Source organism: Tachypleus tridentatus, chromosome 12, assembly GCF_004210375.1.
Source record: "Tachypleus tridentatus isolate NWPU-2018 chromosome 12, ASM421037v1, whole genome shotgun sequence".
Lineage (NCBI taxonomy): Eukaryota > Metazoa > Arthropoda > Merostomata > Xiphosura > Limulidae > Tachypleus > Tachypleus tridentatus.
In genome coordinates this window covers 7,794,194-7,938,372 of record NC_134836.1, presented here as the reverse complement: position 1 = coordinate 7,938,372, position 144,179 = coordinate 7,794,194, and the positions used below count along the sequence as shown (strand labels likewise).

The following is a 144,179-nucleotide window of genomic DNA, read 5'->3' as shown; positions in this document are numbered from 1 at the left end:
AAGCATAGATGCAAAATTAGGCTAGTTTCAAATAGCTTCACAATACAGACCAAGAAATACCTATGCATCACATGATAGTTTCTAAACAGGGAGGATAGTAATCATACCACCATAAAACAAATTACTTATTATGTTATTTAACAGCAACAAATGTACATCTATAACTGTGGTGTAGTAGAATCAAATAATTCAACATGTCCTGAAGAATTCATGATGATAATACTCTTTGTGAATTAAAAGATAAAGACATAAAACATACCTTTGCACAAGGAACACTTAAATCAGTTCTGCACTGACTTTGACCTTTTTTGAATCTCCACACTTCTTTTGGAAAGCCCATTCAGCAGAACAATTCCAGGAGTGCTTCTGCTACTCTCCTTGTCTCTATCTTTGTCATTGCTATGGTTTTTGAATAACATGTCGTATAGTTTACTACTGTCAACATATACCATATCCTTGTCAGAAACAACTGCTAGTAGTAGAATCAAGCCCACAGTCCGTGCAGTGGTGTTTATTGGGATGGCTCCATTTGATCGTGCTGTCTGATCATTCAGACTTTTGTAATTGCCATGCAAGCAAGTTGGAAGTTGTTCCTTGCATTTGGAACAATGGCTCTTGTTGGTGCAATTCTTGGATAAGTGCTTATGAGTGAGGCAGCTAAAGCCAATTCTTCCGCAGGTAATTGCTTCACTCGGAAGAAGGTTTATTAATGAAGATCCAACATTCATGTAGGGTGTGATTGTTCCTCTGACAGAAGATGCATCCCGTCTTCGCAACCTTTGTCGTATTTGTAACGAGTTCATTAGCACTCTTGCTCCACTTTGGTTTAGTTGGAATGTCCTCTTTGGCCCCAGAATTGTGATGCAAAACAAGAGATGTGATTGGGTTGCAAGCAATATCAGCTTCCTCTTTGAGGAAAGACACAGAGTTTGAAGAATAGATAATCTTTGTGTTCAGCAACGACTCTACCCCAACGCTGCACTCACCATTCTGGAATGTCTTCTTCTGTGATTGTTGAAGGTCTTTCACATTATATCATCCAGTTTGGTTCTTGAGTCGTTTCGTTTGGTCTTGGGTTATTCCTCGATCGGTTGTTGACTGTAATTGCCCACTGTCTTGTGTGATATACTTTAGTAGCATGATAAACAACTTGATTTGGTTAGCAAGAACAACATATCTTCCTACAGCTCGTATATAAAACACATAAAGGCCACATGAAATATATCAAAGTGCAGTAGACATAAATCCAGAATTGAATTGAAAACATGTTAATATATGAAGAATTCAGAATAGCATCGAGCCATACTTTCTCAGATTACAGTTCATTGAACACAAAAGTATCGTTTACGAACAAAATTGCAAATTCTATTATTAGATCCAAACCCACGTGGTGAATCGGGGAAATTCCCACAAAAATCTGTATTTTTGTTTAAGATCAACAAAACTTAAACAGTTGCTTTCCGCCTTCGGGGTGAATACAGTCATAATTTGAATAAATAAATAAAAAAACAGGGACAGCCCAAATCTTGAAACTTTTTCATCTCTGCTTCGTGATAACGACTATATTTCTTGTTATTGTCTCAATCTCCTGTAGTTCTGATCCAGCGTACGGACGCTCACCTCCTTTATACAATACTGTATCAGTACGTACAACATTTGAATTGGTTTGCAATCATAGTCTAACACTCATACATGAAAATACATTCAAAGGATTATATCATTGATTAAACAGTAAGCCATAGAACATTGTTATATGTTCGGATAAAACTGCATATGATAGAATCTGAAAGAAATCCGAGGTTACAACTAGTACTATTTTTAAATGCACAAGATTATCATTCCACAAAGCTGATTTGGCTAGGGCTTCTTCTAAGTAATACAAATTATCAGTGATGATGCAAATTATCGTTTAGCGCTGAAGACGTTTAAATTGTTTTTGCTTTGAATTTCGCGCAAAGCTACTCAAGGGCTATCTGTGCTCGCCGTCCCTGATTTAGCAGTGTTAGACTAGAGGGAAGGTAGCTAATCATCACCACCCACCGTCAACTCTTGGGCTACTCTTTTACCAACGAATAGTGGAATTGACCATCATATTATAACGTCCCCATGGCTGAAAGGGCGAGCATGTTTGGTGTGACCGGGAGTCGAACCCGCGACCCTCGAATTACGAGTTGAACGCCTTAATACGCTTGACCATGCCGGACCGAAGACGCTTGAAATATTGCGTGATACTAAATAGATAAATAATGTTGAGCAAAACTTTCATCAAAACTTCATATATATATGCCTACTTCCACTTCCTTTCATGTTATCTGTTTCCACAGTTAACCACTTTACCTTGTGGGTTGCCACAGCTACATAGAGCAGTGGCGGCGCCAAGGGTGGCTTGGGGTCTGAGGCCCCTCCAAATGAGCCAAGCCCCCTCACCCCCCAATATTGTTACCTACATATATTCATAAAATATGAAAAACACAATCGTCATTGTTGCTTAACAATTAACACCAAAGAGACATAGATCTGTAGAACTCAACATCTTCATTAAGACAGAAGTATGTGTCCCATAACAACATACTGAATGTACTGAAACTCATGCGCTGTATTGCCGCTCCCTGTGTAATGCCATTCTATCTTGAGCTTTGACGAAGATTAGACAACCACGTTGATTTCAAGTTACAACAGATCATTAGGGATTTTACTTGATAAACCAAAGGTTTCACAGGTATTTACCCATTAATTTCATTTATCTTTTATTGAAAAGTAAAACATAGCATGCATGTATAAGTGTATTGTGTATAGGTCAAAACTATGAAGCATTTAGCCGGTGTTGTGTCTTCTTTGAGATCATTTTGCATTGTGTATCAGCCATCCAAAATTGTACTGATGATTGTGGCATACACTTAAGATTGTGACCTACAATCCAATTAATGTTATACTTATGTTTAATACTTATGATTAGATAATAACCTTACATGTTAACTGACCAAATAATATTTCTAAACAATTCTAGAATGAATTTTGAAATTATCATTGGGCTATTTAGAAGTGCCTAATTTAATGTAATGTAGTAGTTACATTATTGTAACAGGTGCTTGTCACACTTATGATAATAAGAACAATATCACAATCACAGTTTGGCCTATATGAATAATATAAACTTATAAAGAAACCAGCCTTTCTGTGAAAGTCAACCGCAATTTAGACATTTTGTTTTGGTGCTTCTATGGCCATTCAATATCCAGGCCGTGGGTTTGCTTTGTTTGAGCGCTCGATTCCTGCCTCGAACGCCTTAAGCGTATGATCACCGAGCTGCTAACCACGGTGTACGCTCTGCGTACGGCTAACGATCGGCTTAGCCGAATCGAGATCCAGATACCAGCCGCACGCCACACACACCCCCGCTCACTCCCATTAGTTGCCCACAGTTTTACAACATGCTCTATAAAAGCTGTGTTTGTCTTCCCTTATTAGCTCTGTAATTTTACATTATCACTGCCCTCTAATTAATTACTTGTGCTATATAGTTAAAGATAAACACTTTCTCTAACAGTATTTCACGGATATGTTCTGGATGCCAGGAGACACACCTTCTATGCCATCATAGACAGGATGCTCAACGAGCTGAACAGAAGATTCTCCTCTGATACTTGCAGTGTTCTAATGGGTGCAACTGCATTGAACCCCAAACACTCCACATTTCTGGACAAGCAAGCACTCTTAGGAATGGCAGCAAATTATGGTGTGGCAGAGGATGACCTCGCAGTGAAGGTCCACCAGTTGAACCAGCTAATTATCAGGAAGAAAGACAGACAAGAGGCAGGAGGTATCCACACCATTGGAGCTTGCAACCATGCTGGAGCCATACAAGGATGCCTTCATGGATCTCCACAAACTTGTATGCATCGCTGTGATCCTGCCTGTCACTTCAACTGCCTATGAGAGAAGTTTCTCATGTCTGAAGCTTCTCAAGACAAACTTGAGCAACAGCAGTGGTAACAACTGCACCAACAACCTTGCTGTCATATCAGTAAACTCCATGAGGGCAAAACAACTCGAATATTGATACTGTTATAGACACATTTGCTGCCAATCACTAAAACAGACGCATTGTTTTGAAGCAATATTGACTATAAACACAACATGATGAAAGATAGTAAGCCTGATTGTGACCTTACTTTTCCTCAGAGTGTATTAACTTCACATGGGATAATTAGTTTGTACTATGTAAACTATGTCTTTATGTTATATTTATTTTGATTTGTAGCTTTACTTTTAATGGTATATTAAATGTTTAATCTAAGCTAATCTTGATTTTCTTTATTATTATGTATTACCTTGAGTGGAATTTAGGTGAGCTCCCACTTTTACATATATGCATATTTTCATAAACAGATTATTTCTAATTTGTTATAATGAATTATTAATCAGAGTATGAGTTTCCAATGAAAACTGCATTGTAAACGCAGTTCAAAATAGCACACCTTTCTGAAATGTACCTTGGTGTTTACATTATTATAATTTACCATCAATACTTCATATTGATGGCATTTTGGGAAGCTCCTCCACAGTTTACCTAAGCCCCCCCCCCAACGAAAATATCCTGTCGCCGCCACGACATAGAGGGCGTTATTTTTTATTTTATTTTTTACTTTCAAGATCTACACAGACTGGTTCAGGTATTTTAGAAACTTTTTTCTCTCATTCAGTTTATTACAATTCAATCTGCCATTACAACACCTTTGAAGTCGCCACTATAAACTGTTTATGGTTAAACTTACAAGCAAAGTCTATATCTAAGTCACTCACTGACTTTGTCTTACATTCACTTTCACTAGCTTAACTTTTCTTGAACTAACTTGGTCACCTATATTTATATATTGTCCATCTGCAGCCTAGAACTCAATATCAATTTACAATTGAACTATACAAAAACATATTTGTAAAAAGCTGTATAAGCAAACTTGACATAACTATTACTTCTAAAATAACCTACTTTAACGAAGACACAATATGACTAAATAATGCTCTAGTATTAAACTTAAAATGAACAATTGTGTATATTTAACAATGACTGAGCAATTCTCGTTATAAGATAGAACAAGTTCCAAAGTAGGTATTTGGAAGGAACGTACATCATGCTGAAAAAATAAATGATGAGCACTACCGAGTTTGGATGAACATATATTGCATGTTCAAGGTTTTCCACCATTATTAAATAAGAAAGTACATCAGAGAGAGAATGGACAACTCGATAACTCTAGAGGAAACTTTCTACCGAGAAATCCAAAATTCCTGTAGAGACAACCTCTAGGAAACCAAGAAGGATAGAGTTATCAGTGGCTTCACTTCACCTCCTATCCAGGCAGATAGTGACAACAAAAGACTAGAAGTCGTCCTTACTGTATAACATAAACCTCGGAAACTAAAAACACCATAAATAATTTGGTAAAGGTACAGTTTAGTGTCTTATTTTAATAAGAATTATCCAGGGATTTCATCATCCAGGGAAGGGACAGTGATCGAGCGTTTTGGGATGTATCTAGAAACAAAGATACATTAGAAACACAATAATCAGTGAAGTATTTAGTTTTCATCTGGTATAGTCCTTAATATTCAGTGAAATGTCTAGTTTCAGTGAAGTGCTTGATCAGTGTCAGTTATATCACGTATATTCTGTTACTTGATCGATTAGGCGTAAAACTGTGCAAGTCTAAATGTGTTTCAACATGAATATAGTCTGCTGTAGTAATATTATAGGCTCGGCATGGCCAAGCGTGTTAAGGCATTCGACTCGTAATCCGAGGGTCGCAGGTTCGTATCCCGGTTGCACCACACATGCTCGCCCTTTTAACCGTGGGGGTGTTATAATGTGACGATCACTCCCACTCATCGTTGGTAAAAGAGTAGCTCAAGAGTTAGCGGTGGGTGGTGATGACTAGCTGCCTACCCTTTAGTCTTACACTGCTATATTATAGACGGCTAGTGCAGATAGCCCTGGAGTAACTTTGCACGAAATTCAAAAAACAAAAAACCAAGTAATATTATAAAACTAATTTGTTTTCTTTACGTGAACTAGATTTGGTCTTATTTTTCACCTAGTAACAATAATAACGAACCATAACAACAGAACAAATTACAGTTACATCGATCATTTATTACTTAATAAAGTATGTGAAGAAACAAGCGTAATGAAATACGTGACTTTTATTTCATTACCTTGCACTATCGTCCTCTTCGTAACGATCCAATTAGTTTAAGGTTGGCCAGTAATTCTACAAGCCAAGAATTTTTACACTTGAGTGGCCGACAAAGATGATAACCATAAAGGACGAATAGGTCAGCGACGGGAAATAGAATTCGCGACCCCAGATTATCATGTTGTTGTTGTTTGTTATTAAGCACAAAGCTACACAAAGGGCTAGCTGTGCTCTGCCCACCACGGGTATCGAAACTTGGTTTCTAGCACTATAAGTCTGCAGACATACCACTCTACCACTGGTAGATTATCAGTCAAGCAATACAAAGTTCAGTATTATTAAGCACAGTATTTCTCAAACGGGTTTAGCATGGCCAAGTGGATAAGGCACTCGACTCATAATCAGAGGGTCATGGGTTCGAATCCCCGTCACACCAAACATGCTCGCCCTTTCAGCCGTTAGGGCGTTATAATGTGACGGTCAATCCCGCTATTCATTGGTAAAAGAGTAGCCTAAGAGTTGGCGGTGGGTGGTAATGACTAGCTGCCTTCCTTCTTTTCTTACACTACAAAATTAAAGACGGCTAGCGCAGATAGCCCTCAAGTAGCTTTGCGCGAAGTTCAAAACAAACAAACATTTCTCAAATGGTAGGTTGTGACCCTTTTCGAAGAGCTGCGTGCTCTGAGTCAATATTTTATTTAAATAAATAGAGTTGTCGCATTTTTTCATCAATGTAATAATAATAAAATTGGGCAGCAGGGGTGAGTCACAACGACCTAAGCCAGACCTGCGGGTTATTTTGCAAATCTGGTTAAGAAGCATTGATTTACAATATAAGTGATGAAATGATTCTGTTTTATTTTTCAAAGTTACTCAATCTCATTTTTTTTTGTATGTGTTTGTGTTTTTTTCTCATAGCAAAGCCACATCGAACCCCTCATTTAAGCATTGTACCAGCGGGGTACATTATTTTGTAATATATGTAAATAAATTTTAATTGTAGAAATATATATTTCAACTTAAAATTCAACTGATATTGAAATACATTTTCACTATTAATTGACTTTATATTTACTAACACGACAATATTTATACGTCATAGTAAATTTGAAAATTTTCTGTATTGTTGCACATAAGTTAACTTACGCGGGAAATTTGTCATAATCTAACATGTTTGTAATCGATATAGTGGGGCGTTGTGTTTGCTTAGAAGATAAATATTGAAATATATGGTCAACTGTGAATTTTAAGTAAAATAAAAAGCATAAATAAATAAAGATTTAAAATAGCTTATGTAGTTAAACATGGAATCACCTAATGATGTGGAGCTACGAGGATATGCTGACAGCAAGTTAATGTTTCTAGAAATTGTTGGTGGGTAGACAACACTTAAAACACCAGTTAGCTTACTAGTAGTACTAATTGTAAGCCAATAGACAGTAACTCACTTGTGTGTTAAATCTAAATTTAATACTAGGAACTTATCGTTTTAGTTTTTTAGTTCAAGTGTTATGGTTACAGCTGCTTCAAACTTTTAATATATAAGTTTTGTGTGCATATGTATTTTAGGCTGGTCCTGAAAGTAAAGTCAAATTTTCAATAGGCATTCGCACTGGAGTGTACAGAATATTACTATACGACTTTTAATGCTATGCTACCTCTTATTCCATGAACGCTGGCATAAAATATAACGTAGAGTGTGTATTTAGAAAAGTATCTTGAAAAATAACTTCTTTTGAAGATAAAATTTCTGCCCAATTAGACGTACCAGAATTTGGGCAGAAGTATATTTAGAATCATAAGTTTATTCACAAAACCTTTGATATAATATAGGGGTTATGAAATATGTTACAGAACATCTTTTATCCCTCTATCATTCCCAGTTAGAATGAAAACCTCATCTGTAATTGAAGCTACTATAATTATCATATGAAGTGTTAATTTATCCTTGCAATACCCTTCACACTGAGGACTTGTATACTCTTAATATGAAACTTAAGAGAATTAAAGGACCATTTGATCCTTCAAAGTTGCCCTAGCTGTGGCAAAAAGTAAAAAATATAATCTTGTATTTACTTTTATAGATATCTTCTAATTCCCTATTAAACTTCGTGTAAATTTCGGACCTCCATTATTGTAAAAGTAGGCCCAACATGGAAAGGTGGTTAGGGCACTTGACTCATAATTTGAAAGCTCAAGTTCAGATCTGCTTCACACCAAACATGATTGCCTTTTCAGTTGTGGAACACTATAATCTGATGGTCAATCCCACTTATTGGTAAAAGAGTAGCCCATGAATTGGCAGTGGCTGGTTATGACAAGCTGCCTTCCCTCTAGTCTTATGCTGCTAAATTAGGAACAGTTATTGCAGATAGCCCTTGTGTAGCTTTGTCCAAAATTAATGAAAAAGAAATAAATACTGTGAAAAGTAACTCATTCTATAAGTCAATTAGCCTACTATAAAAATAAGTGTCTTAACTGGAGCTTAGCTTATCTCATCTAAATTTTAAACTTGTCTTCTAGTCCTGCTGTTTTTAGAATAGAGCACAAGTAAATTTATAAAATTTTATAGGTTAAAAAAAAAAAAAAAAGAGCTTGTAATCCAATCAAGGATGTGACTTCCAGCTCCCAACAATTAACCACCTCTTGCTACTCCTGTATTCATCCAGTGTTTTCTTGAACTCTGTTAAATTTTTGTTCCCCTACCCTTGAAAGCAGCTCAGTCTAAAAGCCTACTACCTTGTTTGAAAGGTAATACTGTCTAAATTGCAGATGAATCTTACACTGTTAAAATTTGAACTTATGACCTTTTTCCCTATTGCTTTCACTGCTAAATATGAAAATGTTTGGATCTATATTATCACTGCTATTAATAATCTTAAACACCTCAATTGAATCTCCTCTGACTTTTCTCCAAAGAAAAGAACTTCAGAGATTTTAGTCTCTCCTCATAGGATGATCAAACCAATCTAGGTATTCTTGTGGCTTTTCTCTGACCCTTCTCCATAAGTTCAATATCCTTCTTGAAGAGGGGAGCCAAAACCTGCATATAGTACTCCAAATAAGGCTCTTTAAACTTCAAAATTCTATGTGTTATTCCAGAGTCAATATCATTAATGTAAATCAGAAATAGCAGATGATCCAGCACAGAGCCCCGAGGCACACCGTTTGTAACTGACATAAAGCAGGTAGAATTCCATTTGTTACTAATCTGCTTTATTCTCTCCAGCCAATTTTCTTTCCAATTTAATAACATTTCCCCCACACTCGCAGATTTAATTTTTGTAACAAGTCTTTTGTGGAAGGCGCCTCATCAAATGCTTTCTCAAAATCAAGGTAAGTGAAATCTGCAGTATTTCTTTTATACACTCTTGCAATAATATATTCAAAGAGTATCAGAAGATTTGTTAAACAATATTTTCCCTTCGTGAAGCTAAGCTGGCTTTTTGACATTATATCAACCTGGTTTAAGTGATTCTGTAATGCATCTTTAATCACACTCTGAAAAACCTTTCTAACTACTGATTTAAAACTGACTGGCCTATAATTGCTTCAACAATGCTTATCACCTCATTTAAATATTGGACTAACATTAGCAAATCTCCAGTCTTTTAATACTCTTCCACTACTCATATAGCTAGCAGTTGACAAATAAAATCTTTAAAATTCAAAGATAAAAGTTGTCTTGTTTAGAGGATTTATCAATTTTCAGGTTTCCCAACTTTTCTCTCAGAATTTGTAAACTTAAAATGATATATTTTTACATTAATATTTTCTTGTACATTACATGCTGAGGTTGAAGCATAGTACTTGTATCTTCCTTTGCAAAAACTGAAGAGAATATGTAATAAGTTTACTATCTCATTATATGCCTAACAAATTTCTTATTGTTTGATGTAACCTTCTTTCATGTGCAGTTTTTACCCTTTTTAACTTCTATTTTTAACCAGTTCTTTTGATTTCCATTATTCTTCCATGTTCTTGTTAGTTACAGTAAGTTTAAATTTCTTGAATTTATTATGTTTATTTGTAATATGTCTTAAATTTTTACTAAACCATACTGACTTTTTCCACTCTGTTGTCATATTTATTCTGGTGGGAATGTGGTTTGAACAAAAACCAGAAGTGATTTTGACATTCATCTAGAGGCAAGTGTAGTTAAAAGTGGGAAAGTGGGGGGGGGGGGAGCTTCAGTTGGTTTGATCATTTAGAACTTCATGATTGTTTTTAAATTATTGATTTCTAAAATTTCCAGACTTTTTTTTTTTTTTTACAGATATGTAAAAGTTTCCAGTTTTTTCTGGATCAGATTCATTTCATTAAAATGGAATGCAAAAGTTGAATCTATTTTCCAGAACATTCTTTAATTTTTATTCTATGGAACCTCCTGGTTGACTTATGCATACACTATTGTAGTCTGATGGAATATCTAGTTGCATTTGATACACCTGATTATCATTTGGGGATGCCAAAATGTCATGAGGGTATTTACCACACAATAAGTTGAGTAGTCCAGGGCTACTGAGAATGTCACAGGTATGTAGAATCAATGGCACATATTGTGAGGAGTATGGAAGCAGCACCTATTTAACTCAAGTAAAACTACTAGTTTGCTCAGAATGATGAAGGAAGTTATTTTGTAACTGTATAATACTTTAGGAATGGTTTACTTCAGAAAAAAAATCTGAAGCAATAATTTTGAAGTTATCATAAAATTGATAAACTAGTGTAGTAGCTGATTGCATTTGTACTTTAGTATAGTTTGGCAAGTAATTAAAACAAATTGTGTAAATAAAATATAAAATAATACTAATTTATTTTTAAAATGTATTATTACTGTTTTGAAGTAATATGTTTGTGTATGTATACATGCCTAGGTAGATCTAGACATTTGTTATTTCTTTTTCAGAAAATCTTACAAAGGCATCATCCACCATTAAAGATCTTCATAAACAATTGTTGACGCACAATTCGTCTCTTGAACTATTTATTAAGAAAAGTTTACAGGTATTACGTTTTGTGTAAAGTAATTTTGTTTATGTACCTAAACTTCCTGAAAATATATCACTACATAATTCCTAAGACTGTTATAATCATTTACAAGCAGGTGAAATGTTACATTTTGTCCCGTAAGGTAAGCTGCTATTGTGAAAAGAGTTAATATTACTTATTGAGTGTAATAACTTTAAGAAAATTAAGGAATGAAACTGCTATACTCAATGCCAACTCTTGTGGTACAAATGGTTATATTATGTAGCTTTTATCATGTGTGGCATTCCTAGCTACTTCGTACTTTCAACACTACCATAAATGATGTGTCTTTGTATGTACGTTGGGTGAACCTGGAAGGGCAATTTGTGTGTGTGTGTATATATATATAATTTAAGACAGGTATTGCTCCACCTGTTGATCCAATGGATGTGTTTGGACCATTGCTGTATTTGTAGAAGCTGTTTTACTCCTTGCTATGAGTGAAATATATCTCATTGGACATATGACGTACAGACCAATAGTGTTAGGCAATTAACTCGGTTAGCTAATATTACTGATTATATTATTACCTATGAGCATTGATTACTTCAACTAGAGCAACATAAAATGATTATGATTAATGTCACAAACAAAATCAACTAGTGTTTATGATTATTACTAGTCATGGATATTCCAACTGTCCAGTAACTATAATTAAAATTAAATTATAATAAAGTAAATATTGAACTAATCGAAATCAAAGTGTCTGATTGTTTTTTAGGTATTTTGTGTGAATTCCAACTAACTTCTAATCAAAATACTGCCATTTTAATTTGTCATTATGTTCTGAGTGATGCCATACACAACAGTTTGGTGCCTCATGCATCTGCCTATGAGAATTGTATCCTACCTAAAAAGCATGAGGTTAACATGAATTACTTTAACGAATGATGACATCATCATGTAATGATTGCCATCCACCTATAGGAGACTGACACATCTTGTGTGGTATCTACCCTAGCCACTTTAATTTTATCATTATTTGATTGAGTAAAACAGTCTTTACAATCTTGGAATAACTGTTTTATTAGTATTATGTGCAAAATTTATAAAGGTTTATAAAAGAGATACACAGGGAAGTAAACAAACAAGTATTAGGATAAAAATTTGTCACTAAATAAAAATATTTATATAAGGCTGGCTACTGAAATTGAAGAAAGGAACCAAAGAGGACAGGGATGGACGTGGACAAATCACTTGATCTGGCTAATGGTCAACATAGCTAAGCCATCTGGATTTTACCTGAAGAATAAAATTCCTACATTACTAGCTTACTCACAGAAAAAACAAATGTAACCAGAATTTCAAGTCATAAAAATATTACTCTGTTATTAAATAGTCATAAAAAAAGTAGTATTCTAAAGTCAAGTAAAGGAAAAGTGCTGGTTTCAAATTGCACATTTAATCTAACAGGTGCCTAGTATTCTTATATTTATCCTACCATGATGACTTTGTTGTGGTGCCTGTAATCGATATCTTGTCTGAGTGTCTTCACAAGAGTCCTGAGGAGTTTTCTATGAATGTTCTCTCTTTCTTCACTTTCATCTGGGCCAGCCTGTCATCTGAAGCTTTGGCCTGCAAACATGGATTTTTTTTTGTTGTTGTTGATGGGATATTTTTGGTCATGATGCCATATCAGTACAGACCCATTTCCTGGTTTCTTAACTGAGACATTTGTATGGACCCATTTTTGAGATATTACATGTTTCACACAATTCCAGAGTTGAGGATCACTTTAACAGTAATGCACCATTTCTCATCTAGTGGCCTGCTTTTCCCAGTTGAAGCCTAACAATACATCAGTTCCTGTCTGCTGGCCCTCTCCTTCCCAGCCCTTGTGTTCCTTCTTTCCACAATGCCATGATTCATCACTTTTTCATGACAATGTTTGGTATACCAACAATGATTCCGGTGATTACCTGGTGGGTTCCAGTCCAGTGGAAGTTTGTTTGATGGTGTTTGTTCATCAATGAAGCCCTTTCATATCCAATGTTTGGATTCACATCATCCAATTTCTTACTTCTTCTCTATCCAACATACCCATTTCCTTTCTTCTTCCTCAATATTCCTTGTCATGTGGGTGTTTTTTTGAGGTGGAACAGTCTCCTCACATGATGGCCTGTCCAACCTACCTCATGTGGTCCTGGAGGTGGTTTACTCCCACCTGTTTATGATTCCCAAAACAACTGGGATCTGGAACTGTCCCATCTCAATCAATACATTCATATCCTATGATTCACTAAGAAATCCTACCTTACTCTTTGGTGGGCTTTTTCACTGGGAGTTTGGATAACCAAGATGAAGGTCTTCAATGCTTAGCTGTATATTTCTATATTTGAGCATTCTTGTTCTTATCTTCAGTTTGTCTGTTCTGGGGTGATGTACTAATTTCCCACCATACTTTTCAAGCTGGCTTTGGCTCCATGTGTCGTTTGTTGGGTGATGCCCTGGGAGTCTGCTTTCACTTTTAAATGGCCAACTGGTTTCTTCTCACTCATTCATAACACAAGCCAGCCTGGCTACTCATCAACTCCTTTTTGAAGCTGGTTGGGTTGGCTGGTTGATCAAACTGGAGAAATCCATACTTCATTCTACCAAGTACCTCATTTGTTTGTGTATTTTCTTCAAACACCATCTTTGTCAGGCCCAAACTTCTCCTGTCTGGCTTTGTTCTATGGAACTGACAATTTGTCACAACTTTTCTTCACTTTCTGCGATGATGTTCTATCACTTTTGGGGATGTAGTCTTTTATGACTCCTCTCATACCCCTAATCAAGCTCATATGAGATTCTTTCAGTGGGTCCTCCACAACTAATGGAACTTTTTTCAGGATGTTTTGATTTCTAACACAACCCTTCCTTCCTACATCATCAATGATTTTCGATGGTGGTTGGACAAGGCTTATACAGTTACAACAGAAAGTGTTTGTACCCCTGTGTCGTGAGTGGTTTTTTCCTCATAACTTAAGAAGTATTATAATTAGGATAATGAAAGTATGGTATATTATAAATATTATACTGACACACATCTACATAAATTTATGTAAATTGAACAACAAATAAACTGTTTATAAACAAATAACCAAACATAGGAGGGGCAGAAAGTGTTCATGCATCTACTTTAATGGTCAGTTGTGTAGCCTTTCAGGTGAATTACTTGGTGCAATCTCTCCTCATAGCCCTCCATGATCATTTGACAGTACTTGACTGGTATTTTCTTCCATTCTTCTTTACAGAAGGCCTCCAACTCTTGCAAGTTTTTTGGATGATGCTGATGAACCCTGGTCTTCAACTCATGCCAAACATTTTCAATTGGATTGAGATCAGGTGACTGCGATGGCCACTCCAGAACACTTGTATGGTACCTCTGCAACCAGGATTGGACAAGTTTTGATGTGTGCTTAGGGGCATTGTCGTGCTGGAAGATCCAACGACGCCCAAGCCACAAGATCTGAGCATCATTCTTGATATAAGTGCCTAATATGTCAACGTACTCTTCTTTTTTCATGATTCCGTTGATGTGGTAAAGGCTGCCTACACCAGAAGAGCTGAAGGAACCCCATAGCATGATCGAGCCACCTTTATATTTAACTGTAGGGATGGTGTTCTTTGGAATATTTCGTTCCCCTTCTTACGGAAAATATTGCAAACATCGTTGTGGCCGAAAAGCTTGATTTTTAGTCTCGTCTGACCAAAGAATACTCTTCCAATAGGTAAAGGTTTATCTACATGATTCCTTGCATACATCAATCATGCTTCTGAATGAACAGGCTTTAAATATGGAGTTCTACAAGGACTGCATGCTTTGAACCCAGAAGAGCGTAACATGTTCATAAGTGTAAAGGTGCTTACTTCAACCCCAGTTTCCGTATGTCATTACATGTTAAACGAGGGTTCCTACTAACTTCTCTGAGAACCTTCCTCTTGGTTCTCTCTGGAATTTTTGTGGGGCTTCTGGAAAGAGGGAGGTTAGCAGTTGATCCTGTGAGCTTAAACTTGGCAATTATGTTTTGAACAGTAGATTTTGGCACATTAAGCTGTGTAGCAATACTGGAAAGAAACACAAGACTTTATATTTTACAATAATTTGGTTTTTTTTAAATCACTGGACAGTATTTTCTCCTGTTCGCCATGATGACCAAGCAGATAATGACAGATGGCACTAAATTGCCAGAAGTTCCTTTTTTGCTGGCTAAATTCCAATAATTATGAACCCAGTGTCTTGTTCTGGAATGATATAATGTAGTTTATTTGCCAAACTAAACAAAATTTTTACGGAAATATCGGTTTTTCACACGTTATGAAATGTGCAAACACTTTCTGCTCTTCCTATTTTTGGTTATTTGTTTGTAAACAGTTTATTTGTCGTTTAATTTACATACAAATTTATGTAGATGTGTGCTTGTATAATATTTGATATATTATACTTCTATTAGCCTACTTTTGATACTTTTTATGTTATGAGCAAAAACAAATCGGGACGCAGGGGTACGAACACTTTCTGTCGTAACTGTACTTTGGCAGGCATCCAACTTCCTTCTGTGTGGCTAGATTTACATATGTTTGTGGATGTATCCCTTCAGGGCTGCAGTGCATGGATCAGTCACCAAGAGGCTTCAGCTTTGTTGGTCTGTAGAGGAACATTCTCTTCATATCGATATTTTCAAACTCCTTGCTGTTTGTTGAGCTTTAGATCATTTTCTTCAGAACTCCAGAGGTTGATTGGTCACAATCCACTATGAAAATTCAACAGTAATAGCTCATATCAATCACCTAGTGGACACCTGGTTAAGATTCCTATGTTTACTTGCCTTAAATTTTCTCTTTTGGGCCCACAATCACCCACACTACTCTATGCAATGTCCTTTTGATTTCTCCTTACTGGCTTGCTTCAAACCAGAAAAAAAACTAGATGTGAAGTGCTGGATACAGAATTGGTGACTGTGGTTAACAACAAAGTTTTGGAAATAATGGGAAAGAAAAACTATACCTGGAGTAAGCAAGGATATCTGTTTTCTACATTGGGTACGTTTAATTGAGTTTATTCCATTTGTCCTCCAATGATGACTGTATCAATGGAAATGGAATGTATTTTGTTTGGGGAGTTCCATCTTCTCATCTAATGGTTGATTGTGTCTCTGAGTTTGTTTTTTTTTGTGGGTTTCTTCAGAAGTAATCTTTGGTCTTCTCAATATCTGGGTATTGGGCAGCCCTATCCCATATTTTCTATTTTACTTGTTATTGCAGGGTCTTTCTTTCTTTTGACTTTGCCCTTTTGATCCATTATTTTTGGATGTGTTGGCCATGTAGGCATCCAGTACTTCTAAATTGGGACATTAATGTTGTATTCCTTTCCCTAACTTTACCTCTTTTTGAGCTTATTGCATCATGTTCTTTGTTTCTCCTTTCCTTTAAGGCATATTTCCTTCTCTTCTTGGTCTGACAGTGACATCAGGCTGATATATTTGCTGTTGATATCACTTGCACACTGTAATACCCAACATATCATTTCCTTTATCTGGATTTTTCCTTTTTTCCCCAAGACCTTGTCAGTTTGTGAGGGAAACTCCTCCTTTTTGCTCATTTTCTCTTCCTTCTCTTTCTCATCCCTGTCCTCATCCTGATTCAGGTGGACTTCTATGCCTAGTGCATCCCCTTGGCTATATTTCCTGCACGGTTTTCTTTAGGGTTTCCCATCTGTTTATTTCCTGTCATTTCTCTTCTTCTTGAGATCTTTGACCCTATACCCTTACCAGTCAAGATTGTCATTTGATCAAGTTGGCTTATTCCTCATTATACCCATGCGAACATATAATGTTCTGTTACCTATTATCAAATTCACCACATCTTTTCCCTTGCTTCTTTTCTTGGTCAACTTTTGGAGAATATTCTGCAGTCAAGCATTTGAACCATCTCTCAGACATTCAACTCCCATTATCTCCATGTTGCAATTTCTATATCCTCAAGGTATTGCCTACCACTTGTGGATATACTTCAGACTATGATGTTGGTATGAAACTAGGTAAGTCTTTTTTTGGTGCTTTATTTTCTTTTAGAGGCTCTTGCTTCAAATTTCATCTATTGAATCCCACTCAATGGTATGTGATGCCTAACCAGGTATTCTTTCTACACAAATCTGCACTGTATATCATGTTGATTCGGATGTTTTTCCATGACTCCACATGCTCACCTTGGAAAATGGTGTTTCATTGGATTATTGATTGTGAATAACCTTGTGATATGTTTCATAAATAGGCTCTTTTCAGATTGTATTACTTATGTATGGTATGAGTAAAGCAGAAGGGAATAGTTGCCCATCCCTGCCAAACGTTGATTAAATAAATCTGTCTGGTTTGGTTTCTGAGATAGGATTTCGTGATCACCCATTGCATTGTCTTCAATGTAGCAGTTCCTCTGAACTCTCCATCTCTCCTTTCCTCCCTTTTTTGAGAATGGAGTTTGGGAATCCTTACCAATTCCAAACTACTGGGGTAGTTGACCATGAAGGCATTCTGCTGAATGTGTTCCACATAGATGGCTAAAACCTTTCAGTTCAAAGTAGGGTGTTAATGTTCCACCACTATAGAAGGCATACCATCCTTTCTATATAATGAAACATACAACAGAGTGAGATGTTTCGATCAAAGTAAACCTTTTGATTGGATGCCCTTGTCCTACTCTGATTACTAATCAGTTGGTTCCAGTCATAATGGTTAGAAACAAAATATCAGTATCTTTTATCACAGCAGTCACCTTCTCCACTGAAATTTCCTCATGGACTGTCAGATATCTACTGTAAGTATTTTATTTTTCACCACAGTAGAATTGAGATCATCAATTATTATACTTTTATCCTTGTCTACTTCTAATTCCTAGTGCAACCAGCAGTTAAGATTCTCATGAGTGACATAGGAGCTTTTGCTAATAATTGTACTCGGTGGACTTGTGCACATCGTATAACCACTGCAGTTCATAACTCAACATTTAAAACTGTTCACAAAAGAGATAGGAGCTTATACATTCAAGTATCATACTTTATCTCTTTGATTTGAATGTTCATTCCATCTGTTTAGCTATAAAATATCATTTGATCTATAGCCACTTTACCATTTATGTACATCATCCTCTGTATGAGACAGCAATTCCTTGTTATACTCTGGGCACTGTTTATGAGCATTTGATATTATTAAACAATTTAGTTCATTGACTTAGCATCTACCAAACAGTCTGTATTGCCCAATCATCCAAACACTCTGAATTAAAAAATTGATACATCTCTGCAAATGCCAAATTGCTGAAGTTGGCTTCTTGAGCCATATGGATTTCTTCTTGGGGTTTTGATTTGTGTGGTCTATTGTTTACCAAACACATCAGTGACACACTGTACTGCTCTCAGTATCACAGTGGTATATCTCCAAGCTTGCAGTGCTAGAAACTGTATTTTGATACCCCTAGTAGGTAGAGCACAGATAGCCCATTGTATAGTTTGTGCTTATCTGTAACCAAACAAACAAGCTGATACCCCTGGTGGCTGGAGCACCCGTAGCCTGTTTTATAGTTTGCACTTATCTATTAACAGAAACAGGCCATTCCAGTGGATAAACTTTGGCCTACTTGATGAAACAATCGGTAAAGAAAAACATATACCAGTTATCTTCCTCAGTTATTTTGCTTTATCCATGTGGTATTCTGTAAAGAAGCTGCCAGAGCTTTTCTTTGTGGTTAGGTATATTCTCTGGTCAATATGTTAGTTGTATTGCCATAAACACCACTTTTTATAAATAAGGTTAGAAAATTGTGTGTGTAAGTTTGTGATACTCTCTGTTGTCCTCCAGTTCTTGCATTGTGCAAGATCTGAAGTATCTCTTAACCTATAGTTCTTTAGATCACTAGTTTAATTACATGTATGTTATAGGTTAGCTATTATATCTTTATGGTTCATGATAATGGTATAAAACACCAGTGTACTCTAGTAAGTGACTATATTAATGTCAAATGTTAGATGCTTTGAGTATTATGCACCCAAGCTATGAATGGGTTTTGCAGTTGTTTCTCTTGAAGTTCCTAACTACTTATTTGTGATATGCATCTAGAAGTAGAAGTAACACCTTTTATTGTAAACACTATCCTTCTACAGTGTTCAGAGTTAGAAAATTCAGTAAATCTTTGGTAAGGTAATCTGTTGACATTTCCATACTTCTACTCGGAGGATGTTGTTTTTTGAACTAAGCCCATTGCGTAGCTTTGTGTTATCTGTGCTATGCCCACCACAGGTATCAAAACCAGGTTTTAAGCATTGTAAGTCTGCAGACATGCTGCTGAGCCACTGGGGGTCTCAGAGGATGTTTTACAGTAAATTTTGATTCTGGTAGCATCATTAGAAAATGCACAGTTATATAATTTGAATTTTCTAAGTTTATCACCTATATCAGTCATGTACAGTCCACTTGAAGTGAATTTCTCACTGTATCAATAAATGCTGTAATGCTTATTTAAAGTGATAACTGCAAGCAGTTCTTTATTTGTTGAACACTATCAAAATTCAGGAGTTATTAGCATATTGTTATGAAGTTGAATACTTTCACTATTTCATCTGTGGTAATATTTCTCTTCTAATAACTATATCCTTCCATTTTGACCACCTGTGTATACATTTTATTCTGTGAGTGATGACAATTTTTCCTATCTTCTCCTATCAAGTTTGTCACCTTGTGGCTTCTCTTACCTCTAGTCAAAATTTTTCAGACAGGGATTTGAATATCCCTCAACACTTTTGTATACCATTACATAATCACATTGATATTTTATCTGCCATTTGGGTCTTGATTTCCTCCATTTGCTTTTCTTCAATTTTTCCAGATGTTAGTGTAGTAAGATGTATTGTTGATTATTTTGCTATTTTTTTACAACTCCCTTATTGCAATTATTATACATTGATATCAATATAGTTGGGACGATGGAACCTACCTTGTGGCTAATAATATCTTGCATGGATTTTTTTTCTTTTCCCCAAAATCTCAATTCATTGGGGAATAACAAAGTATTAAAGTATACATCTCATCTACCACTGCTAAATGCCTGTTGTTAAGATGACTGTGAGGTCTTGTAAACAAAGATGTATTGTTAGGAATTACCAAAAAAGATCATGGAAATATAGTGCAAAAGCGTAAAGTGTGTGCCTGTTGTCTTTTTTTATGGTAATCCATTGCATAGCCTATATAGATGACAGAAAACTCCCATTCAGTTCATGCACCTCTGCTGTTTTCCTATATACATTATTGTATGCAAAAACGGCTCGTTTGGGTTGAGAAAATATTTTATGTAGAAGAGCGAACAATTCTATGGTTGGAATGTACCTAGGTGCTATTGCGAAGTTGAGTCCTTTATTAAGTAGATTTATCTCGTCTGTATTTAATTGTCAGTTGGATCTGTTAATTATGAGGTTAGTCAACGGTTTGTTGTGTTGCAAAAACGAGCCGTTTTTGCATCTATATTTCTCTTCAAGTGGGTTTTCTCGACATCACTGATTATATACATTATCACCCCCTCATGTCCTTCTAATGCAATCAAGGCAGAACTTTCTTCCCTAGTCACTGGAAAGGCCAATATAGAGTTCTTTAGATTGATATGCATAGATCTGGGGACATTGTAGAGAAAATTTTAGGCATTTTGTCAAAATATAAATGTATTTACCAATTACATTTATGCAGATCTATCACAACTGCATTTTGAATTCCCAATTTATGTGTGCAGGTAAAATAATTTTGTGTGAATACATTTCTGCTTGCATAATCCTGGCATGTGGCTTGTAACCTACCATTTCAAATCATAATACTGTAACCTGCTTGTTCTTACTTCATTTAAAATAATAATTGCCAGGAAAATGTCGTATGTGATAATGATGCTGTAACAGTTTCTGAAGATTAAGCACTCAATTTTAGGCTCTTAGTACAAGCAACTTCTATTAATTTTGTTCTGTATATAACTCACAAAGGACATTAGATACGTGTTAACATTTTCTTACTCTAAAAGTTTGATTTCTTTTATTACTGTAGGTTCAAGAAAACCTCAAGAAGTTTGCTGCCTCAAAACCTTGATGGTTCTGGATGTAGCAGATGTAGTGTTGTTGACTGTTTGTTTTTATACATGGCTTTCTCTACAAGATAATGAATAAACAGTGCTAAAACAAAATGTTGTGTTATTAATCATTTGTAAAAAATATTTGTAAATGAATTAAGAGTGATAATAACTACAATTTATTTGCTCAATCTGGTTCATACCCTAACATTTGTTTGTGAAAACTGATGATGCTTAGACGAATACTATGCCTGTTGTAATCCAACCAGCCTGTTGAAAGTGGGTTTGAAGCTTCTCATAATTTTAAGAAGTACTTTAAACTCTGCAGCATGATTCATTTTCAATCAGATTTTTACAAGCTTACTTCAAGCTTTTATCCTAAAGGTTCCATGTTATAAGATGTTCTCGTGTAGTGTGTGATTTTAATTTACGTCTTGTAAAATTAGTTGCTTATCTGTAACTAGTATGAAACTATTGTTGGATAATCTAGAATGTGACCAAAACGAATTTGTCTGTACTTCCAAAATGCACGTATTCCTCACTTATTTCATCAGTCTCCAAGTAATTCTCTAATCATCACATATTTAGTAAAACTGCAGAAAAAGAAAATGCCTCGTGAACTAAAGTACTGTGCAGTGTAAAAGAGAATTAAATAGCACTCTTCAGCCTTTTCAATGTATTCTAGGTCAGGTAATAGAAAACGTATAGTGTGGACATTCTGATAAATTTTCCATTCTTTTGACCGTACAAGGGATAAGATATTTGGTAGTAACAGACGTTTATTTTTGTTTTTGAAAAGCAACTCAATCCGATGTTTTCTTAATTATAGCTGCAATTGGACATTTTTAATGACTGAAAAGGAGGTTAGCATTGGGGAAGGGAAAAGTGATAAGGTGAATGAAATCTGTTAAGAAATCGTAAGCCAAACACAAGATGCATGACATGTAAAGTATGACAGATTTATTAATATATATTTATTTTAATATCGAGGTTTGTTTCAGTTAAATATATTTAGAAATGCATGTAATTTATACTGTTAAATGTGTATTGCGAAATTCCAACCTATTCCATAAATTTATGGAAGATTCTCTTGTGCAAGAATCAACAATAAATGTTTTATGAAAGCACTAGCGTTAATTTGGGCCAATTGAATTTTTTAAAACCTCGCTCTAACTTTTATAAACCGACGAGTCGAGTGACAGTCTATATTATTGGTTAACTACAGTTAGTATACTATAAACCTCGGAAGCTATAACTGCAATTAACACTTATTAATCGGGAAGCTACAGATATTTGACCAGGAACGTTTATAAATTTCGAACATTACTAACTGTTTAAGCGAATTAACTTTTAACGTTAGTATTTTAACAAAGATATTGTATAATTTCAGCTTCGGAAAACACGTGTGAAGAACTAGCAAAAACGTTAGCTGGCACCTTGTTAAGTGAATTGCGCCTATATCTACTCAAAATTAATTATCTTATCGTGAGCTTTCGATAAGGTATCAAGGAAGTTCATAATCGGATGGAAGACTCACTATTGTTTGCAGTTTTGCAAAACTTTTCTGTACAAAACATTATTTGTGATAACCGTTATTATAAATTGTATTGTTTGTATATTAAGATGTATTTAAAAAGAATATTATGCCGATCTTGATGGCAAACACCATAAAATTGATACATTTTTAAATTTATATAACAATTTAACTCAATTTCAGGTTATTTGTAATTATTTACTTGTCAATTTTTATTTATTATGTTACTAATAAATTAGATAATCCTTCGAGGTAACGTACAATACGTAATAAGAGTTATTCAGGACCACGCAAGCTGAGAAAAAAATTGCCTCTAGTTGCTTTCAAAGTGTTCTTGTCCTTATTACCATGATGCTTCGATTTTCCCTACCGAATAGCAAGTGAAATCGTTAGTATCTCCGTTCAAAGCTAAAGTGGAAATGGTGATAGCAGAAGCATAAAAGGTTGGCATTTGCTTAATTACTGATGCTGAGAATGTGGCTTTATTGATATATACTAATTTCACGCCCAGTAGATAGATCTTAGTACTAGATAATATGGAGACTTGAGAATGCCCTATTTCACTTGAACATTTATCAGTTAACAAACGAAAACTTGTCTCAAAAAGATATATCCAAAACAACCCTCTTTGAAAGCTTTGGAATTGAACTTTTAATGTTCAACAAATTGTAGTGTAAAGACACCCCTTAGCTTCCAGGTATTTTGTGATATACCAGGAACAGTAGTTATTTTCTTTATTTTTTAGCACTGTCCTAATGTGTATTTAATGTCAATTTCACATTAAAAGAATTTTCATAGAACACATTTCACCCAGTGATTTAATATCACTAACTTGATATACCATTGTGTCCAAATGTATGCAATACCATAAAACAAAAAAGTAACTAATGGACTGATTCATCATTTGGATATTGCAAATGATAGTGATTGGGTACTCCTGCTGCTAGGGGTGTTTACGTCTATAATATACCAATCTCGTATAGGTTAAGAACAAGTTCAGATGATGATTTTATTGTTGTCGCAAAGATAAGTTTTTGAAAGTAAAAATTTTATTACACTTAGATGTATGTGGACAGACAGTTGAAGTCTGTATTTTTATCAGGGCGATATTTCACTAACACGCAAAGAAAAAAGTGATTACTTTAATTCTCAAAGTTCTAAGTTACATAAACATCGATGTAAAATACTACTTCAAGGAGTCAGAGTGGCGCCAGAGCTCTCTCGCCGGATAGTATGGTCCGACAAAGAAACGCGAACACTCCAGGATGTGAAAATAGTATAAAAATATATATGTAAAAACGGCTCGTTTGGGTTGAGAAAATATTTTACATATATTTTTCTCTAGAAGTGGGTTTTTTACATCACTAAAAGTAGTATACTTGGGCCGTAAGAACATCAATGTTCTCTGTGAAGGACTCCTAAGCAAGTGTCGGATAAGCGCCGCGACCTCAGTAAAGTACAACCACCTATCTAGGTTGATTCAAATAACACCAGGAGTCGTGAAGATCCTGTTGATATCGTACAATTTGAAGAACTAAATTGGGAAAGGATACTTCTTCCTGAACAAAGTTTTAAATTTTGTTCGTACCTCAATCAACTGAGAGATCAGAAGGGACTCGATGAAGCAACATGATAGGAGGTTAATTGTGCCAAAACGATGGGTTGACGAGCTTTCCCACTCATAAGCGTCTTGGAATAACGAAAGAACTTCGAAGCAGATTATTAAAAACCCAAAATCTGCTCGAAAACCATACAGGAGACGTCTCCACCGAGTGGAATGTTTTAAAAGGTTCCAGAAAATGTTCGATTTCGAACGTAAACGCCTAGCTGAGGAAATATTGAATGGCCGCGAGATGCTATCCTCAGTAAAGATCAGGTGAAAGGTCACTACAATCAAGTCTACGGCATTGCTTGTGATAACGTCAATTTTAACCAATATTCTCGAACCGATAATATCAGAGGAAGTGAGGGCAGCATTTCAGGGTAAGAAGAAAGGAGCTGCAGGTCCCGACAACACCACTCTTCTGTTCCTACTCAAACATCTCAAGTATGGTATTGATGTTTCCTTGACAAATATGGTCAATCTCTGGCAATTCACAGGTTGCATTCTCCAATGTATGAAAGTCAATAAGTCAGTTCTCCTTCCGAAAGGGAAGAGTAATCTGTATGATGTCAAAAACTGGAGGCCTATCACAATTTCGTCCATTGTGCTTTGGCTATCTTCCAGGATTAAGGCACACCAACTCGAGCAGGCAGTGCAGATAAATCCCAAACAGTGCAGATTTATTCCTCAGGTTGGATGTAGAGATAACATCTTTCTGCTCCAGTCAGTTATGAGGAGGGCCAAATGACATGGGACTCTGTCTATGGATTTCTTAGACCTCTTCAAAGTTTTCGACACAGTTGGCCACAAACACCTATTAGCCAGCCTTGCCACATTTAAGGTTCATCCACACTTCATACAGATTATGGAGAACATGTATAATGGAAGTACGACAACCTTTCGAATAGGTATTCAAAATACCAACCCAATCAACGTACTCAAAGGTGTCAAACAAGGGACCTAATGTCTCCTATGCTTGAACTCTCTTCTGCGAAAGCTAAAAGAGCAAGGCAGATGAATAATGCTGGGTAAGCAACTGAAACTAGTCTCAACCCTAGTATATGCCGATGATTGGCAGTACTGGATAAAGACCATGCCAGCCTCCAGACAATGTTAAATATAGTGGATGAATATTGTTTTGGTAACCTCAGCCTGAATATCTCTAAGAGTGTCGGAATACTGATTAGAGTGTCAAATAATACCTTCACTGTTAATGAGTTCCTTCCATGGTCAGTCAACAGTGAAAAACTCCCAAGGAGCGTACCCAAAGAGTCGCATCAATATCTTAAAGCAAATGTTTGTCCATGGACAGGGGTTTGCAGTGAACCTGTAAAACTGTTAAACCAATAGAAACACCATTGTGAATATTATAAAGTCTATATCATCACATTACGTGAATGATATATTAGTAAAATAACACTGTTAAACCGATAAAAGCACGGTAGTAAACAATATAAAGTTTGTAAAATCAAGTTACATAGCTGATAAATTAGTAAAATAAAACTATTGAAGCAGTGGTTCTTAACCTGGGTCCAATCAAACCCCAGGGGTTCAGGAGTCAGTCTCAGGAGTTTGGCAGAGGGCAAGACACACTGTGTGTGTGTCTGTTCCGTTCACCCCACTCGTATGATTCGTGACGTCATGCTCCACTTGGCCATCATTGGCTGCAGCTTATCACTTGGCCTTAATATCTGTGCTGCAGAAAACTTCGTGTGCTTAGCAGTCGACTTGTGACTGTAGTAATCGTGCATCATTTGTAATTTTTTTCATAATCTTTCAATCCCTTCATACTAGGCCCGGCATGGCCAAGCGGTTAAGGTGTGCGACTCGTAATCTGAGGGTCGCTGGTTCGCATCCCCGTCGCGCCAAACATGCTCGCCCTTTTAACCGTGGGGGCGTTATAATGTAACGGTCAATCCTACTATTCTTTGGTAAAAGAGTAGCCCAAGAGTTGGCGGTGTGTGGTGATAACTAGTTGGCTTCCCTCTAGTCTTACACTGCTAAATTAGGGACGGCTAGCACAGATAGCCCTCGAGTAGCTTTGTGCGAAATTAAAAATAAACCAAACCAAACCCTTCATACTAACTATGTCGAGCAAAACAGAATGTGGTCGGACAAATATGTACCATATGGATTCATGTGTATAACGGAACTTGATGGGAGTCAGCGTCCTCTGCATGATTTGCAATGCCAAGTTGAGCAATTCTAGTCTCGCACCGGCAAAACTAAGAGAACACTCCCTAAAGCTGCATGGAGATGGGAAATACAAGAACACAACGCTTGCTGAATTCAAGGTAAAGAGAGCCAGGTTCGATGGAAAGGCTACTTTGCCTGTTCTCGGCTTTGTACCCATCAACAAACCGATCCTCACAGCATCGTACGAAGTTGCGTACTTGATCGCAAAGCAGGGCAAACCACACACCACTGGTGAAGCACTCGTAAAACCAGCTGCGTTGAAGATGGCGAATATCATGCTGGGAAAAACTGCTGAAAACAAGTTATCCCAAATTCCTCTTTCAAATGACACCATCAGCAGCAGAATAGATGACATGAGCGATGGTGAGACAGCCGTTCACGTTTAGTGTTGCGACTGCAGATGTCAATGATGAATACCTCGAAGAAATCATTGAACTTCAACAGAGCCAGGTTCAACAGCAACTTTTCAGAACAACAACGCTCTCAACGTTTTGGTGTCACCAAATCGTAGCGTACTCAATTATTGCTAAGAAAACCATTGAGATACTCATACCGTTTGTTACAACGTATCTTTGCAAGCAATCATTTTCGAGGATGGTAGAAATAAAAACGAAAAAAGAACAGACTTTGTTGCGAAAATGATATGAGAGTGGCACTTTCCAAGGTGAAGCTGCGCATTTCTGAACTTGTCTCTGAAAGGCAACAGCAAAATTACATTGATTTGCATTAAATATTCATTATGTTTTTGTTTTTAATTCATGTTTTGTTGGTTTTGTTCTTTGAACACAGTGATATTGTGTGCAACTGATGCATGGTTCATTTTGTACACCAATAAAATATCTACTTATGTTTTGAATTTGAAAAAATCATATTTTATTTTTCCAATTACGAAGGGTTCAGTGAATGCAAGTACGAAACTTCCTGGGTTCAGTACTTCCAACAAGGTTAAGAACCACTGTATTAGAGCAATTGAAACACGGCAGTAAACAATATAAAGTGCATATCATCACGATACATGTCTTATATATGAGAAAAATAAAACTATTAAACAATAGAAACACGATAGTAAACAATATAAAGTCCGTAACATCACGTTACATCGCTGATATATTAATAAAACTGTTAAAACAATAGAAACATAGTAGTAAATGATATAAAGTCTATAACATCACATTACAAGACTGATATATTAATTTAAACTTATTTTTCATAGTGGCCACAGTTGTGGCTAATGAAAACAACGGTGGCCACACTATTCACACAAAAAGAGAAAGATGTTAGTTCAATCAAAATAATTTCATTTGAAATAACCTCCAATGTGAAAATTGATGGGGGGTTTTCATCAAAGAAGTTTCGTGAAACTTGGCTTAATATCTATGCTCAATGAGCAATTTAGCTCTGCCACTAAATTTATTCAGTAAGCTGAGATCTGTATCTAGAGTTGAAAAAATCTAGCGTAGAAAATGTTGACTCACACACCCATGTGGATCCAAATGTGGAAAATAATTTTAAAATTGCTATCTTTAAATTTGGAAGTCCCTCATTCATCAGAATAGTGAGCCACATCTTTTTGACAGAAGATTTTTGTTCACCTTTATGTGTGTGTTCTACACTTTGCAGGGAAAGCATCTTGTCTTCAAAATCACATTTATCCAAAGACAAAAAAGACATAATTTCCTAACTGAAATTTCCTATGTCAAATTGAAATGGGTCATGCAAAAATTCAAATATCAATTTCAAATTCTTAAATTCGGAGAAACGTGATCCAAATTTTTAAGATAAATTTTTGATCCACTTTACATAGAGATGATTTTTGGCATCAGAAAAGTCATAGTCCTTATTATTTTCTAGAAAACTATTCAACTTTGCAAAATGTATCAAATTATTCTTTTGTAATTGTTCAGCAAGAAGGTTCAGCTTTAATTGAAATTTACGAATAGACTGTGATTGCGCGGTTGTTATTTTATCTCATCTCTGAAGCTTCGTATTCAAATTATTCAAGTGAGCCATCTTGTCGCACAGAAAGTGCACATCACATTGTCATGACAACGTTTCAATTTCAGGGAAATTTTGAATCTTACCATTTTCAACAAGATATTCGTTTATTTGAAGAAATAAGGAAGTATAGATCGTTCCAAGACTTTTCCTTTAATTAACCATCTTACATTTGTAAAATCATCAAAAGTACAATCACTGCTTTTCTTCAAAGACTCGACAAACCGTCGATGGATGAGAGAGCTTCCACTTCTAATATAATTCACAATTTTTACAACAATTCCATCAAATTTTTCAAATCATCACTCTTAGACATCTGAGTACACAAACTTTCCTGATGCAAAATACAATGGAAAGATGGCAGCGTGGATTTCATATTATTTTCAATTAAATGCTTCAAAAGAGAAACAAATCCTAATTTCGCCCCAGTCATGACAGCTATGACAGAAACTAGTTTTTTTGTTTTGTTTTTTAAATTCAGATCGAATTTTTTCAAAGATGTTTTTATCACATGTTCGGTCTCGTAATATACATAGGCCAAACATTTCTTTCCTCACTTGAAGATCTGAAGTTACATATCGAACTCGAAATATCAACTATACAGTGTTACTAACATCTGTTGACTCATCTAGTGCTAAAAAAATAGTCTTTTAGTTGTTCAAGCAACTGATTTTCTATGTCTTTCCCAAACTCAAGCATCCACAATTGTTTTTCGACTTAATTGCAAATTATTTACCTTTTGAAGAATATCATCTTTTATTTTTTAATAATCATTCTCCAACAGAGTTTCAATGACCACAACAAATATTTCCTTTACTAGTTTAGCATAAGAAAACGGTTTCTTTTTATAAAGCTAGAATTCAAGCTACTTTATAACTAGTCAACGTAACTAGTTCTATCTATGGTAAAACTCTTTTTAGGCCTCCATTTTCATCATGAAGTTATGCTTTCAAACAGCTAATTTCATTCATATGATTTTTGCTATCAACGGTAATTTTGCATCAAATTCGTTGTGAAAATTGTTAAAGTGTTGCTTAAGGTTGTATGCTTTATTATTCCTAAAAACTATGTTTCACAAAAGACACACTGGCTTACTATTTGTTTCAATCACTGCAAATTTCAACTCATAACTTGCATTCTCGTTCACGTTTGTCAACTCACGCGCCATTTTCTTTTCGGCAGTAATGCCAGGATAAATTAAATTGTCTTTATTTTCTGAGTGTTCACCATTATCTGAATTCTTTCGTTTTCGAATTATCAACTTATCCATATTATGGGATTAATAACAAAATATATTTAAACACTTGAAAACTGCCCAATTAAAATAAGTTTACAAGCGTTTGCAAAACAATGCACACTTGATAACAAACAGGCCTGGCATGGCCAAGCGCATAAGGTGTGCGACGCGTAATCCGAGGGTCGCGGGTTCGCGCCCGCGTTGCGCTAAACATGCTCGCCCTCCCAGCCGTGGGGGTGTATAATGTGACGGTCAATCCCACTATTCGTTGGCGGTGGGTGGTGATGACTAGCTGCCTTCCCTCTAGTCTTACACTACTAAATTAGGGACGGCTAGCACAGATAGCCCTCGAGTAGCTTTGTGCGAAATTTCAAAACAAACAAACAAACAATGATAACAAACATCTGAACCAGACTGACGTTACCAACTGGGCGTAGTCTGTGACATGATAGCGATGACCTGGAGCAGTGCAGTTCCTGATTATCAAATTTGCGATTAAAAATAAATGATGGAAAAAGTTGATTCCTAAACTCGAGCTGGCCACAACTGTGCTATCCCTGAGGTAGAGTATGCTTAACAAAAATAATGCATCATTTACAAAAAAAAAAAAAATACTTCGGAAGAAGGTTTGTTTGTTTTTGAATTTCGCACAAAGTTACTCGAGGGCTATCTATGCTAGCCGTCCCTAATTTAGCAGTGTAAGACTAGAGGGAAGGCAGCTAGTCATCACCACCCACCACCAACTCTTGGGCTACTCTTTTATCAACGAATAGTGGGATTGACCGTCACATTATAACGCCCCCAGGGCTGAAAGGGCGAGCATGTTTGGCGCGACGGGGATGCGAACCCGCGACCCTCGGATTACGAATCGCACGCCTTAACGCGCTTGGTCATGCCGGGCCCGGAAGAAGGAATAAGTTAAATTTCCGTAAAGAAAATTAATATGTAGTTAACAAAGCATTACAGACTTTCTACTGCATTTTCTATAAAGTTTGTAAAACAAAATCTACGTCATTCTAAATTGTGTATTAATAATTGTTATGATAATCAAATTTGGTACAAAACAATTGTTATTTTACGGTAAGAAGTCCTAGAAATGGAAATGTGTTGAAAAAAAAAAAGAGTTGAATTTAACTAAATAAATAACTTTGTATTTGTGACAAAGCCACTAAAACTATCTCGTGTATACACGGGTAAATTATCATTGGTTTATTGCCATAGTTATCGAGGGTATATTTTAACAGTTTCAGCTGGTGATATGGTTATTAAGAAGTTGATGTTGACGGGGAGAAAATCAGTACGAAAATGTCAGTTTCGTCGTCGAAGGTGATTTTTATTTCAGCATTGCTAATTTAAAGTTATTAGTAGCTTATATTAATCGCCATTAAAATTGGATTAAGTTGCATGTTGATTTTACAACTTCTAATTAATTATTACTAATTTTAAGTAATAATTAGTATTGGAAACTAACGTTCGCGACACATTAAATTATTTCACGTATTAACGTAATTGAAACTTGAAGAATGCGAAGTTGAGAACTTGCCTTATAATTTATATAACTGCATTAGCAACGTATATACTTGTAAATAGTGTTAATATTAACTGTTTTCAATGGCTCTTTGAATTGAGAATAGCCTCAGTTTTAATAGGATCAGCGTTATCGGCTTATGCCAGTTGTCATCGTCAGTTCGATTATTTACTGAAAAATGATTGGCTTGAATGTTTACCTTTCTGAAGAATAGGTGTGCAAGAATCATCTTGAAGAACGAGATATATGTGTGTGTATGTATATGTATAGATTACAAGTTTAAACTTGTAATTATAACTATACAAATAACTAGTTAGTTTTAACATGGAATATTGTATAGAAATTTGGTCTCTTTATCTTAATTTTTTTTTTAACTTTCTTGAGAACTTCTAGGGTTACCTCATAGTTGTTTGGGATAGGTTAAGGTTGTTTAACTTTTCTTTTTGTCACTTTCCCTGACAAAAACAAGGCTTTAAGACATTATCTTGTAGAAGTATACAACATTTATCTAGGGTTGAGTTATGGAGTGGGGTGGAATTAATAGGACAAAAGCCTATGATTTCTTTGTGCTGTTTTCTGAAGATAATAAGATAAGCAAACAAGTTCAAAGATTTGGAAAATGTTAGCAGTTTTGATCTCATATTTCTAACATGGAGATTGGTTTCTGGAATTAACTGTTGTCAGCAAAATAGAGTTGCAGTTCTCAAGCTAAAATGGGAAATTTTCAAGTTCTTGAAAAATAAAGGGTGGGTGTATGTTTGTTTTTTTCAATCAAGGGTAGTTATGCAAGGACAAGTTTGAAGGATCTAATAGTCCCTTTTTTCAATGTTGTGTTTATAATGTTAAAATATTGGTTTCTCTAGCAAACAGGCTGCATATTCTTTCACAAGTAATTACATTTGTAACTTCATGATGTTTTAGTGTAGTACTTGCACTTCTCTATTCCTAAATTTACTCCACTGTGACCTTTCCTTCAGACAGTAATGTTTCATCATTGTGAGCTCTTAAATTTGTGATGGTATTTATTGTTTTTATTTTCCATACTATAGTTGTTTAATATTTGTTACAAATTAGCCTATTGCCTTGCATTTAAGATCTTTTTTTGAGGCCAAAGATTTTCTTGCATCAGGCTATATTTTGGGGATTGTTATTTTATAAAAAAAAAAAATCTCGTACCATTGCTGTTTTCTACTATTGCCATCAGTTATAGGGTCAAATGATCACCATCATTTCTATTGTTGAGTCTCGTATATAAATACTATAGTATACATATCATGTTTGGCACTTTTCTCTTCTATTTTACTTTGGTTTCAAGCTCCAGTCTAATGTCTGTTTTAATTCTAAGTTCCATCTGATAGTTTTAATAACAATATTAGGTTTTAGTTGTATAGGATAATATAGAATAGGATAATAGGCAATAATATGGTTTTCAATCATTTTTTTTATCATGGGTAATCTGTACAATAACTTATTAATAATGTTATTTAGTAGTGCCAATTACATTAAGTCTTTCCCTTGTATACATCCCTGATAATAGTGATCCAACTAGTTTTAACAATTATATTTGCATAAACGGTCTCGAAGATCTTATCCTAGACAGTTACTAACATTTTTCATTTTTTATTAGCCTATCCTGTACTCATACTTCAGGAGCTCTTGCTCGTGGAGAGTCAGAATTGGTAAGTTTTTGTTTTTTTTCATACTTTTCTGTTTAAATATGATGTTGGTAAATCTGTTCATAGTTTATGATGGTGTGAAAATTATAATTTATCTTTTGTTAGAATGAAAATTACTTTTTGAGAAATTTACATAAATCTTATTAAATACATAAGATTGTTATCAAAACTTTTGTACCATATGTGCACAGCTTGTACTTTTCTAATTGTAAAAGATCCAGCTAAATTTCAGCTTCCTTTTGCTGCACTGTAGAAAGGAAAAGCATTTAAATTTAGAATTTGTTGTGCAGTAAGTATTCCACACTGTTAAACTGCTTTACCTTTCAGCAGGCATGTGCTCAGCAGGTCAAATGTCAAAGGCAGACTTAATCTTGGATTAAGTACACCTCTAGCATTTCTTCTACAGCCAGTTTCAAAGTTACATGGGAAAAGATTTTAAAGGTTAGTGGATAGCGTACTTCTGCCACACTTTTGATCTTGCTCTCTGATGGCCACAAAGTTGCTGATGCACAGAGCATCACTGATACACTCAGCAAAAGCTTTTCTCATGCATATAGCACATCTGCTTCATCCCTCATCTTCTTAGCCATAAAGATTTTGGCAGAGCATTTGCCTCTTTCCTTTTAGGCTTATTTTCTCCCTGACACCCCTTTACACTGGAACTCAAGCTTGCTCTTTATTGATCTTGAAGTACATCAGTCAGACCTGATGATATTTACTATGAGATGCTACACCATCTCTCTTATGCTTCTCTTCCAGTTGTTTTTGACCAGATCTGGCAGGATAATGCTTTTCCTATGCTTGATGATGGGCTATTGTCTTTCCTTTTCCAATCCTGGGAAGGATACCAAGATTCCTTCAAACTACCATCCAGTTGTTTTGACAAGCTGTCACCGTAAGATTTTGGAGAGGATGGTTAATGCTCGTCTTGTTTGGTTCCTTATGTCAAATAACCTCTCGTCCACCTAGTGTGGGCTTCAAAAACAGCACTCCACCATGGACCACCTGATTTGACTTAACATCAGTTAGAGAAAGCTTATGATACTTACATGGAGCTATAACATTTTGTGAGACCTCTACCTGCTTTGGGTTGGGTGGTGATATCCCCATTTTTATCAAAAATGTTTTAATGGATTGGCAATTCAAAGTTCGAGTGTGTTTTATGCTTTCCTGTTCTTTTTTACAGAACTTGGAGTCTTTCAGGGCTGTGTCTTGAGAGCCAAACTTTTAATTATTAAGATTAATGCCATGACTGAACAACTCCCCCCTGACATTTGCAAATGGACACTGTTAATGACTTCTGCATCTCATGTAAGTCATTGAGCATAAGGTTTATTGAGCAGCAGCTACAGACTGCCTTCATTCATTTATTGAAGTGGATCATATCAAATGGTGTTATCTTTTCTCACTCTAAAACTGCCTGCATGCACTTTTGCCACCAACAGGGTATTTGCCTGAATTTTGAGCTCTTTCTTGGTGAACTTATTCTTCCTGCAGTTCCTGACACAAAGTTCTTGGGGCTCATATCTGACCTTCAGCTGGCTTTCATTCCACACATGAAGCAGCTTGCTTTAAGTGTACAAATGCACTGAACATCCTCTGTGTGTTCTCTTCCACCTTTTTGGGAGGGAATTGATGTTCTATGTTAAATATCTATTGTACCCCAATTCAGTTGAAACTGGACTATGTGTTTCTGATCTATGGCTCTGTCAGAACCTGGATCTTAAAGATTTTGGACCCTATTCACCATGTGGGACTTTGGCTCTGCATGGGGGTTTTTTGCATTTCTCCAGTATATCATTAGTACACTAAGTCTTGTGAACCTCCTCTGCCATTTGCAGCTACCTTTACTGTATACCTCAAAACTTGTGTTTTCCTTCCTCAGTGGTACATGCTTTTTCAGAATATACTGTCTGCTATTGTTCCTTTTGGCCTTCTTTTCATATCTAGACCCATTTGGATGAAATGGGTCTATCCTTGAATGACATTGCTGTTTTCACAGGTTAGCCCATCCCGCCATGTCTTATTACCATCGACATGTGTGATCTTTCTTTGAATCATCTGAAGAATGCATATACTCCAGATTGAAAGTACCATCTTTTCTTTGCTGAACATTTTTCAAACCATCCTTCAGTTTCCATTTATACAGATGGTTCGAAATGAGGTGACTCTGTGTGCTCTGCCATGGTGTGTTGTGGTTCAGTGGTTGCACACAGGATGCTCTCTGTAGTTTGTGTTCACTGTCAAATTGTACACAATTTCTCTTATCTTAGATCATGTGAGAGCTATTTAGTACATGAACTGTACTGTTTATACCAACTCTCTTAGCTCTATGCTGGTCCTGCAATTGCTTAAAGTTAGTTCTTTCCATGTTCCTGTCAGTATTCAAAACCTACTAGTCCATTTCTTTTTATCATCTACTGCTATACAGCTTTTTGGATACCAGGCCATGTCTGTATTTGCAGAAATGAACTCTCTAATATAGCATCCAAGTGCATTTGCTGTGGTGCTTATTCCATACATGGACTATGGCTCTGCATTCAAGGCTCAACTATGCACCAATCGACAGTTTATTTGGAGTCAGCAATGTGATAACAAGCTTTTTCAGAAAAGTCTCTGTTGGATTTTGACCATCTTGTTTCTATAAGTAATAGAAGCAGGTAGTTGTCATAACTAGGCTATACATTGGTTACGGTTTTTATCTCATTTACTTTTATTTGGGTCTGATACACCATTTTACCCATGTTTTTACTGTGGGTTTACCCCTAACATTGGACAATGTCATTGGTGATGGTGATACTTGCCTCATGAATGTTTTTAATTATATAAGAACCATTGGCCTTTTTAATTCTATTAGTTTATAGCTGGCATTGGGACACTGTTTTGGTTTTAACTGAATTTCCATTTACACTATAATACTTTTCTATTATCTTTTTTTACTGGCTGTTAAATGCAGATAGCATAGTTGCTTTGTGCCATAAAATGCTAAACAACAACAGCACAACTTTTACAGAGTTACATTCATATTTAGTTAATCTACTTTATTATCAATGTGTGTAAAAATAACTTTATGTCAAAACATTTTAATAAACCATATTATAATATTACATTAAGTTTTTAATTTTATAAGGTAATAATTTCAAAATCCTTGATCTCCCTTAGTATGAGAACTGTGACAGTTGTTCTATATGTCTTCTTAATTCTGTAATTTACCATTCCTCTTTTGAATTATTTAACTTAAATTACTCATCACAATAGATATTACTAAGGCAAAGCCTCATTTTTATAACTTTCAGTCTTTTTTTACGTTGTAATAAACTAGAAATCAAACCCCCTTGCTTCACCTGTCTGTCATATTGTCTTTCAAAAATTGCCAGTAATTGGATGTTCTGTTCTATAATATTTGATCCAATAGAAAAGCGTAGTATTAATATATCAAATGATGTATAATGTTAAACTTGTTCTTGGTTCAGACTATTCTCAATTTCATCATTTGTAATGAATGGTATACATTTTCAGAAAAATAGGGGCTGATTTGTTCACAAGAGATATTAACTTAGCTGTAAGGGAAGTCTTAAACTAGGACTAGAGAGTGGTGAGATCCAGGATAAGTTAAGTACAAAAAAAAAAAGTTTAGGTGAGGAAGTGAGGATAGAACTAAGTTCAATAGTAGGCTTAATTGTTTCTGTTGTAATGCTATAAGTATAAGAAATAATATGGATGTCTTTAGAGCACTGGTGTGAAAGAAGGATTTTAATATAATGGGAGTAACTGAAACATGGTTAAATGTAGAGAATTTTGATTGCGGAATTTTTTTAATATACGGGATAATAGTTATTTAATAGGGTTAAAGTGCTAAAAAAAAAAAGGATGGAAGTAGCTTTATATGTAAAATGTTATAGAAATCCAAACAGATTCAGTTTCCTTTACAATTTTTTTTATACTCTCAACTTCAACAGGACGTACTTCACAGCTCTGAGTTTGTAAAGAAAAAAATTGAACAGGTAATATTTCCATCATGTTATTGAAAGAGATTAAGGATTGGATATGTGAATCAGCTTGTTTGTTGTTGTTTTGCTATGCCTTTGTACTGCTTTATGCATGGAAAGTCTGTGTAGAGTTCAACTGTGTATGTATAGCTATGTGTATGCAGCTCATTTAGTTTCATCAACACTTGTATTGTTTGATATTTTTATGCATGTATATGGGTAAAGAGAAACTCGCAAAAAAATTAATTCCAATAACAAGAATATTTAATGAAGTTAATTTCTTCTATAATTTCTTACAGCAATATGACTAATATGGCTGTCACAGCTTCTCAATAAACCTTGAGTTAGCACTAAAATGATCAAATTTACAAAATCAAAATTGGAATTTTCATTGTTAGGCATTATACTTGAAACACTTACCACCCCTTTGATTGCACATATTTAGGTGTAAGACCAATGTTAGACTGACATGACCAATATAGTTGGCAAATTAAATAGAGGTGGCTAGATCAAAGAAAGCAAAAGTTTATTATCAATGGAACTTGGCCTTACTGGATTCTCTTGAGGTGGATTCCTGAATGTGGCAAGGGGACCTCCCAGAGAAGGTTCTGCATTTTCAGTTTACCTCTTCTGGGATCTGAACATCCACCCACGTGTTTGCCATGCATGGTAACCTGTGAAGGGGAGGAGATGGTCCTGGTGGTTGAATGATTCAATTCCAACAAACCACTTTGCCCTTAAATTTCTGTAAATGGGCAGCCTTGGGCTAGGGTAAATTGAGTACCAGTATTGGATATTCTTAATGGGTGTTGTGAACATTGTCTGATACTGGTGTTTTGGTATGGTGCTCACAAAATCCTGGCATTGCTGCAGTGTCCTTCTTTGGCATTCTAGTGTATTCCCTTGTAGTGTACCATAGTGGCTGGGATCAGTGAGCATTGAAATGTAGCATCTTTATTATGGATACTGCCATTTGTGAAAAAAAATGTGAAAAAACGATATAGGAAAATGACCATTTGTGGACAACTCTATTGTACAGTCAACATCAGTCAGATTGTTTAACTCAATTTTTAATTATTCATTCCTTATCCAAAATATCTTTAAGGCAGATGTCCCCCTTCTTCATTCAGAAGGGATTGGAGGGGCTTGCTGGCTCCCTTAAGTCAGTAAAGAAGTTGTGCTTTGAAGATATTTTAGTGGAAACATTTTTTGCCACAACAAACCAAATTCCTTTTAAAATTGAAGGCCATTTGGGATATGCCCATCGAGGTTACTCCCCATGCAACTTTGAAATCTTCGAGAAGAGTTGTAGTTGAGAGGGGTTTAAAAATTGTTCCTGAATAGGAAATCCTCACTGGTTTCTTCAGCCAAGGGATTATTGAGGTGGGCCAAATTTCCACTTGGAAAGACAGAATTACGATGTGTACTAATGTTCTAATATTGATATTTACCTCACCTTGTCCTTCTGCCACACTCAAAGCCAGTTATCTGAACTGTAAGGTATGGCCATACTTGGAAATTATTCTCCTCAACTCCATCTTGGACATATGCTGCTGCACTCCATTCCATTGCCATGGTGGAAGTGCAGACAGGTCTTTGCATGCCTCCAGCAGAATTGTTTGCAAAACATCTTAAACTTTTGCCATCCATGATCAAAAGAGTTGATGAATCTACATCTACTTCCATCTGTGTTTCTGCCACTCCTTCCAGTGACCACCCAGTTCTACTTCCTTTGGCTTCAGGTTTGGGTGTTTTCTCAGGTCCATCCTCTTCTACAGTCCCAAGAAGTAAAACAACCATTCGTTCATACTCTCAATCACTGGAATTTTTTTCTACAGACAAACCTGACTACTAGCTCCAGGACAGTATCTGTAGGGATAGATAGACCTTCATCTAATAAAGAGAGAAGTAAAAATGGTTAAACAGAAGGGCTCCCTGCCCCATTCTCCTCCACATGAATAAAAATGGCCACTTAGATCTATCAGGACTTTCATTCAAATACAGATGACATTTAAGGATTTGATTGATTCTCACCATCCTGTGTGTCTCTCCTTACAAGAAATGTTTCTGAAACTTGCTGATACAGGTACCCTTTGGCAATTTTCTTTGTACAGAAATTACAGGTTTTGTGATGAACAAATGCACAAAGGGTGGCACTGCTAGTTGATCAGCATGTGCCCATCTTGTCTTTGTCACTTGATGCACCCTTTGAGGCTAAAGCCATCTGTGCTTTTTTGGGCTGTAACATCACTATTTTTTCTCTCTATGTGGCTCCTGAAGAGACTTCAGTCAGACCTTGATGATGTTCTGGAGGAGTTTTTAATGGACATAATCCCATCTGTGATGATGCTGATATTGATTGGAGGGATCATTCCATGGAGCATATACTTTTGGATCACAACTTCTCTCTCTTCAATATTGATTTCTTATGCTAATTTTCATACACCTTGTCAGTCTTTTACTGCTATTGATTTTGCCATCTGCTCCCCTTAAATTTTATTGGAGGATTAACAGTAAGCAATAGGGCAGTGATCATTTTCTTATCTTTGAGAGAGACTAGCTGTGGTTGATGCCACCTGACCCAAATGTGTTGATGACCAACTGGTCCTCTTTCACTTTTTTGTCAGGAACTTGATCCTGCCATCATCTGTAAACCATCAATAGAGAACTGAATGGTAGCAGTGACTGACTGAATTGTCCAAACAGCTTGTCAGTGTATTCCTAAAATCTTGGCATGTTTCCCACAATATCTTCATCCTTGATGAAATTATGTCTGCCACATGATAAGGAAAGCTCCCCAGTGAGCTTGGGATGCCTTTTCATAAGTATCCCACACTTTTAAACCACATTGCATTTCAGTGAACCTGTGCATGTGCTCAGCAAGTTGGATGTCAAAGCCAGGACCCTTGGATTAAATACACCTCTAGCATCTATTCTATCCCAAGTTCCAAAGTCATATAGGACAAGATTCAAAAGAAAAGTGGACAGTATACTTCTGCCCCACTTTTGATCTTTCTCTCTGATAGCCAGGAAATTGCTGGTGTCCACAGCATTGCCAATAATCTCTGCGAAAGCTTTTCTCGTGTATCTAGCACTTTTTTAGCCATCAAGGTACAGGAGAGCAATTACTTCTCTCATTTTGAGCTTGTCATAGCTATGACTATAATTGCTCCTTTACACTGGTGGAACTCAAGCTTACTCTTCATTGGTCTGGTAGTGCATCAGTTGTACCTGATTATATTCATTATGAAATGCTGCATCTGATTTGATTTAACTTCAATCAGGGAAGCCTTTCTCTTGTGACAACATCTTGAGAGAGCTTATGATAACAACATGGAGGTATGGCATTTTGCAAGACCTCCACTTGTAGAGGTTGCATGACCATTTACCCAATTTTATTATATTTTTAATGGAGTTCAAAGTCTGTAAGTTTAACACTTTTTCTTTTTTTCCCACAGGAACTTGGAGTCTCTCGGGGCTGTGTCTTGAGTGCTGTACTTTTTATTATAAAGATTAATGCCATTACTGGACAAAGTCCCTCTGCATTTGCAAATGGATTCTATGTTGATGACTTCCATATTTCGTGTCAGTTGTCAAGCATGAGGTTTATTGAATGGCATCTACAGACTGCTCTCTATCACTTACTGAAGTGGACCATTGCAAATTGTTTTACCTTTTCTTGCTCCAAAATTGTTTGAATGCACATCTGCTGCTAATAGGGTATTCACCTAGATGTCAGACTCCATATTGGAAGTTGTGCTTCCTGTGGTCCCTTCTATTTGCCGAACATCCTTTGAACCATCCTTCCTTTTCAATTTATATGGATGGTACAAAATTATGTGGATCTTTCATGGTTTGTTGTGATTCACTTGTTGCACACAGAATTCCTCTCCATTTTCTGCATTCACTGCCAGATTCTGTTACCTTGGATCACGTAAAGCTATGCAGTACACGGACTGTACTATTTATACTGACTCGCTTAGCTCTCTATTGACCTTTGTGGTTGCTTCATGTCAGTTCTCACCCTGTTCTCATTGATTTTCAAAATTGACTAACCCAACTCTTTCTATTGTCTACTTCTATCTTGTTTTTTCTGGATATCAGGACTTGTCTGTATTTGTAGGCATGAGCTTGCTGACATCACAGCTAAGTCAGTCTGTTCTGGTACAATCACCACTGTGACTGCCCCATACATGGATTATAGTCCTGTATTCAAGGCTTGGCTACAACAATTGATAGTCAACTTGAGTGAATGATGTTGTATCAAGCTTTTCTAGATCCAACCTTCTGTTCTGCTTTGGCCTTCTTGCTTCCATGAGGCTCAGAATGAGGAAGTTGTCCTAGCTAGGTTTTGAATTGGTCACAATTTTTAACTTGTGACTTTCTTTTATCTGGTATTGTTGACACCCATGTGCCAATAGCCCACGTTTTACTCTCATGCCATCATTATAATCAAGAATGATGGCACCATTTTAAACATTTTTACCATGGGCTCACTTTTCACATTGGACAGTATCATTGGTATTGTTGACACTTTCCACCTCAGCTGTATTTTTTAAATTTTTAATGGCCATTGGTCTTTTTAACTGTATTCAAATTAAATTTTAAAAAGCTGGATTAATTCATTTAGTATGATTCCATTTTACTTGTTTGGCACAGTTAGCGCAGTTGTTTTGCACCAATAAACTTTAAACAACCAACCAACCCTGGTGGATTAATGTCACGAGTTGGGTACCTCAAGATGCAGTCTTAGGACCCTTGCTCTTTCTGAGTTACATTAATAACATAGACTTATAAAATGGTTAATAAATTATTTAAATATACTTCTGATGTCAAGGAGGATGCTACTTTATAGAAGGATTGAGATTTTATTGTTAGTTTGGATAATAAATGTCAGATAGATTTTAATTATAATAAATGTTAGGTAATGCATGTATTTTGGTTGGTTGGTTAGTTGCTTGGAGTATTTTGTGTGTGTGTGTGTGTGCAAAACGGCTGGTAAAAACGCAAAAAAAAAGTAAAATACAATAAAAGTAACAAAAACAAACAAACTAAACAATACCCATAAAGCAACTAAGAAAATTAAATAGCATGGAAAATGACCAGTGGCCTCGAAAAAATCTGAATACATAATTAAGTTGGACATTGTTAAATGTCATGGGTAAACTGTTAATAAAGATGTATCTAAAATGGTTTCACTTCTTACATTCATAATAAAAACAAATGTAAAATGTGTTCAGTTGAAACCTGTATTATACAAAGGCCACACATTGATGGATTGGTCCCATATGAATGAAAATAACTAAAAGAAACTGACCAAGGCATAGCCTACACAAGACAACTTTCTCCCTCTGACTGTTATCTAAATTAAATGGCTAAAGAACAATAAAAGATTTGATTTTGAAAGCTTGTTATGAATTAGCATTTTCTAAACTTGCTGACTGGTTCAAAGCCATGCCTTTATCAGAGAATGGCTGTGACACCACCAGAGCAGATAGTTTGGTACAGGGTCAACAAGCTTGTTCTCATGAGTACTGACATTGCCAGATATTCAGAACACTGGCTACAAACTGGTAACGGAGAACACTGGGCCAATAATTTCTGAATATTTAAGAGAATAGAGTGGGAACTCAAATGAAATGATTCCAGGGCCAGTAGAAAACTAAAAGTCAGTGTAAAATAGCACACTTAGTGTACTACTTAGCTTCAGTGTGATTTAAGGCTAGAGAAGTGCACGTGTGCTATAATAAAATGAATTTTTCCATTAATTTGGATGGAAATAACTTTTAATAGTATTATGAAAGAAAGGGATCTTGGTGTAGTGGTTGATCACTCTCTCTGTGTGCTGTTGCTAGTGGTAAGGCAAATACAACTTTACGTTGTATGTACAGAAATGTTGAGTATAAACCTAAATTTATAATTTCATTGTATAGGTCACTGGTTAGGCTGCATTAGGAGTATTGTTTGGTTTTGGGCTCCTTACCTTAGGAAGAAGCTGGGATGGAGCAGTTGTCATACAAGGAAGGTTGTTGTTTTTCTTCCATGTGTCAAAGGGATGTTTCTGAAAATGGAGACCAAATATTTATATACATGAAAACTCAGTTTAATAAAGGAGATGCTATTTACATAAGAATTAATTATTTTCATTACATGTATACATGCAATTTTGGTTATTAAATATTGACTGTAATTTTATAAACTTTTCAGAACCTAAGAGAACCATTTTATGTATTTATTTCCTTTTTTGTTCTTTCTGCAATTTCAATAAATGTCTTCATTTAATATAACATAAAGCCATTATGAATTCTCTGAATTTTCTATTTCACTTTTGATTTTCTTCAGCTTGCATTTTAAATGCCAGTTATGATTTATAGTCTCAATAGGATTTTTGTCTATTCTAAAATGCATAGCCTTTTCCTGCATACACATAAATTAAGCAGTACCAACATCCCTTGTCACATGCCAACAGAAGTCATTCTTATTTAAAACTTTGAAATATTTTGGCTTTCCATTTTAGAACTTTTCAAATGAACTTTTGTTTTCCAAATGTTTTTACACATAATCAACTTTCTTTAGACATTCTAAACAAATCGGAAATATTATTATGGATAGTCGTATATATTTAATTTAGTTGATGTTTGAAATGTAATTGTTTAGTTAATGAGTAAAGATAACTTAAAATGATATTGCTTTGTGGTACATTACTTGCATCATTAACAGCTGTCTTCAGTGAGAAGCATTCCAATTAAAAATACAGCAATGTGTGTGACAAGAAAAAATACTTAAGTCACCCACCAACGTGATTCAATTTGATATTCTGATAGACCATGCTTTGGCATAGCACTGTTCAGCATTTTCTTACCTAGACTTGCAGTGTCTCTGCTCACTGGCCTGTTTTGAGGGTTTGGACCCAAATACTGTGGTTACTTTCTCCCAGCCTTTGCTTTCCTGTTTTCAGTCATGGTACACCTCTCTTTCTCCACCATTTATTTGCTAACATGGCTCCTCTGTTGTTGGGAACTTTCTGGGGTGAAGCTGCATTTTTATCACAACTATATTTGCCTCCATCTTCATTTTGTACTTTGTGCATGGCTGCAGGAGATTTTGGGGGCATTTCCAACTCTTTGGTACGCTGAGTTGAGTCAGTGTGGTTGCATACCATCCTTTCCTCATTGGCTTTCCATTTTTCCCAACCATTTCCTGAAACTGTTACTGTGTCTCACTCTTCTCCTTGTTCTTTCATTTTGAGTTCCAGCATCACATATTTCTGTGATTCACTGTGGGTACTTGTGGTACCCTTCTGAAGAACCAATAGTCTTGGAGACTATGTAGTAGGTTGAGGTCCTGTGGGAACCAAGTCCCTCTGCTTTGCCCATATCTAATGATTCTTTACCATTCACCTAGGGTTTTGTGATTTACCTTTTAGAAATTATAGAATTTCACTCCTGGTCTATGGGAAATGTATGATAGATGGTTTGGTAGCTTACATTTACTTTCTCATCTGCCCTGCATCATAACTTTATTTTGTTCATTGCAGTTGTGTTTTTCTGTTCCAAGCTCTTCTGTTTAGTTTCTCCTCAGCTCCATATGTTTTTGTCAGTTGGTCTGTGCATTTGCCTATCTTTGCCCCTCCCAGGTCTTTTCATTTCCACTGTTACAAGGACAATTTACTATTCTAATTCCCTTGCAGGCCATCTTTGCTCTTCCTACTTAGTTTTTGCTATGCTCAGGTTGGTTGGTGGAGGTGGAGAAGTTTTCCTCCCCCCACATATAATACTTCTTTCACTATTGGGTGCTGTTTAATTTTTCATCAGTTGTGTTCAAACTTCTGCATTTCATTTATAGATAATTGAACTACTGGTTCTCAACCTGTCTTCTTCCTCACTGCTCTAGAGGTTTGTATCTCTTAAGGATGTGGGCTTCTCTGGAGACCTTCATCCATCTTGATTATGCCCACGTGCATTTCTTTTAGGGGGCTTTGATCTAGTAAAGACTTGTTTGAGATTCCTTGGATTTTCTCTTCTCCTTCCTTAAAAGACCATCTTTATCGTTTTCTTGGAATGAAACAATACCATTATTGTTTGTCTTCTGTAATCTCGCACTTGCATGGATGCTTCTCATTCTGTTAGGGTGATTCTCTGAATGCTTTGGGGTTGTGGTGCAATGGGCTCTCTTAAGAGTCCTTTCTACTTATCAGTCTCTTGGTTTATTTCCTTCTGCACCTTCAGAATTGGTGTGTAATGGTGCATTCCAACAATTCAACAGGCAAGAGACTACTGATTTTGGACTTTACACCTTCTGTATTGAGCCCACAGCTATCAGACCTTTTGTTGGCTTGTTATATTCAAGGTGCTCTGGATCTTGTCATAAATCATTTATTGTGTCCTAATAGGATTATCCATATGGGAGTGGTCATTGAACCTCATTGTGCTTTGTGTCAATTGAGGTGTTCCAGAATTGGAAACCTTTGCCACTTATATTAATATATCAATTTCCAAGGTTTTGGTCTTCTGTTTCACATCTATTAGATGGAGCAGTAGGTGCTCTTTGTTAGAATTGGTCTGGGCTATACCTGTATGCCCATGTTTCCAGTACTCTGATTCCCTGAGACCTTTCCACCATCCACACCATGCCATATCTGATACTGCTGGTGGCTGTATATTGGCATTTTGAGTATGGTTTCCCTTTCTTCACCAACTGCTGGTGACTTTTCCCCACCCTTCATCATCAGCCACAGTTCAGTGTGAGTCATCTGCTCCCACACTTAGAATTCAAATGTGATTTTTTTTTTAACCTAGTCTCTGACCTGGTGGGCCAGACTTTTGCACCATGTGGCACTGTTGATTTTTCATTCCATTATATCCCTCTCAACATAATTTCTAACCTGGCTCTTTGACAGGGGTCTTTCAGCCTTCTCTGTTAGGGGTGGTTTTTATTTTACGTTATGCCTGTGTTTTCAGTTTACTTGTGTCCCTTTTGTTCCATTTCCTCTTTATCATCTGTTCTTCTTGCCCTTTCTCTCTCCAAAATTAGAACCTTGATGCTGTCTGGCTATATAAGACTGTTCAGCTTCATAATTAGTATTTAGTTAATTTAGTGATTTTTAATATTTAATGACTTTGGTTTTTGTAACAAAAGTGTGAAAAGTTCTATCTCTTAAAGAGATAGATGGGTAGGACAAGTTTTGTTACATAACTGAGTGTACTGTATGCACTGTACTGTATGTGTTTTAAATGTTGTACTAGTCTTTTGTGATATTGTGTGAATCATCTTACTTGAAGTGTCTAAGTTTTACTCAATATGTATAATATTCCTGTTACTAGAGTTAGGTATTTCCATTTTTTTCATTCACAGTATGAATATGTGCAGATGAGAAAAGGAAGCTAAGTAAGTTGGAGAAAGTAAAAGTGAAGTTATGCTGTGTGATTTTCAGCTTAGCAATAATGGATGATATCTGTAATGACTGTCATAGTTTGAATTATTATAACAGAGATACCATAGTTCATCTTATTAAAGGGTGTTCTAATTTAACTGAACCATCCTATGTGGACTTTTGATGTAAAGTAGAATAAATTAGTTTTATATACAATTGTGATACCCAACAGTGTAATGAATTTTTGTGCATACATTCTACTTGTTTATTTTAAAACAAGTGGATTGTGTGCTGTCCACTTATGGGTGAAATCTTTCGAAGTCATAGACACCTACTATAAAAAATCTCAGCCCCCATAAAAACGTAATATTGTCCTTCATGCCTTTTGAACAGGTCATGTTCTTTATATTATTTCTCCTTGAAGGCCCTCTTCCTCTTCATTTTTGGCATGTAGACATCTTCCTTTGGATGTGCTATTGATGTCTACCATCCCTCATTTCACAGTTCTAAAGCAGATCTTTTCCCTAATTATTTCTTTTCTGCCCAAACTTTGGCCACTTGGCAGGGTAATTTTGCCTTCACATACATCTACTCTCCTTCCATATTGCATCTTTATGACCATTCCAGCCCTGATCACCTTCTGTCTACTCATGGCTGTCTGCTGTTGTGTGGTATGATCCAATTCTTTCCATGATTTCCACTCATTATTTCTTCCTTGGAATCTCATTTTCCTTATGGGTTGGATTTGCCATTTTCTCCTGTAGCCTTTTCCATGTATTTTCTCATTTTAACATGTATCTGGCTGGTTATATCCAACATCCATCAGAGGACATCATTAGCACTAGTATGTAGACAACTCCCCATACCTTTCCTACTCTTTATCTTTGTAACCTAGCCATTCCTTCTACAATGTTTTGTCTTCCTCCAATCACATTTTTGGGCTCCACAATGTGTCTTTCAGTGGGTAAGTGATACTTTTTCTTCATTTTCTTTACAGGGGCCTTTGTCACATAGCTGGATCTGGCTTAGTGGTGAATGTTGCATGAACAGATATACTTATTATGAAACTTTGCAGACTGGACTGCAATTGCCTGTTGTGGAGATATAAATGTGGATGACACATTTCAAAAGTCCCTCCACCTTTTGCCTTCAGGTCAGTGTGGATGTTGTCGGTCTTTTATAGTGTCCCAGTGGATTGTGGAGAGCATGTTATGATTGTTTGGATTATCACTCTTTCTGATTGGAGGAGAGATTTCCTGTAGATTCAACCAATGGCATCCACAAGTTACTCACTTCTTAATCCAGAATCTCTGTTTACTGAAGGTTTAATAGTGTTAATATAAGATGATTCTTTGACTTTTCATGTCTTTTCAGAATTTGTCTGTGTTGATGTTTCTAGTTTCCTCCCAGTTTATTCTGTGTCCAGTTGAAGTGGTGTGCTCTGCAATGGCTGAATTTTGTGTTTTCATGAGTTTTGTACTATCTTTATGTTCTTTTATTCTTGTTGTGAGTTTTCTTCCTGTTTATCCTATATATGTATCGTTGCAGGAATACGGAATTTGATAGATGACTTTTTTGAGATTCTCTTTGGTAGGTCGCTGTTTGTTTTTTACTAGAATGGACCTTAATGTATTTATAGTTTCCACTGGACTTCTATGTTGAATGTTTTGGCTATGCATTTGAGTTTTTCACTGAAATGTTGTAGGTAAATGGTGATAATGGTGGTGACTTTCTGATCTTTTTTCTGTTGTGGTCTTCAAGGAGTTTTTGACAAAGGAGGTATAACTATTCTGTTTAAAACTCTATGGCCTCTTGTCATTCTGCTTTGATGGATGTCTTATTGCAAATGTTCTCTGCTCTCTTGTTTAAACATTGGATTATACCACATTTTATCAAGGTTGCATGATAAGACTGGAAGTGTAGGTATCTGTCCTGTGGGTGGATTTTCTGTATACAGTGGTGGTTATTTGTCTTGCTTGTTTGCTGGTGGGTATGTTAAGAAATGGTAGACTGTCTCATTTTTTTATTTCTATAGTGAGGTGGTTTTTTTTGTCTACAGGATTGAGATGTTTAAAGAAGGCTGGTAAATTTTCATGACTGTGGGGCCAAATAACAAAGGTGTCATCAACATAATGTCTGTAGAAACTTGGTTTTATAGGTGTGGATGAAAGGGCTCTTTCTTCAAACTCTTCCATGAAAATGTATGCTAGGATTGGAGAGTGGTGATCCCATGGCTAGACCAACTGTTTATTTTGTAGAATTCCTCCAATCAAAAAGTGATAATCCAACCAATCATAACACACTCTCCACAATCCACCAGGACACTATAAAAGACCGACAAAATGTGGAAGACTTTTAAAATGTCGTCCTCTATACTTGTCTCCACAACAGCCAATTGCCGTCCATTCTAAAAAGTTTCGTGATTACTCCGCCTAAACTATCTGTCAAAGGTATACATATTCTTAAATCCACACTGTATGACCTGGGTGTCATGTATATACCTACCAATGAGATGGTATGATCTGCAAGACTGCTTGTAGGTATGCCTTGTAGTCATTTGTTTCATAAGTTTGTCCCAGCCCAGACCATACACTCATGGACTAACCCAATTAAAGAATGCAGGAATTACTACTGATCCTGGTGATCTGTGTCTTGCAGGTCACAGGATTGGTCTGTTTCTTAAAATAATATACCAGTCATTCGTTGCACTTCCTCTGCCACAGCATTCCTCTAGACTCTCCAATGTATTGTTTCTTTATCATCTACACATGGTTTTTCAAACTGTGATTTGCAGAGCCCATGCATAGCTAACCAGAGCTCTGTGAGGAAATTTTAGAATGTTGATATTTTTTCCTAAAACTATACAATTTAATCAGAATACACTGTACCAAAAAGTAAAAAATATATCTTTAATATAACACGTTTATTGCTTATTAGGCCTTTCAATATTTTATTCTGCCTAACGCCAAGTGATTTTATTTAGCTTAGGGGAAGTGACAATTATAATCGGTAATTGTTAGGTTAGATTCCTTGTAGTGGTAATGAGGCAAACTTGGTATCAGTGAGCTCTATGACGTCCTTATGTCTGCATGACGTCATGTTTCATCTTGTTTCATTTCGTTCGAAATTTAGATGCATGTTAGATCAGGCTTAATATTTTGTTATTTGGCTTAAACATTTGTTAAAAAACAACAAAAAAAGTAAAAATAATAGGCTACCCTTTTCCTTTAGAAAAATGTATTCTAGTGGCCTACCCTTTTTTTCCACATATCTTTTTATTTCTGATATTGTTATGGCAACAGTGGTCTTAGGTCATCATATCACTGTATAATGGTAAAACTCAAGTGCTTGAATGAGTTTCCATTAAGAAGCTATTTTGTGTCTGTGAAAATACTTTTGAAGTGCCAAAGATATATAAAAAAAATACATGTTTAGATTAATTAATAATTAGTTGTCACCTTTATAATGGATAAGTGCCTGAATATTAGTAATAAATCTGATATGAGTAAAATTCCTCCTTGGCCTAGGCCTAATACAAATTGATCATCATTATCGTCATGTGCAAGCACTTCAATGTAGGATGATGCAAGAAGTATTAAAACATGAAAGAAAAAGTGTTTGCAATTAAATGCAAGGAAAGCTACATTTTATTTGTTTGTCCATCAGGACAACAAAGGTGCTCTTATTGCTTTATATCATGTTAGTTACCATATTGCAAAAGCAGGTGAAGCTCATACAATTGCAGAAGATTTGATAAACCATACACAAAAGATTTGGTGCAATGCATGATTGAGAACTTTTTTTAAAACATTAATTCTCTATGCCTCTTTCTGACAACTGTTTCTCGAAGAATCAAGGATACGTTGACCAATTGCTTAATGGAGCTAATAAGGTGAGTAAAAATGAGTCCAACTTTTTTGCTTTAGATGGATTAATCAACAGATGACACAGATTATGTGATGTTGCTTGTATTTGTTTGCCATATTCATAAACCTAGTTTTGAAGAAAACGTGCTAATTTCTAAACTTTTCCCAACTCAAACAACAAACAAAATATTTAAACCGATTTATTTATTTATGAAAGAACATGAGATCCAACAGCAGTGTTGCTTAAGTGTTTGCACTGATGGGGCTGCAGCTATGATTTGAAAATCTTTCAGGGGCACTGGCATGCATGACAAAAAAAAAAAAAAAGGAAACCTGCACATTGAGAGTATCCACTGCTCTCTTCATTGTTATGCACTTGCAATCAAATGAATGCCAGAAAATTTAAAAAAGGTATTGGGTGATGTCATAAAAATAATTTTATAAAATCAAGACCACTCAATGTGAGGATCTAGTTTACTCTATGAGGACATTGGAAGTTTGCATAAAAAATTGCTACTTCATACTGAAGTTCATTGGCTTTCTCAGGGAAAAATGCTTGCTCAGTTTTACGATCTTATTAAATATTTATTTTTAATAAATTTATATTTTAAAAGCTTAAAGTAAACTTCTCCTGGTGCTAGTGACTGATAGTTTCTATTTTTAGTGTTTTTTTGGGTTTTTTTTATTAAGGCTCTGAAATGTTTTCTTTCTCATGTGAAACTCTGCAGGTCTAAAAAGTTTGGACTCTCTGATCTAGTGGAGTAGGGGAGAACTTGTTACTTACTAGTTCCTAGCCATGGGGTGGACTATGGAGGCTTCCTCCTGATTTGTATTCAATCCAATTCAGTTCAGTGTATGATGGTGGTTTTCTTTTGGTATAAATAATGTTGATACTTGTCCTGCCTTGGACCTTGTGTACAATTCCAGATACTGTGATGTGCTCAATGATGCATTTAGCCAACATGCATGTTGCCCCACTAGCTGAGTCATTCTCCTCTTGTACTGTCCCTCAAGTGTCAGTCACACAAGTGATAATGGGAATGGTTAGTTCAGCTCCAACCATCACCATATTCACCAGAACCTAAGTACCCTTCTACAATGTACTGGATGATACACCTAGTTATGAACTGGAGATGCTCCCCATTTTCCTGTCAATGTTCTTACTGTTTCTGACAGATATCATAATGGTTGAGTTCAGATGTGCACACATGATTAATCTGTGGAGGTCTCTCCATTATTTATGCTCTTGTTGCAACACAATTTTGTGGAAGCAAAAAGTATACCTCACTCGGAAATAATGCAGTCTCCCATGAGGATGTTGCCTTCCATTTATTTATTTGAGATAAGATATTGTATTGGAAGTTAACATTCTAATACAGTGAAAATGCATGCATGTTAAGATACCTACTTCTCACATTTCCTACCCACTTCTGGTGTACTGTCCAATCTCAAATTGATCATAGGTTGCATGGAAGAAAAGGCACTAGGGACAATAGAATTTGTCACACTTCTGTTGGTGGAGGGTTGCTGTGCTACCATTTACATGATAGCATGCAAATGACTTACATAAAGGTAGGTGGGAGTATCAAAACTATCAAGGCAAAAATTTGCACATACAGAATACTGTACAAGTTAATTAAAATATATTTGTAAGAAAAGTTGAATATCTATTGGAAGTAAATTTTTAGTGTAAGAGAATGTTAACTTTAAGCTCCACCATTTGGCAGAGCTTTTGCTTCTTATGTCTTCAAGTGATTTGACAGCTTTCACTCACTACATTTACAGTCTTGGCTCTTATTTCTATTCTCTGAGATGTTTTTCTTCTGTTTAATAGATACTCATAAATCATCTTTTTTCTCTATCAAGTTGCTGTTCTTCTTGGATGTCTGGTCTTATTTTTGTTTTTAACTGTTCCTGACATTGAAATAATCTATATTTGATTTATCTAAGAATACTTTTACTTTTCCCTTTGCATCTTATTTAGGCTCCTTTTTTCATCTGCTTCCACCAAGTCATAAAGTGTCTATACACTTCAGTTCTTTTGTTCAGTGATCCTACAACTGGCTGCTCTAGCTATAAGCACCTTCAGCTTGTATTGGTTTTATTTTCTGTATCCATTCTCTGACACAACACATGATGGGAAGGCCAATAGCAGTTTTTCATGACATCTTTATTTTTTCATTTTGTTGTGATCATCTTATTTGGCCTACTGTCATAGGTCTTTTTTTAACTAGTTGACATCTTGGCATCTCTTATTTGTTCATAATCAAGATTCCTCTTACTCCAACCTTTTTACATTTACTTTTTTACCTGGCAGTGTCATCCCTTCATCTTTTATACTGGTTTATCCACTTCTTTGATCAGTACATTTTCTGAGTGTGTTGCCCTTCTTTTGTATTGTTCTATAAATTCTCTCTTTTTCTGTTCTCTGATGCAAGTGAAAGTATTATTAGTGCCTGTTCATCAGACATTTTCTACCTCCAGGCTGTTTTTGTCATTCAAATTTCTTTTGACATGTCTTCCAGAAACTACCATCTGGCCCTCTCTAACCTGAGCTTGAAGAAGGTCATTTGGCTTTGTCCCTCTTCTCTCCAAGTTTCACCCATAATTAGTCCACTTACTGACTTTATGTTAATATTTAGAATCTCTATAATATACATAATTATTTTATAAATTTATGCTTCCTGTTTTGGGCCTGTTTGCAAATTATTTTTAGACCTGCTGAAATGTCTTAAGTGCATAAATAAAGTGCTATGTTGTATTTGTCAAATTCTCTGATAAGGAGGATAGCACAAACTTTTTTTAAGCTTTTGCTTATAAAAAGGAAAAATGTTGGAAGGAATTGTAACAAATATCTAATTTATTTAAACCTTCAGGACACTTTTGGTGTGAGATGGTAAATTTTGAACTTTTTTTTTTTTTAAATTCATTCTAATTTCCTACACTTGTTTTGTTCTAAACTTAAGTAACATGGAATTTAAGTCTCATTTCATTGAGTGGATACTTTGAATGACATCAAGATCAGTTGAATTATTACAGCTGTAATACTGCATACCATGATATGCAAAATCGTGGAAGGAGCAAACAAACTGTATTGTCTGTCTCATCAGTCTTCTAGAATTTTGTTTTGTGTGTATTTCTCGTAAGGTGGTATGAAATACGTAAAGTTGTATTGAGTCCTTTAGTAAAAATATGTTTAGCCAGCAGTGTTAATATGTGATATGTATGTGATTGCAGGACTTTGTTTTGTAAAGTACAGAATAAAACAGGTTGAGTTAAAAAAAAAATGAGGGTCTTTCAGATTATAAAAGGTTTGTAGATTTAGACTTTATATTAAGCCTGAATGGAGATGTTTTAGGTGAATTTTATCTGTATGAATAAAAACTTTTGATTAGTACTTTTAATGATCCATACAAGTGTCTATCATTCATAGCACCATGTCAGTTGTGATTGATTGCAGTTAATTGATTCACTTTCTGACTTTATGCTGTTATTTATTTGAATTAATTTTAAAGGCTAGTTTTTATATTGTGTCTAAAGTGTTTCATTATTAACAACGTTCAGCCTTAAATAGCTTTACTATAAAACCTTTTCAATACAGTTATTTTCTGTTCCATTTGTGAAGTGATTTTAAAGAAAAATGGTACATTTTTACAGCACTTGCTCTAAAAGGAATTGAATACGAGTATCGACCAGTGAACCTTATTAAAGCTGGAGGAGAACAGGTATAGTGCATTGATTGTTTACAAATTTTCAAGTTTTTTCTTAAAATCTTTACCTAAATATAGTGATAAATTAAACATTTTATTAGATGAACTTGTGAAGAAGGTTTGACATAAGGCATATTAGTTTGTAATTCTTACCTTCCTATGTAGGATTCTTTAGCCTGAAATGTATTTTTTAAGCCAAAGTATAATAACAGTTTTTAATCTGTGTGACTACTTTATTTCACAAGTTATCCAGCGTAACCTGCTACTACTAAAGCACACTCTCCTTTTCTTACATTGTTGTTACTTACAATACTACAAGTCATTTTTAGTATAATAAAAAACTAATTGAAATCATATAGACTTGCATTTTAAGTACTAATAGCTTTCCATATTGGATTATTAAAAACCATGTGGCTTATTTAAACTTAGAACTATAATTTCTACCTATAATCTAGATTTTCTTGCTGAAAGTTGTGTTGTTAACATTTTGTGACCTCATTCTTGTTATGAATTCTGAAGTACAAGTTAATCTTGAAGCTAATACTTTAGTCAATAATTCACATAGGGTGTCTTTTTACTGTTTCTATCAAAGAATTCCTGTTGCTTTTATTAAAGCATTGTTCCCACAGTCTTCTTCTAATATGCAGAAAGTTCCTATGTTGTAACAGTACTGGTAGATTTTATCAACAAGTATATGTGGGTTACTTATGTCAAGTTTTCATGAGTTCCTCTGGATTTCAAGGTCTCTTTTGATGCAAGCGTAACTGGTTATTAGCCTATCTGTTCCTTCCATGTCTTTTTAAATAGGCTTTTTCATCTTCATCTGGGGAACAGGATTTCCCAGCCAAACCTTTGTTCTGAAGATAACTTGTTGAGCTTATTCTTTTGTTTCTCTGGCATGTATCATTTTCATTATTGAGCTATTTACTGTTACATCTGAAAGTGTGTTTAATTACAAGAATATTTCTTTCTTTCTCTTTCTTCTGGCATTTGGATTACAGTTGATGCTTTTAGAAATTGCTGCAATTTTCAGTTAATGCAATTGTTTCAAGTATCTTGCTTTCGTGACCTTTAAGAGAGTGTTTGCTTACTGAATTTTAAATCTGAAACTTTAAATTCTCAGTTTCTTTTTTGCCTTTTTTTAGGGGCTTAGAATTTTATCAGTTTTTATCATCCATTACTTTCAGCTGATCCATCTTGTATTACAATTTTTAGTCAAAAGGTTTTGGACCTTCTGCTGAAAAGAACTACTTGAAACAGTTCACCACACTTTTCAATCCATTTACTCTTGTATTTTTTTCTAGTGCTGGAAAAATTCAGAATATTGTAGACAAGTAATAGACCTTTCCCTCCTCAGTTATCTGGACATTTCATGGGAGAGAAAAAAATGACTATGAAAATTACTTCATCATGGTCTTTGGATAATAAGAGTGGATATCAAAGATACTTCTCTATATGTCTATTCATCAATCGTATAAACTTTCTATGCTTTTTACCATTTGGGAGTGGTTTACTAATTTGACTCTATCTTCACTTTACATCTTCATGTACCTTTTTATTGGTCTCTTACACACACTTAACTCTTTCTAGATGGGTTACAAGTGAAAGGCTGTCATTGCATTTCTTGCCTTGCATTGAGAATTTTGTTGCTCTTATGTTTTAGGAATTTGTCATTAAGTTGGGTATCAAACAATAGATTGTAATTCAAATATCCTTATATGTTATTTAATTTCTTAATTTAAAATTGAAATATGTGTGTGTGTTTATGTAATAGCACCTAATTAGCTTTTGTGTGTGTGTGTGTCAAGTGGTATGTTGAATGCAGCACTGGTCTAAATTAGATGTTTGTCTTTTTAACTTGTTCAAAATTTCAATTTTTAAGACAAATACAGCTTAGTTACTAAATTTGTTAAGATTAAAATTGAATTCTATGATATCAGTAAACTAATTTTATAATGTTTTGGTTATTTCAAACATGCATAAAATTACCCCAAAAAAAAAAAAAAAAAAAAAGAGGCTACAAACAGTTATTTCATTTTACATCCTCTCTGTGCAGAATTTTTAAGGCTTAGCAAGCTGTCACAAGCAGCAACCAAGTACAAAATTTGTAACTAGAAGAGATGATTGTTTGCTTTACTTCTTCATTTATTGTTCTGTTTTTAAGACAAATTTAAGAACTTGTTTGTAAATAGTAGTAATCTATATAAATATACAATGTATAATAATTGAAACATGACTGTAATATACAAAATTCTCGTCCACTAAAACCCAGCAAAGAAAGCTCACTTTGTATAAATTAAGTCCGTTTTCTATTATTGGTTATGGTAACATGAGTGCATTTGTGCAACATCTTTAACTTCTATATTTTTAGCCAGATATGGCTGATAAGCCAATATGATAGACATTTATGTATATTTATTTTTAAAATTATGATATTTAAGCTATTTAGTGTAAACATTTATGTTTTTATATTATAATCTGTAGTCAGTCATTGTAGAACAAAAAGAAATAAGGTATACTTTATACTTATTTCCAAATGTTTATGGTGGCTACAATCAGGTTGTCTGAACAAGAGACTCATTAATGACAATAACAAGTAAAGTTTTGTATTTAAATGTTTGATAAAACTACCTGGACATTTATAGTGATTTTTGCATTTGAAATTGGAAAATTTTGTGATGCATAAAAGTATTTTTAATCTTAAAATTAAAGTTACTCTGCACATTGGACAAAGAACAAGCAAAAAGAAAGACTTAATAATAATATCTTACACACGTGTGTGCACATGCACGCACAGTTTATATTATATGCCTTCTAATGTTTACTGAAAATCTGCCAAATTTCATGAACATGCTCTTAATTTAATTGCATGCAAACCATAACAAGTACAAAATGGTTGAGTCATGCTGAAAGAGTTAATGTCAATTTGCATTATTAGACAGTTTTCTAATTAAAAATCAAACAACTCCTCTCATTTACTCACTTCCTATTAACCATCCAATTAGTTTTATCTCTGATTGATTAGCCACAATTCCAAATTTCAACTTGGATCAACCCAATAGTTTATGCATCTGGAATTTTGAATAAATACATTTCAAGGAATTTCCCCTGTTTCTTTTGGATTTGCAGTTCATGTAAGCTTTTTTACATCTACATTTGTCATTTATATTCAGTTACACTCTGCCTTAGGAACAATTTCTCTTTAGCAGGTAATTTCTTTATATCATGTTTATATAAGACATTTTCACTGAAATCCTGTTTCTCAGTTGCATCTGCCATCAGACCTGTTATCTCATCTCAAATCTTCTGCTGTCCCATTGCTTATAACTGTTTTCAGTTTTGGCTAAATTGAACATTTAGAGCTGCAGGTACTATTTTCTCCCACTTCATACAGATCTACTTCACAAGTGTCTCTTTCAAGATGTTTTGTGAGACTGTTTTCTTTCATATAACTGATCTCTTCAGAAAGAGTATCTTGCACTAATCTTTTGAGGCTTGACAGTTCAGCAGGCTTGTGAAAAGTTCCTACCCGTAGTGCACTACTCTTGTAATAGCCCACAAAGACAACTCTTCAGTGATGGCATACATAAATAATTAGAGAGGAACTTGATCTTGCAACTAGAGCAAGATGATTAATATGATTTGCTAATCAGTTAATCATTGGACTTATAACAGTTGTTCTTGCATGAAACTGATCTTCCTGCTACCAAAATACCCCCTCTCACACTTACCTCTAGTGCTCAAGGTTTCTCCCTTTGTCCATCTAAGCATTGGTCTGATTTTTTTTTATCTCTTACTTATTCAAATCTTTTATACTCCACTTAAGACAAATATTGTCAAGAGCAATTATGACACTCTACACTAATGCCAATGCATCTTCTATCCTGGTACTGTATGTAATAAGCACCCCATTCAGATAATGTTATCACATTTTCTCAACAAACTGTAACTAACAGGGTTCCCAGTATTACAATCATGTGGAGAATCTCTTTAACATTATGATATAACTGAATTTCGTTAAAAATACATAAAAAAAAATATGATTGGCAAGTTGCTTTATGGTATAAATTCTTGGATATTATTTCAGGTATAGAGGAAAATCACATCTCTCTTGTTCAATCTCTAATATCTACTGTTGCACAACAGTCTGGGGGAGGGGCTAATCTTGGTTGAGATTGTTAGTGATTTTATTCATAGTGAGATGGAAACATATTCAGTTCAGCAGTGTTTCTTCGAGAGGCTCTAATCCACAAACATTATGTTCATGCAGGGAAATTTACTTCTCAGTTACGTGAAGGAAAAGTTTGTACCTTATCCAAACAGTTATCAGAACTTCATGATTTAGCCTACCACAACCAGGTGGAAGCGTTTTCTGACCCTCAAATAATACATCTACTCCTCAAATATTAGGGTTTCAAGGCAAAGTTTGTATTTAACCTGAATAGATCATTGTCCTCTGATAGAACATTGTAACTCTACAGACTTGCAGCTCTGAGATCTAACATTTTGTTTCCTTTCACATTTCTCTCTTCATTGATGAGGAGCTAGAACCATTGATAATTTTCATATTGGTTCAGTTGTCAGCTTTTATGTTAATTGTTGTCACTGAAATCTCAAATTTCATCAACTCCTACAGAGGGGTCATAGTTCAACCTGTATTCATGGGTGTCAATATCAACCCCTCAGTACCTTGAAACCTAGTATAGGTGGTGTCCATAGCCAGTAGTTTTGCTGCTCACTCTGATCACTGCCAGTGGCTTTGGTGATTTATTGTAAGCTGCCAGAGTCCATGGGGACCTGGCTTTGAGAATTTCTAGAGATGTGGTAACTTTACCCATGGAATTATTTAATTTTTGCTGACCTACAGACATCACCAGTCAGAATGGTTTGTGTTTATTGGGTGCAGGATGCTCTGTCATTCTGTCTACCTCCTCAGACTTGTTCTTCTTACTCAAAACTCTGGTTTGATTTTGATCATTTGTATTTCATAAGAGTCTTGAAGGTTTTCTTGCCCACACTAATGCCTTTAGAGATAGTAAACAACTTTTTATTCTGGATTTTCTTGTAAGGTGAGGAACTTCATGCAAATCCCATCTTGTCAAACTTGCCACATTTCTATGTATTTGGTGGCCCAGTTAAATTGCCTGCGGGAGAACATTGTGCAAACTGATATGTAGGCCTTGCATATTACTTTTATCATTTGCATGATCTGGCAAAATTTTAATCTGAGGGTTTTTCTCAACCTTTATATAACTTTAACCTCTTCAGTTAGATTATACAGAGGGATGAACATTTTCATGCTACCTTTTTGAAGGTCCCTTACCTTGTTTTCACAGAATCACATCTGTAGCAAGTGTTGCTTAAGCAAGTGTATGTTTATCAAATCAATTCCAAACTAGCAACCATTAATTCAGTATACTTTGTACAGGTTTGTAGCAAATTCTGTAGAAATGAAATGTTCTGTAAGATCACCTAGAGGCTGACTACGTGGCATTACTGTACTATGCTGGACTGCTCCCCCTGGACTGTCCTAAGTAAAGCGTTAAAAGGATCTTGCTTGTCCTTGCTGATTACTGAATAAATTGGGGTTGTTTTGCTTTTAAAAAATTTAGAGAACTTTGTTGACCTATTACACTGTTTTCGGATTACTGTTTATGAGGTCTTTCCAATGCACATTACTCTCCCAGTTAAATTAGATTAGCAGAGCTAGGAAGTCTTTACAGACCCAGTTTCCAATCAGTTTTTTTTCTCTAGATTGTTAAAGTGAATTTCTCCAATCTTGGAGAAGAGGGCAGTGTTAGGGGCCCTCCTACCCAAGTCCCTAGGTGTTCTTCCTAGATGTTGGTCAGAGTAGCACCAGCCAACACAGAAGCCTGCTTCTGATACTAGTTCAGATTTGATGTTTGACTACCTGGGTTGGGTTGGGCATGGACCTTCTTTTCATTAATATTGGTTCAGTACATTGTTCACGGAAGAGGGTCCATTATCTTTTTGTACTTCCAAATGTAGAATGGTCCCATCCTGGGTCTTTGATTGAACACAGATTGTTCAATTCTGGGGCAAGTGGAATTTACCTTGCCCACACAGTTAGAGTGAGGACCATTGTTCATAAATCTGGACTGGATGAGTTTGATTTTCTCATTAAGTAAGGCATACACAAGTCCATCATTCCAAGCTTGGAGTGCTGCCTTTCAGACTTCTTTGGGTTGAGGAGAAGGTTTTCGTACTTCAGCATTGCTTACCTTCTCATCATGATTACAGTGATTTGGAATGTATCAGTCTGTGGCTATAGGTTGTGATCCAAGTGCCTTAATCACCAATGTGGGATATAGGGACCATGGGCCTGGCCAATAGTTATGACAGATCATATATAAAATTGGACCTCGTACGTGAATTTAGTCCTGGGTGAAAAGAATGCCCGTTCTGTATATAGTGCTGTTCCCCCATTCCCCCAGTAGGGTACCAATCTTCTATTGACACACCTTTTATCTATTCAGTAATGCCCTTATTTTCCCCTGCACCTTCTCAATGCAGGATTCTAGGTCCATGTTTAGAGAAGGTAATTGTGTCTTGGAAGTTTTATTTGAAAATGTATTACCAACATTACTTAATCCTCTACCACTCACCCTTCCACCCCACTAAGAGCCAGTGTTAGACTGGGATTGAGTCAGACTCAAAATGTGATGACATTATCTGAATGAAATACCACTGTACTGTACCAGGATAGAGGGTGCAATGACGTAGATGAAGAGTATTACAAGACGCATCACCAAGGACAGTTAAGTGAAGTATAAAACGCTGGAGCAAGCAAGCAAAAAAAAACAGATCAGTGCTACTAAAGCTACTGAATGTTTTTGATTAAACAAAACTTTTTGCTTCATGATATTGATTATAAAATTGGAAAATATTAAACATAACAGTGGCTGGTGGGATGTATGTTAGGTATACAGTACCATACAAAAGTGTTAAAGACAAAATTACAAATTAGATTTCAGGCTATTTTCAAGTAACAAAGGAAAGTGAATCACAGGTGAAATGTCAAAATTTTAATCTTCATATTTAGTATAAAAGAAATTCAGTGGAAGAGCTTGAGTTCAGGGGTTGCGAAGCCTTGGCAGGGGGGTCACGTAGCCTTGTTAGAAGTAACTTGGGATAACATTAATTTTATTTCATCAATTACATTTTCATGTCGCGAGTGCCAAAAGGTTGGGAACCCCTGATATACAGGAACCATATGCTAGCTACTTTCTATATAATTAAAACACTGCATGGGATACCATGACAATTGTTACAGATCCTAAATGTGGTCAGTATGTTCAAGTAGAACCTTTATGATATGTCCTTGGTACAAGTATATGGGAATTTTAAAGAATGATAAAGATTCTTACCCTGGCTTATTCATTTGTTAATGAGGGTCTGTGAACCATTACTATAATGTTCAATTTACATTCTGTAATGACATGGATGAATTAGTCCCATAAAAGTGGAAAGAATGGTTCTAACACTTTTGCACTGAAAGTTAACATGACTTAGTTCTGGAAGCCTTGGCAGGGGGGTCACGTAGCCTTGTTAGAAGTAACTTGGGATAACATTAATTTTATTTCATCAATTACATTTTCATGTCGCGAGTGTTAAAAGGTTGGGAACCCCTGATATACAGGAACCATATGCTAGCTACTTTCTATATAATTAAAACACTGCATGGGATACCATGACAATTGTTACAGATCCTAAATGTGGTCAGTATGTTCAAGTAGAACCTTTATGATATGTCCTTGGTACAAGTATATGGGAATTTTAAAGAATGATAAAGATTCTTACCCTGGCTTATTCATTTGTTAATGAGGGTCTGTGAACCATTACTATAATGTTCAATTTACATTCTGTAATGACATGGATGAATTAGTCCCATAAAAGTGGAAAGAATGACAAAATATTCTCTTGTTCTAACACTTTTGCACTGAAAGTTAACATGACTTAGTTCTGGAGATTGAAAGTATGAATCTGTACAAGCACAAGGCATGGTTGGGAACAGAATGAATATATAATTGCATCTAGGCAATCAAGTGTTTGAAAACGTGTTTGTGTCAGTGAAAACTAACTATTCTACTTCATAGATTTATTATGCTATATGCTTTGTGACTTATGTTCTTTGGTTCCTTTTTTTTATCAGTTAACTCTTTTAGCATTCTAGCTAGAGATATATGAAAGTTTTAAATGTTGAGATGATACTGTATTGACTACAATAAAACAGAACTTATGCTTATCTGATGACTTTAAGTACATCATGTTTTGTTAAGTGCTGTGTTATGCTGTTAGTTTCTGGTATTGCATGAACTCCTTTTTAAAGTTAGAGAAGCATTATTATAATTTTTACTTGTTATGAGACATTTGTATTAGACGTGTGTGTGTATATATATATATATATATATATATATATATTATATTATACATTACACCACTTGTTTAGTCTGCTAGGGATGTTCAAGAATTAGTTATAATTGTAATATTTCAAATGCAATATGTTTGTTATATCCATTGCTGATGACACAGTTCACTCAATAAAGAACTTGCCAAGTGGCTGAGACACAACAAAAGCTACTTATATAAGCCACATATGATAGTTATACTTGCCATAAGATAAGATTGGACTGAGTGAAATATATCATCAGAAATGGACATGCTTCAGATACTTTTATAATACTCTAGTTCTTAAAAATTAAGGGACTGGATAAAGAATGTAGTGTTAAAAAAGGTCTTGTGATAAATGTAATGTGTAAGTGGCTTAATGGTATAGCATTTCAGCTTGATTAGATTTTGTTAGACTTTAAACAAAACAAACTGTAATTTAAAACATTGTTTAGTTTGCACTCTTTTTAATGTTTTATGGTAGTTGACATGAAATGCATATTTGATGATAATTGCACTTGGATGAAAAACTGTGGCACATTAAACTGTTAAAACAAGATGGAGAGTGAGAGAAGCTATTTCCCAAAACATTAAAACTAATTTATTCTCTTCCTGAGAAACGTATCTTGCGAGTAATATAATTTTGTTAACAGTTTGAACCCTATTACTGCAATATTATAATGCAAATTTCCAAAACTTATTAAAGCTTATATTTTATCTTGTTCTTTCAAAGATGTATTTATGAGCATCTTTCTTTTTCAGCACTTGGAAGATTTCAGGAAGTTGAATCCATTAGAAAAAGTTCCAGCTTTGGTAATAAATGGTCATACTTTAACTCAGTCTGTAAGTATTTTAGTTTTTTTTGTTTTTTTTAACCCTATTGAAATGGGTTAAAGGTAATGTTATGTTTTGAGTTGCATTCAAAATGTTATTCAGTGACTGTTAGAATTTATATCTATAAGTTTGGTATCAAACTGTAAACTAATTCAAAGTTTAGTATAATATCTCTGTTAATTTCTCAGGTGTTGTTATTTTTTAATATTTACTTTCAAACTAAATGTCACATGATATGTTGAATGCAGCACTGGTTGAAATTGAATATCTGTGATGTCATGGTACAAAGTACCATACAGTTACCATACATATAGTACAAAGTACTATACAGTTTTGATACAAATTAGGAACTTCAATTACCAATATTGACAAGCTAAAATATCAAATAAGAACATCATATCTTTTCTGTTTGCTGAGATATTTGACTCAGTAAATGTAGCAGTACAGTGGCCTTGCTCATTTCTTTCCTTTTTCAAAAATAATTCCTTATGCACACCTACTTTATCTATGATATGTAAATAACCAATTAAAAGCTCAGAATTACCTGCTTGTGGCTTCTTTCAAGTAATATTATCTCATTATTTTGATTCAAAACTTGAAATTGTGAAGTTAAGTCTTGAGTCTGCTGAAAAATTCATGTTTTTTTCATACCCAAATACAGTTCAGTTACCAAGCTTGATTTCTATGTACCGATATAGTAATTTATGCTGTTTTGGTTATTTCAAGTGTGTGTGTGTGTGTGTGTGTTTCAAACCATAAAAAAAGTTTGTTGCATCTTCAACATCCAAAGTATAAGGCAAGCAGAAAACAAGCATAAAGTTTGTAACTAGGAGAGATAATTGTTTGTTGTACTTCTTCATTTACCATTTGTTTTAAGAAAAATAGGTTTCAGAACTGATTTAAACTGTGTGTAAACATTTGTCTGATGTCTTCATGTGAAAAGTGTAGTCTTTCTAGAACAAAAAGTGTAATTTATATTAAGTTGCTAATTCTTCATGGTAATTTATGAGCTTGCTCAGATTGACTGAACCTGTACATTTTCATTAATGAAAATAACAGATAAAATAAGTGTTTGTTTGTTTTTTCATTTAATAATTACCTGGATATTATAAACATTTCATATGTTAAATTTGACAAATATCTGATTAATGAAAAGTATTTTTAATCCTAAAATCAAAATTACTTTTTGTATGTTGGATAATCTAATACAATCCTTTTCACTGTTGTAGTTGCCTAGGTTTATTTAAGTCATTAATTGTGCATTGTTATTTGTAATCTTTTTAACACAAAGTTGAGATGAACGAAACGGATAAACAAGAATTTAGCTTTAACAATAAAAGTTGTACATCTTAAAATCTTTATACATCTCCTAAAATTTAAAATGTGTTTGGAAAAGTCATTAATTCAAACCATTTGATTATAGTTTTTGTAGTAATAGTGCTAATAAATATCAGTCCTACCTCTGTTGCTTTGTGTGTGCTAAAATTATAAATTAGTGATGAAGTTTTGAATATTTAATTTGAAATAATCGTAATTGTAGTTAGATATAACAAAAAGCTATTTATTCTACCATTTTATTGAAAGAGTTTATCTTATCATGCATATTAATCCACATAAGTTATCAAAACTAGTATCATTACCAGTTGAGAGCAAAGACCACAATGCATCAGAGTGCAAAATAGGACGTCACAGTTGACACAGTGACTGTCCACATCTCTCTTACTTTATGTTTTGCTCTAAATGGGTGAAGGAGATGAAGGTGCAACACCTGATGATGTTAGAGAATATCTCTTTTCCAGAGGCTCAAATTATTGTCCCCAACTCCATCATGGACATGTGCTGCTGCACTCCATTCTACTGTAATTGTGGGAGTGCAGACAGATCTCTCCATGCCTCCACCAAAGTTGTTTCCAAAACATCTGATGAACCTTTTACCTTCCATGATTTAAAAGAGTTGATGAATCTATATCTTCTTTAATCTCTGCTTCTGTCACTCTTTCTTGTGACTGCCCTGTTCCACTTTCTTTGGCTTCAGGTTCAGGAGTTTCCTCAGGTCCATCCTCTTCTGCAGCCCCGAAAAGTAAATGACCATTCATTCATGCCCTCAGTTGCTGGAATCTTTGTCCACAGACAGACCTGCCTGTTCAATCCATAATAGAATTTTGGAGGTCAATAGACCTTTGTCCAATAAAGGAAAAAAAAAAGTGATTGAAAACAGAAGGTCTCCTCCATGTAAATAAGTGGCCACTTGGATCCAGTGGAACTATCAGGGTTTTTGTTCAAACATAGGTGACCTTTAAGGATTGGATTGATTCCTACTATTGTGCCTGTCTCTCCTTACAAGAAACGTTTCTAAAACCTGTCGATACAGGCATTCTTCAGCAGTTTTTTTTGTACAGAAATGATAGGTTGTATGCATGAGTGGTGGCACTGCTAGTTGATCAGTGTGCCTACCTTGCTTTGCCACTCAATATACCCTTAGAGGCTGTAACCATTTGTGCTTTCCTTTGGTTTTACAATAACTATTTGCTCTCTCTTTTCTGGTTTCTGAAGAGACCTATGATCAGTCAGACTTTGACTGCCTCGTTGAGCAGTCACCGTCTCCCTTTTTAATCCTGGGGGATTTCAATGGACATAATCTCCTCTTGGGTGGTGCTGATAATGATGGTAAGGACCTTTCAATAGAGCTATATGTTCTTGGATCATAACCTATTTCTCTTCAACACTGATTCTTATACTAATTTTCATACACTTAGTTAGTCTTTTACTGCTATTTATCTTTCTCTCTGCTTACTTTCACTTTTCTCTTACTTTTCTTGGAGGGTAGACTGTAATCCATGGGGCAGTGATCATTTTCTTATTTTGAGAGTGGCTGACCATGGTCAATGCCCAATGACCCACATGTTTCACTGCTCTATCAGAACTTGATCTTGCCATCATCTGTAAACAATCAATAGCACACTGATTGTATTGTCCAGACAGCTACTCAGTGTATTCTTAAAAACTTGACATGTTTCCCACAGTATCTCCATCATTGGTGGAATCCTGTCTGCCACATGGTAAGGAAAGCTCCCAAACAGGCTTGGGATACCTTTTGTAGGTATCTTGCATTTTTTAAATTGCATTGCATTTCAGAGGGCCTGTGCACATGCTTGGCAAGCCAGATGTCAAAACCAAAAGGAACCTTGGATTAAATACATCTAGCATTTCTACTACTGCCAGTTCCAAAGTCATATGGGACAAGATTCGAAATGTTAGTGGACAGTATACTTCTTCCTGCTGTCCCCCCCCTTGATCTTCCTCTCTAATGGCTAAATCTTGCTGATGCCCAGAGCATTGCCAATACTCTCAACAAAAGCTTTTCTCATGCATCTAGCACTTCTGTTTCATCCCCCATCTTCTTGGCCATCAAGACTTGAACAGAGTGATAGCTTCTTTCCTTTTGGGCTGATCATCTCTATGACTATAATTGCAACTTCATATTGGTGGAACTCAAGCTTGCTCTTCATTGGTCTGGCAGGGCATCAGTCAGACAGACCCATTTGATATTCATTACAAGATGCTGTGCCATCTCTCTTCTCTCTCTCTTGGTATTCTTCTGGTTGTATTTAACAAAATATGGCAGGAGAATGTTTAATCCTGATGCTTGGTGCCATGCTATTGTACTCCTTTTTCTTAAGACTCTGAAGGATCCCAAGATTCCTTCAAACTGTTGTCCAATTGCTTTGAACTGTCTCTGTAAGATCTTGGAGAGGATGATTAATGCTTGTCTTGTTTGGTCCCTCGAATCAAACATCCTCCTCAGCATGGGTTCTGACGACAACGCTCTACCATGTACCACCTGAGTCAACTTATTATCAATCAGGGAAGCAGTTCTCAAGCTACAATATCTTATTTGTTTTTCTAACATTGAGAAAGTTTATGATACAACCTGGAGGAATGGCATCTTGAAAATCCTCCCCTCATACAAGTTATGTGCCCATTTACCCATTTTTATTAAACATGTTTTAATGAACCAGCAATTCCTAGTCCATGTGGATTTGATACTTTACTGCAGAAAATTGGAGTCCATCAAGGCTGTGTTTTGAGTGTTACACTTTTCATTATAAAGATTAATGCCATCAATGGAAAAATTCCCCCTATCAGTTGCAAATGGTCTCTGCGTCAAAGACTTTCACATTTCGTGTCAGTCGTTGAGCATGAGGTTTATTGAATGGCAGCTAAAGACTCCCCTTGGTTGCTTACCAAAGTGGACCACAACAAATAGTTTTACCTTTTCTTACTTCAAAATTGTTTGCATGCACTTCTGCTCCCATATTCTTAGCTCTCTCTTGGAGAAGTTGTTTCCTGTGGTCTGTGGGGCAAAGTTCTTGGGACTTTGACTGTAAGCTGACCTTTTCATCAACACAAGTAGCAGTTACATATTTAAGTATACAAGGGTACCGAACATCCTCTGTCCTCTTCCATCTCTTGAGGTGGGGTTTGATGTTCTATGCTAAAAATCTATTGTGCCCTTATTCAATCAAAACTAGACAATAGGTCTCTGGCCTATGGCTTTGCCAGGACCTCAGCCTTAAAGATGTTGGACCTTGTTCACCATCAGGGGCTTCATCTCTGCAGAGGAGTCTTTAGCATTTCTCTAGTCCAAAGTTTATACACTGAGTCTTGTGAACCTCATTTATATGTTCACCATTTGCAACTGTCTTTACTGTGTATGTAAAAATTTTATCCTTATCACAGCATCCAGCCTGGGGTTGTGTTTTCCTTCCACAGTGGGCCATGCTTTTTCAGAATAGATGGTCTATTATACTTCCATTTGGCTTTCTTATTCAGGCACAGTTAGATGAATTGGGGCTGTCCTTGGATAGCATTGCTATGTACACTGATGATCCCATGATGACTAGTTATAATCCCCAAATGTGATCTTTCTCAGAGTCATCTGAAAAAGGTGGATACTTCTGATTTTAAGTATCACCTTCTATTTGCCTAACATCTATCAAACTACCCTTTCTTTTCCATTTATATGGACGGTTCGAAATCGGGTGTCTCTGTGGACTCTGCCATGGTTTGTTTTTGTTTTGATTGGGTTGTTGCACACACTCTACAGTTTCTGTGTTCTGCCAAATTGTATGCCATTTCTCTTGCCCTAGATCATGTAGAAGCTATACAGTACATGAACTGTTCTATTTATAGTGACTTGCTTAGCTCTCTATTGGCTCTGGAATCACTTTGTTAGTTCTCACCCTGTTCTCATTGCTATTCAAAACCAACTGGCCCATTTTTCTATCATCTACCTCTATCCAGTTTTCCGGGATACCAGGCCATGTTGGTATTCATGGGAACGAGATCACTGACGTTGCAGCTAAGTCTGTTTGCTGTGTTACTGTCACCACCATGTCTGTCCCATACATAGACTAGTTCTCTATTCAAGGCTCAGCTCCATGCCAGTTGGCAGTCAACTTGAAGTGAGCAATGCTATAATAAGCTTATCTAAATCAAACATTCTATTGTTTTTTGATCATCTTGTTTTTATAATGATTGGAAGGAAGAAGTTATCCTGGCTAAATTATGCATTGGTCAGTTTTTAACCCATCACTTTCTTTTATCTGGAACTGATTAATTGATGTCTCTATAGCAGCACTATTTTAGACACTTCTATTTCCATGAGTTTACTCCTGATGCTGGACAGTGTCATTGTCAGTGGTGACACTGTTAAACTTACTTGCCTTTTTAATTCTCTAAAGGGCTTTTTTTACTTGATTTTTGAACTTCCTTTGGTTTTTAACTTGGTTCATTTTCACAGTGTATATAGTCTAATTACTTTGCACCAATAAATGCCAATTAATCAACCAGGAAATATGTAAGGGGAAATGTCTATAAAGATGGAGTTAGAGCAAAGAACTATGTTCTAAGGAGACAAAAAATCATTTCATAAGTGACATTTTCAATAGTCAATAGATATTCAGAAAAACGAAAAGGACTGATTTAAAGAGGTAATGATCTTTTGATCAAACTATAACCAAAGTAGTAATTTTTCATAAATCTTAAATTAATGTATGTTTGAATAAAATGATGGAACTTGTATGGCATTAAGAAAGTAATTAAAACAAAAATTGTATCCTTCTCTATGTATTGGATAAACAAAAAGTGTCCTCTGTTCTAACATAATATAGTTCAGAGATGTGACTTTTATATAAAACTAATTGCCCAGTGATGAAATATGTACTTTTACTTTGAGCAAGTGGTAAGAAATATGAAATTGGTAATCCTTTAATGTGTGTCTCATTTTTAACTTTATTTAAATCAGTAAAAGAAATACACTTAAGTATCAAATGTTTTCAACATTTTCTTAGTTTCAACTTTAATATCAGTTTTGTTTTTTTTATTATAATTTTGTGTTCTTATCTCATAAAAAAAATCTGTTTAAGTGTTTTACATGACAACTAAAATACAAAGTAGTATAGAGATGATTGTTTAATATTTTACTATTTTCTTTGTGTCAGGGTGTAAACAAAAATATAAAAATTTGGTGACTCTTGTAATAAGTACTTGATGCAACTGCTATAATAGTGTACTTCTAAGTAACATTAGAAACAACAGTACCATTAACTGGTTAAATAATTAATAAACTAAGATTATGTAGTGGTAGATAATAAAACATTAAAATTTTAAAGCATTAGTATAAAGCCATAATAGCTTGTGGGTTGAAATTCTCATCCCACCAAACATGCTCTTTCTTTCAGCTGTGGGGACATTATAATGTGATTTTAAGTCCCATTTAGCAGTGAGTGGTAATGACTATCTGCTTTGCCTTTGGGCTTTAAGTGTTAAATTAGGAGTAGCTAATGTTGAGAGCCTTGGACTAAGTTTGAAACATACCAAACCACAGCAATGAAACATTCTGGTGTCCGAGGGTTAAAATAAATTCCTAAATTGGAGCCCAACATCATAGATACTTTACAGCTACTGAACCACAAGCTTTGCAAGGTCTGAAAAAGAAATGCATATTAGTAGATCAAAATGTTTTTTATTCTAATTTATACTTTTCAGAATTTTGAAAGATATACTGTTTGTTTTATAAATGGTCCTATCAAATAGCCTTGTATGGGGGCTAGAATGATAGAATTGTTTATAGTTTACATGCATTAAATTGTAATTAAAATTTATTTTTATTTGTTGCATCTCACAGCTTGCCATTATCAACTATCTTGATGAAGAATACCCTCAGAATAAGTTGTTGCCTGTTGACCCTTTGATGAAAGCACAGGTAGACTTTAAACATAACTATAAAATGTTACAAACATCATATTTTAAGATAGTATAGATTGTTACTTTATTATAATTTATCTCCAACCAGTTCCCAATTTTTTTTTACATATGTTACATATTATGATTTTGAATAACCAGAAATCTGAACTTAGAAGTTAATTAAATCTCAATATGTATCAGATTTATTATTTTTCAACAAGATTGATTCAGTTTACTTTTTTAATAAATATATATTTTAATGTACAAACAACAGTACAATTTATAATAATGGTTATTGCAAATTATGATTTATATACAAAAGTTTTATAAACTTGTAAATAATACTGAGTTTTCTATTTGGTTGAAACTGAATATTTTATTTACAGGTCATGAGGAATGAATAATTCTATATTGATATTGGTACAGTTCACTTTAAGGAAGGCTAGTTCTTGCTGCTCATGTACAAGTTTTTCTGCTGAAGTTATACAATGTTTTTTATAGAAACGCTAACGTCCAAAATTAAGTCGCTGAACTTGAATGGTTTGTTATGTACAAAATCTGTAAACATTCCTGGTCAAATGTCTGCACTTTCTCAATTAATGAGCATTAATCACAACTATAATTTCAGAGGCTTATAGCATATATACTGTAGCAAATCCACAATATTTAACTGAAACATAAATGGATATAAAATAAATATATATAATAAATCCATTACAATTCCCTCCTTAGAGAATTAAAAATTTGTATTAGATAATGTTTTCTAATATTACATGTACATACACACATTGATAACAAAATATTTAAGTATAATACATTATCAATGAATTGTACAATTTCAAAAGTCATGAGAGTACATGACACAATAATACAAATAATCCTATGGTCATAAAATTGCATAGCAAGTGAAAGTGCATCAGCACAGATGCTAAACATGAATTATCTTCAAATCATACTCTTGCATTTTACCCCAATTTAACAGCCTTCTGTTTTTCCCCTCAGTGGGTTGTGATCAATGTAAATGACAATAGGTTGTTGTGATGCAGATTTTTATAAACTGAAATGTTTAAAGCTAATACTGAAGCCAGTTTCATTTTCTACAGTTGAATACTCCATTTGAGATCAATTAAACTCTTTAGAAAAATAACAGAGAGGGTGTTTAATACTTTTGTCATCTGATTTGTAATAGAATGGCTCCAGCACCACAATTGCTGACATCAATAGCTAATATGAAACCCATATCAAAGTTGGGTGCCATCAGTATAGGATAAATTCGCATTAAAGATGTGACCATGTTTCAAAACATTTGAACTTTTGGTTTTTCTTCAGTAGATTTGTTAACAGTAAAGTAATGTTAATAAAAGTTTTTACAAAACTACCTGTAATAACAAGCCATTCCCAAAATCTCTTCAAACGTTTCTAGTTGGATAATTCACAATGCAGTCACTTTTGGCTTTACAAAAGTTGCTTTTTACTAAATTGTGAGATTGGCTTTCTCAAGTCTCTCAAAAACGCTACATATAAATGCTCTTACCAAGTGTTACTATAAATTACAATATTGTCAACAAAACTTGCAACATCTGACAATTTGTCCAAATGCTCATTTGTTATTCTCTGAAAAAGTTGTTTTTAGATTTTTTTCAGCCCAAACAGCATAACAGTTTACTGGCATAATCCATCAGGAGTAACAGAAGCAGAAATTTCTTCTGCCCTGTCTGTTAGAGGAACAGCCCAGAAAATCACCAAATGTGATCTGCTGAAGGGAGATGCATGGCTTTTCAAATTTTAGTGATATAATTTGCCATTCTTGGAATGTGGTAGGAATGTCTTTGTCAAAGCATTTAATTTGGGAAAATCTGTAGAGAATATAACTGGACCATCAAATTTAGGAACCAGTACACAAGGTGAAGGCCACTTTTACTGTGTTCTATAATGCCATTTTCCAGTATGAGATATTTCTTCATGCATTGTGCCAACCTTGATTGAATTCACATGATAAGGATGTTGTTTCATAGAAGGAGAATCATCTATATCAACATCATAAACAGCAATGTTGGTTTGATTAGGAACATTAAGAAATATACATTCATATTCAATTAATAAACTAGCAAGTTAAAGGGAATTTTTCTCTTCAGGAGGCAAATGATTGAGTTTTGAATCAAGATTGGCCAGAATGTCAGAATTACTGTTTGTTATATTCATTTCCAGTATTTTCAAATTTATTGGTGTCTGAGTCAGAGAGACTGTCATCAGTATCGGGAAAACACTCGAAGGCTAAAATATTTTTGGATGCATCTCGAACGTGTTAGTTTCAACATATTGATATGACACGGCTGGGTAGCTTTTCGACAGTCGGGTTTGTTTCTTTTTTTTTATGACATAGCTTGTCTCATTAGCTTTCCAAACATCCTCGTAGGGATCATGGTACCCAGCTTTGAGTGGATGTCCCATGGTGGGTAACAGTACTGAGACTGTCACTGCTGGAATTGCAAGAAGTCTATGGATTTACAACACTAAAAACGGAAATTTATTTCCCCTCAGTGGACATAGTAGATAGCTCAATGTATTTTTGCTGTAAGAAAAACACACTATATTATCAGGATGGAAATTTATGCTTTTCAGCTTTGTGGTTGTAAACCTTTTTTTATTCTTGCTTGGGATTACTTCAAATTTTCTACAGCTAATTCAAAAGCACCTAACAGCCTGGACCAAAACTTGGAAATGTAATCTAGTGAGTTTATTTCTTTTGGGGTTGTCTTCCAACCATTGTTCCTTTAGCACCTTCAAAGGACCACACACTGAATAGCCAAACACCAACTCAAATGAGCTAAATCCTACTGACCCCTGAACTGACTTACAAACAGCAAATAATAATTTAATTTCTTCACCCCAATCCTTTTCATTATGAGGACAGTAAGTCCAAAATAATAAATCACATTTTTTTCAAGGTAAAATGGAATCTCTCGAGTACCTTACAATTAAGGATGGTATGCAATAAATTTTATCTGTTTAGCATCATGTTGGTAAACAATCTGTTGAAACAACCCAGACATAAAATTTGATCCCTGATCAGACTGATTACTTTCTTTACTTTGGTGGGCTTGCTCAAAGAAATTCAAAGTGTTAAATTTTTTTAGCTAAAATATTTCTTAAGAGCATAGCTTTAGGGAATCAAGTGGGTGCACACGTGATATTCAACAAATGCTGGTTTGCTAATCAAGTTTTTGATAAAGGCCCAACACAATAAATAATCACATGACTTCAAAAACTGGGACAGGTTTTATGGGACAAAAGGAAATTTCTGGTTAAGTTTTCTGACCAATTGACAGGTATGCGAAGTTTTTACAAAATTGGGAAATATCTTCTGTAATTTTTGGCTAAAAGTAATGTCTCAATTTTGTCACATGTCTTGTTGAAACCCAAATGACCTTCCATTCAAAGTTCATGGACCACTTTCATTGTATCAGAACTATGTTTTTAGAACAATGATTTGATAAACCAGTCCAGTCATTCGAAGGTAGTACTTCTGGTGATTTTTTTTTTCCATTTCTCAATTAGCACACCATTTTTGAAAAAAACAACAACATTTTGAACTTTCTCATTTAATTGGAGTGCATATTCAACTAGTGAAGAGATCTGTGAAACATTTCCTTGCGTGACGGTCAATTTACTTCTTGTAAATGGAACTTCACCAGCTGAAGGAGATCCTTCTTGCACATCATTGTCAATCATCAATGAATTATTTGTAGGACAATTATTCACAAAATCCCTATTGGATCCACAGATGCCTGAGACAAATCTATAACATCCTCTGAACACGTGTCTATCAGTTGATTTTGGCTTAATTTCTTTGAACTCAAGTTACAGCACATAAGGAAAATGCATCTGAAATCACCTCAACAACAACATTATCCTTAGATTAAACAGGGATTGGTTCACTTACCATTTTGGGTTTAACAACAATTTTTCCCCCAGCTAAATTGTTCCCCAATAATAATGTAGATCTTTCTCCAACCATAACTGGTCCTAAAACTAGGTCTGATGCTAAATAAATATTGTGCAGAAAAACATTAACAAAGCCATTCTCAATATTCTGAGCAATAAAATACTCACCAGTAGCAGAACTGAACTCTAAAGGCAGTATATCTTCTAATAATAATAATAAAATAAAGTTGTCCCAGTATCATGTAGAATACATATGGGATAAGTAGTGTCTGTTTGTCAGACACAAAAGGTCTAAATTCCTTCTTAACTACAACAGCCAAATCAACAACATTGGGTGATCTGGTGAACCTACATTTTAGATGTGGACACAAACACACTGAGTATTGCCTTTTTTTTCCCCCCCAGGCATAACATGACCAGAATTTCACAAAAATGGGAGACAGGCTTTGATTATTTTGAAGTTTTATCCTGTCTCAGAAGATTTCAAACTAGAGGAGCTGTAGTTTGTAGGAAAATCCTCAACTTCAGGGAAATGGACGGATATTGGTTTTTTGCTGAGATTGTAAGAATATCCTTTTATGAATAGTGGTTTTATGTGTTAATGTGTACTTATCAGAGAGAGCAGCTGCTTCCTGTTGTGTTTCAACTTTCTTTTTATCCAAATACATTTTGAGATTATTACTTGTATAGTGCTTAAACTCTTCAGTTAGACATTGTTTTTAGTTTGTCAAAAACTGTTTCCAATTTGCATAGAATTACATGATTGATTTGAGATAAACCTCTTCTTCTTGAGAGAATTCTACAAGTCTCTATCTTGATTTTGATAACCTCCAAAACGTTTTGGTGATGAGCCTCCAGTAGTTATTTGTATGCTTTGAGAATAGCTGCTTTAACTTTATCATAATCTGTACAGTTTTCCAGTGTGAGAGCAGCATAAGCTTCTTGTGCTTTACTGATTAAAACAATTGGCAATGATAATGATAATAATAATAATAATAATAATAACCATCTTTCAGTAGGCCATTCCATGGTTTGGGCAACCTTTCCAAAATATTGGATATATTTATCAACCTCATTGTCATTAAACGGTAGTACTTTAATATGTCAATTGAGTTCAAATTTGTTATTTTGCCTTGGTCATTCAGAGTTGAATATAATTTCAATTTCTTTCAGCTTTAATATGGGCTTGCTTTTTCTTGGCTTCAGTGTGGGCTTGCTTCTCAGCTTTGAGAGCTTGTTTGGCCTCAAGATGTTTTCTCTTTCAGCTATGAAACAAGGTTATTCAAGCTTGATTTGTTTGAATTTTAGCTAGATTTCAATTTTATCTTCGTCACTCATCTCTGGTTAGCTAGTGGAGATGCTAGAATATTCCTCTAATGCTTCCTCAGACATAAGGTCACTATCGACTAGTATTTTAATAATATGCTTTTTCTAGTTTATTTTTTCTCACTGACTTCCAAAATATTAGAATTAGAAATTAAGAAATTTCAAGCAATTCAATTGTGTTATATCTTTCTAGTTATTTGAATAGGGTGATTCAAGATAACTTTGATAACCAAACATGATCATATCTTGTTGCCACTGATAAATATAAATTGAATTAAGATTTCAATTTAGATCATATTTTGTCTCTGATTCAGGTCATGGATGAGCCACTAATTTATTATGTTAGATATTATAATTTATCCTACTATTGTTACGTACAATTTTGTTTATTTTGATATATAAACAATACAGTTTATAGTAATGGTTATTACAAATAGTTTTTAGAAATATTGGTTTCTGTACAAAAGTTTAATAAACTTACAAACCATACTGAGTCTTCTATGTGGTCTGGAATTTAATGTTATTGCTGGTTCACAACAAATTTATTTTTCTATGTTGATATTAATACGTTTTACTTAATGGGTAAGCTAACTCTTGCTGCTTAGTTGTTTTTTTTTCCCCTAACGTTATGCAATGTGTTCATAGAAATACCAAAGTTCAAAGTTAATTTTCTGAAGTTGAACAATTTGTGATGTTCAAAATCAATAAATGTTCATGATTAATAAGCATTTATCACAATTATAGCTTATAAGGCTTGTAGTATACTGACTGTAGCAAACCAACAATATTAATCTGAAACAAACATAGATATTAAATTTATTACAATAATGAGATGTAGGAAAATAGAAAACCATTCCAGACACAAATGTTATTCATGTTGCTACAGTATAACATTTAGTATTATGGTGTTATTTTGCCCAAGTTATGTTTTAGTATTTTAATATTCTGCTTTAGTGACTTAATAGTATATAATATGATTTTAAATGTTTTTTATAGTATTTAGTATCTTGTACATGAGCACATTTATTTTATATAATCCATAGAATTAAATCTGAAAACTTTTTGTTTTATCAACCATGACTATTTTTATCTCGTTGTAGGTGAACATTGTTGCTGATACTATAGCTTGTGATATTCAGCCAATTCAAAACCTTGTTGTGCTTCAGTATGTAGGTGATGAGAAGAAGGCAGAGTGGGGAAAATATTGGATAACCAAAGGATTCACAGGTTCATTTTGTTTTCATTCTAATTATCTAGCTCAGTTTCAGTGAAATTTGGAATTCAACGAGATGCAAATTCTTTGTTATTTATTTAATATTATTTTAATACAAGTTTATAGATTCTACAGTAAGGAAGAAACTTTTTAAAACATGTACAATGTTTCAATTACTAATGCAATTATTATCAAGTACATAATTGTTGAATGTTAATTCTTTACCATTAAAAATCTAATAATGTAATTAGATTTTTAGAGTGCTTAGTTTCTGGAGGATTACATTACTGAAAAAAAGTTTGTATAACTTCTGTTATGTTTTTCTTTAAATTTTAGTCATGAAGTTTTTGTGTAGGTTGGTTTTATGTGTTGAAGGAGTTTGTGTATTTAATCAGATATTTAGACAGATTTAAACAATAACGATATAAAGAAATGTGTGTAATAAAGAACATTTATTATTATGAGAAATCTTTATAGAGAAAGGCTTAAATATAAGTATAAACACCATATCTTTTAAAATAAATGTCAAATAAAACATTAACAATCCATAATTTATCACATTTAATGACAACAGGAAGAAGTTGATGCTATTATTAGTGTTGTGTGATCATTGAAATCACAGATTTCAGAAGAAAGCCTCTCCATTTTTAGAGTTGAAATTTTTAAAGTTTTCTATAAGATTGGGGGTGGTGTTTATTCTCATTGTGCAACTGGATACAAGAATCGAGTGGATTAGTTAGCTTATATATGCTTCTAGTTGAAATTACAATATGCTTTTGTATACATATTTGTAGGTGATGCATGGTTTTACAAATAATAGTAGCTTTACAGCAGACACAAGCATTTATATAAACCCACAAGTGCATACCAATGTTCAAAGCATCTTTTGATTTTGAAAATATTTTAAATTCTAAATGTTAACATAGCTACTACATGTAGCTTAATTTGTAGTTTTTGTTTTTAACTTTATATTTGTTTAAGAATGAAATAAGTAATAAGAATTACGATATTTGGACAGTCTGTGCCTTTTGGTAGGTCCTAATTTATTTGATAAGTTTTTTTGTTGTAGACTTTAAGAAGTTAAGGACATTAATTAATTTGTAATACTCTACTTTTGTCTTCACTCCAAAATTTCATAGATATAGTCAGAACAGATATTATATGCTTTGTTTGAAAGGTTGAAAACAAGGTTATGTTTGAAGGGTCTGGTAGGAAATAGTCAGTATGATTGTATAAAGCAGTAAATATTTTCTTAAGGTAACTAGCTATGGCAAAGATGTGTATTTTTTTCATTTTTATCACCATACATTTCTTAAGTTTTCCTACACTACACGATAGTCTTGCAAAGGTAAAGTCTAATACAGTACTTACCTCTATTCACAAGATTAGCTATTATCATTCATTGGTGCCTTCTATATTTAAGCTTTTTCTTGTATGCTACCACAAGCCTTGCAGTCTTCCCTTACTGGTATTACTTTATTCCAACATGTCTCTCATGCAAATTGTCATTCATCATATCTTGATCCTTTTGCAATGGGCTCATTATAATGTACACTATTTTGTGTGTACATTCTCGCACATTAAGTATTCACACTAACGTTTGATACAGTACGTGTACCTTAAAAAAAAAAAAATTGGGACACTTTTAGTCAAGATTACAAGTTTTTTGTACACAAATATCAATTTTTGTTTTTGTTTTGAATGAAATATTTTTAATACACATTTGATTGCTAATGTATTGAGTCTGTTTTGGTACTAGTCAGAGTGCAAAGTTACTTCATGTAATGGTTTAAAAAACAAACAAACTATACTTCATTGCATAAATTTCAAATATTTGTGTATTTTCAAAATCCTCCTAAATGTATTTAAAGTGTTTGTCTTCAGTAAGACTTAATATTTTGTATTACTTTCTATACCCTAACTATGTGTTGTCTATTAGCTGACTGACTTGGTAGCCATCATTTAAAAAAAAAGAGGAAATAAATATGAATTGTTTCATTTGAGAACAAAAGAAACTTAAGCTACTTAGACTAAAGTCTCATAACATTATATATTTATTTTGTTGTTATATCGACCTTCCAAATGTACATAACTTGCATTGACTTGGTGCATGTGCACTTGTTACTGTATCCAATAACACTAAACTGACCTATAGTCTTTACAAAATGCCTCTGTTTAGGCTATGCTTTACTGGATTAGTATTTTGGAATATACAGTCATATTTCAATTAAACATTATATATTATTGCTATTTAGAAATAAGTTATCAAACTTTTTTCTTGCTGCTGGAAATGGGTTTACAAATGTGGAGGATATGAAACAAAAAGATATGAGGTTCTTATTTCATAATGTATCTTGTCAATATTGATAATTTGGGTTCCTAATTTGTATGAAACTATAGACTTAATATTTTGACATTACAAAAATGTAATTTTAACTAGTGCTGCATTCAACATACCACTTGACTCGCAGAAAGTCATATTTAGGTGTGTACTTTTAATATTTACCTTTTTAAATTAACAAAATAACTTGTTTATAATATTAAAATTTTAATGATAATCTACCTTTTGATTCTAAACTTACTGACATAAATTCATAAAATAGTAGTTCAGTAAAATTTTGAATGCAATTACATGACCTTTGACTTGTAACCTCTCAAGACAGGATTAATATGAGCATAATGCTCATGTGACATGTTATTTCCTCTACACTCTTCTACCAAACCTTCATATTTGCCAGCATTTGAGTTCATACTTTTCTTTTGTGTTCTTAGTGCTTCCAGTGTGACAAATGTTTTGTTTTTGCACAAAGTGGTTCCTCTTAGAGTTTTTTATTGTTTTCTACATACCAGTTTCTTCTTGGTGATATTTCTGCACTTAACAATTTGTGAACATTATTTTTGAGTTAAATATTTAGTTTCCCTTTACCACTTATGGAGTCATGCTAATGACCAGTGTTTTTTTTTCAGACCTCGGGTGCAAGCAACCCAATGGTGGTTCTCTTTTCTTTTATGTCAGGAGATTGAACACAGCATGGGTCAACCTTTGTCCCCAAACATCACCCAGGTTTCTACTGAATCAGTTAATTTTTCAAAATCACATTGATTTTGATTGTCTCTTCCCACCTCTATGGTTTGTGATTTCTTTCCAGTTGCAGCTTGAGGAATTACGTTGGCCTAATTTGGCCTTCATTGATTATGTCTCAAATTTGTGATGTTATTCTTTACCCTGGCTCTTATTCACCTCATCCTTTCTTATTACATGAATCATCTTCTCAACCATTTTTGGTATTTCTTCCCTCCCCAGATATTCAGGTATGTATGGATCAATTTGTTTTGTAGTTAAGCAAGGGGATCAGTATGCTATGCTCCTGAGAACTTCTAATCAATACACCCTTTATTACCATCTGAAAATTAGTCTTATCAATGTCCAATATTCTTGCCTTTTGTCTTACCATAACTAACCTTCTATAGTATATTTCTTCCATACACCTCCTGTTGGAGGCTCTTCTCAGAAATCCTGAGGGGTTTTCTCTGGATACCCTTCACCTCTGTCTCCTCTACATTAGCCTTCATTTTGTACTTGGCTTTGGATTTCATACATGGTTTCTTTGTCATTTGGACTTTGAGTAGGAAAGCAGTATTGGCTCAGGTCACTTTACCCTCTACATACATATTTAGGGAACTTGCATCTTGCACCTTTTCTGAGATGTTACATGTTTGGTACAGTTGAAGAAACTATTGAAACTTGGGTGATATAAGCCTGCCAGCAGTTCAATCTTACAGCTTTTGTAGTCTGTTTGTTAGGTCAGAGCATCATATGCCAATTATTTTCATTCCCCATTCTTCCAACCCTTACCCATTCCTTCTATTGAGGGTACTTTTTCAGTTTAATTCTTCAATGTAGTAAAATTGTCACTACCGTGTAGACTTAGCTCCAGTAGGAGCTCAACTATTGGAGATTTTTTTTTTTTTTTTTGCTGGCATCCCTTCTTTGACAGACTATGGCAATATCCAGTTTCTTTTCCCACCTCCCGTTTCTGCTTGGCCCATTTTCTTTCCTCTTCCTTGAAATCCCATGACCTGCCAGTGTCTGTCAGAGGTGGTTTGAGATTTACAGTGAGCAATCAAATCTGTCCACTGTCCTTCTACGTTTTTTCATTCCAGTTTTTTTGTTACCCCCCCCCCAAGAAAACAAGTGATTAGGGCCAGTCATCAATTTATCTTGCTTCAACTGTTTTACTCCTCTACCCAAATTCCATGGAGACTTTTTTTTTTCCCTCACCTTGAGAAAACTTTTTCCACCAGGATTGTGGATGACAAAAATGGATGTCTCCAATGCTTACCTCTAAGTCCTGACATCTCATCAGTCATGACCTTATCTTTGTTTTGTCTATCTTGGAGTGATTTACCAATTTCAGACCCTTTTCCTTAGACTCACTTTGGCTCCTTTATTTGTTTTGTTGTATAGTCCAGACTTTTGCTCATCATATTTATGTTCTGAGGACGCAATTTCATTATTACATGGATGGCTCATTCTAAGCAGAAATTTGCCACTCGTACTCACCTGCTTCTTTCTGTGGCAGCTTGAATAGGCTGGTTGATTTTAAATTCAAAGTCATTCCTTTGATCCAGCTTTTTCACACCTGGCTTCTGTCCATTCCTTGACAAAAATGATCCAATTCCAAAGACAAGTGTTTCCTTGTTAGCTAGCTCCTTACAGCCCTCTTTCAAGGAAGTATACCAAATTAAGTAAGTTTACCATTGTTGGTCTGCTATGTTGTGAAACTTCTCATCTTACTCTTCAGTCTCCTCAAATGTTAACTTTAGAAATGTTACCTCACTGCACAACTAAGAGCTGAAATTCCATACTGAAGACTGGAGGGTACAGTGCTGATCAATTACAAATAATAAGCACCTTTATGAAATAGAGACAGAAATGAAAAACCTATAGGGTTTGACTTCTACAGCCATTAGATTGTTTAATAACATAGTAGCATAACATATGCAGGGACAAATACAGATGATGAAACCCTAGCCAAGAGAATGAAAAGTATAAATTTTATATCTTCAGAAGAACTATGAGAATTACTGTATACTGTTTTTTTTTTTTAATATGGTAATGTTTTCACTTCCTCTGTTTCTACTTTGCTCTTGTGTATTCCTTCTTGATTCAGAAGCCTCCAAAGCATCCTTCCATTCTGGATTGGGACATTAATGTTGTCCTCCATGCCCTCACTTGTATATGATCATGTGCTAGTGCTAACAGAGATTGTGTTATTTTCCATTGTAACAATCATTTTGTAGACTGACAATAATAAACATGCAGGGGTGGGAGTTTAATGTTTGTGTAGAAAATTCCATTGTGAGATAATATAGCTCTTAGTGGTGCAGAGAGGTAAGTATAAGTCTGAAGTATGCTTTCAATTAAGGAAAATATTATCTCTATTCAGATCATAAAAATTGAAGTTTGTCATTATTATGTTAGTATTTTGGAACAACACTGGATACAGTGCTACAAACCAAAAAGAACATATAGTATTTATGCCCAACTACCTAATCTTTCTTGCTGCTTGCTTCCAAGAGGGCATGCAAGGGAAGTATCATGTATTAACAACTATAACCACTATCATAGAGTAAACAGCAAATGTTAACATAATTATAAAATTTATTAAAATGAGCATTTTGATGGTAAATGATGAAACAAAAGAGAAAAGACCAGAGAATAATGAAAAAAAAGATAATTATTATACATATGAAATTGTGGGAACAGGGTGTAGGTGGGGCACAGTCAGATATTACCCTAAGATTTTTCAGACACTTTAAAATGCCACTGCAGACTTTAATTTTCATTCTTTTTTCATTTGTTTTTTCCTTAAAAGGTTTGGAGAAATTACTTTTAACTACAGCAGGAAAGTACTGTGTAGGAGACTCTGTTACATTAGCAGACTTATGCTTGGTCCCTCAGGTATACAATGCCAACAGGTTCAAAGTTGACATGACTCAGTTTCCCCTGATATCTCGTATCAACCATGCACTCTGTCAACTAGAAGCATTCCAAATATCTCATCCAGCCAATCAACCAGACTCTCCTCAGCCAGGCCCTGAGTGAAGCAGAAGCATTGCAGGTGTTTTATCTAGATGACTGACCAGCTTTTCTCAAATTTAATTCTGAACATGTTAAAATTGCTACTTCAAACAGCAACATTATGAATCAAAATTAATAGCCTTTCAAATATCTCTTTAACCCAAACTATAATTATTTCTGTTTGCCACAAGATGTTTGTAGTGTACTTGGAGCAAACAAGCTGACAAATGTTGTGAATCATATCACTGTTTTGTAATGTCTCAATTATTATTACAGAATCTTTATAAGAGTTTTTTCCATTTTATTGAAGCCCTTGAAATAAAAAGCTTTAAGTATTTGTAATAAAGAAACTGATGGAGTTAGTTTATTAAAAGAGATTTTACTTCTATTAAATGACATTACAGGAAATATATGGTTTAATGATATTACTAATACTTAAAACGTTAATGAATTTAATAATGCTTGTAAAAAGGGACCAATGATATAAGCTAATTGTGTATGTTAGTTGCTCTGTTTTAACAGATTTTTTTATAGAATTATAAATGTGTTGCAGTTTAGCATTTGTTTTATAGACTTCCACCACACAGTTACCTTACGTTTGTGCTCAGTGTTTGTAGGCTTTGTCCTGAAATGCTCACAAAATGAACCCATTTCCATTAAAAAAAAACAAATGCAAATCTAGTTTTGCTTAGACTATACTCTAGATAAAAATAAAATGAGTATTTTAATTTATATAAAACTTGCTCTTAAGTGTTTTATGACTAACTATGTGAATCAAAAGAACTTCAATACAAGTTTCATGGCTTTAATAAAAAGTTTTACTTGGTTTCATTATTCAAAATTTAAAAAAACTAATTTGTATGATAAAAATAATTATGCTGACTTACAGAATAAGTCAAGTGTTGATTTTACCTATTTCTCAAGCGTATTTGGTCTCATTCACTTGACATATGATAATGATATAAAGATCGAATCAAGGTTATTTTGCACACATTTGCAGAATTGTATAACACCCTGTATTAAAGTTAAATATTTTAAGGTGCAGAATTTATTCAAAACCCACAAGGAAAGCAACATTTGTAAGGGTAATATCATTGAGATAAGATGTGTAAATACATCTTTTGTAGCACACAGTGATAGTTTCAAAGATATAATTTGACTGACCTTGATTTGATTTTTATGTCATCATGTCAGGTAGTAAATGGATCTGTGTGCCTAATCAATATAATATTGTAATATTTACTTACTCTGTAAAAAATACCTTTTTCACATATAATTCTCAATTTTATTTAATAGAGAAAACAGTTCCAGTATTCTAAAATGAATAAAACTGGTTGCATTTCTTGTTTTGGATTTAATTGTATAAAAGTCAATTTTTCTCAATACAAATTCATTTTGTTTTTGCAAGACTAGACAACAGTTATTTACATTTGTTTTATATTGTGCATTCACATGTAGCTTTTTCTTTTACTGTGTGGTGGTTTGTCTTGATATTTTGCATTATATTTCTCTGCAAACAATGCTGTTTTTTTAAAACCTTTCGTCACCAGAGATATTTATTTCTGTTTACATAGGTTTTTATTGTTCTTTATATAATAATTTTAAATAATTTGCTAAATAAACACTAAAGTATTTGGGATGGTTAAATCAACTAATGCTGATTAATACTGTTTTTCAACTTGTGTAACATTATGCTAACAAAACCCAAATTATATATTAGATTGTTTAACCAAATGCATTGTAAAATTAAGTCGTCCTATTGAATTAAAATGCTGAGAAATTATTATTGGTGAATAAAGGTACTTAAAGCAATGAATCATAGTCTTTATAGTATTTTAATATAGGTAGGATACTTAGATATGAGGGTAATGCTAATTTGTCTTGTAACAAAATTTAACTTGATAACTCTCCAATAATTGCTAAAGTTTTATATCTAACACATGCAGATACAATAAATATGTTATTAAAGCAACTTTGAACCAGGGTTTGCAATAAAAACCAGTGGTACTCAAGTATCCCTAATCATGTGACTTGGGTAGTTAGAAATTTAACTATTACTCATTGTGTTCTTGTGAGAATTTTTTTTCTATCAAATCAAATTGCCAATTATCTGTAAGCCTACATGGTATGATGACTATAGCAATGAATAATTTGGGATCTAGCTTTTCTATTTGATTTAAATTTAATGGGACTTGCCATCAGAAAATAATCTGTTAACATACTGTAAATTAAAACATGTCAATAGTAGATGTGGAAAGTGATTTCTGAATTCTCATTGATTGCTTTTTGGTCCCATAAGATTAAAGAATATTCTATGCTACATTTCAGTTTTCTATGGGTTAGACAAAAAATTCCAAAGAGGAGATGGCTCAAAAACAAATATTCAAATTCTTGCACTAGGGAATTTGAGGTCATTTTTAAATATTTCCTTATACAATTAAGAACTTAACTTTTAAAATTGAATTTACTATCTATAGTTTGGTGTCAAGTCTGTTGTTATTCCATGATAAATATGTAACTTATTAAAACATTGGCATGCAGAGTTTGACTTGCTCACATACTCATAACTAATGTGTAATCAGTCATGTTGGCACATTCATGTTCTCTTTTAGAATGTGGGAGTCGCCAGTTTCCTATATTTTGTGCTGTTGGTAATATTTACAGTGAGATTTGCTTATTAACGGGTGTATGGACTCAAAACTACCACATCACTTTTCGTAGAATTATAAATGTTTGAAGCTGAAATACCAAAAGATGTATGATGAAAGTGGGACTTGTGATAACCGATATTATTCTCAACATGTGCTATACTATTAACTATTTTTTGTGCCGATACCCTGTATAGTACTAGAAGCCAGGTACTACCTGTACCCGTATTTGTAACCACTGCAAATCCTGCTTTGAATTAACTTAAAAATTCATTTTAAAAGATAGTTAAATCAGGGTGTTTCAATTAATTTAAGGTGTAAATACCAAAGATATTTTCCAGGCTCCCTCAGGTACTGCTGTTTGACAGTTGATAGTGCAATATTTATCATTCCATATCATGGGAGAAGCAGCAACCAAAACATTGAACTATCAAAAAACCCATAAAGGCCTAGTCCATCAAAGACCACATAACCCACAAAAAAAGCAGAAACAAGAGAAGATTATCAAGATCACCATATGTTCTATTAATCAGTGTTGGATTTCCAAGACCCACAGAGGTGTGGTCTGGCATATCTGTAGCAGGAATACAAAGTTCCAAGACTTGGGTGCTGACTTTGAAAAAAAAACAAAAAACAATCTGATCTTTTTATATTGGCTCATGGACCATATAGCTGCAAATGATTCAGGAATGACACTGCCTGTTGTAGAATTATCTAACTCCAGCTCCTGGTGGATTTCCAACCAAAGTTAATTATTCATTAACATGCCTATTGACTTCAGCACTGATAACAATTCCTGCTCAAATCATTTGTTGAAGACATTTTCTCGATGTATCGGCTTACCAGAACCTGCATTTGCATATTCAATATCTACTTGTTTTTTTCATTATAATGTTGTATGTTTTTATAAGCAAGTATTTCTTTTACTAGTCGTAGAATTTGCATTTTTTATTTAAAGTGCAATTGAAGATTTTAACAACTTTCATACATGTATTTTTTCATTATTTTTCTTTCTCAATTTTAATTTAACTTGTTATCATAATGTCTTTTCAGAGTGTGAATTGCATTAATTTATCACTTGATTTTAGACCAGGCATGTCTTAGTGGTTTGAATGTATAAAATGGAATCTGCAGGTCTTGTATTCAAATACCCTCATTAAATATGCTTGCCCCTTCATTTTTAGGTGCACTATAGGGGTGACAGTTAATACCACTATTTGATTAGTGTAGTATAACAATTGGTGGTGGATAATTTTGACTGGTTGCTTTTTTCTAGTCTATCATTTCAAAATTAGGAAGAACTTGTGCAGGTAGTCTGCAGGTTTTGCATGAAATAAAAACAACAAAAAAAACAATTTGATTTTTAGTTCTCCATTGTAGTTTGATTTTGAAACAGTTTGGCTTTTTTCATAATTTTATTTGATAATGCTTGCATTTTTGGTTATTTTATATTCGTAGGCCTAAAATGTGTTATAAAAATAACCCAAACTGCAGATTATTTTCCATATCATTCTTAACTGATACATTTCAGATTCAAAGTCAGAGACCTAAAATTAACATTTCATATCTGTCTTTGAAGTAGTGATGTATGGGAGACAAAAGTGAAGAGGAAGAAAACTACACAAATTAAGCTGTATTTGACTTTCATTTAAAAAAAAAATCAGGTCTACATATTTTTAATACTTTATGAATTGCAATTTAAATGCTGAAGCTGATAAATTATTAAAAATATGTAGATCTGAATTTTGTTTTTTTTATGAAAGTCAAATACAGCTTAATTTGTGTAGTTTTTCTTTCCTTTTTTTTTTCATTCATTTTCTGTTCAATTTATTTTCAGCTATGAATTCAAAATTGAAGAATGAAACAAGGGACAATTTTATATTTCACAATTAATTCATTTGTTAACAGACATGGTTTGGTTAATAAATGAATGAATTGTGAAATGTACAGAAATTTTCTTTTTTCCCTCAGTTCTGTAAGTATGGATTTCACCAAGTACTAACAGTTTCGAGTATCAGTTAAATAGCAATAATTGTTTATAATTCTGTCATTTCTTCGAAGTTAATTTTGGTTTTGTATTTTTATTTAATTTATTGTATTTAATTTAGTTCCAGTTTTTCATTTTCATTTAACGATTTTTGTATTTTTATTTATTTGAAGTTGCTGTGCTTCAGTAAAGAACTTGTTATTTTTAGTTCATTAGTCTCTTGAGCATCCAAGCAATGTGGTAGAGCAAATAAAATTTTAGATTGTATCTATACAAGTACAAATAGACTAGTATGTCATTGTATAGGCCACATATTCTGATTTGGGCTTATCTTATAAAGGACATCAAATTGCTGAAAATAGTTCATAAAATATCTGCTAGGATGGAAAAATCCTCATATGAGGAACTTCTTTTCTCTTGAAAAAAAATATAAAGGGGGTTGGGAGGATCTGATTGAAGTTTTCAAGATTAAGGAAATTATTAGTGTTGATGCTTTTTTTTTAAATTTTATTACGAGAATAATAAGACTAGGGGAAGAGAAAAGGTAGAAGCTATCTTCAACTGAGAATATTTTATAACAGCTTGTTTGGCCTTGAGGGTGTGTCTGTTTTAGACGTGTAGATGCAGTTAAATTTAATAACTGGACTGTTACTTCAGTAAATCTGATAAACATGAACTAAGACTTGTCTGTTGGCATGACACAAGGTTGTGCTGACTTGTATACAGAATTGTCACATCACTCTGGAAGTTTCTCCAACATTCACCATAAAACTTAGCCTAAATGCTCTGAAAGAAATCGTTTCAGCTTGTTTCTCTTTCATTATCATAAACAGTTAAATTCAACTGTAACTTTCCATAAGATGTTCATCTAACAAAATCAGCTATTCTAGCTTTCATCTAACAAGGTTTACTGTGGCTGTTTAACTTAGCTAGATAAATTGAGTGATTATGATGTCTCACTATCAAATATAACCAACAATACCTTTCAGTTGTCTATTTTTCAAGTAACATAATGTTTGAATTGTAAATAACGTCTTTTACAAGATTTGCTAGTCAAGCAGTCTATCCCAGTTGTAATAGTTAGGAAATGGCCATCTTTGTCATTTGTGAGAGTGGAATTGAGTACTTCTGTACTGGAATTTTTTTCATTTCAGTATGACTCAACACAGATAGCCAGATATATACTACCATGGTTTTCTTTCTATTTAGCTGAGATGGGATAACAAGTTGCAACCTCCTTATCACCAGATTCAACACCTCAAGGTGGATTCCTGTACATGGTGATGGGACATCCCAAAGAAGGTTCTGTACAATCAGTTTACATCCTCTGGGATTTAATCATCTGCCCACGTGTTTGCTGTGCATGATGACCCATAAAGGGGAGGAGAGGATCCTGGTGGTTGAGGAGTCCAACTTCAACAAACCACTTTGGTTTTGAATTCCTGTAGACAGGCAGCCTTTGGGTGGGTCCCAGGACCAGTAGCCTGGTCCACTTTGGCTAGGGTCAACAGAGTACCAGTGTTGGAGATTCTCAGCAGGTTTTGTGGGCATTATGTCTTATGCTGGTGTTTGGGTATAGTGTTCATGAAACCCTAACATTGCTGCAGTGTCCTTGTTTGGCATTATAGTGCATTCCCTCTTTGTGCTTCATAGTGGGTAAAGTCAATAGGCACTGAAATATATTCCCTTTATTATGGATACCCCAATTATGAAAAAACAGATAATTGGAAAATGACCGTGCATGAACAACTCTGTTCAGTTGCCATCACAGCTAGATTCTATATGTTAGTTTCTAATTGTGCTTTCCTTATCTGAAAAATCCCTAGGGCAGATGTGCCCATTTTTATTCAAAAGGGATTAGAGGGACTTGCTGTCTCTCGAAGTTAGTAAAGAAGTTACACTCTACAGATGGTTTGGTGGAAACATCTTCACCAAAACATACCAAACTCTTGAAATCAAAGGCAATTGGAGATATACTCATCGAGGTTACTTCCCATGCAACTCCAGAGGAGTTATAGTTGAGAGGGATTTAAAGAACTTTTTCAAGTCAGAGATCCTTGCTAGTTTCACCAGCTGGTGCATTTCTGTGGTGTGCTAATTCTCCACTTGCAAAGATGGAATTATGGTGCCTATTAATGTTCTGATACTGACATATACAACACCATGTTCTCCTAACACAGTCAAAGCAGATTATCTTAACTGTAAGATACAGTGTCAACACTCCAGTTGTTCAAAAACATCATGTTGTGGTTCTTTAACACGTGCTCTATGGGTTGGCAAAGACCACTACACTTACGAGTACAAATGAGAACCACGCTGTGTTAACTGCGGTGCTACACATCCCTCTTACTTTATTTCTTGCCCTAAATGGGTGGAGTAGAATGAGGTGCAACACTTTCAGTGACTGGCCAGTTCCACTTTTTTTAGCTTCAGGTTCGTGTGTTTCCTGTGGTCCATCCTCTTTAGCAGCTTTAAGAAGCAAAACACTTATTCGTTCACTCCCTCAGTTGTCAGAACCCTTGTCCACAGAGATAGACCTGTCTATTCAACCCAAGGCAGGATCCATGGAGGTTGATATACTTTCATCTAATGAAGAAGAAAAAACGTCAAAAACAGAAGGGCTTCTGCCCCATTCTCCTCCACATAAATAAAAATGGCCACTTTGATCGAGGGGAACTGTAGGAGTTTTCATTCGAATATAGATTACATTAAGGAATTAATTCATTCTTACCATCCCGTGTATCTCTCCTTACAAGAAACGTTTCTAAAACCTCTCGATACAGGCACCCTTTGGCAGTTTTCTTTGTACAGAAATGACGGGTTGTGTGATGGATGGATGGATGAATGCATGAGGGTTGGCATTGCTGGTTGATCAGCATGTGACCACCCTGTCTTTGTTACTCGATACATCCTTGGAAGCTGTAGCTCTCCATGTTTCCTTAGGTTGTACCACCACAATTTGTTCTCTTTGAAGAGATCTATGATCAGTCAGACCTTCATGCTTTATCTATCTGCTCCCCTTCACTTTTCTGGGAAGGTTGAAGTAACTCACGGGGCAGTGATCATTTTTTCATTATTTTGAGAGAGACATGCCGTGGTTGATACCACCCGGCCATCATGCCTCGGTGGAAGTTGTACAAGACTAACTTGCCTACTTCCACTGTTTTCTCAGAATTTGATCTTGTCATTGATAGACGACTGCGTGGCAGCAGTGACTAACTGTATTGTCCAGGCAGTTACTCAATGTATTCCTGAAACTTCGACACATTTTCTACTTTATCCTCATCCGTGGTAGAATCCCGTGTGCCGCATGGCATGGTATACCTTTTGTAAACATACCACACATTTAAACTGCATTCCTTTTCAGTGGGTCCATGTACATGCTCGGCAGGTCAGACATCAAAGCCAGAAGGAATATTTGATTAAATGCACCTCTAACATCTCTTTTTACCACCGGTTCCAAAGTCATATCAGACAAAATTCAAAAGGTCAAAGGACAATATACTTCTGGCACTGTTTCAATCTTGCTCTCTGATGATAGTAAGCTGCTGATGCCCAGAGCATCGCCAATACTCTTGGCAAAAGCTTTTCTCGTGCATCTAGCCTAGCACTTCTGCTTCAATTCTCACCATCTTAGCCATCAAAACATGGGCAAAGCGATTGCCTTCTCCTTTCTGGTTGATCATCTGTTATTATAATTATCCATTTATGTTGGTGGAACTCAAGCTTGCTATTCATCAATCTGGCAGTACATCAGTTGGACCTGATAACATTCATTACGAGATGCAGCGCCAGCTCTCTCCTAGCTCTTACTATTCTTCTGGTTGTTTTTAACTGGACCTGGTAGGAGAATGTTTTTCTTATTCTTGGCATCATGCTATTGTCCTCCCTTTTTTAACCCTGGGAAGGATCCCAAAATTCCTTCAAATTATGGTCTAATTGCTTTGACGAGTTGCTTCTCTAAGATCTTAAAGAGGATTTTTAATGCTTGTATTATTTGGTTTCTTGAATCAAACAACCTCTCTTGCCCACCCATTATGGGTTTCAATGACAGCGCTTCACCATAAACCACCTGATTCGACTTTGCGTCAATTATGGAAGCCTTTTTCAAGCGACAACATCTTGTTTTTGTATTTACTTACCTTGAAAAACTTATGCTCCAGCGTGAAGGTATGGCATCTTGCGAGATCTCCACTCGTACAGGTTGTATGGCCATTTATCCATTTTTATTAAATATTCTTAATGGACCTTCAATTTCAAGTCCGTGTAAGTCTGACACTTTCTCCTTTCTCACAGGAACTTAGTCCCTTAGATCTGTGTCTAGAGTGTCTTATCATCACAAAGAGTGGACAACTCCCCTTACAGTTGCAAACAGTTTGTCAACGAATTTCACATCTCTTGTCAGTCGTCAAGCATGAGGTTTATTGAACAGCATGTACAAACTGCCCCAAATTGCATACTGAAGTGGACCACAGCAAATAATTTTACATTTCCTCACTCAAAATCCGTTTGCATACACTTCTGCTGCCAACGGGGTATTCACCCTGATCCCGAGCTTCATCTCGGAGAAGTTGTGCTTTCTGTGATCCCTTCTATTTGCCGAACATCTTTTGAACCATTCTTCCTTTTCCATTTATATGGATGGTACAAAAGTATGTGGATCTTCCATGGTTTGTTGCGATTCACTCGTTGCATACAGAATCTTTCTACACTTTGTGTGTTTACTGTCAAATTCTATGCCATTTTTCTTGCCCTGGATCACAGAAGCTATGCAGTACATGAACTGTATTATTTATACTGACTCGCATAGCTCTCCATTGGCCCTGGAATTGCTTTATTTTAGTTTTCACGCTATTCTCGTCGACATTCAAAAAGAAAGGTCACAGTTGAGGACGATAATATTAGATTAAGTCATCTAAAGAAGATTTATCGAACATCTTCTGAACCATCCTTCCATTTATGCGGATGGTTCGAAATCATTTGTCTCTTTGGTTTCTGCATTGGTTTATTATAGTTTGGTGGTTATACACAGAATCCCCTTTACAGTTTCTACATTCACTGTCGAATTGTTCGCCATTATCTTGCACTGGATTAGAACTATGCAGTACACGAACCGTACTATTTATACTGACTTGCTTAGATTCAACTTTTTCACCCATTTTTGACTTCTTTGTTAGAGTTTTTAAAAGGTCTATCAGCGATTAGAAGTTAAGCTTGTGAACATTTTCAGTGCACTTAATAACTTATCCACTTTTAGATAATAAATTTTTTAAGATGGTTTTAGTGGGTAATAAGGAAATTTTTAATTACAATTCTTAGATAGCAAAAATGATAATGACAAAACTGTCAAAGCCTTATACATTTACCAATTCAAATCATCTTTACACTAATGTTTTCAATGCATGTGCAGGCGCGCGCGAGCGTCAAGTCAGAATCCAATTGTTAATATACGGTAACTATAGTCCACCATAAGGCGATGCGTATGTTTCATTATTGTTGTATTCATAACATAAAGTGTGATTTATGGTCAGTTGATACATTTGCTACCACACAAATAATAGTATATTGGCTATTGTATCTCAGAACGGTTTTATTGATAATGAGAGAATAACGTTTCGAACTTCCTAGGTCATCTTCTGCAGTTGTGATTTTACTACAACAGGTTATTGGCACCCATAATCCAATGTACTCAACATTAACACTGCCAAAACAATCTATTAAAGAATTCTGAAAAATAATTAAAATTGTTTTATTAATTTTGTATGTATTTATATATTCAAAACTTGTTACTATGTCTTCTAAACTTCTTTGCAGTCTAGTTATGCTACTGGCTATTTGCTCAAAGCCTTCCTAATTTTAAATTAATATTCTACAAGAAAGCTTCGGTAGAACACATGCTGTCAACTGTTTTTTGTTTTTTTTTTTGTCTAGCTGAATAATGGGACTTCACTGTTACTCTTGTCGCGCATCCATGATCTCACAAATGTAGTGTGCATTTGATGAACAATGGGACACAAACTATGAATAATTATATTCGCTGTTTAGGCATGCTAACCTATTTCAGAAACTTAAACGAAATCTAACACGTATTGAAAATTAAGGATGTTCCAAGAAGAGGCTCGCATTACAGAAATTGTATAACGAAGTTTTATAATAAGAATCGCAAAAATGATAATACCAAAAATTGTCTTTAATTTGCTTTGTTTTGAATTTCGCGCAAAGCAACACGAGGGTTATCTGCGTTAGGCGTCCTTAATGTAGTAGTGTAAGACTAGAGAGACGGCAGCTAGTCATCACCACTCGCTGCAAACCCTTGGGATACAACGAATAGTGGGATTGACCGCAACATTATAACACCCGACGGCTGAAAGGGCGAGCATGTTAAGTGTGACAGGGATTCAAACCTGCGACACTCGAATTATTTGTCGAGTACCGTAATCACCTAGCCATGCTGGGCCAACATCTTTTAATACGGACGTTTCGAAATTGCCTTAAAATTTATCACCAACATTAGCATCTCAAAAAATAATTTATAATATTCTAATTACGAAAAAAATGAGCGACTTTTCGCTTTAAATCTGAAGTTTCGAAAGAATAAGTTTAAATGGTAGTAATATAATTGAATATACTATAAAACGTGAGGCCTACAAGTCTTTAATAAATAATATTGTTCAGAGAAACTATTATGGAGAAAGGCTTAAATATAAGCATAAACCCTGTGTCTTTAAAATAATTTCCCCAACGGTTACAGCGGAATGTCTGCACATTTGCAACACTAAAAACCGGGTTTCAATACCTGTGGTGGGCAGAGTACACATAGTTCATTGTGTAGCTTTGTGCTTAATTTCAAACAAACATTAAAGTAATAATAAATATGAAATACAAATACTGAGAAGCCGGGACAAATTAGATTAATGACAACAAGGAGGAGTTGATGTTAGTTAGTGTTGGGCAAATTAAATTTGGACTTATCTTCTTTAAAATAAACTAGTAATATAGATTATCTACATCCGAGTTATTAGATTAGTTTGTTGTATAGCTATGATGTTCCTTTACTTTCATTAAATAATATCAACTCCTCCCTGTTGTTATTAATTCTGGGTTACCAGTGTTTTTATTTGTGATGTCGAGAAAACCCACTTCTAGAGAAATATATATGCAAAAACGGCTCGTTTGGGTTGAGAAAATATATTACATAGAAGAGCGAACAACGTTTCGACCTTCTATGTAAAATATTTTCTCAACCCAAACGAGCCGTTTTTGCATATATAGTGTTTTTATTTGATATTTGTTGTTATTGTTTCAAAAATACCGTGTTCGTGCTTATATTTAAGCCTTTCCCTATAATACTTTTTATAACAATATTATTCATCAAACGTGTATGCCACCATGTTTATCGTACACTGTATTATATTGTTACTCAGTGGCGTATTTAGGTTGGGGCTAGAGGGGTCTCAGCCCAAGGATCCATAGTCTTAATAGGGACTCATTTATAATTTTATTCTATATAAAATTAGATGGTATGTATGTCCAACAAAAATCAGTAGCCCCTCGGCCCACACAACCTTAAATGCACTGCTGTTTTTACTCTTTAAATGTTTTTTTTTTTTTCCTAAGCTTCTGACTAAATACGAAAACTCGCTCCATGCTAATGTTGTTTTTTGTAGTTAGAATATTATTGACTTTTTCAATACACTAACGCTAATGATGGAATATGAGAAACTTCCAAGACGTTCATATTAAAGATGTTTCTTGATATTGTCGTGTTTATAATATTTTAGAAATTAGCTGTCGTACCCGTCCCCTGGAAGTAAGTCATGTAAATTAATTATTAATGAAAGGTTATCTAAGGATATTAAAAGTTGCTTTCCTTACATGTAATTGTAAAAAACGATCATAAAAATTCGCAAAATAGAAAATTTGTTTGTATCTTCCCATTGACTCAATGAATCTCCATACCAAATTTGGTATGTTTTTTTGGTATGTTCACAGGATGTTAGGTAGTGGTAAAAAACGCCCAACAATACGCAAAATGCAAAACTAAAATTTTGTTTGTGTCCTCCAATAAAACAATCGAAACTCCATACCAAATTCAGTGAAGATTCATCCATAAGAGGTGAGGTAGTGGTAAATACGAAAAAAATGCTCATGAAAACCACAGAAACAGAAAATTTATTTGCGTCTCTCAATGGACTCATTGCACATTCATATAAAATTTGATGACAGTCCGTCTACACGGAGCAAAGTGGTGGTGAAAAACACCCATTGAAAAAAAACACGTAAAACTGAAACTTTGTATGTACCTCTGCAAGGACATTATGTACCGATTTTGCTGAAGATCCATTAATACCTTGGAAAGTAGTTGCGTGGACAGGCAACAGACTACTAGTATATTTATACATATTGCTACATAAATAAGGACTCTTCAAAACTACATTTTTTACACTACACTTTGTACAACGTTGAAAAGGTTTTGTTTACTTTTTACACTTATTTCAGAATGTTAGTTTACGTTTTAAGCTTTTGAAGTAAAATGACTTTTTTGTTACAGATATTCGTGTGCCACGGTTTAGTAGTGTGGAGAAAACCTGTGTCACCTCGTATTACTGTGAGCAGTTATTTTTTTACATGCCATATTGAAATTGGTTAGTTAGTTTACTGGTTGATTGATATATATTAAGTGGAAAGGTAGCCAATGTACGACTTTTGATCAGCCCACCACGAGTATAGAAACCTAATTTTTAACATCTTCATCTAAATACTTACTATCGATCCCTTCAGAAGAGGTTCATTTTGGAAGAGAATGAAATTTGTTGCCTGTTGACAAAGCTGTACGTATGTCGCGCTTTTGTTGTTCATTAAGAAATTAATATTAAAAAATAGATATTTATCGATTTGTAACTTATAAATTACTTTCTGCTTGACACATAGTACATGCTGATCGAAAATTCCTTATTCTAAGTCTTTTCATCACAGTTTTACTGGATAAAATCCTATGTAAGAGAGCTTTCAAATATCGCGTAATATTAAGCTTATCCGTAAGATCTAGTCTTCTTAAACAAATTATTAGATATATTAGATCCAATGCTAACCTATAGGATATATATACTAAGCTCGAAGTCTGTAACGTTTACTAGATCTTGCAGCATCTTAGTGATGCTGGTTTCATTTAATGTATTACCAAAGAACTCTCAAACAAGTAGGCTTCAGTTGAGTTTTTCAAGCTAGGCCGAGTATTTGCTTTTGGGGAAAATTTACATAAAGTGTGTAAAATTGTTATTCCGTACTTAAAAGTAATTCTGTGTTAATTATTACTTCATTTGTCCCACAAGCCTATAGCCGATTAGAAACTTTCGTAGTATAGTTTTCATATTTAGATTACAAATGTATTTTAATAACATTAACTTATTTTTTTTGCCTATTCAGTGGCATAGTCAGGTTTTCGATGTGGATGGGATGGTTTGTTTGTTTGTTTTTGAATTTCGCGCAAAGCCGTCCCTTACTTTTAGCAATGTAAGACTAGAGGAGAGGCAGCTAGTCATCACCACCCACCGCCAACTCTTGGGCTACTCTTTTACCAACGAATAGTGGGATTGACCGTAACATCATAACGCCCACACAGATGAAAGAGAGAGCATGTTTGGTGCGACGAGGATTCGAACCCGCGACTCTCAGATTACGAGTCGAACAAATACAAATACTGTAAGTAATTTTTTAATGAACTTATTTTTATTTGAAACTCTGACGATCAAACTTAACACTGTTAGTTGTGAAGGAGGTTGAATGTCAAAAAATCTGCAAAGAAGGTATATATATATATATATTGAAATTTGTTAATTGCATAAGTATTCAGCTCCTTAAGCCAGTACTTGATGGAAGCACCTTTGGTAGTAGTTACTGCTTTTAATCTTTTTGGGCAAGTCTCTAATAGCTTTGCACTAAAAGATGTACGTTTTGCTCATTTTTTTCTGGTAAAATTACTCCAATTCTAACAAGTTCATAGGTGATCGTTGATATACTGTAATATTAAAGTCTCGCCATGGATTTTATATTGTATTCAAATCCGGACATTGTTTTCTGCTTTTGAAACCACTCCAGTGTAACTTGGGCCTTATGCTTATTATCATTGTTCTGTTGAAATGTAAATTTTAGGTCCAGTTTTAGATTCTTGCTTAGGTTCAAGCAGGTTTTTGGCTTGTACTTTGCCCCAACCGCCTTCTCCTCAATCCCAATAAGGTCTCCAGTACCTGCTGATAAGAAGCATTCCAATTACAGAATGCTACTACCACTATGCTTTACAATTGGAATGGTGTTGACTGGGTGCTGTGCTGTATTGAGCTTGTTCCACACGTAACGCTTTAAGTTTAAATCAGAAAGCTCAATTTTTGTCTTATCTGAGTACACAACCTTTTGTCAGATGTCTGTAATATAATTTTATGCTTTGTAGCAAAATCTATAAATGATTATACGTTTTTCAGTAATGGCTTCTTTCTTGCTACTCGCCCCTACATGCTATCTTTGTGTAGGGATCGGGATATTGTCGAAATATGAACACTTACTCATATCAGACATGAAAGTTTGCAAATTTTGTAAAGTCATTATTGGCCTCACAGTTGCATTCTTAACCAGTCTATTATTCTTGACTTGTTTGAAAAGCTTCTTGGTCTTCATGGTTGTTGTTTTCCCATCTATATGATAGTTGTGGCTTGAGCAGATGTATTTATTCTGAAGTCAAGTTAAACCACTTTTGTTACACACACACACAGAGAGAGAGAGAGACCATTACACTAATTTTGTGGCCTTTCAAATTAGCCTTGCACCTAACCTGACTTAGGATTGCTGTAGCAAGGGAATTGAGTATTTTTACAATAGGGAATATTTGGATTTAGTTGAAAATCAAATGCATTTACATAGCAGCGTTTGTGTTTGTTTTTAAAGTTTGTAGTACATTGTAAAGGTTCTAAATATAAGAAACCCATTCGAATGGTTCGTTATTGCAAGCTCGTACAGCAATAATATGCGGAAACCTTGCAGGGGTGAATACTTGTGCAATATGTTATATATACATATGTGTGTGCAATAAGCGTGAAAATTATATCACCGTAATCCGAGTTTCGATTTCTCACCGAAGAAAGTTGTTTTGTGGCTTTACACTTTAAAACCTAATATTATTGAATGCATACAGTTTGTCTTGACAAATTATGAATTTTGATCGTGTTGCTTACTCGTCTTAAGCTATATCATCAGTAATTGGGATCACAGTTTCGTTATTATTATTATTATTTTACACTTAAGTAATCAAAGGGCTTCTTACCTTCCTTTTTTATTGTTGTAAACTGTGAGTTTGTAAAATTGAACTGTAGGTAGTGTTTTCTTTTTACGACACCATACGAGAGCGAAATTACGAACGTTTACCAACCAAGGAAACGTGAAATTACTTTTGAGTTTTTGTTGGAGTAAGTTCTGTTTCAAATAATTTGTTATGAAAAGTGTTTAGTAAATAAATTTTACAAAATTTATTAAAATAAATAAGAGTAGAATACAATAAATGAAAAAAAATCATGTATAAAAATAATAATACAGTATTAAAATGTGCTTATTTTACTTAGCGTAGGCTTATGAAATTAATTATGTAATAAGTCTGGGTTTAAACTTATTAGCTTTATATGTAGTAAGAGATTTACACCTTTTAAAAAGGTAGTGAAAAGTAAAAAAAACAACAATATCAGATTAAAGACATATCCATAAATTAGAGGTTTATTTCACAAATGTTGAATGGCACTCGAAAATAAGTTATTTTACTTTAAATTCACGAAAACCACTACTTAATTCATGCAGTTTTAATTACTGGTACTAATTATTATTATTAAAGTCGCTTTGTTTTTTATCCAAGTGAATAGCGTATTTTAAGCAAAAGTTAGAATTAATGAGTACAAAAACTTTCATAAATCTCTGTGTTACTGCTAGTACTAGATTATAAAACGCCAAACTTATGAATTATTGTCAATAAAGTAATAATGAAACTGATGAGTGATAATATTAATACTTTTCAATCTGAATAGTAAAGCTACAAATTTTCAGAATTTAAATAATTAAGGATTTGTTCACGTTTATTTTGAAGAAAAAATTATGAAGTTAGCCAAATTAGTTGTATGTAAAAGTTAACCCATATGGAAATAAAATTTGGAATTAAAAACATAATTCTCACTTTGAGTTTACTTGCCATCTTGTTTAACTTTTAAAATACTGAATTTAACATTCTGCACATTTTATTAATTCCTTGTATGTTTGCTTTTAAGAATTTATGCTGTCATTGGCTCTGAACTATTTCCGACCTAAGAAACATTTAAACACAAACTGGGCTACTTTTGTATGAGAAAAACAATAGCCCTCCATCAGTATGAGGGTGACACATCCTCTGTGTTCAGAAGATTCAATGAAAAGTTTGAAATTAATTTTGAGTGCAAATGTTTATGAGGAACTGTTGTGAAGGGATGTATGTGTGTTGAAGTGTGAACTGTGTTCAATCTAATGTGATTTGCACTCTCTTTTTTTTCTGTTAACTTTTGCTTGTCTTGTTCAGTTTTAGATTCAATTTCAAACTACACTGCATTCCATTCACTATGTATAAAAATTAATTATATGTAGAATTATCTTAAGTACAGTGAATTCTCAAATGATGATGACTGCTACTTCCTCCCAGAGTTATGGTGATGTTGATAGCACTGACCTTTGTCTGTGTCTTTTAAAACTGTAGGATTCCTTTGCTGTGGCATATGGCCATTTTGCTTTTTCATTCTCGGACGCTTCGTATTCAAATTCCATTCTACCTATTCATGGATCTGATATCTTTTTCTCCAATAAAACTCTCTAGTGTTCATTTTATTACCTATTTTATTTATTATATATCATCTCTCTCTCCTCTCTCTGAAGCACTGTACCATGACCCTTATAGTGTTTTGAGGATGTAAAATTGGTACTTTTCAGTGTCTTGTCTGTGGTTTGATCATCTTTGTTCCTGCATATTTAGTTTCTTTGTTGTTGGAATTTTCTTGGACACAGTATATTTCTCTGTGTTATTTGTCTTCTCCATTCTTACTTCTGTAACCTTTGCCTTACTCCTTTTCTTCATTCTGAAGTCTTTAGAGATGTTCTTAACACTTTGGTGACTAGGATCATGGCTGCTCAAGACTTTGTCTTTTGGTTTCTTGTCTCTTTTGTATTTCAGAATCTATGCCTGTTTCTTGACACCATGAACTCTTTACTCTTTTTTCAGTTTCTTGTTGTCTCCTTTTCTGTCTTATTTGCTGTTGCATGTCCTATTGGTGACTACCAAAACATTGTGTGGCATTAGAAGGAAATTGTCCCTTCTATCCCATTTCTTTTTCATTTATCTCTGCCTTCTGTGATTGTACCCATCTTGATTTTTCTTGTGTGTCCAGTTTCACTGGGTTCTTTTCTCTTCTGTGCCTGCTGAATGAACTAATTTGGATCATATATTCATATGTGCAGATACTCACAGACTTTATAATGTCTCACCACATCAAATCTGCCAGTCAACTGTATTTTTAGCTTCACACTTTGGATTACCCTCAGGTGTGATCCTCTAGGCTGGAACAGAATTTTGGATATAACTAAGTAAAAATCTGTGACAATGCACAGTTCTAACTTCATTGGTGCATAAAAGGCTAAAGAAGTTTTTGTATTGTGTTGTTGTTTCAGAATGCTCTATTTTCATACCAATTTTTTAAAAGGTTTTGTTTATTAATTCATAATAAGTTATAGTTTAGGATTTTGACTTCTGTGGTTTAGTTCTTTGTTTAAGAGCTGTTTTGTCCATGTAACTGTTTACTCCTGTGAGAGAAACTTGGCATTCTCTTGACTATGTGAAGTGTGTAAAGTAACTTGGTTTAAAAATAGATTTAATTTATTGGTTTGATGACAAGTCTGAAAGAGAATGAGAAATATAAGTGTAGTATGCAAGCATACCATGTTTCCTTATTTTAATGTAGCCATTTTAAAACATATTTTCATTTATTATGAGTGTGCAGTTTTCACATAAAACATTGCCCATAAAACTTTTAATAATTTTGCTGTGATGTGCTCCACCAATGGCTTACATATTACAAACAGAGTATCATTACTCATAAATATTAGACACTTGGGTTAGGTGGAAAATAAAGTGTGATTGACATTATGGTGGAAATTATTAATACTGCTGGTGGCAGTGGATGTACTAAATTAATTTTGCTGTGGCTGTCTTTGTTTCTTTGTTGTTCTCTGTTCCATCCAGAGGATATTGTTGTAGTGCAAGAAGGTCAGTGAGAGCAGTGTCCTTCACTGGTATGGAAAATGATATCTAGAGGTTGGCCTCATTTAATATAGGTAAACCTAATAGTTCTAATTAAATAAAAATGTTTTTGATTTAAACAGTGTAAGTAGAATCTCAGCTGAGTTGTTTGATAGGAAAACATCTTTGGGAATTAAGCCAGGTGATCAGTTAATTAGTCTAATAGAATATACCTGTCTAATATTCTAAAGCAAATAGGTACATTGTGCTTTTGTCTTTTGATAATAAAGATTTTGATTTTCTATCACATATTGTGACTCATCACTACTTGTTAGCTAAAACTCAGCTAGTAGATAAATTCAGACTTAATGTATCTTGCAAATCCTGTTATAAATTTGATGTAATTACCACTCTTGTGTTATTTTTCATTCTGGTCCTGACTCGCACAAAGTGTACACTTTCATACATTTTATATTTCATCTTGTACTGAAGCAGCACAAATAAAAAACTGTGCACTTTACTAATTGTTTAAATCTATATCAATTATAATGAAATAAATCATTTTGTATGTGCCAAGTTTATAATTTTATCTGAAGTGCTGTTTGTGAATTTCATATATACTACTATTAATTTTACAGAAGTAAACATTTTGATTCTATCCAGTTAAAATATCTTGCATTACTTTTCATGTAAAGCACTAGATAATACAATTTTCTCTTGCACATGAGGTGAACCTCTTATACCTTTCCTATCATTAAACTTCATTTCACACAGAATATTACAATGTCTGAATTGAAACATTTGTTCTCAAGTGTACTGTAACTTCAAACAGTATCTTACAGTTAAGTCAGTAATCATAGTTAATTTTCACATTGCATAACATCCACATTAGATCCATTACTTCCATTTATCTGGGCTTAATAATTGGATATGTGTGTTATTAATCCATTTATGTTGTTTAAAATTTGTGAATACTTATACCTACATTTGAGACCCCACACACATTTATTTATACAGGTGTATTGCATCTACATGTATCTTCATTACATTGTCATATATACTAATAGCTTAAAGCAAATTGCCTCCAGTTTTTAAGAAAATTACTTGAGTAACGCTGCTTTACACTATGCAGTTTATGTATCAGTAGACACCCTATGGTAGTGTGCTACCATTCTATGAGCTATCACATTTATCATGCAATAAATTACAGTTGACAAAATTTAGCTAGAATTTTATAAGGCAAGAGTAATATTTGGGCTCTTAATAAAGTATATTTTGATATATAGTCTGATGAAGCACAGCTTTATCTTGACAGTGGAGAAATCATATACTGTTTAGGTGTGCTGGAAGAGATCTGGTAAGGACAAGGCATAGAATTTTCACCATATGGCTATATCAGAGGAACAATCCTTGGAAAGTACTTGTGATGTCTTGCATCAGAAAAATTGCTTTTTGTAGTTTGGAAAGCATTGGTCGAGCAGTTCTTTTATCTGAGTTTTTTTTCCACTTTTAACCATAATTTTCTAATGTGAATTGTTGACAGTCTTAAAAATTAATACCAGCTGTCCTAACTGTTAACCCTTTTGCAGTGGGTCATAGGTTAAAGGCCATTCCATTGTGTTTGTTGATTTGCATTCAAAATTTTATTGAACTACTATTTTACAGATTTACATCATTAAGTTTGGAATTAATTTGTAGATTATAACTCAAATTTTCTTATTACATATGAGTTAATTTTTTAATTTAAAATTAAATATTTAAAGAACTCATCTTAGTATAGATTTTAGTGAGTCACTTGATATGTTGAATACAGTACTGGTTAAAATTACAGGTTTATGATCTCAAAATACTAAGTATATAGTTTCATACAAATTAGAAACTCAAATTACCAATATTCACAAGCTAGAATATAAAATAAGAACCTTGTATCTTTCTATTTTGCTGAAGTATAGCTTATATACTTTAATAAACACAGTAGTTTTGTTAACCTCATTTCCATTTCTGGAAACTGTCTCTTGTATACCCTTCCTTCAATATATAACACGAATAACTACTTGACAGCTCAAAATATCCCCCTAGTAATTTTCTCAGCCATTGAAAAGGTTACCATGTTCTTTCAAACAAAGACATCAAGGAGGTAGGTTGGGTCTTCTGTCAGCTTGAAATTTCTTACTTTTTTAGACTTAAATACAGCTTTGTTACTAAGCTTATTAAATTATACTGGAATACTATGGTATCAGTATAGTTATTTAAGATGTTTTGGTTATTCAACTGTATGTATATATAAAACAAAAATATTTTATATCCTCCAGTTATGGAATTTTAAAAGGCTTAACCAGTGTCCTGCAACAACCAAGCCAGGTTCAAACTTCATAGCTAGAAGAGATAATTGTTTGCTTAACTTTTTTTATTTGTTCTATATTTTAAGAAAAATAAGTTCCATAAATGGTAATAATCTATACATATATAAAATGTATAATAATTTAAATGTTACTGTATAAAACAATATTTGTTCACTAAAACACACTTAAGACTGGATTGGTTTTATACAGGGTGTTCGGAAAGTCACTGTGCACTTGTATATTTATTAACAGACAAAACTGCATAGTGACTTTCCAAACACCTTGTATTATTGGATATGGTGATGTGGGCTGCACATGCACCATATCAATGTAAGTCATGTAATGTTAACTAAGTACGACTAGAAGGTCAATACAATAAAAATTAATAAATATATAATGTTATCAGACAAGCTGTATTTTCCTGTTGTTATATGTAGTCAATCTAACATGGGAAAAACATAATTTATCTCCTAATTATTTGTAATGATAACAAGGTTGGTCATTTGATAAACCGTAATATGGTATAGAAAATGACATAAAATCTTAAGTCTTACTGAGAACAAACATTTGAAATGTATTTAGGACTGTATTAGAGATAACACATAATATTTGAGATTTTTGGGGCCAATAATAGTTTTTAATCATAACATCAAATCACCTTGCACTTGACTAGTAACCAGACAGGCTCAATATTTTAGCAAATAAATCTTTAGTAAAGATATTTCTTTAAAATATGTAATATTTTGTGTACAAAAACTTGTAAACTTTACTAAGTGTTATATTTTGTGAAAGTAGACACCCTGTATCAAAAGTTATAGGGTAAATACTTAATATGTGCAAATGTGTATATAAACTTTTGTATGTTGCACTAAACCCATTGTGATGGGATTAAAGCAGGTATATGCAACACCAAATTAAATATACATGTTTTACTGCACAAACATCCAACTTAACTTTCTTCAATTAAGCTATAAAGATAAGAAAACTGGATACAATATAAACAACACTAATATTAAAACAAGTTTTAAAAATGCATATCTTATTAACTTGCAATTCTAACTGTACTGCAGTATCAATTTTGCTGTATATTAAGTAATTTATAAGCCTTTTGAAAACGTTTGTTTTAAATACACAGTATAATCATAACATATATTTTATTAAGTTTTGTGAAGGTAGACTTACTGTGTCAAAAGTTACAGAGTAAATACTTAACATGTGCAAATGTGTATATGAACTTGTGTACACTATACCAAGTCTTTCATTGATCTGTTTTAAGTTGTCCAGTATACAATTATCATGTGGGATTAAGTGTTCATCCCAGTCAGTTCCAGTGATATTAACATTTGACAGTCTTTATCACCCATTTCACTAAATTATCAGACCGGGGACAAAAATGTCATATCTGAAGCTTCACCATACACAATTTATAGAATGGTTTTTGAAGTTGCACTTAACACCAGTTAAAACAACATTTAATACTTAAGATTGGTTATAACATCAAAGATGTTTAGTCTCAGTGGGATGTCTATAATTCTAATTCTATTTAATGTTCATATAGCATTATTTGCAATATTATTATCCATAATATAAACAATGTGTCAAAAATTTAACACAACTGTCTTTTCTGAACTTAACAATTCATTTAAATTCTACACATATGCTGCTCATTGTTGCACTTGGTGTGTACATTGTTGCATGTGGAAAGTTCATTGTTGTGTAGTATACAATGGTCAGCTAAAGACAGGGAAATGTAACATTAGTGAAGTTCCAACAAACATTTCCAAGAACTGTAACAGTCTACTGCAAAAGAAAAATTGTAAGCATGGAAGATAAGGTAAAAGTCATGAGAGAAACTGGAAACAGTAAGTAGAAAGTTGGTGTTGGTTATGAATTTGATTTGGTAAGTTCAATTTTGTGTACTGTTCAGAGAAACAGAGATAAAATAATCAATGTAGCTGAGCACTTAAGTGTGTTTGAAAGCCAAAGCAGATTGAGGTTGCCTAAGTGCTGGTAAAATAGATTAAGCATCAAATTTGTGCAAATGTCCCTCAGAGTGAGCCTTTTCTAATTATTAAGCTGAAGGATATGCTGGACTGTTAGGTGATAAACAGTTCATTTTCTCCAATGGTTAAATTGGCAGACTTAAATGGTGACACAGCATTTGTTTGAAGGGAGTGAAAGGTGTAACCAAGAATGTGAATATAGAAAAAGTGAGGGAATGGATTGTTACTGTTCAGCCCAAAATATATGAGGTAATATTCTCTTTAAGTTGACTCTTAATAAAAGTTCATGGGACATAAAAAACTGTTTATAACAAAATCACTAAAGGTTGTTTTACTGTTCTTGTATGTATAAATTTGAACAGAAAAGAAAAGGTTAATAGTGAGAGGAAAATTGAAACATCCTAGACATTTTAAAAAGGTAAAAAAACTTTTCTGTTGATATAGCATTAACCATAAAACCTTCAATGAGCTGAGACATTTGGATAGAGAGGTGGGGATGCAAAATCACAATTTCTTCTGCTCATAGGCAATTACTAAACACACCCAAGAATTATAAATCTGTATAACATTGGTTTTTACCTTCATATACTGCAGCTAATAGGGAAAGGGTAATTAGGAGTTGGAAATTCCATTATTTTCAAGTTGGTTTTACTGAAATTGATTAAGTACATCAAGATTAATCACTTTGTTGGCTGTGTAATGTTGACAAAACATGGAGGAATGTCATTCTATAATTTTTGTCATGCTGGATTCAGTGGAACCTGAAGGGTCTTGCAATGATGATTTGTTATGATGGATGGAACACTGAATTACAACAGCCTTGTAGAGTATGAAGGATTAGATAACTGCAAAAACATAGGCAGAACTTGTCTTCATAAAAGAAATAGAGGAGGAAGTCACAGAAGAATCAGTTCCCAGTACATGTTATTCTCTGCAGCCCATAAAGCTCGCATCTCGGTTCCAAAAATCGAGAGAAGCAGACCCAAAACCTGTGTCACTAGTTGCACATATAAGAGATGATTTAGAAAAAAAAAGTACAAACCAGGACACAGAATATGAAAAAATATGACTTATTCTCTCTGTTTAGATAATTGTTACAATAATTATATTTGTTACAGTTCTTTATTATATTAGGTAATTGGTTGTATGTCATTGTTTTCATTTTATTGCATGATATTGTGCTGTGTACATTAATAATTACACTATTACAATACAAAAATATGTTACCTAACAGTATTAACTGTAAATTCCAAAAGGAATACTCCTTTTGACATAGAATAGCTTATTTTCCTCTTGCATTTGTGCAAACTCCCTAATAACACGTGAGGTTGCACCACTATATTGAGAAAATCTTGCAGCAGAACTCTCCACCAGTAGGTGTATGACACACGTCCATGCATCAGGACACACAATATGGATTGTCATTACTATGGTAGAAATTGTTTTAAATCTTGCAAGTTAACAGGATAAGGATATTGAATGAATGGACAGAGTTTCACTTTCTGCCTTGTGTTGTGGACCAGATGATAAAGAAGGATTAAATTATTTCTTCAATCCTGTTATCCAGCATACTGGTGCTTCATTGAGGATTGTTTTAAATGTTCATCAACCACTTCAGCAATACAGGGTCTACTCCATCAGAAGTTTCAAAAGTCTTAGATTATGACAGTAAGCAGGTCTTTCTTTTTCATATAGTGTTTTCTGGAGCATATGAGTAGAGGTACTTAATTACTCATTATACTCTGTCTTGCAGTTGTGATAATACCACTATCACTGGTGTTAGAATCTAGCAGGAACTCACAATCTTGTTTTGAATATGCCAGCTCCAGGGCTTATACTGAATCATACTTTAATGAGTGAAATACTTGATTATATTAGTCATTCTATCTGAAGTGCATCTTATCCTTGGTGAGAGCCAATAATGACTCTGGTAATGTGGTGAAATTGGCCACAAATAGTTGGTTATATGACACAAGCTTGAGGAAATTGAGGATTTCAGTTTTAGTTTCAGATTAAAGCTAATCTCACATCATTGCTGTTTTAATAAGGTTCTTGGAGATTCCTTTTGTACCCAAAATGAATGGAAAATTCCAATTCCCTGTGTTTTTTTGCTTTCAATTTCCACCCTACCTTTTTTTTTTTTTTTTATCTGTTGGAATACCATTCTTAGGTGCTTAGCCACATACTAGAGAGTACTATCAAACACTAAAACATCATAAACGTAGATCAGATACAGCCACTGCAGCCTCATTAATGTGAAGTCGATTAACCTCTCAAAAGTGGCAGGTTCAGTACACAGACCAAATGGCATGATTCAGAGATCATGCAAACTATCTCACACTGAAAGAAATCTTAGGTTTGCTGTCATCATGTCATTGCATTTTCTAGTATCTGCATGCCAAGCTTTATGTATTAAACTATCAGGCATCTTCCAAAGCAATAGCCAAGTAAAATCAGAATAACAGTAAATATTTTTATATATAGTTTCACAGGTATGGGGTCAGTAAGATGGATGCAGACCACAAGCATATGGTTAAATTAATGTTCCTTATTTTAAAGAGCTCTTTCCACTAATTATGTGACAAGTCATTTTTATTTGAGCATAAATGAGACCATGACCATAAGCTACCACTTTAACTATCATTAAAATATACTAGCTGCAAATGTTCAGCATTACAGTTATATTACCAATAGAAAATACAAACGTGACTTCAGTAGCATTACAAGAAACAACAGCAGCAGATTTGTGACAGTAATTTGTCCACATGGATAGTTGGAACAATAAAAACTAGTAATGAGTGTTATCTTCAATTTTAGTTTATTTTCAAGACAATGTAATGGTGATTTGGATTAATCATTAATCACTACACTAGTAATTGTTGCTTGAGGTAATCAAATTGTTTAGCTCTATCTGCAGTAATCTTTACTTTTGTGTGTGTTGGGAAGTGGGTAGATAACAAAGCACATTGGGTCTTATCATGGCAAACCTCATGGATAGTTGCAAAAAGTTAAAGATGAAGTTTAAGTATGCCTTTCAATGTCTTTTGGAAAAACAAACATTACTTTTTGTATTATGGTAAATTTGCAGCCAACTCAACTAAAAAATTTCATTTATTCAGCTCAAAGATGTTATCACGTGTTATTTCAATACCAAGGAGACAAGTTCGTGGTTTGGTTTCAGCAGTTCATTCTTCTTGCCAGGTATTTGCTGATGCTATTCCTGAAGTGAGTGAGGTTTGTGTTCTGCTTTTGCTATATTATTAACAAACAGGAGGTAACTTTTTTATTGTTAATCTAATAAGATATGAACCACTTGGTACCACTTTCTCTAATGATAGCTGAAGACAGTGATTAGATTTAGTAGGATCTCTTAGTCAGTTATGTTACAGTTGATGATGTGAAAAATTATTTTATTTTGTATAAAATTGCATTGTATTGTTTTAAATAAAATATTTGGATTTAAAAGTTAATTGGATAATTTGATCTTGTATTTGTTACTCCAGAGATACAAAGTAAGATCCAATAATAAAAATATTTCTTTGGAATTGGCATGAACTTATAAGCAATTTTAATACATTACATTGGCTAGTATTTGTTTTTATGTCTAGTTATATTATAGAGTACATCTTGGAAAAAGTATATATATATATATATATATATATATATGAAGCTCATTTTTTATGCCTGACTTAATCTCACTACAGGCAGGTCATGGTGTGCATAAAACAACTTTTTAATTAACATTCAAAAGTTAAACTACCTTATTTTCATGGTGTATGAATAAACTTGGCATAACAATAGCTAATAAACCAAATTTTAGTGTTATGTAAACTTAGTTCTTAATTTTATATGGAAATATTTTCAAAACATTCTAAACCTCACCCTAGTATGGGAATTGTGACATTTGCTCTATGGGTATTCAATTCAAGAAGTGTGGAATTTAATGTTAATTACTCATTATAATATTATCATTACTTAGGCAAATATTAAATTTTATAGCCTTCAGTCTGATTTGTTAACAAAGCCATAAAATAGAAAATCAGACATCTTGTTACACTTACTTGTCACATCCTGTTTCACAAATTGCCAATAGTTCTCTCTTATTTAATATTATTTATAATCAATAGAAAGCCAGAGTTTTAATCTGTCAAATTATATATATTTTTGATGATGTTTTCTGTACTGAGAATTACCAGGTTTGTTTCCAGTTTAACCTTTATTCTCATGGGAAGCACATTGGTAAGCTTAGCTGAATTTTTTTACAGTGAGTGTCACATAATTATAAAGCCAGAAAAATTGTATATAATCATTACAGAATATTATCTAATTTTATGTGTTATTATTCTGTGATCTTGGATGTATTATTCATTTATATAAAAATTTAGTGTAATAGTACCATTAGTATAAAAAAAATAGTTTTATTGACAGTCAAGAGCAAAAAGAAAACCCAGGTACTGTGTTTCTTTCCTTTTATGTATATTATTTATTTATTACTATAAAACTAACTAGAATTTAAAAATTAGAAATTTACCAGGTTAGATTATGTATGATAAAGAAAAAATTTTGTAAGATATGTTTACCAAGTGATTTACAATTTGCATGGTAGGATTATTGGTTAAAAAGGATTTAAAAGGCCAATAAAACAACAAAAGTTAAGTAGAAACAGATATATATATATATTGTTAATAGTTTTAAGCCATTTAGGATAAATAAATTAATATCTTATTACATTCTATCAAGGAGAAAAAGGTAATTTAAATTAATTTCGTATATTTTGTAAAGATGGTTCTGGGATTAGTCAATTTGACCAACCCTGTATGGAGTTAGGGTAAAGAAAAATAACAGATAAAATGAACTTTTACTAAAGAAAAATGTTTCAAAGTTTGGAAAACTCATTTTCCAGTGAAAATTTATCTGTTACAGATGAACTGATGAACACAGAAGGTAACCTGTTCAGAAACTTTAAGACTAAGTTGTGATTTATAGACAGTTTTAGTGATTTTATCATTTGCCATATATTGTGATTTAAAGGTGAATTTTCAACAAATTTAATAATTGCCTTAGAAATTGTACTTTGGTTAGGTATAATTCCTGTGTGGTTGCCATATTTTTAAACATTTTAGTTTTTAAGTAAAAAATGAAACAAAATATGCGGGTCATCGAACTCAAGTTCCTCTCGGTCATTAGGCTGTTTCCATGACATTTAAAACTATGATGTAATAGTTGCCAAACATGCTTCGTTGCATGCTGACCATTTTTTCCTTTCAGTACTGATGTTTTATATAAACCTATCAGTGCTTTTTTTGGATTACATACTTTATGAGACTATGTTTTATCTTAATTTTGCTACTTTATGTTTGTTTTATGATAACATGGTTTAATGTGTTGCTTATGTTTGTAAAAAACGGTTTGGCATTGGGCAAAAGCTTCTTTTCATTTCTGTGCAAGGAGAAGGAACTGGCAAGGTGGCGACAGTGGGTGTGGATGTTCAATAGGAAGAATTGGACTCCTTCACACCATGCAAAGCTTTGTCAAGATCACTTTGAACGCTCATGTTTTGTGTCGGATCCCACTGTTTTGGATTCCGTGGGTTTCAAGCCAGGCAGGTTGAGACTGTAAAAACCATCGGCAGTAGACATGATCGTCCCCACCATCTTTCCTCATGTAGAGCTGAGGACTGATCTCAGCCTGCAGCGTACAGGTTCCACCCCTCTGAAGCCATCCCATGCCATCACAAAAAGAACAAATTTAAAGGTATGTGAGCAGTATAAAGCAATAAACAATAACTAGTTTAATATAGTAATTTAAAAAGTGCAAGTTTTTGAAGAATGTGACTAGACATACACATGTCACATTCATGAGCATGTTTTGCATTTGTGACACCTGAAAATCAGTGAAACCTTGATTTCCTATTCTAGACAGTGGACAAATCTATCCCAAATAGAGTATATTCCAAGTTTAAAAGTTGGTAGATCATTCTGTAGATGTTTTTGTATCATTTTTACATATGGAAAGGTTTGAAGAATACCATTTTTCAAATTTAACATTTCAAGATAAATTGAAATAAGACTATGTCTTGAACATGTTGAAGTAATCAAGTACATGTTATGTATTTTAAAAAAAACATTGTAGACTTGTAAACAATCAAATATAAACTCCATAACATATTTCCATAAGTCATCATAATAAAATTAATCTTAACACAGTACTTTGACATTGTCGTATTAAATGTAAATCTCATAAACCTTATAAAGCATGTTCTTTTAATATATAATCTTATTTCTTCAGTATCGCTCACAATTCCGCTACTCTCGCTCGTGGAACAGTCCTCATTACTAGAACTTGTCAGATCTGTGTCAAAAGTAACTGTCCTAGGTTCGTTCAGAGTAGGTTTGAATTGATATGGTGCTACTTGACACTATTCAGAACACAAAGTCAAAACAGACTTCACCTCTGTTTCTCCATATGCATTGGCCATGTTTATTTACATTCAACGTGCTGGTGTTGGTGGTTTGTTTGGCAACTATTACATCACAATACTTTTCCTACCAGCAAATGTAAAACTAAAATGTTCAGATTGCTTCTTGGAAAGGGCTCTTTCTGCACCAAGTTCTATGTTTCATTTATTAGCACATATTTTTTATAAAAAATGTGAACCTGCAAAATTAATCAGTATGAGTAGTTCTTTTGACTGCAAAGTTTTCTTTTTTCTGTAAAATTCACCTTTAAAGAAAGAGAAAAAAACAGTATCTTTATGTGGAAGCAGTGGAAAGTATAATAATATAACACTTTCTCTAATATTTATAAATTTTCATTATAATGATTATCTGGGGTTTGTGTGACTTTTGACTAATCTGGGCTTATTTGATACCTGAAGATTTGTTGTGTATTTCTAAATTCATGAATTTAATCACTTACTAAGTGCTACTTAATCAATTTACTAAAAATGGGAATTTAATCTTCATTATTGTATCATGTGTATCTCAAATAAGATGTTTAAAGTTTTGGAGCATCATTTGCAATGGTTCTGATCTTTTGTACAGCTTTTTGGAGTTATTTTTAATGCATAGCTGGTTAGTGTTTTCATGCTTCAATCTGAAGAAAGCATGTGAAATTAACACGTATACAGAATTGGTTATTTTTTTGTGAAGTTTAACATGTAATGTATATATTGTATTGGTTCTTTTTCTGTAAAATACACCCTTTATTGTGTTTGTGAGTTTCAGTTATTTCATTATGTAATTTATCAATTTCAGACTAAAAAACTAGAAATGGACAAGTTGTACAAAACCATTGAACTTGAGGTGAGAGGTCATGACCCTGCTGTTTTGAAAAGCTACAAATGGTTTGCTTCTGAGGCTGCAAGAAAACTTGATATTTTGGTGTCAAAAACGTTAGTACAGTGTTGGTTGCACATGCATAATTTTTAACTTGATCCACATAGAAACTGTAATTACTGTTGTATGTACTATACTTGTATGTTTTAGCTTTGAGATATCATGGGGTGTATACTTGCAGACTAGTAGACAATGCCCATTGTTAGTTTTCACCATATTTGAGATACTACAGAAATTTGAGAATTAATGTGAAAAATGAACTGATTTTACATTAGTGTTTAAACATTATAACAGACACTGTATTTAATATTGTCACATAAATAGAGAGAAACATTGATAATTGTTATTCATGGTAAGAAATAATACAAATCTCATATATGTGCTTTATCTTTTTGTCAGCTAATTTCATTATTAGCATAAAGTTTTTGACATCTGGGAACAAAATTGACACTGATTGACACTCCTGATTTTTCTTCTTACTTGCCATGCAAATACTCAGCCAAATTACATGAATCTTAGTTAAAATGTATAAAACAGTATCTAGTTTCAGCAGTAAAAGTCATGTAATTTGTTTTATTTTTGATACTTTTAATTAGGTTGTGAAATTTCCAAGATTTTGTTGAGTATCTGTTTTGAGAAACAGTAAAAATATTTTTCTTCTTTAGATTTTAATTTTATTATTATTAATCAGAAAATTATATGAATTAATTTTCAACTTGATTGGTATTCATTTACATACTTCATTTGATACTTTGTTTTAGTAACTGCAATAAAAATAAAAGACCTGACATATCACAAACATGTTGGATCAAGATGTCTAATAATATTCTGTGTCAAAATAAATTTTTAACTAGTATATTGGGTTTCTTTTCAATAGGTATTAAATTCTTTTACCTAACTAAGTTGATTAAATATGATAAACGTAATATTTAATAAGGTTTTGAATCATTCTAATATCACTTAAACATAACTTTAAACATAACTAGGCAGAAAAAACTCCATATCTTTCAAATAAATATAATTTGTCACACAAGAATTTTCAGGAACAAAATGTTTCAAGAAAATAAAAAAATTCCCTTATTTGTGGTTTGTTCCCAAGTCTAAGCTTTTCATTAGTTTTTATTGTTCTCTGCAAGAGTTAATGTTTATCATTTTCCACAAACTCATAATTTACTTCTTACACCACTATATTCATTCTATATTGACATAAATTTTTAGTTCATAATTTGCTTCCTCCAATGATGTTTAAACTTTGCCTGTAGCTGTTTTCAAAGATTTACAGTCATGTGAAAAAGTTAGTACACCATATGAAAGCCTGTTTATTTTTGTAACATTTTTGGATATATAGATATTTAATCTCAATGTTAACAATACCAAGAGATTATAGGACAATTATATAAACATTTAAAACTGAAGAAAAGACTTTTCAAGATCTTCTGTAAATGTAATTCTACAAAAATGCATATTCTGATAGAGGAAAAAGTTAGGACACCCCCACATTTATTCCCACTGAAAATGACTCAACTCACACACAGGTGTATCACACCAGGTGCACATGATTAGAAGATCGTTAGTCAACATTTTGAATGATGCTTGCCCTATTTAAACCTCAGACATTTAGTTTGGTCTGCTCCTGACTGTTGAAGTGAGAGTGAGCACCATGATGAGAGCAAGAGAGCTGTCTGAGGCCTTCAGAAAGAAAATTGTAGCAGCTTATGAGTCTGGTAAGGGATTTAAAAAGATCCCAAAAGATTTTGATATCAGCCATTCCACTGTCTGGAAAATGGTCAACAATGGAGGGCTTTCAAAACAACTGCTAACATGCCCAGATCTGGTCGTCCAAGCAAGTTCACCCCGAGAGCAGACTGCAAGATGCTAAAAGAGGACTCCAAACACCCTAACATGTCATTATAGGACATACAGCAGGCTTTGGCTACTTGATGTGAAAGTGCATGCCTCTACAATCAAAAAGAGACTTCACAAGTGTAACTTGCATGGGAGGTGTGCAAGGAGGAATCCTTTGCTCTCTAAGAGAAATATCAAGGCCAGACTAAAGTTTGCCAGAGAGAATGTAGACAAAGACCAGGACTTCTGGAAAAATGTTCATTGGACAGATAAGTCCAAAATTGAATTATATGGATACCAGAACAGAGGACATGTTTGGCGTAAACTAAATACAGCATTCCAGGAAAAGAACCTCATACCAGCTGTGAAGCATGGAGGTGGAAGTGTCATGGTTTGGGGCTGCTTTGCTGCAGCAGGACCTGGACAGCTCACAATCATAGAATCCATCATGAATTCTACTGTGTATCAGAGGGTGCTTGAGAATCATGTGAGACCATCTGTACAAAAATTAAAGCTGAAACAGAACTGGACCCTGCAACATGGCAATCACCCAAAACATACCAGTAAATCCACCAAGGACTGGCTGAAAACTAAGAAATGGATAGTCCTAGAATGGCTGAGTCAAAGCTCAGATCTTAATCCCATTTGAGATGTTGTGAGGTGACTTGAAATGGGCTGTATATGCAAGAAACCCCTCAAACATCTCACAGCTGAAAGAATTCTGCATTGATGAGTCAGCAAACTTTCTTCAGACCAATGTCAGAGACTGGTAGGTGGCTACAAGAAGCATCTCACTGCAGTTATTTCAGCCAAAGGGGTAACACTAGCTATTAGGGGTAAGGTGTCCTAACTTTTTCCTCAGTTAGAATATGCATTTTTGTAGAATTACATTTACAGAAGATCTTGAAAGTCTTTTCTTCAGTTTTAATTGTTTAGTTATATTCCTATAATCTCTCTGTGTTGTTGAAATTGAGATTAAATATCTATATTTCCAAAAATGTTACAAAAATACACAGGCTTTTATAGGGTGTCCTAACTTTTTCACATGACTGTATTTCACTAAGAGTTGTTTGCATAACACATTGTGTGGTTATAAGAGGGTGGAAAGAGAAGTTTAGCAAATGAAATCAGAGGAAAAGAAGAAAAATCATGTGTGAAATAAAATTAGTTGCTGAGCAAACATCACAACAAAATGTGTGTTGTGTACAGGCAAAACCCCTCAGAGCTGTTCATAAATGAAAGATTAAGATTTTCCATTTTTCTTTGTGTATGACACTAAATAACTGTTAATTATTGACAAAATATTACTTCTAAAACATTTTAGAGGAAATAGCTCTAATTATTTTTATTTAAAATTTAAACTTTGTTGCATAGGTTTGCATTCAAACCTAAAAGTTGTTAACTGCTCTAGTGATATACAGTTTACTTACATATAACACAATAGCTGAAATATTAACAACAGCATATTTTATATGTAATTTATCTTGACTATCATATTTATTAATGTGTTCAATGATAGATTTAAAATGTTACTACATAACATATTATAAATAAATAAAAACACCAAAAAAGAATTAAGTTTCAGTCGGTTTATTTATGATAAAGGCCTGGCATGGTCAGGTGATTAAGGCACTTGACTCATAATTCAAAGGTAGCAGATTCAAATCTCCATCACACCAAACATGCTTGCCCTTTCAGCTGTGGGGGCATTATAATGTGACGGTCAATCCCACTATTTGTTGGTAAAAGAGTAGCCCATGAGTTGGTGGTGGGTGGTGATGTCTAGTTGCCTCCCCTCTCGTCTTACACTGCTAAATTAGGGATGGCTAATGCAGATAGCTCTCGTGTTGCTTTGAGCAAAATTCAAAACAAATAGAAAATTTATGATAAAACATGGACTGCAATTTTGTTTTATTAAATGAATTATTGAATTTGATTACTAATTAAAATCATGCAATGCTTGAATCTGTGTTTTGATTTATCAAGGTGGAATATGTGCTAAAAATGTAACTAATTAAAATAATAAAATTTACAGTTTCCATTTTTTGTTATACTGAATACTGGAATTCAGTAATTAAAAATTTTTTGAACTTCTTATCTTCCCCATCATTATACAACCAACACAGTTGGGTTTATTAATAAGTTATTATAAAGTAGCAGTTAAAGCAGTTTCAGAGCTTTTAATTTTGTTAGAATTAAGCTTATTTTCAAATTATTAACTTTATTGTGACTTGCAAGTATATCTACATGCTCAATAGTTGATACTACTGATTTAGTTGATTTAGTATTATTATTTATGTGTAAGTTAATAGAGAAAAATTGGCCCATGTTTTAGGCAGTCTATGGGGGTTTTAGCTTTCAGATTATATCATTAATATATTATATTGACTAGTTAAATGTATTATATTTCAAAAAAGTCATTAATTCCATATTTTAACAATAATTTTAATACTACAGTCATTGTATCTCATAGTAGGTATGTGGTTCTTTGCTAGATATGGGTGAGATAATTATATTTCTCTTTTGAAAAAGGATAACTATTCATCATTATTAATTGTATTTTGTAATTAAGCAAAGGTAATTAAAAGTTAAATTAATAATGGTTTTTAGCTATTTTACTAGTTATAAGTCACAGAAATGAATGAAATATGTTTCGTGTATTTGTTACAGATAATTGTTTTGACTTCATGGTTGTTTTTTCATTTAGATGGGAACCTCCAAAAGTGTATGATAGGAGAACATTACTGAAATCAGTGCATATATATAAAAAACATAGAGTTCAGTATGAAATGAGAACATATTTTACAGTTATTCAGGTATGTATTTCAGTAATTAAAGAAACAGTTGTAAAGTGTTGATACTTCTTGATTTCTGAATAAAAGACTATACAAATATGTATCCAAGTTCATTATTTAGGAAGAATAAACATAACTGTTCAATAGAAAATTCACTGCAGATGATTATTATAGAAACAAAGTTATAATAAGGTAAGTTTGATAGTTAAAGCCAGCACAAGAGTTATTTTCTCCATTTCTCTTTTTAATTACTAAACACTTAAGATTAGTCGAAGTGAACCTTCTAGCAGTGTGGCTACAAACCTGGAAAAACTTGTAAAAGAAGTTAAGGTCTGGAAATTTTTTAAATGCAAAAGCTGGAAGATCAATGAAAATTTTCCTTCTCTCCATCCTCCTTGTTTTTACCTTTGATCCAGTAGGCACAAACTATGCTGCTTAGTTCTGCAAGTTTTTGGTGTGTTTTAATAAATATTGGTCTTTCACTGTGTTACCATCTCAAAAACTAAAATAGAAAGTGTTTTCTACAATGAAGCTGCAATGTTTTTGTTTAAAATTTTTTTTTTCTGATATAATCTGAAGTAAAGTAGTGTTAATTTGGGAGAATCTTGAAAACATTTCAAATACCAGTATGTAGTAAATATAGGTGTATATGCAGGTCTAGCAAATCTGAATATTGCTTGAAAGTTTAGGGGAAAATAAAGGTTAGAAAGCATTTGGCCACTTCTTTCTAATCTTTTTAAGATGTTCAAATGAATGCAGTTGCAGTTTCTTATTTTTATTATTTTGTTGGATCTCTCTTATGGTAATAATCAAGCTTGAACATAGAATATTATCTAGTGTAGATTTGTATTTTAGTATAACTTTGAAAATTTGTTGTAACTCTACAACTTGTTTCCAGAAGAGACATTTTTGAGGTGTAGAAATACTTTCAAATTTCATAATCTGTATTTTTATTCTTTATGATGAGTATCTCAGTGTGAATCTGCTTGTTGTCTTGCTCAGTGTGAAGTTCATTGAATGGTCTTCTGTAATATATGTTCTTTTCTTAGAACACTGAGTGTATGTTGACTTTGTCTTCTGGAGGTGGAACTGTGTGTCGGGTATATTTAAATCTGAATTTTGCAAAGTACTTAATGTAACAACAAGAACAAAATTTGACTAAAACATTTGTAGAAGAAAATGTTGATGTGAGTTTTATTCATTATTTATTATTCATGGTCCTGTGGATATGGAGGGACTCAAATTGCATGTCACAACCTAATACGTAGTTACATTCAAACTTTAATGTAATAGCTTTATTATAAATATACATTAATAGGCTTGACTTTAAAATGTAGTTTATCGATCAAGTTTATGTTTTCTATGTTTTTTAATTTTAAAATGAGATTTTAAATAAGTCCTCAGTTTGCAACTCTCAAGAGTCACATGACTTGATAGCACACTGATTTCTCATTTAGATTTTTATCTTCCTTATAAGGACTTCAGATTGTTCAACTAATTAGAAATGTGCTTTAAATATTGACAAGCAAAAATATGAATTTTCAGCCTCACGTTTTCTTGCTTTACTTAATATCATTTTGTTCAACCCACACTGAAATTGATGTTTGAAAGATATATTAAATATTTTTTAACAACCAACACAGAAAAAAAAAAGCTTACAAAGTATAATTGGCCTAAAACTAATTTCTAAATTTTTGTTTTTTCATATACATTCTTTGTTTGTTATATATTGTTCAAAAGAATGTAAAAATTAAAAACTTAGTAGATATGAATGAAACTTAAATGAAACAAATGTTTTTTATCATTACTCTTGAAGGAACATATGGTTTGTGTGCACAATATAATCTGATCTGTTTTTTATTTTGCTATCCACCTAGTAATTTACTGCTTGTTATGATAGGGAAATAAAATGAAAGCAGCTGTGTGTAGTTAAGAGGCTAAAGCTCTTAAATAATTTTAATCATCTGTTACTACTATCTGCAGTCATTCTAGAAAGTTGTTTTTTTATTTGATACTTTTACTACATAAAGTGTCAAAGTTTACCACATAAAAACTTATGATATTCATTTAGGTTCTGGAGGTTATGCAAATGAAATAAGAAAATCACCTTTCACTCAAACTGACTTTGAAAAGTCATACAAATTATGGGAAGAGACACATTGTACATTCAAGGTTATATCTCATGGTTGGTCAAAATAACCAAACAAAAACGTATAAGCTAATCTTTAAACTAGAGTGAAATAATTTGTACTAGATAACTAGTTGTTTTAATATGGTTTATGTACTGTTATTTTAGTTACATTTTAACTGTGTGTAAGTAAAGAGGTGGGTCAAAGTGCATCTCATGACCTTTTTAGAGAGTTACATTCAAAACTTAAGTAAATACCTTTATTATAAATATATATCCATAAACTTGGCATTCAAACACATAGCTTATAATACAAATTTTAGTATTGTATGAGGTTTACTTCCTTAATATCAAAGTAAAACATTAAATAAGTTGTCAGTCTTTGCTTTTCCATCATGTGACACATATTCACTCCAATTTTCCCTTTCTTCATTTTCTTTCTACCCCTGTATGATCTTCTGAGTTTATCATAAATTACACACTTAAACTGAAGATGATACCAAACTATAATGTAAATTTATAGGCTTCAAGATTCTTACTAAGCCTGTAACCTGAGTGAAATATCAGATTAATGCTGATGCACTCATTATTGGGACTAGATTTTGTCAATGTGCGTTTGTGCTTTCTGCATGTTCAGACATCCCTAATTCATACATACTAGTAGTATGCATTAAGCTTCAAAACACATCTTCACATAAATCACACATCAGACTACAAAAAGAACAGTTTCATCTGAATACAAATGTATATTACATGATGATGTTAAACTACTTCTCTCACATTTATATTTCTTTAAACCTTCAAATAAATAAATAAAAACATTTAAGGAGAAAATGTTATGAATGGCAAATAAAGTATATACTGTGCTTAGATTGTATCCACAAATTACACAAACATGAAAGTATGTTGAACAAAACATAAAATGTTGGTGAAGAAAATGTTTAGCTAGAAAGCCAGTTCAACTATTCAAGCCCATTCAAGGATATTTGAAATAAAAAATTGTATTTTTCAACACCAATATCATTACAAAAATATACTGTTTCTTTACACTGTTATTTATCTAATTTGTAATTGCATAGTTGTATTCTTAAAAGTTGTGTAAGCAGATACAAATCTTGGGAGGTAGTCCAGTGGGTCCAGGCCCTTATCTCTTGTGACAGAAATTAATAAATGTATTCTTTAATGTTGTATAAGCAAGTACAAGTTTAGGGGAAGAGTCAAAGACAATTGAACTCTCTGCCCTGTCCACCTATTTTTTTTTTTTCAGAAATTAATAAATATTATTGAATGTTGTATAAATGGGCACAAACATAAGGGGGTCTGAACCTCCTCTTTTTTTTCCAAAATAAATGAAAACAGGAAGTGTCAAAAAGAAATTCTAAATGTCAATATTTTTATTTGATTGGTTTGTTTGTATGCTATTAAGTGCAAAGCTGCACAGTGAGTTACCTATGCTGTGTCCATCACAAATATTAAAACTTGGTTTTTAGCAGTACAAGTTTCTTGAGAAAACTCACATATTTGATTCCTTTGTTAATTACTATAAAGGGTTTTTTTTCCAGTTTTGCTTTTAGCTGGAGTCTGCTGCAATCTGATTATGACTCATTCAGTAACTGTATTTCTAAACTAATATAACAATATGATGTTAATAATACAAATATCTTTAATTTTACCTTTGAATATAAAGAAAACAAATCTGTAACATACATATAGAACCATTAAACAGTTGGTCTACTGTATGACATTAAATAATAAATTAGATGCAATATCAAATGTTATTTACACACTTAAGTTAATTAAGGTTACTATATGGTGAATTAAAAAAGAGTCAAGAACCCCATAAATATTATGTACACATAACATCATAAGAGATCTTTCACTATTTCTTTAGTTTGCTGTCTAAAGCTGTGCTCATGAGTCTTGTATAAGTGAAACTAAGTCCATAGTAGAAGGTATGATAATTAAGGAATAAATTAGGCCTGTATTTAACAAATGAGGTTTTCAGTTTTACTTTCTAACAAGTTACGTTACTTCTGCTCACATGCATAACTATTCTTTGCTCAGACATCTAGAATTGGGATCTGAATCCAGGCATATTGAATACTAAATATATTAATTATCTTACACTCAAATTTAAATGCCTTTTATAATAAAACTCTCAGTGTATGAAAGAAAATACTGGGTCTTTGTAATGCTCCCCTGTGTACATTTATTGTTTTCTGAAACTGCCTAGAACACATCACATTCTTACTCTCCCTCAGAAACTGGAATTGGTTTCAGTGCAAAATGTTTCAGAGCTTTAAAATGGTAAAATGTTTTTTGTCATATGCCATATTTTTGTAATCTCTAAAACCTCCTAAATACATTTCAAATGTTCAGTTTCAGTAAGACTTTATATTTTGATATTTTCTATACCTGCCCAACCTTGTAATCATCATAAAAAAAAGGAAAAAAATATAAATTGTTTTTTTCATGCAGCAATGACTACATATTATAACATAAAACAAATATTTAGCCTTAGTAGCTTAATTCTTATAGCATTTTTATATATATTTATTATATTGATCTTCTAGTTCTACCCAGCTAACATTGCATAACTTCCATTGATGTGGTGCACTTGCATTCATGTTACTGTATCCAGTAATATAAAAGTGACCCAGTTTTTGCTGTGTATTTGTAGGTTAGTATTTTGTATTATATGTGTCTGTAGATTATTACTATTTATAAATAAATTATGAATCCTATTTTTCTTAAAATATGGAATAATAAATAAAGTAAAGCAAACAATTATTTCTTCTAGCTACAGCATTTGGACTCTGTTACTGCTGGACATAGGTTACTAAGCTTTTTAAACTTTCAAATTTTCATACATGAAGATATCAAATAAAAAATTTTTTTAGTTTTATATATACAGTTGAATAGCCAAAAAATCATAAATAACTATACTGACACCATAGAATTCCAGTATAATTTATAACTACGCTGTAGTTATATCTAAAAAATATTAAGTTTCAAGCAGACTAAAGACCCAACCTACCACCATGAAGTCTTGATTTAAAAGAATGTGGAAGCCTTTTCACAGATTAAAATGGCTGAAAAATTACTAGGGGAATGTTTTGAGCTGACAATTGGCTATTCACGTCATCATTGAAGGAAGGGTATATAAGGGACTGTTTCTGAAAATGGAAAAAGGTGAATGGGACCACTGTTTATTTCAGTACATAAGCCATGTGTCAGCAAAATAACAAGCTATGAGGTTCTTATTTTATATTCTAGCTTGTCAGTATTGGTAATTTGAGTTCCTAATTTCTACAAAACTATAGATTTAGGATTTTGACATCACAGAAATCTAATTTTGACCAGTTTTGCATTCTGCATACTGTGTGACTCACCAAAATCAATATTTAGGTGGGTTCTGTTAATGTTTACTTTTAACTCGTATATAATATTAACATTTGAATTATAATCTATAATTTGATTCCAAACGTAGACATAAATTCATAAAATAGTAGTTTGATAAAATTTTGAATGCAAGTCAACAAACACGATGACATGGCCTTTGACCAGTGACCCATCGTTAAAGGATTAATCAGAATGTACTTGCAAAAATGGAAATGTTAGATTGTTACACGTGTTTTACATACATAGCAAAGCTCTGGCACTACAAAACTTAATACTACACCACTGTTTATTACTAAGATACTACTAAAGTGTAGTGTTAAATAAACAAAACAAAAGTGATATGTTTATTGGTAGTTTGTTGTCTTGTTGGAACCCTCCTCCTCCACCCTCTTCATACTTTACAATATTCTGGATCTTCCCTGCTATGAATAGTAGCTTTTCAAGGAATGAATCTCAAACAATGTTTAATGTACATGCTACATGTTGTAAGCTTTGACATTTCTCTTTTTGATTATTGTTTTTTAACCTACATCAGTATTGCTCATAAAATGTTGTTTTGAATTTTTCACACACTTTGAAAACAAAATTTATTTCAAATAGTGAAAGAGGTAATCAGCTCACTTATCTGTGAAGCTTGTTTTGTTTTTTTATATTTTTATGATTGATGTTTTTAAAGAGATAAAGTTTACTAACCTTATGTTAAGATTTGTTTGAAAATGTCATGAAGTAATATGTTTAGTTTTGTCATTAAATATGCAGAAGTTTTAGTATAGTAGTCTTGTGGAATTTCTAGAGAGAAACTAGAGTTATGTATTTGAGCATAACTTCTGAAAGATTCTGAGTTTCCTGGACATTTATCCAAAGTCCAGTTTTCTCATTTTCGTCTACACCCTTACTTTCCTTCTATGGTATTTATGCACTATCCATCTCGTTTCTGAGGGACAGCTCTCCCCAGTTACTTCCATGTTACCTCATTTGTTGTCTTCAGCTCTCACATTAAACATGTTTTCCTCTGTTGTTGGGATCTCTTAGGCCAAGGTACACCCTCATCTTAGGTTCATTTACTGCCTTCTTATCTTAGGGATTTATGAACAGGCCCTTTTTTTCTTTCATTGATCTTTTTTTTTATGATGTATATGAGTCTTTGGAATCGCATATGGTTCCTGTGTGTCAACACTCAACCCTGTCCTGGACCCTTTCAGTATGATCTTGCTAGTTATTTTTTTAAAAGACTAGCATTATTATTGCACACACAAAGTAGCATACATATACTTAAAATCAGACAGTATGGTCCACTCCTTTCTCATATTTTAGTAATGTAACATCTAAGTAATAGACTGTCTTTGCACTACCATTCTGGTGAGTATTTTGGGTTTTGTTGGATGTGATTTTTAGATAGATCATTTAGAAAACTGTAAATTAAATTTTTTTTTTTTTCACATTCACCTTTGGAGCATTTTTTTTATTTTCTGCAATGCCTGTATTCAATTAAATGCTTACATTTCCTCTTAACAAAGAAAAATTGGTATCAAATTTTTTTATTATAAAATATACATACTTGTATACTATATTTTAGTTTAACATTTATCAATAGGTTTCACTTTTCAGGGAAATTGGAATTGGCAGGAACTCTGAATTGATGTGTCTTTTCTAAACCTCCTTTTTTGGAAGGTTTTATCTTGTTTTAAGATTATGTTCCTGTGAGATCCCTTTCTCCTGTATCATATCTAATAAATGCTGTTTCTAGAAAGTGTTCCATTGGACAGTTTTTTTATTCCAGGCCTTAGACCATCCATTACTTTTTTAAAAAACATTAATGAAGTTTGAGGGACACCATGAAGCTTCTTTATACTTCTAAAACCCTGCTTCCATTAAGCTGGCATTAGGGAATTATATCTTTTGCTGCCTGGTAGTTTAAATATTATGATGCTTATTTATTCTTAGTAGCTGTATCACATAATGCTTGCTTTCTTTCCTTTTCTTTTCCAATAAGTACATCCCCAGTGGCACAGCAGTATGTCTGCAGACTCGCATCACTAAAAACTGGGTTTCAATATCCATGGTGGGCAGAACACAGATAGTCCATTGTGTAATTCCAAACAAACCAAACCTGTGAATTCTAAATAGATGAATGTCTATTTTTTTCCTTCATTTATATATATATATATATATGTGTGTGTGTGTGTGTGTGTGTGTGTGTGTGTGTGTCTATTTAAAATTATACAACAAAGATAAGTTACTATATTTCAAATTAAGATATTTATCTTTAAATGAAATTTGGATAGATGCCATATATTTGTTTTCCCCATATTATATATACATATGGGTTGTCATGTTAGGGTATCAATCTAAAAATGGAAATAGATATGGCTAAATTACACTGATTTTGATTATTCTAATAGAGAGCCATGTGACACATGATTATTTATGTACAGTAAAACTTTATTAAACAGTATTTGCCAGACTTTGGTAGTGCTGGATAAGCAACAGTTTTGGTAACAAAAATGTTTCTCTTATGACATTTTACAGGAAAAATGTTGGCACTTTGTTAATGTACAAAAGTACAGTATTTCTATATCATCTATAACATAAATAATTTTAAGTAATAATAATAATTGTTCCAAAAAAAACCTATAACTGTATAAAAATATAAGTACATTATTGTAAATGTAAGTCACTGTACGAGTGTCTAACAACTGAAACTTACCAGTGAGAAAATGTAAACAAAGTCACAACAATATTTCTAAGCTATAGTGAGCATTTATATTTGGAGATATTAAAATTTCCAGTTACAAGAACTATCCTGATACAAAGATAGCAGATAACAATGATTTTACTGTATTTGAAGTGGTATGTGCATAATTATCAGAAATATATGAAAGAAGTATTCTTATGTTGGCTTGGAAACAGTGCTTGTCTGCAACAACCATGAAAATTACTTTTGGGCAACTTGTTTTCCATAATACACACAATTGGTATTCTACTGCTAGGATTCTGTAACTGCCTGCTTCTCTTAACTAGTACTTACATGGCATTTTTAAGGGTCTAAAAACTAAGAAATAAAAGTACTAAAAATATAAACAGCATTAGATTATCAGTTGACTGATTTTAAGTCTTATATTATAAGAGACAGTGTTCTTGAGTTAGTCACAACTTTTCTTATTAATTTAGTAACAAAAAAAAGTAGAGCAAAAATATATAGAAAAAGAAACATTTATTTTCAAGAGTGTTGTAGAAAGGACTCTTTATAACATCAAAATAAACCTACAATAGTAATTAATAAATTTACACAAAATACTAATAAATGGGTATACTCTACATTGAAACATTAAAGATTTTAATAGAAGCTAGCTTTTGAGTCTTCAGGCTGTTGTACAATGTATCTGCATATTTGCATTTAAAAGGCAAAATCAACAAAAGTAAAATATGCTTATAACCTACATATATGAAGTAGTGTACTTAATATTGTTCATACACTTACTGAAGCAAAGTATATTACAGAGCCAGAAAAATGAAAGCGTAATACAATAGAGATTAAAATTATAAAAATAACAAAACTCACTTCTAATGTAATTGTTTATGTTCCAAAGTTGTGTATATTCTTCTTTAATCTTTAAAACTGTATCAACACCCACGTTAAATAAGATGGCTTTTATAAAGTAAGCTATTAGGTTGCCCAGAAATAAATGCCATTTTTGAACTGCGAAGTTTGGAAAAGTATAAACCAGTATTGTAAAACATGCTTTAAGCACCATTTGTTTCAACACACTTTTGCCAATGTGTAATGGTGTTTATGCCCCTGCTGTAGAAATAAGAGTTTTTATGGTCAGTGAATTCCATGAAAGCTTCTTCTGCACCTAACTAGTTTTGAAAGCATTTATTGTTCAAAAAGTTGTCAAAACACTTGAAAAAATGAAAATCTGCAGGGGAAAGGTCTGGGATATAAGGTGGATAAGGCAGAACCTCAATTCCCAAATCGTTCAATTTTTGGAGTGTCATCCTTGACAGGTCTCATAACTCAAATTTTGTTGATCTTCAGTCAGCTTATGGGGAACTCATTTATTCAACTTTTTCATTTTTGGAATTGACGCAGGTGGTTGGGAATGCTTGGTTTGCTTGTGTCTAGCTTTTCTGCAACCTCACATACTGTTGTTCAAAGATCTGTCTCAACTGCTTCCCTTAATGTTTTCTTCTAAGGATGGCTTTCTTCCATGACTTTTATGGTCTTCAAGACTTTCATCTCCATGTCAAAATCTCTGGAACCAATGCTGAACTGTGTGTTTAGTAACAGATCTATGGCAGAATGCTTGGTTGATATTCTGTGTAGTTTTAGTAGCTTTTTGTCCAGGTTTGAAGTCGTGGAGGAAAATCTGATGAAAGCCCTTCGTGTCCATGCTGTCTTGGGGGTTGCAAAACTTGCTCTGAGTAGAGTTAAAACAGCAGACAATTAAGACACTTTGTAAGCGGCAAACGTTGGATTAAACCAACCAACCAATCAATGATAAGTTACTCAATATTCAGCTTTTAAATGTCATCATGAAAATTCCAACATTTATTTCTGGACAACCTAATATTTGCAGTTGAAATAAAACTACTAAATAATTAGCAAGTTGTTTTAAGAAATTAAAATGATTTAATTAAATTAAAAATCATTAGCTATGAAATACAAAGGGTTGAGAATTTTATACCAACATAATTTTGAACATACAAATCAGCAAGTCACATGACACCCATAGCCAGTATAGTAGAATGACACGTTTTAGAACTGTGTTTTAACATCATTGTCATTTTATAGATAATGTGATGCCTCCAAATATTGATTATTTTTAGGAAAGGCATATAACAATCCTTTTGAATGCAAAATATTCATACACTCAGATCAGGGATTTAGAATATTAAGATGGGGATATCCATTGTTGTATTTAAAAAAATTATATGACAACAGAATGTGAAATAAGTGGGGGCACCACAACCATCCAGAAAAAAAAAAGGGACTTGCAATAACTTGTACCCCAGGCACATTAAGCAAAGTGCAGTGCCTTGTGGCAGGTGAGAATCAATGAACATAGTCATCAGTTGTAAACAACATCAAAAGTAACGTGTATGCAAGTTGCTTTCACAACATGTCCATTCAACCATTGGATACTTCAAGCAGCTAGAGAATTAAATAGATATTCATGTTATTTCCAGTGTGAACTTGTTAGGGAAATCACCAAATGCTTATAGATATTTTGTGTGATCATAATGTTGAAAAGGGTACTTGAAAAATCATAGTTTTCAATTATATTGGATGAATTATAGAAAACAAGAAGTGTACTTTAGACATAATTGTCTTACATCAGAATTTTTTGCAATGGAAATTACATTTCAGTGTTATTTACAGTTGTAAGATAGAGCAAACCTTCAAGTATGGCAGTGTGAACTATAATGAGACAGTAGGTTGCAAAGTTATTTTAATATATCCCACTAAACATTTGAATATACTTTCAATTAAAATTTGCACCAGAAAAAGAAATGTTACAATTAAATGACATTTGTATGAAGGTTAAAAAAGTGTTCATGTTTATTTATATAGTATCATATTTTCTACAACTTACAGCTGCTTAAAATGAATACTAGTACATAACATAATAAATAGACATAACATAAACCATAAAGTAAATAACAGGAGGAAGTGAGATGCCACTCATGTATTCATCCATAGATAACTATTAACACTGTAAGCCTGATATATAGAATGGGAAAATGTAGAATAAATGTCTGAAGTATGCAAACTGTTGCAAGAATGAAAAACTGTTATAGACTACAGCCCTGATTCAAAGGACACTAGTCAAACAGCTTAGTAATCTAAATCTTGAATTAATTGAGTCCAGAGCACATCAGTTTTTCCAATAATTTTCTCATCCTGCTGTATCATGAAATTTTAACAGTTTTAGCATCTGGTACTCAATACACCCCATGGCAAAAACTAGTCTTATTAATAGATCAGTATGTTCTTAACAATGTGGCATAGACACCTGTTCTTTGTATCTGTTGAAGACAAAAGCCATTGGTCCTCTGTTGAATGGAGGAGTCTTAAAATATCTCTAATCGATCAGTCAGTTAGTATCTTTATATTATAGAAGCTAACTAGTGTACAGCATAATTCTTTGATTTAAAGTTTTGTAGGTTTGGTAAAGCATGATCTAGTAACTTTGTATGGGGTTGAAATAGCAACACTGTCAAGATCAGTCATTTAAACATTTTTTTGTGGAGTTGTAAATGAACCAATTTGTATATTTTTGTAACAAGTGCTAATACTTTAGCCTATCAGAAATTATAGTGTCAGTTAGCTCTTTCAGAGATTGAGGCAGCCATTATAGTCATCGTTTTACTACACAGTTGTAGTCTTGTGTTTTGGAATCCTCTCAAATCGCAGGTAAGTGTAGTACTCAAATTATTCCTGTAAAGGTGAAAAGAATGGAAAAGTAAACTATAACAGTAAAATTATAAGAAGAAATTACATCCTCCTACTGCATTCTGATGTATCAGGACACAACTCTAATACCAAAAAAACTTAAAAATCAAATATGCAAAGTGAAAGAAGAACTGTAAAAGAACAAATACGTATAAAACAAGCTAAAGGTGAAAACAACAAATGAGAATGAACCACAGTAATTACAAATACCATTCTAATATGAAACTTACCAAGTTTGGGTGTTGCAGAAATTTAAGTTTTGATATAATTCTGATTGACCATGTATTAAGTCATTCATAATAAGTAAAAACATACATTTTGCACATTTTACTCAATGGACTTCAGCATCTACAGGTTGAGAAAGGGGCTGTAAAAATGAATATTCTGTTTTAAGGTGTCGTTTTTATCATTTATAGTTGGCACTTCTGTTTTTGTTCTGTTTTATTCTTTACAGTATATTTCCTTCAGATTTGCTGTTTTTACATAACTTTAAACTGGTTGTCCAGGTTTGCTTCAAATTCCACAGCAGCATTTTATGAAATTAAAATTCTTGAGTTGATAAGGAATGTGTTCATTAGACGTTTTTGTCAAATAAGGAACAACTGTTAAATGGGTTTTTAATTTCCAACACATTTATGTGTTATGCTTTCAGTTTCTCACTTTCAAATATTTCCATGTATTCTAACCACTTATTCTAGACTTGTGATATGTTTACTTTTTAAAGTTCTCAATCCCTAATTTATTTGTAATTGTAATTTTCTTTATATCCCTTGATTATGTTTATTATATGCTACTATAAAGCTTTATTATGCTTTTAATTTTCAAGAGAAGGATTTTATGTATATATGTAAGCCATCAAGCTGAAACCTAAACATTCCTTTATATTAATTTCTAACTTCTTTATATTTATCTTGTAAAACCATGGTTAAATTGGATAATATCTCATAAGCCCTATTTAAAACAAGTGATGTTACTAAAACTGTGCAAATGTTTAAACTTAACATTAAATACATTTTAAATTTTGTTTAGTATTGCATCTTGTGTAATGCTTTTTTTCATGCCTGGAATTTTGTTTCTTGGATGTTTCTTTAACTGACTGCAGAAGAAACTCTACAAATCTACTTTAATTTATATTTGATGTTTTCTACAATATAGTTAAAATACATGACTGGTTCAACTGCTGATACCTATTTAGAATATATCCAAAGAAATCTACCTGAAGGTGTTGCAATGAAAGTAACTAAGGTAAGACTTCAATGACATGCACTACATATCAGTTTTTCTTTTCAATGATTTTTGTTGTTGTTGTTAAAGCTAGTCGTACATTTATTAGCATAGTGAGTTGCATCATAATACACGACAAATGAAAAATAATTTTCCTTTATTTTTTGTCAAAGTTCAATTAAGTTTGTCCTCAATTATTGTATTATGTCAAGAAAAATTTACTCACCTATCATAATAGAATTTAGTTTGGTAAAAGGAAGTTTATAATTATTTTGAATCAAATAAGAAATTATATTTTAATATAAGTCAGAAGCTGCTTCAGAATCATCCAATGATAAAAGCAAAACATATACTTTCACCAGTGAGAAAGTCCTTCTTGAGGTACAGGTACTTACCTTTCTCAAGAACTGGTCTCACAGTATTTGGAGTGGGAAGTTTGCTCCAACTTAGGATTACTTCTTCATGTATTATTCAAAATAAACTAGTAAGAAATACAAAAAATAATTGAACTTGATATTGGATCCCAAAAGAAAAGCCATTTGGAATTTAAAGAAAACAAATACTGTCACAAGTTGTGAAACCAACAACATTTTACCTCTAACTGTCACATGAAGTAACAAGCAGTTTCATTTACTTTAAACCTCTAAAAATTGAAATTAGTTTAATCAGCCTTGTCAATGTAAGACTATATGTACTATAACCTGAATTTACTAAGTTATCTGTAACTTTACACGAAGTTTAAAACAAAACAAACTAATATACGTGTAAAAACAGCTGGTTTGGGTTGAGAACATTTTTATGTAGAGGAGCGAACAACGTTTCAACCTTCTTTGGTCATCGTCAGGTTCACAAAGAAAGAAAGAGGTAACTGACCGATAGCTCACCACATGTGTGAAGGGGGTTGTGTAACTGAGTATAGGGATGTAGAGGGCATGCTTAGATGTTTGATTATATTTATTAATATAGGTATAAAGGTGTTCCACCAAAAAATCGCCCATACAGGACTATACATTCCTTGGGACTCAGCACATGAAACAAAACAAAACTCAACATACTAAGAAACCAAATAAATGCAGCCATAAAACTATGCTCACCAGATAAAATTAATAACAAATTAGACAAAACAATTCTTTATCAACATCAATAAGTTTCCTTCACAAACAGTAGAAAACATTATACACACACACCTAGACAAAAAGCAAAATCAACTAACAAAAGTAAATATATCCCACGAATTAAAAAATCACGAAACCATATACTGCTCCAAACCATATATTCCCGACATCAGCAGAAAAATAACCAACATTTGGCAAAAGTAATAACAAAATATGACATTCAGTTAATACCAAATTTATTCAAAACCAGACACAAAACTGAGGGTCTATACTATGTAAAACTACACTGACAAACACCACACCAACATTATTTATAAAATACAATGTGATAACTGCCATGACTTCTATATTGGAAAAACAAGTAGAAAAAATGAAACCAGATTCAAAGAACATAAAAAGTCACCTTCACATGTTTTCGAACACTGCAAATCAAATAAACACAACATAACCACAGAAAACGCCCAAATAGTAAATAAAGAAACAAACACAAAATTAAAGAAGTCTTACTTATACAACAACTCAAGCCCAAAATAAACTAATACAAAGGATCATCTTTATACCTATATTAATAAATATAATCAAACATCTAAGCATGCCCTCTACATTTCTACACTCAGTTACACAACCCCCTTTCAACATGTGATCAGCTATTGGTCAGTTACCTCTTTCTTTCTTTGTGAACCTGACGATGACCAAACAAGGTCGAAATGTTGTTTGCTCCTCTACATAAAAATTTTCTCAATCTTAACCAGCCGTTTTTACATATATATTTCTCTACAAGTGGATTTTCTCATCATCACTGAAAACAAACTAAGTTATCTTAATAAGCATTTGTCAAGCTTTTGGTAAATATTACAAGTCTGTTGTACCAAAAAAAAAAAATCATGAAGTACTTCTACTATAGATGTACTTGTTCATTACCAAAACCTTCATTGACATAGTCTGTATGAAAGGTGATTTTCATGTTAAGAGTAATGATACTTTTTATATTTTATCTTCATAACTGCTAAAGGAATGTCAGAATTTGTTTTGGTAAAACTTTATATATTACCTCTTATTTTCTCCACCCTAAAACTAAATAAATAATCACTGTCCAGAGAAATCAAATGTTCTAAGATATAAAATTATTAGCACCATTTGTTTCTCTGCATAAATGACCACAAAGCTATGAATTACGTATTTCAACTGTTAACCTTTTTTTTTTACATATGTTTTTTTATTTTGTGGATTTACTGCTGCACTTTTTACCATTTAACCAATTCCTTCTCTCAAAAGTTGTAAGTAACAGCAAGAGCCCATTAGTTGTTTCCTGTAAAACTATAGTAAACTGTGTGATTTAGTGCAGTATTAATTTTGTTAATAAATATATACCTTTGTAATATTTATATGTAAAAAAAAGGATTTCTATTACTTGTTGTGTACTTAAGTTGTTTGCACTCAAATGAAAATATCTGATATTCTTCCTCTAATCCTTGTTGAGGCTTACAAATACAGATTGTCAAACAGTATTCATGTAGCTATCAAATATACATGTAAGAACATAAAAAATGTATTGGAAACTAGAATAGAATTTTCTAAAGCTAGTGTAATTTACCTAGCTTTATAAATAAAGTATAAATAGGAAAGGAAAACTTTGTTATTGCCTAGAACACTAAACCAAACAGTTCTTATTGACTGGATAGTTTGTAGGAAAATTGAATGAGGATTATAACATTAAAGTAGAAGTCAAACTGCTCTGTTTATTGGTTATAAACATGTCCATCAGCTACGTAAAGTTGATAGGGGTTTCTGTGATTGGTATTATAGATTTATTTGTATCTGAATAAATTAAAAAATTATCTTAGAAATTACAAAATTTGTAAGTGAAGAAATTGGAGTTCAGATGCATTAAATGATAGAAAAATAAAATTTGATATTTTTATTTTTGATATGGTACTTCTCTCCACATGCAAAAGTTTTTTATTATGCATACCACAAGCCTCCTACGCCCTGTCTAATAGGAATCACCATGTGTCACTACTCCATCAATAGGAGCATAGTACTCATGACTCCATCTACATACGTCTACCAAACTTTCGCTTGCTTGGCAGCAATTGCACTTGAACATCTTTCTGAATTTGTTCTAGAAGTTGTTTAATTTAACACGTGTGGGTCAATCACCATAAGGATTTGAGTCATTAGTATACTAATGAAGTCTTTTATATCAACATCCTGTAGCTCCTAGCCATTCATTAGGCTTTGGATCACTTTCTTCCCATTGCCAGATATTCTCTGGTAATAGTCAGTTCCACCAACAGTGGTGGCTTACATAAATCACCAAGACAGCATCCAGTCGAGATCCCTCTGTTTTCATATATTGGATCTTCTGTGTTGGTCCCACATGCATCATTTTCATTTAATTGCATGTCATATCTCAGGTGCTTTCAACCTTGTGGTAGTTTGTCTTTCTCGCCCCGACAAGATTTACCTGATTGAGTGGTCTCTTCATCCTCTCATTTTCTGGTGGTTTTGTAGTCTGTAGGGTTTTCTCACATCGATGTGTTATCTACAATCAAAAATCACCAGTTACTTTCCTTATTGGACCCTGGTACCTCATCCTTTGCCTTTAGCTATAAATGTCTTAATCCAAAATTGGTTACACAAATTTCTTTATGTTTATTCTCCTATACAGTAACTTCAAGTAGTTTTCCTTATTCATGCTGCTTTGTACTTGGTCCTTCTGATTGCTCACTACTGGCTAGCTCAAATCTAGTTTCTTCATTTACTTCAACTACAGTTATTCCCTTCTGTACCACTTCCTTTATTACTCGCTCTCCTTCGTCAATCACAGTCACTGGTTCTGCATTGTACACTTCATATCTTCCATCTTCATTCCTGGAAATTGTCTGATCCTTGATGAGGAGATCTAGTTTCTCCTATTGTGTAGCTTTTCATCTGGCTCACTTCATCTGCTGTTCCTCAAAGAAAGTGTATCAGCAAAAGTAGAAAGTCTTTTGCATATGGGTCTAGGTTCAAGGATTTCCTGCTGTTCATCCTTCTGTTTCTGGTGGCTTTTCAACTTGATTTTTGGTTATCAGGCAGCTTTCATCTTTCCAGTTACCACAGTGTTATTCTCTCACCTGTCCTTACCATGTTAATCTATTTCTTCCAGATTCATCGATATCGTCAATGACCTGCTCTTCTGGAATTGGATATTAATGTGGTTTTCCTTTCCCTTAAGGCATATTTTCTTCTCCTTTTGGCCTGTGGGCTACAGTAGTTTGGCTTGTTTATCATCAACATTACACACACACTTTACCACCATACCTATCTTCTCCTTTATTTAGATTGTTCCTTGTTTCCAAACACCTCAGCAGCTCATGAAAGTGACTCCACCTTTTTTGTTTATTTCTCTTCTCCCTCTGTTTTCTCATCTCTACTCCTGTCCTCATCCAGATAGACATCTATGTCCTGTGCCTTTCTTTATATTGCCTGCATGGCTTCCTTCCATGGTTCTTGCTCTTGTCTCTTTATCCTGCAGCAACCTTCTTCATCTGGAGATATTTTCCCTTTTATTGTCACCAGTTGGGTTTGTTGTTTGATCCACTTGGCTTATTCCTTTTTGTCCTCTTTCCTCTGTACTTTATTTATTACCTCTGATCAAATGCAACACCTAACCTATGTTTTCCCTTGCTACTTGTATTCATTGGCCATCAGAAGAGATCCTGCAATCAGGCATGTTGACCAATCCTAACACATTCATATTGTATCGAGGTTTCAGCTTCCTCTGGTTTTCACTTTCCACCTGTGGCTGTATTTCAGACTTTGGTGTAACTCTAATGCTGGATAAGTCTTTATTGGTGCTTTGTTTTCTTTTAGGGACCCATCTTCATACTTTCAGTACATAGATCCAACTTTGTGGAGAGTGGTGCCTTATTAGGTTTAATTTAACACTAAATCCATACTGTAGGTCATGTTGACTAGCACTTTCCTTTCCAGGATTGTGCACATTCACATTTTAGGTGGAATGTTTCACAAGATCACCTACAATATTTGCTTCATAAATTAGCTTGTCCTGGATTTTACCACCCATATTCTTCATGTGTTAAGCAGAAGGGGTTAGTTTTACTATAGCCTTATCTCAACTGAATAAATTACTGTGGTCTACTTCTTAAAATATGGTTTCATAATCACCCATCGAACTGTCTTGGGTGTCAATGTTCTTCCAGGCTATCCAATGTGTTCTCAGCTCCCTTCTTCTTTTACAATATGGAAGTTCTTACCACTTACTAGTTCCACTGGGGTTATCAACCATGAAGGCCACCTTGTTGGATGGATTCCACATAAGATGACTATAACCATTTAGTTCAGAGTAGGGTAGTGTTATTCTACCAGTGTAGATGATGTAATCCTCCAATTTCCAATTAACCATCCAACAGAATTAGACAAAAATGCACCCCTTCTTTGATTGGGATCCCTCATACTACCCTCAAGTGGGTGTTGATACCCAACAGGCTGGTTTAGGATACAATGTGAACCAATCAACATAAGTTATTGCACAGGTTTAGATTGTTTATATAACTACCTCAGTTTTTTCTTCTGTGTTGTACATCACAGCATGGATACATTGGATTGTTTCGGTTCTATTTTTGGCTCTCCCTTATTACATGGATGTTATTGCCCTTTATGTGGTCCCAACTTGTTTCACAGTTGTAGACAATGACTGCATGCAAAAAAACTTCCTTTTGATACCAGATGTCAAATTCTTGGATTGAGAACTCACAGCTAATCATGTGTTATACTCTGGAATTAGTAGTTCTCAATTCCCTAGTTCTTGGGTTTGAATTGATGTTATGATCTTCATCCTACCCTTACGTGAATCTTGGTACCCCAAGAGAAAGTTTCAATTTTAGTTCATGCCTTAGCCATTCTACATCTTGGAACTCATCCTTGTTTCTCCACTTTTCGTATTGTAGGATTGAGTTACTATATCTTTACCCAGTTATAATCACTTTCCTACCACATTCTGTAAATGGGTGAAGTCCATACAAGGAAAACTTGCAAAGTACTATTCCATTTGAATTGTCTAAATAGTCTGTTATTTTTTTTTATACATTTTATTGGTAAATATTCCTTAAGTATTAAGAATCAACTAAAGTCACTCATAGGATATACCTAACAATACAGTTAAGGTGTATTTCCAAAGCTAATTGTTGCATGCGTAAATCTATCTTTTTCAAATTTTAAGACTGTATTCCTATGTTGCTGTCATTTTTAGTAATTTATGAATTTACTTGTCCTTGCTGTGAGCAAGGTTATATTGGTTCTATGAAAAGGAAACCAATAACATGCATAAAAGAACACTCAAATTTCAGATCACCCACCAAAGTTAATATAGTTGAATGCATTCTAGGAAACTGTGATGTAGAAAAAAGCATCCTTTTAAGTCTACAGATTCACATTGTTGAGTCGTCAGGCAGATCAATGTGCTTGCTAAAGTATGAGACATTATTTTGAACATTTGTTTTTTGCTGAAATGGACTATTTTATAATATCCCACATTATTGGTTAATAATTTGAATGTTAGCCTTGTGTAGTTGATAACATTTGGTAATTTAAAGCATAGGAGAGAGGATTTCTTTTTACATTAAAATTGAAGTTTTGGCTATTACATTTTTTTTTATAACCTGTAAACTTTATTAATTTTATCTATACTCTTGTATACTATTGTCAGTGTAATGTGTGTGAAGTATGGAATAAACTTAAAATTCTAAATGTATCATGGTTGTAAATTCATTTGTTTAAAAAAATTATCAGACTGTATTAGGTCTTAAGTAAATAAATGATTAATTGTTTCTTGCATATCTTCAGTGAGATAAAAATTGAATATGTAATTTTAGTTTTATGATACTATATGTAGTATATGACATTTAAAATAACATCAAAATGAGAACCATAGGTCTTTCATATGATGTCATATTTCTTAATATCATCAATTAAGGTCTTAGTTGGTCCTTGCCTGCTTCAAAAATAATTTAGATCTCAAATTTGTTGAAAATGTGAAAGCAAATATTAATAAAATTGTACTTCTAAAGGTAATTTGGTCTTAAATGTAAAAGCAAAAGGGAATACTCAGCATAAGACACAAAACGTGAAACTTTAACCAACTTAATAAGCTATCAGAGAGTATTAATTTGTTTCTTGTAGATGGCTCTAAGTACCTCAATTTAAGTGTTCTAAATCTCTAATTTCTCAAAACGCTTTTGTAGGACTTGTTTTAACCATTATTTCTATATTGTCTTTTGACCTTTAACAAGTATATGTTCAAGAACAAAAGTTTACTGTGTAAAACTTTCTGTGAGGAAACTAAGCTAACTGATTATTTTTTTAGCATGCAATAGAAAAAGTTCCTGACCATATACAAGCACCAACTGCAAGACCTGCAACTGAAGAATCAGAAACTGACAAAACTTAACACTAGGCCATCACTATACATCAAAATGAATTATTAGTTTAAAAGTGTACATGTAGATTACTTAGTTTTTCATTTATAATACATTTCATTTGCAAATATAATTTTTTCTGGGGCTCAGTGAGCTTTATTGTTTTTATCTATACTCTTTTGTACTGCAGTAAATGTAATGTGTGAGAGGTATGGAATAAACTTAAAATTCTAAATCTTTCTAGGTTGTACACTCATTTGTTTAAAAAGTTTATCAGACTGTATTAGGCCCTAAATAAACGAATGATGAACAAATAGGAAGATTATAATATTGCTTGTCAAGTTTAAAGATGTGAACGTTTGTAATTTAAAAAAATGTGGAAATATTATTTTTAAACTTAAGTTTTGATATTTCAAATATTAACTCAAATAATCAACAGAGTTTATGGCAATAGAATGATCAATTTGTGTAATGAAGTAATAGCAATAACGTTTCCCCGCTAGTTTCTCAAAGCCTGTTCCCTTGGTTGTGGTTTCACTAGATAGTAGATAGGGACAGTGGAAATCTCTTTAATAAAGGTGACAACCATAACTATTTCACAACACTACTAAGAAGCTAATAATACACTAGCAGCCATATTCTATTGTTAGAAGCGTGTTCTATGAGTTTCCAAGTAACAAATCACCTTCATGTCCCATGAGGTTGCACGATTGTTTGTGTGCATGTGCTATATTATCAGCCTGCAGCTGTATGAGCTAGGTAAACAAAAAAAACACGGACTACATATATTCTTTAGATCTACATTATAACCATGATCTACTCTTTGTAAATGAAGTTTACAGTTCTATACATCTGAATTGAGGGTTTTGTAATTGAACAAAGCAATTCTATCATAGCAGTTGCTGCTTAAGACATGAGCCTCCTGTGTGAGGGTAAACATTACCACTGGCAAAGACTGATATGACTTTGATCGAGCATTTTGTACTGAAAACAAGAACTATAAGTGTATGAGTTGCACTGTTTTCAAACCAAGGGTACCCTGTTGACATATAAGGTCGTACTTGAAAAAGTGCAGTTTTAAAATATACATTTTAAGGAAACAGAACGAGAGGAGAGAGAGAAATCCTTGTATTGATGACCTTCAAAATCTTTGTCCCAGTGAAGAGAGTTTTATTGCAAGAATAGAAATACAGTTAGAAACAGTAATGCTAAATATGGAAAATGAGCCTTATCCATTAATATAACCAAAGAAAAAGTTGCCACATTGTCTAGATGAAAGAAAAACTATAACAAAGATATGAGAAAATATCGAGAGATAGCGCTAAGAAAAACTACAAAATAGCCTAGAGCTCAGTCACTCTCGAGACTTATTGTTTGAGTCCAAAGTGAGATAGGTATCTCCAATAGTCATAGTTTGCTTATAGGAGATATAGCTATTTGACTAGTAATAGGTGAACCAAAAGAATGGTATCAAAATTGCTGATTTTATTAAAATTTTAAATTTGAGTATTTTGAAAGGATTAGCTATTGATAAAACTTAATTCTTGTAAGTGGATCAAGGTTTAAAGTAAAACACAATGTAGGAATGAGTGAAGCAGTGTGTGTGTCTATATATATATATAATTGTTTCCATAACTTCGTATAGTATTTCCTTGTGTAGTTAGCTGGCATCGTTCTTCACAAGCAGGAAGATTTTTGAATATTCTTGCACAGCTACTCACATAAGAAGTGAAAGGTCAGTTGTAAACATATACTGGCTTGCATCTTAAATAATGACTACAAATATTATTTTTCAGTATAAGTTATAATTGCTTGACTCCATTCCTATTTCACTTCCCTGGGTTTAAGCCACTCCTAAGCTGAAGAGCAGACTAGAGACTTGCAAAATTTAGAATGAGTTGTAATTTTATCCGTCTTTAATGTATAATAAGAATAAACATATATGCAGGGAACCTTGAATTGTGGAATATCTAGGTAGCCGAAATTAACAGTGCAGCATAATGTTAATTTTGGTTTTTATCTTTAGCTCATGAAAAATTATACACTATTCTCTCCTTTGGCAGTCAATTGTCATTTTTTAAAAAATGTAGAAACTAGTCAGCCATATTGAAAAACCTCCGAAATAATACAATTGTTAAAGAATAAATATTGTTTTTGTTCATTTACTCCTAATTACTTCGATTTCTTTAATGTCCGTGCTCAATTTATTCCATACTTAGAAGTAGTAATAGATTCTGAAAAATTAAGTTAATTATTCGAAATCAAGGTATATTCTCATTGTTGAAAGGTAAATATATACGAATATAAAACTGTTTCTGAATAACACATCGAAACATATTTGGAGTTGGTTAAAAATATGGTTCTTACATTGTCTTCCATTATTCATTGAGCAACTAAAACATGCCTGGCATGGCCAAGCGCGTAAGGCGTGCGACTCGTAATCCGAGGGTTGCTGGTTCGCGCCCGCGTCGCGCGAAACATGCTCGCCCACCCAGCCGTGGGGGTGTATAATGTGCGGTCAATCCCACTATTCGTTGGTAAAAGAGTAGCCCAAGAGTTGGCGGTGGGTGGTGATGACCAGCTTCTTTCCCTCTAGTCTTACACTGCTAAATTAGGGACGGCTAGCACAGATAGCCCTCGAGTAGCTTTGTGCGAAATTCCCAAACAAACAAACAAAACTAAAACATGACCATAGCGTGTTTTTTCTTGTAGTTGACCCTCGGTTGGCTCAGCAGATAGCTCGATGTGGTTTTGCTATAAGAAAACACACTTTTGCAGTTGAATATGGCATTTTGTAAAGTATTAAAATGATAACAAAGTGATAGCCTTTACAAACATAACTAATATACTAGAACATTAATTTCGCAAATATACAAAATTCTTGTAATATTTCCACTTTATAACTGGTTGTAACAGTTTAATATTTGCTACCTTACATCTGTAGCACTAGTTTGTTTCTTTTTCGAAGCATAATTAGCAATCTATACCGGCACGAACATCTCCATGAGTATTAACATCTTGTTTTGAGTAACTAACTTTAAAGTAACTACTTGTCTATGAGAGGCATGCACATTTTATTAGTGGACGGTAATTTTAAATTATTTATGTGTTCTTAAGGTGTTATTTCACGGCAACTTTGTGGTATTTAAACTTCACATGTTCGTCTGTCTTTCTTGTCACAATATAGTTGCAGTTTTATATATAGTTAATTGCAGGCCCGCAGGGCAGATTTCCTTACTCATGATGACGAGAAACACTTGAAGTAGAAATGTATCTCAAGATGGCTGGTATGGGTATTAAAATTTTTATTGAAACATCGTTTCAATCTTCTTAGATTATCTTCAAGTGATGGCCTGAAAAGACCTAAGAAAGTCAAAACGTTGTTTTCTACTTTATCTTAATAAAAATTTTAAAACCCATACCAGCCATCTTGAGATACAGGTTTCTCAATTGGGGGTCAGTGCCCTGACCCCTCCGAAAATGTAACAAATATATTTGCTTTTAAGAATCAAAAACCGTAAACATAAATTTTTCACTACAGCTAGTGTTTTCACTTTTCGAACGCACATAACATAAGATCAAATAAAAGTAAAATAAGCTTTTAAAATTCTTCTGAAGAGCAAAAGCATTGATTATCTCTCCCATTTTGTTTTCCATCGCAATATTTGTTATTTTCTGTTTAGTATTTAAAATGGCGACAAAAGACACTCTTTCTTGTCCAATGGTTGAACGTAAGTATGTTTTGATTTGACGTTAAGCAGAGAATGATCTTTCAGCAGAACAGGATGTGGCTGGAACAGTACTAAACATTTGCGTCAACTGAGAATAAGTTGGAAGGATTTGAGAGATGCCATTTTCATAAAAGCATTTTGACAAATTATATCCCGAAGACAAATGGGGATTTTGTTTTTCATGATCGAGAAGACCAACCACAATCTTTCTTTCTAAATATAATTGATTCTCATTCAGTCCATAAAAGTCACAAAGTAATGAGACATTATCTGTAGCATCTTTTTTTTCTGGTTGCATTATGACAAAAGATAGACCGCAAAGAATATTTTTGATCATTTTCATCAAAACGAGATTGAATTTGTTCTATAAAAGCTTGAACAGTGGGAAAGAAGATGGCGTCTCTTGCATAAGAGGTTAGACAATCAAACTTTGCAAGAGCAGATGCAAATCCAGCTTCTAAGACACGTTCTGTCGGTATTCGGCGGCGAAGAATGATCAGTTCTTTGAAACTGATATCTTGTTCTTCTTTAATTATTTATTTTATGTCTTTCACCAAATTTATGGCTTCATCCCATAGCTTCGAAAATTTTTCGTTTGTCTCTAGTGACTTAAGGTTGTTGATTTTTGCAGCAGCAGATTTTCTCGCCAAAAAGACATCTATTTTTTTTTTTATTAAAGGTAAGTTTACAAAGATGAAGTTTCACTTTACGTTTTTCCAAGACTAGGAGAGTGAAGATTAATTCTAAGTCACAGATTGAAATTAAAAGGCCCTTATCCATGGCCAAAGTGCTGGAATCGTTTGAAATAATTTTAAGAAGAGCGAGAATTATAGCTTCAATGCGTTTCTTCAAAGTCGCCACTGCAACGTATCTTAAGACCCAGAGGGTCTCACTCTGAGGCTGAAGTACAATGACTTTCTCTCCGCGATTTTTTTGAATTTTCTAAAAATTTGGTGACGCTTGGAACTTCCCTTTATAAAATAATAAATTTATTATATTTTTCCTAGAGTGTTTCTCAGTGGTTTCTTTATGGTGTTTTGAACGGTAAGATTAAATAAGGAACCAAGACAATGGGCATAAATTGATTTTAGGGCCACAGTTTTGATGAAAATTTGAATCCCCAGCATGTTCACCTTTCATGTTACTGGCGCCGTCGTATCATTGGCCGACTATCAAAGAAAGATTGAGACCCTGTTGCACTAAAGTTTCTGTAATCAATTCAAAAAGGGCTTCATGTACACAAGAATTTGATCTTCAAAATTTGTGATGTTAACTGAAAATGTGGATAGATACTAAAATATCATCGGCATAGACCAATCGTGGCTCCCATTTCAATCCATTTAGCATAAGATTTATTAGCCACCTAAAAATGGCTGGAGTTTTG

The 144,179-nt window shown here is 33.7% G+C and overlaps 2 protein-coding genes and 1 long non-coding RNA gene across 7 annotated transcripts; all 3 read left to right on the top strand.

The window, feature by feature from the left end:
* Positions 1 to 7,312: 7,312 nt before the first annotated feature.
* Positions 7,313 to 21,416, top strand: LOC143234280 (uncharacterized). Of its 2 annotated transcripts, XR_013018575.1 has the most exons (3): positions 7,313 to 7,568; positions 11,104 to 11,201; positions 21,281 to 21,416. It is a non-coding gene; the product is annotated as an uncharacterized LOC143234280 (long non-coding RNA). The 2 variants fall into 2 exon arrangements; XR_013018576.1 differs by lacking the exon at positions 11,104 to 11,201 and having other exon boundaries at positions 7,314 to 7,568.
* Positions 21,417 to 31,051: 9,635 nt separating this feature from the next.
* LOC143233719 (maleylacetoacetate isomerase-like) lies at positions 31,052 to 84,885 on the top strand. 2 transcript variants are annotated; one of them, XM_076470273.1, is made up of 7 exons: positions 31,052 to 31,193; positions 33,023 to 33,074; positions 53,957 to 54,024; positions 63,181 to 63,261; positions 70,442 to 70,519; positions 76,872 to 76,998; positions 82,864 to 84,885. In XM_076470273.1, exons 1-7 carry the CDS (start codon positions 31,173 to 31,175, stop codon positions 83,091 to 83,093), a joined length of 657 nt encoding a protein of 218 aa, XP_076326388.1. In that variant the 5' UTR covers positions 31,052 to 31,172; the 3' UTR covers positions 83,094 to 84,885. The 2 variants fall into 2 exon arrangements, with proteins under 2 accessions (XP_076326388.1, XP_076326387.1); XM_076470272.1 differs by lacking the exon at positions 31,052 to 31,193 and adding an exon at positions 31,440 to 31,643.
* Positions 84,886 to 98,881: 13,996 nt separating this feature from the next.
* On the top strand, positions 98,882 to 139,303 carry mRpS10 (mitochondrial ribosomal protein S10). Of its 3 annotated transcripts, XM_076470269.1 has the most exons (7): positions 98,882 to 99,160; positions 109,459 to 109,573; positions 111,788 to 112,093; positions 113,596 to 113,732; positions 118,229 to 118,337; positions 131,459 to 131,548; positions 139,013 to 139,303. In XM_076470269.1, exons 3-7 carry the CDS (start codon positions 111,977 to 111,979, stop codon positions 139,094 to 139,096), a joined length of 537 nt encoding a protein of 178 aa, XP_076326384.1. In that variant the 5' UTR covers positions 98,882 to 99,160; positions 109,459 to 109,573; positions 111,788 to 111,976; the 3' UTR covers positions 139,097 to 139,303. The 3 variants fall into 3 exon arrangements, with proteins under 3 accessions (XP_076326384.1, XP_076326386.1, XP_076326385.1); XM_076470271.1 differs by lacking the exon at positions 111,788 to 112,093 and having other exon boundaries at positions 98,898 to 99,160; positions 109,459 to 109,564; XM_076470270.1 differs by lacking the exon at positions 111,788 to 112,093 and having other exon boundaries at positions 98,920 to 99,160.
* The last annotated feature ends 4,876 nt before the right edge of the window (positions 139,304 to 144,179 follow it).

Bases quoted from the DNA above. Each gene is read 5' to 3' on its own strand.
- LOC143233719 (XM_076470272.1), top strand. From the start codon at position 31,587: ATGTTTACCTTTCTGAAGAATAGGTGTGCAAGAATCATCTTGAAGAAC. The intron at 33,075-53,956 runs GTAAGTTTTTGT...ACATTTTTACAG, and splicing joins CTCGTGGAGAGTCAGAATTG to CACTTGCTCTAAAAGGAATT. The intron at 70,520-76,871 runs GTAGACTTTAAA...ATCTCGTTGTAG, and splicing joins ACCCTTTGATGAAAGCACAG to GTGAACATTGTTGCTGATAC.
- mRpS10 (XM_076470269.1), top strand. From the start codon at position 111,977: ATGATCGTCCCCACCATCTTTCCTCATGTAGAGCTGAGGACTGATCTC. The intron at 113,733-118,228 runs GTTAGTACAGTG...TTTTTCATTTAG, and splicing joins GATATTTTGGTGTCAAAAAC to ATGGGAACCTCCAAAAGTGT. The intron at 118,338-131,458 runs GTATGTATTTCA...TCTACAATATAG, and splicing joins CATATTTTACAGTTATTCAG to TTAAAATACATGACTGGTTC.